This window comes from Poecilia mexicana, unplaced genomic scaffold (assembly GCF_051168715.1).
Source record: "Poecilia mexicana isolate PSO_F unplaced genomic scaffold, ASM5116871v1 scaffold_2, whole genome shotgun sequence".
In the NCBI taxonomy this organism is placed as follows: Eukaryota; Metazoa; Chordata; class Actinopteri; order Cyprinodontiformes; family Poeciliidae; genus Poecilia; species Poecilia mexicana.
Window position 1 is genome coordinate 36,774,273 of NW_028263371.1, and position 143,730 is coordinate 36,918,002.

At 38.7% G+C, this 143,730-nt stretch overlaps 7 protein-coding genes and 2 long non-coding RNA genes across 10 annotated transcripts; 3 read left to right on the forward strand and 6 right to left on the reverse strand.

Annotated features, from left to right (window-relative positions):
- Positions 1-2,053: 2,053 nt before the first annotated feature.
- Positions 2,054-20,106, reverse strand: senp7 (SUMO specific peptidase 7). 2 transcript variants are annotated; one of them, XM_014997239.2, is made up of 23 exons: positions 19,933-20,106; positions 17,400-17,474; positions 17,059-17,124; positions 16,854-16,963; positions 16,036-16,266; positions 14,962-15,089; positions 12,743-12,858; positions 11,343-11,634; positions 10,705-10,865; positions 9,240-9,380; positions 9,118-9,151; positions 7,484-7,696; positions 6,923-7,368; positions 5,831-5,958; positions 5,548-5,664; positions 5,315-5,431; positions 4,365-4,466; positions 4,106-4,278; positions 3,944-3,993; positions 3,799-3,842; positions 3,350-3,418; positions 2,435-2,585; positions 2,054-2,302 (listed from the first exon to the last, which is right to left on the reverse strand). In XM_014997239.2, the coding sequence occupies exons 2-23, from the start codon at positions 17,451-17,453 to the stop codon at positions 2,162-2,164; spliced, it is 3,084 nt and encodes a 1,027-aa protein (XP_014852725.2). In that variant the 5' UTR covers positions 17,454-17,474; positions 19,933-20,106; the 3' UTR covers positions 2,054-2,161. The 2 variants fall into 2 exon arrangements, with proteins under 2 accessions (XP_014852725.2, XP_014852727.2); XM_014997241.2 differs by lacking the exons at positions 14,962-15,089; positions 16,036-16,266; positions 16,854-16,963; ... (1 more) ...; positions 17,400-17,474; positions 19,933-20,106 and adding an exon at positions 12,973-13,097.
- Positions 20,107-21,467: 1,361 nt separating this feature from the next.
- LOC106923875 (uncharacterized) lies at positions 21,468-23,579 on the reverse strand. Its single transcript, XR_001419518.2, has 3 exons — positions 23,435-23,579; positions 22,601-22,690; positions 21,468-22,392 (listed from the first exon to the last, which is right to left on the reverse strand). It is a non-coding gene; the product is annotated as an uncharacterized LOC106923875 (long non-coding RNA).
- Positions 23,580-27,301: 3,722 nt separating this feature from the next.
- On the reverse strand, positions 27,302-32,285 carry atp6ap2 (ATPase H+ transporting accessory protein 2). Its single transcript, XM_014997238.2, has 9 exons — positions 32,138-32,285; positions 31,210-31,340; positions 30,964-31,092; positions 30,774-30,869; positions 30,525-30,662; positions 29,764-29,817; positions 29,498-29,647; positions 29,289-29,408; positions 27,302-28,134 (listed from the first exon to the last, which is right to left on the reverse strand). The coding sequence occupies exons 1-9, from the start codon at positions 32,268-32,270 to the stop codon at positions 27,940-27,942; spliced, it is 1,146 nt and encodes a 381-aa protein (XP_014852724.1). The 5' UTR covers positions 32,271-32,285; the 3' UTR covers positions 27,302-27,939.
- Positions 32,286-33,723: 1,438 nt separating this feature from the next.
- Positions 33,724-53,973, forward strand: dcbld2 (discoidin, CUB and LCCL domain containing 2). Its single transcript, XM_014997233.2, has 15 exons — positions 33,724-34,107; positions 39,303-39,527; positions 41,822-41,959; positions 44,985-45,036; positions 45,130-45,202; positions 47,626-47,759; positions 47,857-47,897; positions 48,068-48,283; positions 49,332-49,456; positions 49,916-50,060; positions 50,847-50,996; positions 51,085-51,178; positions 51,253-51,302; positions 51,375-51,509; positions 52,439-53,973. Exons 1-15 carry the CDS (start codon positions 34,005-34,007, stop codon positions 52,819-52,821), a joined length of 2,064 nt encoding a protein of 687 aa, XP_014852719.1. The 5' UTR covers positions 33,724-34,004; the 3' UTR covers positions 52,822-53,973.
- On the reverse strand, positions 53,951-59,172 carry cdc50c (Cdc50 family member C). The gene is made up of 7 exons (XM_014997234.2): positions 58,742-59,172; positions 58,420-58,536; positions 58,135-58,242; positions 56,682-56,772; positions 56,463-56,609; positions 56,144-56,356; positions 53,951-55,134 (listed from the first exon to the last, which is right to left on the reverse strand). The coding sequence occupies exons 1-7, from the start codon at positions 58,937-58,939 to the stop codon at positions 54,947-54,949; spliced, it is 1,062 nt and encodes a 353-aa protein (XP_014852720.1). The 5' UTR covers positions 58,940-59,172; the 3' UTR covers positions 53,951-54,946.
- A 215-nt stretch (positions 59,173-59,387) lies between these two features.
- cmss1 (cms1 ribosomal small subunit homolog) lies at positions 59,388-93,994 on the reverse strand. The gene is made up of 10 exons (XM_014997235.2): positions 93,875-93,994; positions 66,229-66,359; positions 63,243-63,314; positions 62,991-63,129; positions 62,839-62,898; positions 62,617-62,719; positions 61,622-61,682; positions 61,455-61,542; positions 61,286-61,374; positions 59,388-60,080 (listed from the first exon to the last, which is right to left on the reverse strand). The coding sequence occupies exons 1-10, from the start codon at positions 93,912-93,914 to the stop codon at positions 59,997-59,999; spliced, it is 867 nt and encodes a 288-aa protein (XP_014852721.1). The 5' UTR covers positions 93,915-93,994; the 3' UTR covers positions 59,388-59,996.
- LOC106923870 (filamin A-interacting protein 1-like) lies at positions 84,545-93,256 on the forward strand. The gene is made up of 2 exons (XM_014997232.2): positions 84,545-84,697; positions 88,306-93,256. The coding sequence occupies exon 2, from the start codon at positions 88,567-88,569 to the stop codon at positions 90,760-90,762; it is 2,196 nt and encodes a 731-aa protein (XP_014852718.2). The 5' UTR covers positions 84,545-84,697; positions 88,306-88,566; the 3' UTR covers positions 90,763-93,256.
- Positions 93,995-106,125: 12,131 nt separating the features above from the next.
- Positions 106,126-107,994, reverse strand: LOC148160852 (uncharacterized). The gene is made up of 2 exons (XM_088008253.1): positions 107,136-107,994; positions 106,126-106,883 (listed from the first exon to the last, which is right to left on the reverse strand). The coding sequence occupies exons 1-2, from the start codon at positions 107,869-107,871 to the stop codon at positions 106,126-106,128; spliced, it is 1,494 nt and encodes a 497-aa protein (XP_087864379.1). The 5' UTR covers positions 107,872-107,994.
- Positions 107,995-130,186: 22,192 nt separating this feature from the next.
- LOC106904661 (uncharacterized) lies at positions 130,187-137,272 on the forward strand. Its single transcript, XR_001414961.2, has 3 exons — positions 130,187-132,242; positions 133,578-133,689; positions 133,835-137,272. It is a non-coding gene; the product is annotated as an uncharacterized LOC106904661 (long non-coding RNA).
- Positions 137,273-143,730: the final 6,458 nt, after the last annotated feature.

Consider the following 143,730-nt stretch of genomic DNA (forward strand, 5'->3'; position numbering starts at 1 on the left):
CATCATACACATGCAATTAAAAATAAAAGAGCAGAGAAGTACGGTCTCCAAAAAATAACTGGTAGAAGTTTGGATTTAAATACAAATATGTAAACCACCACTAACTTTTTTCACTATTTTGTACTCAAACTTCTGACATGATTGAATATTTCACCACTCTTTTTACCCAATTAGAGTGATTTTAAATGTTTTCTTCCACGGACCTGGCATTAGGTCAGACGGTGTTAGTAAAAGTATTATCGGGCAAATACACCAGAATCAACACTCTGTGCTGCAAGTGTTGCAGCTAAAGACTGACATTTACCCAATCTTTGCAAATTATTCAAACTCCGTCAGCTGCATTCGTGATGGTGAGCTGTTCACCAAACATGGTCTCTCAAAGTAGGGTAACAATTTTCAACCCAGTTTTGGTCTAATAAGAGATGCAACGTTCAACACTCTTACAACTCTCCCCGATTGTTTTGAGCGCACAAGTCACAAACACCTTGAAATCGATGACAGATATGTTCTTATTCACTTCTACCAGTTTCGTGGCTTCCCAAAGCAACTGGTTGACCCAGATTTTATATAAAAGGCATTAAAAAAAGTTCAGATCTGAAAGAAAATCTTTTTCTTCCCACATTTCATGTTGGGCACAATTTTTAGTCTTTCACATCAGACCTTAATAAAATATACCGACGACTTTGTGTTTGTCCTAGAAGATGTGAGTAATGTTGGAGGTCGAAAACTTCTGCAAGACAAATGTTTTAGTTAAATGGATGGCACAGTTCAGTAGGCGGATCTTCAAATCAGACGGACTAAATATACCCGACCATGTAACACTTGGCAGATTATTCCAGCAAGCACTACAATGTAAACACGTTTTGGCTGAAGGAAGCTAAAGACTTCAATGTGCAACAGTGCAGTGCATGTAAAAAACTATCAAAAACTATTGGGGTGGGGAGGGGGGACGTTTGCAAAGCTTGGAAAAACTATTAAGCAAAAGAATACTCTTAAATCTGTGGATTTCTTTAAATCTTCCACTGGGTTTTGCTCATTTCAAATCAAAAATACCAAACAGTCGTATTTAGTTTGTTCAAGAAGCTTTAATGCACAACAGAAACCAAACTGCATTCTGGGAATGAGCTAACTGATGTTCATCACACACATTCATCCTAAACAACTAATTCAATTACAGACGTTGAGTTAAAAATATAAATATAAAACAAAAAGCCAGAATGTGGAAAAACAAAATGAAATAAAATGAAATTAGGAGTCATGTCTCATGACAAACTCAAACAGCAGTAAAGGCAGCAAACTGGGGCTAAAGTGAAGTTTTAAAAATCTCATCTAAACAGCAAACCAATGTCACCAAGTTGGGATTTTAATGCTTTTAACAATTTTTTTGACCGTAAGAGAACAAGTTCAACTTCATGTCGTCAATTGTAAAATCTATACCAATATATATATATATATACCCTACTGTAGAGATAATGAAGCTGAGCGGCAAGTGGGTGTAATTTATGTCGACTGCATCATTTCATGTGGGACCAGTGCTGGGTTTTCTTGTGCACAGAGAATAAACGTTTTGTTTCACAGCATAGATGTGACTGAATCGTTTCCTTCCTTGTTACAATCCAGAGGTTTAAATCTTGGTAAACAGATGGAATAATCCCATCACAATAATCAGATCATCTTTAATTCGAATAAACCCAACGCACGTAAGATCAACAATGGTCAACGAAGCAGGTCAACTAACTCCAATTGCTCAATTTTTCTTCGTGAGCTACGCTCTAACACTGTCCTGTTTTCACTTTCAAACCAATATTTAAATACAGCTTCTGCTTAATTTTTTAAATACAAATTTTTATAAAAGTCAACTGAGCATTTGGGGGGGGAAAAAAGAAAAAAAAAAGTCAGCAACCTGTCAGAGTTTGTAAATCTTTAGGCCTTAATTGGTGGGATGAACAAACATTTTTGATTTCTACTTACCAAATATTTGAGTTATGGTTATTGGTTTGGTTAAAGACATGGGCTAAAAGAGCCCATGTCTTTAACATGGGCTGGAACACGTTCAGAGAAACGTGTTCCAGTTTACACTGAAATAAAATGTCTTTTGCTCATTATGAGCAATGCTCTATAATGACTTCAGGAATGTGATTCGCTGAGCAGCAGAGCTACTTCATGTGTTTTTACTGTCCAGGTTTTGATGCCGGTAAATGTTAAGGATCAGGTTTCGGATTTCGTCCCGTTTCTTCCGAACCACCTGGCGGGAGAACCATTTTTGCAGCTGCAGAGGTAAATCAAAATGCACCACAGGGTCCTGCGGAACAACAAATCATTTTATGAGCTCACCCTTAAAAAACAAACAAACAAAAAAAAAGCATGACATATTCTTCTCAAAGCATATCAGATTATCCAATAAAATTAAGGGCCATAAAGTTAAGCTTTTTACCTTTAAAAAACACTCAACATATTGAAGGAGGTAAAGGCCACAGTCACTGCTGTTATCCTGAAGTGGAACTTGACAATGTGAGCTTTTCATCTGATCTAAACCGAACTCCCTTGATGATCCACGACGAACCTCAAATTCTGACTGCAAGTACCTGGAGAGAGCACACACACGCACACACACACACACGAATCAGCTCAACACACAGCAACAAAACCTCCTGGCAAATATCCCTGATAATTGTTTATTGCAGAAATGTAAACCCACACTGGACTTTTTTTTTTTTTTCTTAACCCCAAACTTTGACTTAAGATTTACACAGTAGGAAACAAAAACATGCTTGGAAGCAGTTGCAGCAAAATATCACGAGGAGAAAGAACCCATCATTTGTTACAATTTCTCTAGATCACGGATTCCCCCACACATCCCTTCTCCAAGATGCCCGAGTCAAACGAATGGCTCATTCAGACCTGGATCACATGCTGATGAAGAAATTCAGCCACTTTATTCAGGTTTGTGCCCAGATTGTTATAAATGAAAGTAAATTTCGCGCCAGGTGAAGAACTTCTGTGCCGATCTGATAAAACATCATTTTCAAGGATCCGTTATTTTTGACAAATTTAACCAGATTTATTTAAAACAGTTGTCAGTGCCAGGCAGTGAAGAGGGACAAGTCCACACATCACAGAACCTCCATCATGGTGAAAGAAAATCTTTTTGACTTACATTGGATGCCTTTGGTGTTTTTATCAAAACCTTCAATGTTAGTCTTATGAGATCACAAGAGTCTAGTTAAAGTTTCAACAGTGTTTAGCAAAGTTAACCTCTTTATGTCCGATTGTAGGACAGAAAAGCTTCCCTTCCCTCACCCATCTACTCACAAACACCTTCACTGTAGGTTTAAAGTGTTCAACTTACTCCCGTAAGAGTTTGCAGATCCGCTCGTGGGAAGAAAGTTTGAGAGAATCCATGATGAGAATACACGGCCTGCAGGAGAAAGATGAGCCAACCTGTGATCACAGTTCTCACCCAGCTTTCAACTGTGCTGCTTCTTAGATATACTAACATATCAAAGAACAAAATCAAAGTCGACCTGTTCAATAAAACCAAAACAAGCTACTTTTCTTAGAACTTTTCTTCATGAAAAATGTTTCTACTGTCCTAATCAGGAGCTAATGTTAACATAGCAACAAAAGTGTTTAGTACAATACGACATTAGGAACAAAATGCAAAATATGAAAAGTGAAAGACACAAAAAGCCTCTGGAGAAAAACCAAACTGGAAAATATTAAACGCATTATAGTTAATAATTGTATGATAAACTGCTCTGCATGTTGAGGTGTTGCTGAGGTGGCAGAGAAACTCACCTTCTGCAAACGGTCCGTCTCACACATGTATGTTCTGTGCAAGTCTACACAGAAAAAAAGACAATATCGGGTAAATTGTGGAAAATTTATTTTTTTTTAGAAATTAGAAAACATTTCTGTTGAGCACAATAAAGTTTGTTCTTACAACTGGACAAGGAGGCGGAGGGTCTTTGGCCACTTCATCCTGACCGTTTTCTAAAAAACAAACAATAAAAAAAAAAAAAGAAAAGAAAAAAATCAATCTGGCTTCAGCAGGTTCTCACTGCCTCATTATTATACCGATCCCAGTACAGGTGTGCCTGCCTACCTGTCTCCGTTTCCATACCGTCACTGGGGTCTAGTCTCACCAGGATTTCTGAATGATCATTAGAGCCTTTACATTGTTGGGCCTCATCTTGACCCTGCGACTCTCCCACCCAGTCCACCATCTGACTTTCTTCAAGCCCAGGAAAGCAAACAACAACTAAATACCAGTGAGCTCTGGACAGAGAAAAAAGTACAGCAGCAGGTCACACATTGTACACAAATGGAAGTCAAACACAGGTCTTCGTGAGTTTTGTGCTTACTCTTGATTAACAGGCACAAACAGGAAGTCCTTCTCAAAGATGTCCACATGCCGGGTCCACGTTTTCACTCGCTGGTGCCGCCTCTGCCTCTGACAACCGAGTCTATTTTAAACAGAAGTTAGAAAACCGTTCATATTCATAACAGACAGAAAAAACTAAAAATATACAACATAAGCTTTAAATGTATAGCAAGCGTTGAAATAAAGGCATTTTTGTTAGTGCGGCAGCATAATCGTAAACTAAATTATGTAGAAAAACCTCAACCTTTATCTTGACTAAATCTATTCAGTAGTGAAAAATGATTACTTACTGGCACAGGTAAAAGTTTGGACAATATCTTTGTGTCAATAGAGCATCACTTAGTTTTCTCACACGCACTCAGTTTTCTCACACAGTTGGAGCTTACAGAGTGCCGTTCCTCTGGACAATCTCTGCAGATCATCCAGAGACGACTCTTATGTCCTCATCAGACGACCTCAGATTTTATATTGGATTTAGGACTGAGATGGCCATGAAAGATGTTCGATTTTATGTCTGGTGAAATATTTTAGTTGATTTAATAGAACGTCTGCCTCTTTCTCTTAAATTGCCTAAATGTAAGAGTTTTGGTTTTCTAGCAAAGGCAATCAGATTTTTATTGATAGCTTGTATGAGATTTGCCACAAATGCAAATCTCTCTATTTAGCTGCCAGAGAAACAATTTAAAGCTCTTAGATGATCTAAACAATTTCATTAAATAACTGCTAAAAAAAAAATGCTTCAGTTACATTCAGTTTATAGAAATTGTTGGCCACGCAAAGAACTGGGCAACTTCTTACCTTCTTAAAAACAAATACTCCTAAAAGGAGTTCATGAAATCTTTCAGGGAGTTAAATAATACCTTGCAAATTATGTTTAAATTTTCCAGACATAAGTCTTTTAGTCTAAATATGTAACACCGGTTCCCTTACAAGTCGTTGTTGCCTCCTTCGCTGGCGTTGTCCCGCCGCGTCAGCTGCTTGTAGAAAAAGCTGCTGAAGATGTGGGAGCGCTTAGAAATAGCAGCAGATGCATTCTGGATAAGGTATCTGTTTAAAAATATATATATACACATCACACAATGGCTGATTCAGAGAGGTTTTCACCACAAAAATGATAAATAAATTTTTTTAAAAATCACCTGACAGGCCAAACTTTCACTTACTTCAGGTAAAAATCAATGATGACATCGTTGAGGTACTGCCCACTATCAAGGCACTGCAGATCTTCCAATGTCACAGTTATTCCCCCTTTCAACGGCGGTGGAGGAAACTGTATTAACCTATGAATAAAAACAAAGATCAGTAGTTTGCTTTTACAACTTTAGACTGCAGAGCTGTAGCATCTATTCATAATCAAATTAACACACACTCCAATTAGAAAGCAGCAGCAGACATACTTGTTTTTACCAGACAACATAAGGATGTAAAGGGAGTCGTGTCACTTGCCTTTGAGTCAGTCCCCGATGCTTATATTTACTCCATTTGGAATCAGGTTTACAGAGCGATACAGAGTAGGATCCATTTTTTCTATGATGGCAAACTGTGTACACAGGCCTGGCTTCCTCCTTTTTGCTCTGCGGGAGTAAATGTATCCAATTAGAGGCTTTCAAACTTACAACTTTAAAATGACCTTAGGGTGAATTGTTTCAAAAATAACAGGTAAAAAAAACCTGACAGCATCACCAGAAACCTATAAAACATCCACCAATACTAACACTGTCATTTTTGTGTCATTTCAGCCATTCGAATACCAAATCGTTTAGCTTGTTTAGGACGTGATGGTTACAATTTCTTTTAATATTGAGCTTTTTAAGCAATGCCATATGAGGCAGCAGGAGAAACACTCAAATTCATTCAACAGTCGCAAAAGAAATTGCAGTAGTGCTCTTCTGTAAAACCAGATACTCCATCTGGACACCCTGCTGGTGAAAGGAGACGTCACAAAGATTTCATTACTCTGAATCTGGTGGACGACAATGAATATTCCCAGTTTTTACTACTTTTCTTCAAAACGAATTGCTAACATTTTAGAATTCATAGTTTGATAATACAATTATAAGAGGTGCATTTTACCACAAAGTGCTACAAGTATTTGACACTACAAAAAATATATTCAAGCCAATTTTGTTGAGAATTTTTTGACAAATCCATATGTAACCATTAAAGTCTAACCTCCATTTTAGTAATGAAATAAAGCTGATACTTAAAGGATTAAAATCTTTGAATGTTTCCAAGTTCTGAGCAGATTTGAAGTTTCCAAGCAAATCTAAAAGGTGTTAAAGGTACAAAATGCATCATCTCTGTACAAAACATTTAAGACGAAAGGAAAAGTTGCAGCAAAAATTTAAGTCTCAAAATGTCAAAGCACAAAATACCAATTTGAAATATTTTAAAAGGTGTAAAGAAAGTCCTAAAAACAAATAACCTGCAAACATCTCTTATTTCTTCAGAAATCATACCAAGGTGCAAGAACCTTCTAAACATTCAGACTATTTCAAAAAGAAGTGAATAAAAAAAAAAGAGTTAGAAACGACTTACATCAGAGGGAGTCTTTGGTTCTTCATCCTCCTGGTCCTCCTTTGGTTCGGCCTCCGTCTCACCATCTTCTGCCGCCATGTCGAGGTCCTGCTCCTCGTCTTTCTCACAGTTTGTGTCCACCCAGATGTGGGCGGTGGGGATTTCGTCCTCGTAGTGAGAACTGTCCAGGCCCACGCTCACATCAGAGTCTGAGCTCTTAATTCCAAGTATGGAGAGCAGATGCGAGTCCACTCCAGTTCTTGTCATTAGCTTAATACTTTCATCCATGGAAAGCACTGGAGCATCAATGTCCAATAAACTGCTCAGTCCGACGCCGTTGTTTGCGATGCTGTTTTCGTGCGTCATCCTGTTGATGCAGTCGATGTCCAACACGGAGCGAAGCAAAGCTCCTTCCATTCCCTCCAAAGGATCTTTGAGAGTCAGCAGGATGAAGGGGCTGGCTTTTCCTGGCAAAACGAAACATTTATCATTATCATATTTATTTATTTTATCAAATAAATAAATATCAGCCAATAAACTACATGCTCATAAACTATTTTTTCCATCTTCCTCCCTTCTCACCAGAGAATATGGGTCCATCTTCACTAACACACATTTGATAAAGTTCCTGGTGTATAGCAGCAGCAGCAGCTTCTGACACAAAGAACAGCATGACGCCAGGCGGTGAAGGATCCTCGTCTCCAAAGTGGATTTCTCGAGCCTCCAGCTCCTGCTGATCCCAGACGCTGTACCTCCTCAGCTCTTTGCGCTCAAAACTCAGCTGCTCACCTGTGCCTGAGGACAGGAAGGGATCAGGCCAGATTAATCAATTTTATACATTTCAATCGTGGACAAATACAGTCTTTGGGTTAAACTGAACAAAAAAAGAGAAAAAAAATTCTCATCTTTTAGATAAGATCCAAGTATTCATTTTAAATGATCCCTGATCCAACTCAACTCCAACACCTGTTGATTTGTTGGCCTGTGACTCAGCGTCATGTGACCTGCTTTGCATTCTGTGCAACAGAGCCGTGGCGAGAGCAGCTGAAACTCAACTCATTAAATTTTATGACGTTCAAAGCAAAACACCAAGTTTAAAAGTGGTAAAACATTGTACTCAGTAAGTTTTCCCCAAACTATTTTCTAGAACTACAACAAGAAAAACAAAAGGAGAACAAACTGCTAAGTCCTGGCTAACTAGTAAGTTAGTTAAATCTGCTACAGATAAAAACTTTAAAGCTACCGAGTTTTCAGGCAAATAAATGCCATTTGATTTATTCCCTTTAATAAGATCTTGAGCAGATGCCCGATGTTAAACATCAACGTCTGGGACAAGACGTCCTGATAGGATTGTTCCTTCTCAGTACACAATGCAATTCATTGTTGGAGAACTGGCGAAGACAAACATTTTTAAAATATTAAGTTGCTGTTTTTACCGTTTTATTGCATTTACAAATACATCAGTAGAAGATGTGCATCTTCTCCTCAACATAACCAACATTGAACATGTGCAGATAACATTTCAGCTACTGAGCCTGGCAATATGATATTGGTTTATAGTTCTTAATTACGAGTGTGTAGCCATGCAGAAACTTGTAATAAGTATTTGGTAAAATAAAAAACAAAACAACTTGTTTTACTCTTTATACACCCCAAGCAACCCGTGATCCTACATAGAGACAGTAAAACCTCCCGATGTTCAAAAAAATAAATAAAATAAGAATTATTGCTTTTAAATGCCAATTCAAGCAGCAACACTGTTGCTTTACTTTACTTATTGAGGGATTTCTGATTAATCCCCCGCCCCCCAAAATAAATGCCTTAAATAGTTAATCATATCAATGAAATGTCCCTAGACGCATTAACTGATATGGTTAAAAAAACTAAATATATTTCATATTCAGCTGAAAGTGATGGTGGGGTCTTAACAGTTCGAATCCACGAGAACAAAGACAATTAACTAAAATAGACCACTAAGATGGGACCCAGACAGCTTGACCAGAAGGAGATAAAACAGGTTCCTTTACTGGCAAGGTTGAAACAATTTGGAGCAAAGGTCACAGGTAAGCCTGACAAACAAAGGCCAATACAACCAGCTTAAAGGGACACGAACAAAGGAGTCATGGTACAAGTCATGAATTAAGGGAAAAAGTTTGAATGACGAGGGACAGACCATCATCAGTTGCATGGATCAAAAAAAAAAATACAAAAGTTACCTTTAAGTGGCATGATAACCTTATGTTTTGAAATCTGTAAAGGGAAAGAAAGAAACTGTTACTCAATTTATGAAACAGAAACTGAATGTAAAAATCTCTCAGGATTATTCCACTGGATTTACCATGAGGCCTCCAGCTGATTTTACTTTGTAACAGCCGCAGTATAAGGACAAAAAAGGCACGCTCAAAGAGGAGTAGTCCACCTCACAGGCAGGAGAACCTGGTGCTGAAGGTGGATTCTCTTCAATCAGCAGCTGCAAAACCTGAACAGCAAAGAAACAAAGTTATGATCAAATAATTATCACGTCCTGGTTTACCAGAGGCACAAAGACCTGCGTTGGGTTTGCATTTTAACATTGCAGTTTTCCAAAACCTCTTTAATTCATTACTTTGCCGCCATCTAGTGGTGAACACACAAATGACAGAAGAACATACTGCGCACCATGCAGATTACTTAAACCCATACGGTGGTGATGTTACAAAGATTATGGAGGAAAATTAAATTTAAAAGTTTCATTAAAACACTGGTGTCTAATCCATCATCTCAGCTCTTTACAGAGACAATGTTTTATGATATGAATACACAGCTGTGTTTTTAAAGGAACTGGGACTTTAATATTTCAGACAGTATCGTGCAAACATGTTAGAAGACTGAAGATGCAATCAGTCCAAATTCTTTATGCACCAAAATCTCTTGATCGACTTTGATCAGCGATTAGCAGGTCCAATATTACATCAGTCCAATTTTTCATATTTAAGCATCCCTAGCTTTTCTGAAGTTTTGAAAATTAACCTGTAACAACAATAGCTCACTTTCTAAGTTAACCTGAAGAGAAATTATACAAAAATATGAAATTATATTCAATTTTATAATAAAGAGGCAACCTCACAAATGCGCTTATAAAAATGTCTATACTCCAGTTTTTAGTATTCATCTTCAGTCAATGTAATAGATGAACTCTCACTTTGCCCAGACATTTATAAAAGCTGCCGCCCTCCAGGCAGCAGTTTAAGGATGCGTATTGCTGCCCCGAAAACGATAAGAACCCGGCCATGATAATGACCCGGGCGGAACACCGCGCGCTAAATAATAAAACATAACTTAACGAAGCGTCGAGGCAGATTATTTTTCCTCAAGGAATTTTAATAATCGAGGTACTTGAGTCATTCGAGGAATCACGACAGCCTTAATTCAGTCCATTTGCGGAGGGGAATTTTACAATGCAATCAAGCCCTTATATAGGCAATCCAGATCAACCTTAAAAACTTAAAAAATGCTACGTTCTTTGTTTCTTCAGATGTTAAGAGATGGAAAACTTCAGTGGGACAATCGGAAAAATTGCCGCTTACTTCCTGGCTAAAGACAGTTGTTTTATGACATAATTATAGCTTCAAAATATCAAGATTTAGTAAAAAAAAAAAAAAAAAAAGGTTTATCTGATATGCAGGTCAGATCAGATACAACATTTTTTGATTCAAGTTGTAAAGTCTTTAAAAAAAACATTCCAAAATCATCTTAAGCTGTACACATGAAGCGTCCTTCCTGCACAGAGGAAGCATGGACTGAATGAAAGCTGCTGCACCAACCTGCATGTCCTCTGCGTCTAAAGCCTTCTCCTGCTGGGACGCAGCTTCCTTCGAGGAGTTTCTATACACGACTGCGTCGACCTCAGAGGCCATTTCTCCGACCAATTTGCTGCGACATTTAGAATCGTCATTGTTCTCTTCGTCGTCACTGGACAGCACAACTGAAATGGGGGGAAAAATTCAAATGAATTTCCTTAGTGTTTCTACTACTTTACTCACCTACAAGTTAAAATTGAACTCATGAAAGCCCTTATTTGAAATGGCATCTTGGGAAAATGAGCTGTAATTCAGTCAGAAGCTTGTAACCAGAGGCTGGATGCAGAAATAAAACAGCAGATTGAAGAGACTAAAATGTTAACAGAAGGAGACATTTAAGGTAGCTGCCTCTAAAAAGCTTAAATAACCCTTTATTCAAAATTAATACTTTTGTCCAGGTTACTTTAAAAAGTCGGTCGACAGTCGGTATCTACGGTAATCTGACTTCTCATCCACATGTGCATCCTTAAATCTGACAAATATAAGCTGCTTATGCTTAGAAAGTTTGTCCAAATGCCACTCAATGCCTGACTAAAATAAACTAAAAAAAAAAAAAAAAAGATAAGTTCTGAGAATTATCTATAACATATTTGCTAACTCACTGGGATCAGATGTGCTGGTCTCAGTTGCGGCCAATAAGCTTAGCTTGTTGCTGAAAATGATGCCTTCAGGGATGACTGGGACATCTTCTCCTCCAACAGTGAACTGTACAATACAACGGTCTATATTTTCTAGATCTACGTCGTCTCCGCTGTCTTCCCAATGACCGACAGACACCGGGACCTGTTCTCCATCTTTTCCTGCTTCTTCGGTTTGAAAAAGCACGATGTCACACTGACGTTTAGGGCTGCTCGTCCCGTTACACTGCAGGCCGGGATCCTTCCTTTTACGCTTCTGTAAGAGAGTAAGGACTTATTCAAGTTCAACGATGAGGACAAAGAAAAAACACTTTAATAAACCGTTTCACCTGTAAAATAATGGAGACGTTACATAAAACGGCACGCTTGACGTTTTCCGTCACGTACGGCAAATGACGCAGAAAAGAATTGTTCTAAGAAAAATAAAAATCTAAAACTTGTTTATAAACTTGTTTACATTTTAGAACAGAGTTCAACCTACCATTCATACTAACTAAAAGTTAAAAATGAACTTGAAGAAAGTCCACATAAAATACTAAAAGAGCATCAAAAAATTAAAACAGGAATTAATGATTAGTATACAGAGGCTAAATAAAACCAAGAGCCAAGTAGAAGAGTTTATATGACCAGCAACTAATTGAGCTGAAACTGCTTGAAAACAGCGGAAAAAATGACGACAATTTGTGGGCTGTCTGTAGCTGCTTTTAGAGAAGAAATTAATTTAAAATATTTTGATTTTTCTCCACCAATAATTTCCAAATATGTGTGCCCGTCTTGGATTTAACAGGACACCGTTTGCTTGTTTTCCACTTGCCATCAGACCTGCTGGCAGCACGAGACATGCTAAAACACACCACGGTTCAGGTGGTTTCAAGAGGTAACCCGCGTCCGGGACGCTTTTGCCAAGAGGCATTAAAGCAGAACATCACTTCCTCTGTATTAACAACGTGAACTTTGTCTCAAAGCGCGTTTCAAGGCAGCAGTGAAGTAAACAGCAGCTCAAACAGAACCATGTTGTGATCAGTGTGACAAACGTTAGGTTGAGCACAGACTGATCAAGTGTGGGTCCATGGACTGGGGTGAGAGCTTTCAAGTATTTAACATCCAGACATCATAAATAAAACATTATATTGGACCGCTCCTAAACAAAAATAAAACTAAGAAAAAACATAGAATGAATGGTATGAAAGCATTCTGGAAAGGCCTTGGACATGCAAAGCTGGCAGCAGACAATTTGCATAAGGTTCACAAGTGTGGTTTCTATTTAGCTAATTAAGCCAGAGGTTCCAATACATTTAGTTTCCACCAGAGATCTCAGTAAGCACAGACTCAACTTATTTTCAGTTTTAAAAACTTGTACATACCAAACTGTGCTGCATATCTTCTGATCCAGTCAAGTTGTCTATCGTGAAATCTGCAGAAATCTCCTCGGAGGCCGATATATCCCCAGCTGGCTCCCAGCTCAGTGACAACCCACAGTCTGCATGAGAGACAGAAACGCTTTCATACAAGGTGGAACATAAAAAAAAAATAACATTTCTGATCATTCAGAATAAATAAATAAAAGATTTGGCTGAAGTCAAGTTAAACATACACATGGTTTTGTGGCCTGATGTCATTTGTTGTGTTTCACAGCAGCAGGTAATTGGTGCTGATTGGACCAGAAAACACCTGGATCTCGTCCTCTGACAGGATGATAAGCACCAGCTCTTCCTGGGTCTTGGCCCACCTCTTCCTCCTTGTCAGCTTTTGTTTTTTTCTGATTTTTATTTAAAATATTTAGCTTCAAGTAGATCCAGCATGCAGTTTCTCTCATTAGTTACAGTTTTCGAACCAAAACAAAACAAACATTTTGATGTTTTCTTTCAAAGGTTGTTGTAGTGCAGCAGTTTTTCATTTCAACTGGATGACTAGATGCACCGTCCAGTTTATTAGGTACACCAGTTTAATTCATTTTTGTATTATTTATGTGTTTATCTCCTTTGAATTCAGCCGGTAGACGTGGTGAAGGCGACTTGCTGGAGTTTAACTTTATGACTTTGGACACTCCTGATTCACACACACTCAAAATTGGAACAATAGAGTGAAAAACCATTGCCTAATCTTATGAGTCTTGATTTTTGCTCAAAGATTCAAATGACAGTCAGAATTTGGAATAACAACAATTCAGACTAGTAGTGCTGACATAATTGTGCAGGGGATATAAATAATTGGCACAAATTGCTGACCACAGTACAAGAACTTGATGCTGTGAACTATGCAACCCTCTGCGAGAGACAGCCTTTTAGGTCAAAAAAGGCCATGTGATTAATCTGCATTATATAATATTTGCATGTAAAATTTATCAGATTACTTGCATGCATTAATCTTGACAGTCCTAGTTTAAACCCAAACCAGGTCCAGATAACTGAAGTTCTTGCACCTGCCTTTTTAACGAGGTCTTCCCTTTTGCTTCCCTTTCAATAATTTTATCTGAACACATGTTTTCACTGTGCTGCTTGGCGCCATAAAGGGAAAGCCGCACCAACAAACATGGAATATTTGCAAAAAATTTGCATCCTACCCACATGAGGCCAGTGTAAACAGCTTTGTGTTTTCCTGATCTCTCTTCTCTCGCGTTCTTTGTTAAAGATATTCTAAAGGAAGCTACTACTTATTTGTTTCTGTGAAAGAGACGGAAAAAGGGGCAGAAATATGAACTGTAGTGAAATATTTTACTGCAATCGAACGTTTCATGATTGTGTCAAGCTTATGGCTAGGTTACTTCCTATAACGCTTATAGGCTTTGTCTGGAAACGGCTTGATGTCGGTCTCTCACAGTAACTTGCCGAAGAGCTAGTTCTCACTGTCTTGTAAATATGTTTGCACTTCTTCTGTCCTTTAATAAAAAATAAAACAAAAAACAAAACAACAATGGAGCAACACATTGTCCCCTGCGTTGCAGTTTTCTGCTCTATTCTTACACAAAATGCCTAATAAACCTGACAGTGACTTTCACCTATACCTGCTTGGATAAAAACAGAACCCAAAACTAGAGGCATCAAATCCAAACTTGCCCATAACCCCAGAGGAAGGTCATTATGACACAGTTAAAATGTCAGTGTAAATATCAAAAAGCTGCTCAGCAGTTATAAGGTGTTTAAATGCTGAAGCCAATAAAGATGTTTTAATTGATTATTGAGAAAGGTATGGATCATTTTAATTAATTTTTTTATTTTTTGATACATCAGAAAATATAAATTATTTCAAATATGATGCTCCTTTAACAATGTTTTATAATGTCAGAACAAAATCTTCTTGGAAGTAAAATATCCTTTGACATCTGTAATTTTGTTCACGTTTTACATTTCACAGTTCATGTAGACAGCTTAAATGGCCTACATTTATGAAACTGGAAAAAGCTTCAATGTTGAAAACCTCATTATCCCACTAAGTTGCTTTTGTAGCCCAGCAGACCGTGAGTTTCTCTTGTTAAGAATTTATTTCAGCAGTAACCAACAAGGAAGGGTAGGGAATTTTAAGGGCTACACTTCACAATGAAAATTTGAAATCTACGCACTTAACACAGATAATGAAGACCCACCTACAACCTCCGCAAACGTCTCATCTTTCTTGTCATTGACTTTGCCGGTTATCACTTCTTTGATATCTTGGTTTTCTTCGTTGGCTTCCTCTTCAGTGTTTTGTGGTTTTCTGATTCTAGTTGTTGGTCTATAAAGATAAAAACACCCAGAATTATCTTCAGCACATTTTATCCACCACATTACAACCAAAGTCTATTTAAAAGTTACCACAAACTTATGACTAAAAAAATGAACCACTTTAGGGAATAAAGACTAATTCCCTCTTTTGTTGTCCATTTTTGTGCAAAAAAAAAAAAAAAGTATGTTTTAGAATCTCAAAATTCCAATCATTGTTATTTTCTTTTGTTGTTGTTGCCATATATTTTGTACCAAATGGTGAAATAAACTCCTCTGAAAAAAGTGTGTTGTGGAAAACTCCATTCTACCCATGCTTAGCATAGACCAAACATGAAATGATCTTAAAATGAAAATATTTACTCAGGGAACAAATACAAACGTGACCTTTCCTTATGAAACTGCTGAACATCTGCATTAACTGACAGCGAAACAAAGAAGAAACGAAACAATTTGAGTTGTTTCAAAAAGCAGATGTGAGCCATGAGGCGTTTCACACAGATCATGTGTCAGTTCTCACCCACAGAGAAAACTGAGGATTTTATGAGTTTTTTTGGGGTTTTTTTACCTTAAATAAATGGCAAGCAGCAGCACAGGACTGCTTAGAGTTATATCTGGTTTGATCAGGTTTCATTTCGTCAAGTGATAAAAACAAGAACCAAAATCAATAATAAATGGAGCGTAATATTAAATATTTAACAATAAATACAGACTTGTATTAAAATATACATAAGATTAATGATTATTTTTCTCCATAATTCACCCAAAATATCTAAATTCCAAAAGTATAAACTATTAAGTTCATGGGTCCGATTTTTTTTTCCATAGTGACAAAGAGAAAGTAAGTTATTACAAAATGGTAAAATTAATTGACGAATATGTGGATTAACAATGTGATTCTTGCCCTCGAACCGAAGTTAGAAACATTCGAGGTAATAATTTTAAAAACGTCAGCGTACCTCTGAGAGGTGGAGGTCCTCCGTTTGCCTTCATCGGTTACATTCTTGCTCTTGTCATCCGTCTGACTGGACCTCGTTTCTCTGCAGCGGACGTCTTCCTCTTTGCGTCGGCCATTATCCTGTCGAGGACTGGACCACTGTCTGTTGTTTCTACTCATTTTTATCCTCTCTATATAATCCTTACCCGGTTCTGTCTTCAAGACGTCTGTTAGGATAAGACGTGGCTTCCTCCTAAAGGACACAAAAGTGAATTGTTTTCCAACAACTTTCACCTTCAACATTGTGGCTCATCAACATTTTCAAGCTTAAGCTCAACTTTACGGCAGACAGAACCTTACTTGTACCAGCTGAAAGGACGGGGAGGGACTGAGAAACGCAGATAAGCCATGTGGGTTGTCATGATAACATGGCATTGAAGTCATGTTGTTTAGAAACAACTAACCCAACTTAAAGTTGAAAATAATCATCCAATATTTTATTTATTTTCAAACTTGAAAAGGCAATGATTGATTAACGAAAGTATGATTATTAGAATATATATATATATATATATATATATATATATATATATATATATATATATATATATATATATATATATATATATAGTGCCTTGCTAAAATTAGCAAACTCCTTGAACGTATCTCATCTGAACAAAGAACCTTTCTTCTTTTTCCTTCACGGCTTGTGCCAAGCTTGTGTTAAAATTAACTATATTAAATATACAACAGGGAAATCTTTCAGGGTAGGCATATCCAATTTTCCTTTTTAAAAAAAACTTAAAATCAACTATAATATCACTTCTGTAGCTTGTTTACCTCAGAATGTCCGAACATTTTAAAACGGTGTGATTGAACATCTTGGCCCCTTTTCTGTGACTTGAATTACAAGAATTAAAATTACAATCAGCAAATGCAGTCCAGGGGACCTGTTAAGAGGAGAAGAAAAAATATGAAATATTCCTGACCACTATCAATAATAAAACATGTTGAAGTGGTCGGAGAAATCGCAGCGTTGTTGTACCTGCACTTCTAACTTTCCGCACTCTGATGACAGGCACGCCACGGGTATTTTCAGGGGGTTTTCCATCTGAAATGCAGACAGTGATTAGTTAAGAAAGTTTTAAGTAGTCACATGCGGAAGCAGAGTTAAAAAGTGTTTTAGTAAAAAACAAAAAGGCAGAAACACATAGGTAAAAAAAAAAAGCGAACACGTAAAATGAGATATAAATGATAAAAATGAGATTGAACAAACATTTCACCTCAAGTGGCAAAATGACGTAAAGAGCAAATGTGCAACACGTACAAACAACGGAGATGACAAATTAGATGAAAAATTAGATCAAGAACTAATTTAACAAATACCAGCTTCTCCTTGTCAACAAATGGAATAGTTAAGGCTCTTCTTCGCTCCATCATCGTTCAAGATTTCATAAGGCACTGCAAGACACACGTAAAGGACATAATAAATCAGTCTGTCCTCTGGCAAACATAGAACAGTATAATTAGATATGCAGTGATTCTCAATATGATCAAAATCAGATTATTGTTTTTTTTACTTTTTGGCTTTGCCAGTGATCTGATTCATTCATTCATTCTTCCTAAAAGTAAAAATATACATGAAGACAATAAAAAGTTCAAAGAGAGAGTCTGAGGTGGAGAATTGAGGGAAACTTTATTTTCTATGCACATATTTCCTGTGTTCAAGTCGATTTATGTTAAACAATCCGCAGGTGATATGCTTAAGTCCATAATATAATTTGCAAGAAAAGAGTGAATATAAATGAAGATGTAGTAGTTAAATTTACAATAATCAAGCTGTAATCTGACTTGAGAACAGTTAGAATAAAATACATAATCATTTGCCAATCTATTCTATGCCAAAGATATTCAGTTTGTTTGTCAATTATTATATTTGACTCTGTTGCAGTTTCTTTAAATGCAAGTCTTGTGACTTATCCAGTGCAATTATAATATTAAATACAATTAAGTATGCCAAGTAATGATACATTTTCGATTTAATACAAGTGACAGAATATCTTCTTTATGTGTGTTTGAACAAATGCCTTAATTCAACATCCTGGATGATATTATTTATACATTTCTAGAGAGAAAGTTTTGTATCTACAAGTTTTCTCTGTCTCGGCACTTTATTTCTACATTCTACTATGAAAACTAGATAAACACAAATACGTAGAGATGTACTGTACTGATCAGTTTTTTTTTTCTCTTCAGGATAAAGATTTCTAGTTTTCTGTAGGATCTGACCAGTCAATCCTGATATTGACGAGCTCAAGTTATTTTTTTCCAAAAGACTACAAGACATGAATAGAAACATAATTTGTCACAGCATTTTTTGGGGGGGTGGGAGGGAAACAATTGGAGGCCTTAAAAGGTCTAAATTTTATCTGAAGGTCATCTGCATCTTCTGTGAACAATTGGTTATTTCTCATCTCGATTAGACAAAGATGCTACTCCTTTTAAACAATAATACTCTATACTGGATTTAAAGGAACGGTGTTACGGATTTCCCAGGCATATAGTACAATTTTATAGCACAATCATCAATCTATGTTACTTTCAGTTGTTATGTTGCAAGTTATCAACCATAACTTAAAAGAAGTTTGACTTTGCATCATAGCCACATCTGATGGCTAGAAATTCACCTCCTTCCCTTTCTAACACTCCCTCCTCATGTCATCACAACAATGATTCTTCATGCCGTTAAACGTTGTTAGGAGCTTGGTAGTTTAGTTGTTAAGCTCAGGAGACGTGGATTTCCACCAGGTGTTTGCTAATTGCTGCTGCTGCTAGTCAGGTGGAGCTGTGTGGGGAAGGCGCAGGGGAGGGTGGGGTGATGCTGGGTCGGACGTTACTTCGGAAATCGGAGCTGGGTTTGGTGTCACACCCGAGATAACCAAGTTCCAGTTGGGATTTCAACATGGCAACGCCCACAGACATTGATCACAGTATCTCTTATCTACTGAACAATTTGTTCAGTTTAGAGTTGCAGGTGCTCCATGTAACACTGATCTTAGACACACTTTACATGTGTGTCTTGTAAAATACGTGTTTCTACCCATGAAAGAGTCAATACAACACTTTGGCGAGGTCTTTCATGAGGGAAGGCATTATAACATGGCAAAAACTAAAGAAGATGATTTAGATGATGATAAAAAGGAAGCTCCTCTTTTTTCTTCAGTAAAAGACCAGTGTAAATTGATCTCACTCTGAAAAAAAGGGTGTTAAGATTGACACTATTGAGTCAACGTGAAATTATGATACATTTACTCTTAACCAAATCTTCTCAGCGACGTAAAACATGGCCTGTGAAAGTTTCCTAGTTCTTCATTTTATGTAGGCCTGGTTTTATGGTTCAAGACACTTATGCTTGATTTAGAAAAACACGAAAATTATGCTACGATCTACTTGTCTTGAGATTACAATGGCCAAAAAACATGAACGTAAACAACTTCAGTAAAGAAGGGTATGATGAAAACCTGTGTGATGAATACAAATATGTAAAACACCGTTAAACCTAGGACGGGAATATATGGGAAACCATCAAAAGCAACAAAGTTGATCTGAAATGATCAGCTTACTTGGTATCTCATTGTATGAAAAATTAGCCAGGAAACTCAGCGTTCCTTTTGTCATTGGAGCCCATGTTTGTGTTGCACAGTTAACACGTGTGTCACATTTTTAAAAAACCGGCCGTCTGTGTTTAAGTCGTGCACACGTTCGCAGCTATTACGTGATGTGCTTTATAGTTTATTTTCTACACAGCTAAACTACAGAAAGTGTGTTTTTCTTCGAAGCTACCACTTAGCAGACGTAGCTTGCCGCGTTCATGCTAAACGTTGTCCACGCTGCTAACTGCAGTAGAGACAAAACTTACCCTGCAGGACAGGGCCTCCTCTGATAGCCTCTCTTTATATCAGTAGAATGGAGAGAAAAGCTTTTCAACAGTGTTTTCCTGTCGCACCTTCCTTGAAAAGACGGCATTCATCCTCTCCAAAGGGCTAGACTCTGCACTCAACAGGCGTTTCTGGTTCCTGCAGCAACATCCGGTGAAAGGAGGAAGTGCACCCAGAAAAATATTCCGAAAAGGTTTGTGTCCAGAAAGCAAAACTATTCACCAGCCCATAATATTAATGATAATAAATAAACGAATGAATTAATGAATGAATTAACCCAAATAAAATAGCTATCAGTGGCGCTAAGTCGCTCCAGAAAGGGGAACTGAGTCGGGGGCTCAAGGACCACCATATTGATTTGGTGTCCAAAGAAAGCTCTACTGGCCCCTCCTGGCCATACAGTGGTAAAACAGCTTTGCGTAATATTGAAGCGAAAGAAAAGAATAATTGATTATCAAATATTTTAGCAACTAAAAATCTCAAAAGTGCAGTGCATATTTGTATAGCTATATTGTGCACAACCTTTAAACAATGCTTTAAACTTCTTGAGAACTTTATTCCGTCCTGTGTTTTTTTTGTTCTTCATAATGCTGTTTATTTGTGAAGAAAATAAAATAAAGGTATTATTCCTACATCATAAGATCTTTTTTTTTGAACGACTGACATAAAAATAAATACACAAAAAGCATTGCACTGAAAGAGAAGAAAACTTATTAACAAACGTACAAAATACTATTCATATTTTAAAAATGAATGTTAGATCTTTTCTTAAAAAAATCTAATCAATTGTGCAAGAATAGACTTCAAGGTATCGCTATTTTTCATTGCACTCTATATAACGACAGCATAAAACAAATCCAGGTTTTAGTATACCTCTCTATCTAACATGGTTGTTATTTTTGATATGTGCTACTCAGTGCCTTGTATGCATTGCAGGGATTATATCTAAGCAGCTAAAAATAAAGTTTCTCAACATCAAATCTAGAATATAAAGGCAAACTAATTAGAGTGCAACTATAAAGTATCTACATTATAGTTGTGTTGAAGTTCTGGTAAAAAGATCAAAGTGAGAAGGATAACTTAAGTCTCAAAATACTCATCAAGTAAATGCATACAAACGAGAACAATGTCTTTTCCATTTTGTCTAAGTGAAATATGTTTAATTTAGACCAAGCATGTAATTATATTGCAGTACAGTTTTTTTTTTTATCTGTAATGCAGATAAAAAAAATTAAAAAAAAGAAGACAGCTGGCGTGACAAACTAGCAATCTTTCTTTTTTCTTCTTCTTTTTAAATCAGAGTGGCTTTGGTGGTTACCCATGCTTTTTATCTCACCCATTTCAGGATCAGGTGACAGGGTCATGGTGCAATCTTGCATCTCAAGACCGGCACACCGTTTTTGATCATCTCTCATTTATGTCTGCTTTTGGAGCCGTTGGTGGTTGTTTGCTAGCACGGTGTTCAGCGACCATCTCTGCGCTGTGGCATGCGTCATATCAAACAAGCCAAGAGAACAGACTTTGCACTCTTTTATTTTCAAGATTAGCTGTAAGAAATTAAATGCATAACACAATGTATGACAATGCAGTTACAAATTCATTGCAAATGTAACATTATAACAATTTCATAATAGATATACAAATAAACACATCTGTAAAAGTTAACTTTAATATTAGTTCAATTACTTCATTTAATTTATCCAATGATGAGCATATTACCTATTCTGACATGAATATATAGTGCATAAGTCTATTATACAGGTATAAATACCTGAACAGAGCTTTTTAACATAATTATGTTTACTGGTGTAACAGCAGGAACATCAGGCCTGCTCAGTCTCTGGGTGCAGAGGTTGGTGAGCCAGCCGTCAAACGCTGCAGTACATGAATGTAGGCCTCTTTCACAGGAAATACTTTAACTACCCACACGCTCTATCAGTTCTAACCAACATGAATGCCCTCATTACATTCTGTTGCGCCTGAGCACAACAAAAGGAAAATTCCCACGACCAACGTTACTAATTGCACTTGTTTTCAGGAGGTGTCAAAGCATCTGCTGTGAAAAAGGCCGTTTTATGGGACATTCTGACCTGGACACCGGAAACTGTGCAAAACTGGAAAGTGTTCAAATGAAGACTTTTAGTACTCGGTTTATAGATTTGTGTCAAAAACAACACCAGCCATCCAATTCATGTGGTCATTTCATCGCAGTGAAACGTCCAACATAATTTCCAATATGTAAATTATCCTTTGAGAGTGAGTTGACCACAGCTCCAGCATCCAGTCAGGAATTTAACGTCAGGAGCCACAGTTCTGCGCAGGTGCCCCGGAGGACGTCCCTGCTGCTGCTGCCACTGCGCCGTCGTCGACTCCTTCATCGTGTCCCGGGTTCAGGGCAGCAGTTGAGGAAGACTTTGATCTTTGCTCCTTTTTGCTTTGAGCTACAAGTGAAAAACAAGCGAGATGTGACATGTCACGACAGATAAACATAGCAAAGAAAAAAATATTTTTTTCTCAAACATATGCACATAAGACAGGGAGGGTGTTAAACAAGTGGCCCATTTAAGATTAGGATTTAAAAAAAATATTGCCTTCTTTGAAGGCTCAGTTTAAGGATACATAAAATCAGCTTTGACGTCAGTTTCTTACCTTTTGCACTACATGGTGTACGGATGGGTTTCTCTTCCTGCTCTCCCTCAGAAACAGAAGCCCTGATCTTCCTCACCACGTAGGCGCAAGCTACAATGTAAGAAGTACAAATACGCATTTTTTAAAAATAGTAATTTAAACATACAATAAATGTCAGCAAGGTCTCCAGGGCTTACTTTTTTTATGGAAATTTTGCTCACAGTTTATACCTATTTAACTCAGTTTAGGTCAGTGAGATTCTTTATTTTATTTTTTTTTTTCAAAAAATTTCTACACCTTACTTCAATAAACAAGTTAACCAACAAGGAAACACACTGGTACTCCCAGTGCTCGGGTTACAATATGACAGAGAAAAGCTGAGTAATTCCATATTTGTTCTCCACAATGAAAAAAATATGTTAAGTTAAATTCGAACAATTTAATTAAGCTGTTTGTAAACAAACCATTTAAACTGAGCCTTTAATACGGTCGAAATAAAATGCGATTAGACCGCGCAAATCAGGCTTAAAAAGGGCAGAGAAATCACACTGGGAGCGGAAACATATCCGAGAATTGATAAAGGAGAGGACTTCCTTGTTTTATTGTCCGAGGAGAAAAGTATTACCAGCACGAAAATCCAACGTCAAAACGCGATAACTTATTTCACTTCATCAAATTCTAAACCATATTAAATACACAGAATCGAATTGTAAAGAATTTAAACGTATTTTAGCTTCTAAAAAAAAAAGCTTCTAAACGTAAATCTTGGTGCTAAGGAAAAATTGTAAACAGAAAGTTGCTTATCTTCCGGGCGTGGTCATTCATTTATTCACGAATAATTTTTTTTTTAATTACCTTTTACCAGCAGTCAGACCATTAGTCTTTGGTGTTGTACTCTGCAGTTTCGATGAACTTCAGAGTCGCAGTTGTCAGACTTGTTTACCCTCTTTCAGTTCAGCTGTTTTGCGATTTCGTCTTCTTCTTCTTCTATTTGAATTTTAATGGCGGTTGGCAAGAAACTTTAGGTATGCATTACCGCCACCAACTGGTAAGGAGTGTGGACCACATGACAAAAAAAAAAAAAAAAAAAAAAAAAAAAAAAAAAAAAAAAAAAAAAATAAATAAATATTACTATATCCTATTAAACAACTTACACTGTTTTAAGAAATAAAATAAGGCCTCATATCCTCTACTTCCTGAATCTTTCTGTAATAAATCAACAATATCAAATTTCATTTTCATGCTACTAAGGTTTCTAATTAAGTTATTTCTTTGCATCAAATAATTCCTACAACTGAAAATAACATGTTCCAATGTCTCATCTTCCCCACAGTCACATTTCCCTGTCTGATGTTTCCCTATTAGAAATAATGATCTATTTAGTCCAGTATGTCCGATTCTAAACCGTGAAATAATTATCTCTTCTCTTCTTATTCTTTCTGTTCTTCTCATTTGACCAATATTCTTTTGAATTTTATATAACCACCTTCCTTTCTTTTCTTCATCCCATAACTTTTGCCACCTCTCTCTTGTTTTTTTTTTTAATTGTACCCTTTATTTCTGTTATACTAAAACTAACATTAATATCTATCTTCACCCGGTTAGTACTCTCTTTGGCCATTCTGTCTGCCATTTCATTACCCTTAATCCCGTGATGTGCTGGAACCCAAACAAAATTTACTGTTAGCCCCATCATATTGATTCTGTAAAGTGTTTGTTGTATTTCAATTAATATATCTGGTCTACTATCTGATTTATTATTTTGCAAACTAAATAATGAAGAACTAGAATCTGAACAAATAATTGATTTTAATGGTCTTACCTCTTCCACCCACTGAACTGCTAAAAGTAAAGCAAGCATTTCTCCTGTATACACTGAGACTCCATCACTGATCCTTTTTCCTACTTTAATCTGAAACTGTGGTACAATAAATGCTATCCCTACCTTATTAGCTGTATTTTTTGATGCATCTGTGTAGATTTGTACATAGTTACAATATTCATTTAAGTATTCTTGTATTATATTACTATTCATATTGCTAAATTTATCTTTATTGCTCTTTTCTAAGACGGAAAAATCAACCTCAGTATCATGAATTAACCAAGGTGGAACTGCAGATAATGGAACTGCCTGACATATATCTAACTGATTTAAATTAATTTCATTAACTTTAGAGTTTATTATCCATCCAAAGCTCTTTAATTGTTTCTTTGAATTTTCCCAGCCATGTTTAAGTACCTCTAATGTTGGATGATCCTGACTTTGTCCCTGTAAGTTTGACCAATAATTTAAGGATAATTGATCCCTTCTAAGTTTAAGAGGCATTTCTCCCATTTCAACCTGTAATGCTGCTGTTGAAGATGTTTTAAAAGCACCGGTACATAATCTTAATGCCTGATGTTGAATAATATTTAACTTATGGAGGTTTGAATCTGCTGCTGAATTATAACTTATACATCCATAATCCAAGACTGACCTAATTAACCCAGTATAAATTGCTTTTAATGATTTTCTATCAGCTCCCCACTCAGTTCCAACTAAACATCTCATTATATTTAATACTTTCCTACACTTATCTACTATTTTCTTAATATGCACTCCCCATGTCATTCTTTCATCAAACCACATTCCAAGAAATTTAAATTGTTTAACCCTTTCTAAATCCTGTCCATATAATTTTAATTTAATTTTTCCATCAACTCTTTTCCTTGTAAAAAACATAATTTTAGTTTTCTCTACAGAAAGTTTAAAACCCCATTTATACGACCATTTTTCTACAGCTAAAATTGCTCCCTGAAGTTTTTTAACAATAAATTCTAAATTTCTTCCTCTTTTCCACATTGCTCCATCATCAGCAAAAAGTGAAAATCCCATTCCACCCTCTACTTCTTTAAACATATCATTAACTACCACTGAAAACAATAACGGACTTACTATACTACCCTGTGGTGTCCCATTTTCTATATTCATACTCTCAGAATAGTCCTTCCCTATCCTCACTTGTATTTGTCTTCCTTCTAGAAAATTTTTGATCCATCTAAACATATGACCATTTATACCCATTCTTCTCATTTTAATTAATAACCCTTCCCTCCACATCATATCATATGCTCGCTCAATATCAAAAAATATTGCCACAACACTCTCTTTTGCGATTTCGTCTTCCTGAATGTGTCAATATAAATACTGGAGCTTCATAGAAGAAATACAACCAATCATAGACTGAGAATAACACTAGAGGCGGAGCTTAATAAATCCAATATGACTGTGATTGGCTGAGCCGTTACGCAACGTCAGACACAACAATGCTATTTAAAGAGATATACAAGGACGCATAATCGGGATTGATGAGCCCTGGACTCTGTGGGGAGTCATATAAACTGTTGCACAATGTTAACATCTACGTGTTCTACATTTATCTAGTGCATCTAAAAATCTAGAAGATTATTTAAAAAAAAACTTAATTGGTACTCCTTATAGTTGTTCATAGATTGATACCGGCAAAAAATGAGGTAGTGACTTTTTTTTTTCTTTTACTGTCTAATTGCAACTGTCTAATTCTTTGTGTTAAGTTACCCCTGAACCAGAGGCAACTTCAAAATAGTTTTACCTGGGCATGAATGGAAAATGGACTTGACATGCTCAGCATTCCAAAGTACATTTTGCATTTAATTAAAAAATAAAAGTCACAGAATCTAATAATAATAATAATAATAATAATAATAATAAATTTAATTTATAATGCACTTTTCATTAATAAAAATCTCAAAGTGCTACATGGTTAATCTAAAAACATAAAATTAACAATCAAAAACAATTAAAAAAAGACTGTCAAATAAAAGTGGAGAAGGCTTGTCTAAAGAGGAAAGTTTTCAAGCCAGTTTTAAAATCGGACAATGATTGCGGGGCTCTCAAATAGTCTGGGAGAAAATCTAGAAGATGAGAGAGGAGCACAGAAACTGAATTGGTTTAGTTCCAGTGGGAGTTTCCACATCGATAATTTGAGGAGCCATGTTAGAGCTTGAGATGATCCACTGAGTTTTAGAAGATGAAAGTCACAGCAGGCATCTACCAGGACATTTCAGAGCACTCCACGTTTCCTTCTGCTTACAAGCTTTATGGAAATATTGCTCTCCTTTCTCATCAGAACTTGGAGCCTATCCACACTGCTGAATGTAGCGATACTTACTTTTACATTTGCTTAGCATCACTGTGGTAGAAAATCTGTGTCAATGTGAAGATGAGTGACGTCCATCTCAAAAATAGAGACGAGTTGAAACTGCTGGTAAAGTTATGTGGCTTCCTTTACACCTAAGAATGGACGCACGCTGATGGTTTCCATCCGCGCTGTATTGTTGCAGTGACTTATACTAAAAGTACCTCAAACATATTGTCCAACTTATGAACAAGTTAACATTTCCACATTAAATCAATTTCAGTTGTATGTGGTATTCTAATTCATTAGCTGTAAAGCAGTCACCAAAATAAAAAAAAACTGTGTAATGAATCTGAGTTTAATTGTTTTTCAGTTAAATTCTAATATATTGATTTTGATCTTAATTTCTCTGCAGATGTCAGGCAATTAAAAATATGTTCCATTTTCTCAAACACCTAAAACTGCTGCATCAATAAGAAATGTAAAAATGAAATAACAGCTCTGATTTATTATTTTTTACTCATGTCACAGGTTAACCTGCTACAATAAGTTCAAACTAGCACAATACATGTAATAATTTATTGTTAAGCATTTATTGCAGTTTACAGAGCTTCTTTTATGCCATTTTAATTATGATGGCAAACATCAGGATCAAGTTTCTACACAGTCCAACAAATACCTGTTATTTGAAGAAGAAGCACAGCAAAACAAGAACATCATACTTTCTCATATATTCGTATATTCAATATATACACATAGATTTTTCTTTAACTTAAACCTTTGACAGTTCCATACAGCAAAACAAACAAAGAGAAATCTACTTTCTCCATAACATTTTTTTTTTTTTTACAATAAAATTGGACTTGCAATCACCAGTGAGAAAAATGTTCAAAGTTAAAGGAAGGAATGGTTGGAGCTGTGAAGCTGAAAGGAGGAAGGCAATATTTGTTCAGTGTACACTCCTTGGGATGATATTGCTAAAGACTGGCTGAATGGGCACCACTTTAATGCTGCCATGATTTTAATCGGATATCATTTAATGTCAGCACTTCATATCTGCTGCAAACTCAAAAACAATTCAGTGTTGTGCTCTTCCTCCCACCGAACTTTCACAGATACAGTTACAACACAAGACATCAACACAAACACAAAATATTCACCAAGAGAACTGTAAAGACGCAGCAGGGGTGGCGAATGCGGGACTTAATCCATCCTGATCTTCTGATTGGTCATCCTGTAGATGATGCTGTCATATCCCGGGTCCATGTTCCACAGGTTGTAAGCGATGGCGATGACCGCGAGGGCCAGAGCGATCATCAGCCACAGGACGATGTTGAAGATCACAGCGTACTGAAAGTTGTACTTGTAGGCCAGGTTGTAGGGGCTGCCCGGGTTACTCTGGAAATATTCAACCCAGTCAAATAAGTGAAACACAAAGCGTATGTAGACACATTTATCTAATTCAGTTCAGTTGGTTATGTAGCGTTTACTAGGTAGAGATGCAGTCTGACAAAACAATCTACCTCCACTCATATAATGATCGTAATATTCAATTTGTGTTTAAACCGCAACACTCACAGGTGGGCAAACTAAACAATTACAACACATCTTCATTATATATTCTATTATGGGACAAAATTATTCAGGCTGCATATGTTAATCCTGACTGGATGCACAAAAATGGCCACTAAGACCAACCTGGTGACACGCCCTTGTAAACCTAAACAAGCATCTGGCTGGTTCATAAAATGATAATGATGCATCTTACTGGCAATAAAAACTGCTTACATATTAACTGATAAGATCGAAAAGTGATTAAAATTTCACAAAATGCTGCATCAGATGAACTCTGGAAGCTGAATTTAAAAAAGGAGGAATGGCTTTAATTTAAATAGGGTGTGCTCAAGGTTATGACCTCACAAGACAACCCTCATACGTTATCAACAATTTAGGGAAAATTAGAAATTCCTTTAGATTTTTTATGAACTAAAAATTTCAAAAATCATAAACTGTTTTGATTATTCTTACTGTAGCAGAATAACTAAGTCCAGGTTTGACCTACTGTGGTTTTCCAGCTTCTCTTAATTTAATGTAGTTGTGATACAAAAGCGCTGAAAAAGTCGCAAGAAGCCTTTTTAATGTTGTCATAAACAAAAAATGGATTTCTTAAAACTAAGTGTTAAAGGCCTCTGTTCCGTGTAAAATTATACAGTGTGCTTTTGTGTAGAGACAACAGTAAATATCAAGACATTTTAATATTCAAAACAACATGTCACAACATTTGCATAAATGTTACCAAAGAAATATAAAAAAATAAAATAAAATAAAAAACAAGAGCATAAAGCTACTACTTTAAAGAACTACTAATGCTCCCAGATATTTTGTTTATATTTGGAGCAGCTTATTGATTACAATTGTGTATTTTTTGTTTTCAATTTTATGCATGTTTAAGTTTCTTGGTATTTCTCATTAAATAAGTGAACTAGTGCTCTCTCTCTCTCTCTCTGCGGCCACAGCTTATTAGAAGTAACACAGGATCCTTTCAGACTTACAATCTGTTTAGATTCCAAGATTGAGCGAGACTTTCTGGTCAAAGGAGCTTCAAAGGTTTTCACAGTAACAACCTCCACCACAGCCCTGTTGCCATAGAGTCGATACATGTCCTCTCCAAACTGTAAGAAAAAGTAAGGACATGGTTAAAACCGAGGTAAATTAAAGATAATGTTGACAGTTGTTTTACTGCCTCAGATCTCCCCGTTACCTTCTGGAGGACAGAAGCAAGAATGGCCGTGGCGTCGCGGTACTGAGGAGAGTCTTTGCCATAAAGACGACTCAGCTCCTCCAAGCCGGACAGCTCCAGAGAGTACAGGTCAGGGGAGAAGTCCTTGGCCAGATGTCTGTGCCTCTGGAGCTGCGAGAGGAGAAGATATGATTCAAACCTGATTCACCAGTTTCCTTTCTACGATGGGAAAAAAAAAAAAAAAAAGAAAAAAAAAAGAGAGGTCTGCGACATCTGGGGCAGCTTACCAGAGCGGTGATATCGTGCAGTACTTGAACCTCAGACAGGAAGAGTAAGTCAGCCTAGGACCAAAATAAGTAGAAAGGTTATGGAGTGAAGTTTGGTTTAAAACCTAATCGTACAGACAAAGTCTTTTTCAGGTTCAAATTAGGGCTGCAGCTAATGATCATTTTAGTAATGGATTATTCCAATAAAAAAATGTGAACATTCTGTAGTTTTTTTATTTAACCATGTAAGCCCTTTTAGAAAATTTCAGAAATACAATAGCAGATGCAAATGAAGCAATAATCCTACTTCTTTTTTAAATAAAAAAAATATATATACTGTTTTTTGCTTAATATGCAGCAGCATAACATTCCTTTAGTGAATGCTTGATCATTTGGTTTTTGGATTAACTGGTTAATAATTAGATAGCAAAAAGTGCCTAATAGGAATCTTTTTTTTAACTGAATTTGAACCAGCTGAAGCTAAAATCATGGCACTTGAGAATTTCTGGGTGGAAAACATCAAGGTTTTTATACAGACTGTATAAAAGTTTTGACTTACTCCTCTGAGTATGTTGTTCTTTCAGCAAATTACCTTTTTTTGAGTAAGTATTCTCCAGTTAAAGATGAATCAATTACTAAAGTAGTTGACAGTTATTTTAACAATCAATTTATCATGATTAATCGTTTCAGCCATGGTTCGAATAATTCTTATAGTTTTTATTTTTTTTATTTTTTTTTACAGAAGATGTAGCCAACATGTACTGCAAATGTTAGACACCAACTTCTGAATTTCTGCTTAGGGAGTTGAGGGGAAGAGAAGTCAGCACAGAGCCATCCTGGGATAGGCGTGCGCGGATCTGCTGCAAGGTGACCGGAAGGTCCTCAAACACAGCATTGGCCTTGCCAAGCATATACAGTCGCTGCAGGGGACAAAACATTAGGTAAAGATATAGAAAAATAAATAAACATATTTAAAGGTACTTATTGTTCCCTGTTCTGTGCAAGCTGATTTTTTATTTTATTTTTTTTACCTCCTCACTTGGAGCCAGTTGTAGCACTACGGGGGTGTATTCGGAAAACAAAGAGTGGACCGTCTCTGCAACGCTGTCCAGGGTGAACGGTACTGGCTGAGAGAGGAGAAGCCAGCAACACACTGAGCAAACGTATTCTCATTATACTGTAGATTTTAATCTACTTACTTCCAAGAATTGCTTGACTCACATTTTCCAGGGGGTAGGAAGCCACAGTCTGAGGAAAAGCCAGGCTGTCGACTCCTCTCACCACCACCAACACATTAGCCCGGGGACGCTGGAACAACGGACCAGCCTGCAGGCCAGGCCACAGCAAGTCCTGGGCAAACAAAAACATATTGCGTTTTTTAGGCTATCAACATAGTGCTCTCAAGATGCATCTATAAAAACAAAGCTCAATAGTTATTTTTTTTTTTCTTTACTGCAAATAAGATACCTCTTGAATAGAGAAGCCCATAGTCAAAGCCACCACATCAGGGACTTTCTCTCCAGAAACCGGCCAGTCTCCTTTATGGAACGACACAAACTCTGGAGCCTGAAGGACCGTGAAGCTGTCTCCATGGACACCTGAAGAAGAGCGGAGATTCTTGTCAGCCCAAGCAAAGCAAGACACGTTTTAAAAAGACTTTGCAAAACCTGATGATGTTCAATTTTAGCTACTTTTATCCCTACCAATATGCTACAAAGCTCTCACAATGATATTTAATGCTCCATTTAAAATTACTATGCCTTGTAATAGTTTTATGACTGCACTACGTGCATAGATTTTACGTAAAAATAAATCACAGCAGAATATGTAGCCTCATTTGCAGACCAAAGAGAATGTGAAATCTTGGCAACAATGCTAACAGCTCCGTGGATGGAGAAATACACTCGTGACATGGAGCAGCAGCAAAGATGGAAGTTAAAGAGGAACCAGTAGCCCAGAACAGTGTCACATGACAGCACAGGCAAATAATTAATAAAGAGAAACTAGACACCACGTTATTATAAACATTTTCATTGGATATAATTGTAATCTTAAAGAGTAAATGGCACATTTAACCTTAACGCTAGCATAACGACTAGCAAAAAGCAAGAGTTGTGTTAAGCTATTCGATCAGTTTCATGAAGACGGAGCTGAATAGTTTTCCAAAAGCACTGGTACTTAGATGGGTTACTTTTCTGATTCTCATTGACAGATGAAGCAAAACACGGGAATAACAAAAAAAAAGCTAAATGACCATCCTAACGATGTTCCTGGGCTGAGAAGCGACTTGTCAGATGAATATTGAGGCCACACATGAGGCCGCGGCGTTAGAAATACAACGAAGGAGGTTTGTGAAACTATGAGTGTCGATTGTTTAGCGTTGGGCACTTCTTACCTGCTAAAGCTAGCCAACAGAGAGCAAACGCAAAGGTGAAGCCAGCTTTCATCGTTCGGCAGGTCGTCACCGACATCTTTCTCCTACGAACAGCAACGGTCAGCTGACCTGACGTCTTGGCAGAGCAAAGCATGATGGGAGCGTTTGTAGTTTGTAGCAGCAAGACAAGCCAGCGACTACCAGGCAGCTGTCTAAAAAATAAAATAATATTAGAGAGAAATGCTGTCTACAGTTTTCGTGTACTTTACGTACATCTTTTAAACTGAAATGTTTATATCTGTTAATTTAGATTACTGTATTTTCTATGTCTGGGTTGTATTGCTGCGTTCCATTTACCACGGAAGTCGGAAATAGGAGCGCTCCAGTTAAAATGCAACACCGCTAAAAGGAACAGTAGTTCCTTAATGGAAAAGAATACATAGTTTTTAAACTGTTTTACAAATACAATCTGAAGAGTGCAGCCTCCTAAACTCTGATACACCTAAATAAAACTTAATGCAACCACCTGCCTTCAAAAATTTCCTAAATAGTCCACTTACCTGTGTGTAACTTGATGTCAATGTAGATACAGTTGTTCTGCAAAGGCATTTGAAGTTTGCTTTAGGATATTAGTGAACAATTAGCATCATATAAACCAAAAGAACAACAGGTGTAAGGTTACAAAATAATTTCCCAAAGTTTGAACACCCCTCAACCATATGGTGCTCAAATCCATTGCGTGGTACCATTGAATGGAAATGCACAGACTGTTCCCGGAGGGAAAACATCTTGTTTTTCTTGTACTTTAAGCATCGTGATGATAAACTTCCATTAAAATAAAATGTATTCTGTGGTTGTTGTGACAAAACAAACTGGGTTACTTTGTAATAACAATCAGTTCCGAGTGTGATTTATCTTTAAGGATTGCTTTAAAGGTTAAATAATTTGAAATGGGGGTGGGTCACTGACGAACATTTTTAAAGAAAATAAAAAGTGAAATCTATCATCTAAAGGACTTACACTTAAGTCTTATACTTAAGGACTTTTACTCAAGTATAAGTCTTTGCATTGTTTCATACTTAAATATTTGTAAATATGATTCAACTACTACAATATTCCCCTTAATTTTCAATTATTTTAGACAGTCTAGGTATTTAAATACAATTTTTCAATTTAAAGTTTTATTAGATAGCTTAGCTATTGATTATTTTCTATAATTCTAGTGTCTTTTTAAAATTGATATTTAAACCGTTTCTTTTTTTCAGTGACATTGTTGGGATGCGGAGCTGCTTAAATGCAGTTTAGAAAACGATAGTTCATCTATCGTAATCCATTAATTTTCTTTCACTTCAGTTACGTTTTAAGGATCAGTTTTTTCTTCTAAATTTTCCCTCAGTGGCTCATTTTGATAGTCCGGCTATTTGAATGCCATATTTGTATTTAAACTCTGATACTTTTTTTTTTCCAGATAGTCCAACTATTTAAACACAATACCCCCCCCCCCCCCATTCAGCTGGATGAGAATCCCCCTAGCATTTTATGGCTGTGTGGGATCATTCAGACCACTTGGGGGACTCGGGTATCCCATTCCCAGATCCGGAGGTGGAGTCTGTGTGTGTAGGAAGTATCTCCACAGATTGGCTGAGTGTGTGTAGAGCAGTGACCTCCTCCACTGCGAGCGTGTCGCTAACCACCATTAAATTTCAACTAAACAAAAACACATCCACGGGAGGAAACCAGGCGCTTACCCGCTTTAGAGGAGATAAAGATTTGGTCTTCTCCATTGTTTTTTTTTTTTTTTTCCTTTCGTCCAGGCTGAAGCGGTGCAGCAGCAGCAGCAGCAGCTGGGGCCAGAAGCGAGCAGTATGCATTCAGACTGCAGGCTGCTATGGGCAGAGCGGTAATGGTGGGCAGGGGACCGACAGGGGCCGGGGTGTTCGTCCTGTCCGTGCTCATCGTTTTCACCGCGAAGGGCTGTCGAGGCCAGAAAGGTTGGTGCCACACAGCTGCGGCGATAACCGGAGGAGGCCAGTGTGGCCGCAAATACACGAACACATCCCGGTTTAAGGTGTTGTTGGGGGGGCTTTTAGGAAGTGTTATTGTCCAGCTAACTGAAACCTGCCTTACATGGCCGTGTGTCTGTGTGTGTACGTGGGCTCTGCTTCACGCCGCGCACTGTGGAGGTTGGTGTGTTTTTTTGTTGTTGTTTTTTTTTTTTTTTGGTGGAAAACTGCTCGGGGAAAAACCAGGCAAACCGGTTCCTGAATTTTGACGTTTTCATTTTTCATTTTGTGAGTGTTTGTAACAAATGAACAGCAGGCGTTTAAGGATTTTACTGTCAAAGCAACAATGTGTTTCTGATTTTAGTCTCCCAATAAACTGGTTACCGTTTAGGTTTACCATTTGTTAGGCCTTTTTATAGGTCGGTTTAAAGAACGACGCCATTTAAAAAGTTTATGGCCTTTTCTTTGCCATAAACAAAATTAAATGATTGATGCACATCAGAGGAGATTATGTGTTAAGCACAAGACTGGAAAAAAAGCCAAATAAAAGCATAGCTAAACTCAAACTCAAGTTTAACTAAACTACACTCGGATGGATTGGCTTTTCCTAACACTTTGGGGTTGGGGGTAAACACGTGTGTCCAGTTTGTCACTAATTTATTGACTCTAGCAATACTTTTTAAATATACACAAAGATGGTTTTAAATCACTTCAGGAGAGATTACTGGTGTTACAGAGCGTAATGTGAGCTGTAGCTCACTGCAGTTTTTCAGTAACATTTCTGAGTCATTGTCGTGTTTTTGTTCTGCTCATCTGGATAATGTCCACTCAGAGGGCTCTTGCATAACTCAAGGCTCGCATAATATTCACTTAGCACCATGACGTGTGTCTGCAAAGTTTTATCACACAGCCAGGAATCCAGGATAAGGTTCAAACGATTATAACAACTTCTCTCGCAGTACATTTTGTAATACAGTTTTAAAATGAAACCCCAGTCAAAACAGTCTGTAAGCTAAAGCTAATGCTTTGCACTGCTAGCATTGTACCTGGGTGTCTTGTTTTTCCTCAGTAGGATTTGCTAAATAATAGGTGATCTGCCTAAAGCAATTTAAGTTCTTAAATTATGAACTGAGATGGCACTGCTGCAATTCCAGTACCGATCTCCAATACTTATCAAAGTATCATATCATTGAGAAAATTCCAACCCAGCTAAGTGGATGAGTATGAAAGGGTAACATGTGGGTAATATTGCAGGAGGAGCTTATTGATCTGGGCCTGCAATGGGATGCTTTATCTGATGTTTTATGTTCTCATCATGTAAATCACTTTGAATTGCCCTGTTGCTGAAATGTGCTCTAAAAATAAACTTGCCTTTTACTGCTAATTGTATTCAGTCTAGCAGCTGAGCTTATCACTTAACATTACATTCTTGGAAATAGTCAAACTTCCAACTTCATAATAGGGCTGTTATTATTGTTGAATAATGTAAGGATACCGGTTACACTTAACCCACATTTCTTTTTCTTTCTCCCATCGCCACAAAGTCTCCGCCGCTTTATCAAAGTCGACATCAAGGGCAGCGAAAGTCCGTCCAACTGACTGGAAATATTTTTGGCACACTGAGCATTAAAGCATCTCATTAGAAATGTAATGCGCCACTAAATGTTGCATCAAAGCAGTCATCTGCAATTGTAATATAAGCTGCATCAATATTGCGATGATGACTTGCATTTCTGCGCATTGTGCTGATCTACTTCAGAGGTAAATGGAGCACCACACAAGTCAGTAACAACAACAGTGAACAACAGTTTCACTGTAGCCTCCCAGTGTGTGTGCATGAAGTTTTAAAAATGTTCCCATCTGTTTGAGGACCAACCAACTCTTCAGTTTTGTTTGTAGGTGTTCAGGTTTTCGGCCATCATCCTGCTGTCGGTACGAAATAGGTTTGACTCTATTAAGCTCATTCATTTGTCGAATAGGAGTGAGAGTGGGGAACCAGCAACCGTAATCTGTCTGATCATGAGATTGAAAACTTTCAGGGCTTAAAATGCAGAAATATTTTTCATAACTAGTTTTTAAGAATGTAGTGAAATACAACTAGTTTATCTGAGTTGTTCCACTCCACTCTTCAGACAAGCTTTTTTTTTTCTGGTAGATTAACCCCTAACCATCGACTTACACTTAAATGTAAGTCAATGGGTCCATTTGGACACCGGTATCCTCGTGACATTTAATGATTAAACAAACAAGCTTGCTTGTAAACTTGCAATTCTCCAATATGATGATCTAATAGATTTGCATTTGAATGCCAGTGAAACACAAAATGTATTTTTTGTTTGTTTTTTTTCTTCTAAAAGATAAACAGTTTTCTATAGCTAATAGGTTACGTGTTGATTTGTTCCCAAATTCTGTACAACTATCTATCTGTTCTCATTGTGGTTCAAGAAACCAGTGGGAGGGCTGGATACTTTTAGAAATACAAACGGGTAAAAACACATTAACTTTTTATTCTGTCATTTATATACTCTCACATACATAAAAAGTTGCACAGAAGCAGTAGATTCCTGCAGCTTTGCGGCTCTTGTGTTTCATATATATTGGATAATGAGGCCGGGGTGGCCTGGTGACTTTCTGTGTAGGAATTCTGACTTTGTTGGGATGGTTTTATTGGGGTTTTCCAAACTTGAAACTCTGAAACCTTCTGAATACCAATTAAACTGAAGGAGATGAGTGGATTGAGTGTTAAAAACATGCAAGATTTTATTTTAGGAAACTGTTTTCTTTGTTCCTTTGCTTGTTTTAAGAGGCTGCATTTCTGCAAACCGCTGTATCCATCCACCCACCCACCCACCCATCCATCCATCCATCCATCCACCCACCCACCCACCCACCCATCCATCCATCCATCCATCCATCCATCCATCCATCCATCCATTCATTCATTCATTCATTCATTCATTCATTCATTCATTCTCTTTACACCCTTGTCCCTAGTGGGGTCGGGAGGGGTGCTGGTGTCCATCTCCAGCAAACGTTTCAGGCGAGAGGCGGGGTACACCCTGGACATGTCGCCAGTCTGTCGCAGCCACTGTAGCCACTTCTTAGGAATTGTTCTTTTCGTAAGCAGTGATAGTAAATATTCAAGATATCAAGACAAACTACATTCTTTACTTGAACATCCATGGTAGTGAGTGCAACAGTAGGGATGTGTAATCTGTCTCTTTTAACCTCATCAATAGCAAAGTATGTTTGTTCTGAGCAGAAATGTATAACAGACTTCTTGTTTTGTCTTAAAACCGAGGTCAAGATTTGTGAGCTAGTGCAAGGTTTATTTGCACTGTTATCCCTCAGAAGCTCCTGGTTTCTCTAGGCAGCTGGATCAGGTTGATAAGATAATGAGTAGACGTACAAAAGAGTGTGTTCAGGTTTCAGAATGCTTCAAACCTTTAACTTCCCAGAAATTACTTAAGATAAAGGAGCTGAAGGGGAAATCATGTAGGAAAACTTCCAGGTTTAAGGGTTCGTGCAAGTAGATTTATCTGATCTAATTGCACTGAGCTAATCTAATCATTTCTAGTCATTTGGACCACTTAAAGGACCTTTACATTGGAGTCCAAGTCACCCAACTGCACCTACAACAAACACAACTTCCTATGGCGCTATGCAGGTCGGGGGACAATTTGGGGTTAAGTGCCTTGCAAAACTGCACAAGTGATGGGGTGGAAGATGGTTTTTGATTCATCTGGGACATTTCCTGGGCTTGAACCCAAAATGTCAATGTGAGCTACCTGGTGATGCATTGTGCTTGGAAAAGCATTGTTTTGTCATTGTATTGCTTCTGGTTCATCTGGCAAAGTTCCTCCAGATGTCCCAATCAGTCCGAGGGGGCGGGGGGACTTTTAAAAAAAATAACTTTGCCTTTGTCCTCTGCAGTTCAGTCCTGGTACTTAGTGCAGAAAGTCAGTCTGTCCTTGATGTTGTACTTTGAGAAGATCAGCTTCTGTGTCTGCTTTCCCTAGCATTGTCTACCTTACTCTGCGTAACTGCAATCATACCAGCATGCTGCCATTGCTCTACACTGGTGGCAACCAAATCCTTTAGCTGAATCCTGTTTAGGCAACGGTTCTTACACATGGACGCTTTGAAGCTTCTTAGCAGTTTGATCATTTGTTGATTGGTGTACAGTCTTTCCCATAACAACATATTCAAATTACCTTCATGAAAATTGATTACAACATGTGATGTCTTGTAAATAGCCATGGTTCACCATAGGAAAAATGATTTTAAGCCACTTTAAGCAGCCATTTTGCCTTTCTAATCCAATAAAAATGACAGAGTGCTATCAGGTTAGCTGTCCTGGTTAACAATTTCCTCCTAGGCAGACCATGAGATCACAGAACGGATGATAACTGGTCATTTGTGTCTGGCCCAAACACAGCGTGCAGCCTATGTTTTTGCAATTAAGTACGTTTTCATTCATTTTGGGGGAAAAGAGGCATTTTGTCTGAATTGCAACTTAGACACGATGCAAAGCGTCGCCATAAAAACTGAAGCAGTGAAGATTTTTATCGGTCTGAAAACTTTTAGCCATTGAACAGCTTCTGGGGAAGCCAGGGCTGCATTAGAAGTCAGGAATGTGGTTGGTCGTTTCCCAAGGTACCTTAAGAGACGGAAAAATGTGAAAATTCAATGCTTTGTTGGGCTAATAATGGAGTCTCCAGTTTTCTACATTGCCTGTAAAGGGAAATTGATGAAATTTGATTTTATTTCTGTTCACATGCAGATGAGCAGTAAAGAGAGACAAGAATCTTGAAAAATACTGGAATTTCCTCACCTTATTTTCTGTCTCATTGTCCAAATGTTGTCCCTCCGTGTCAGGCCATAATGTCTTTAATTTTCTTCTTCTTGCTTCTTCGTTCATTTGTTCCTTCCCTTGGAGCCTGTCTTCCCCGTTTCTCTTTTTCTGCTATTTGTATTAGTGCGTTTGTCCACCCTTCCTTTATTCCCTCTTAGGTGTCGTTTCCCTGCTCCTTTCTTCTCTTGTAGGAAGATGGACTAAAACTGGAATCGCTGAACTCAAAAACAGGAAACTTTAAGCTTGCAGCAGTTAAAGTAGCATCTTAAAATGATGTATTCTTTTTCACGTTGCTTTGTAAATATAAATGTGTGTGTATCGCCTGCAGGTGATGGCTGCGGCCCCAGTGTGCTCGGCCCAAGCAGCGGGACGCTGTCCTCTCTGGACAATCCGAGGACACACCCGAGTGACACTGTGTGTGAGTGGGAGATCACTGTGCCGCGTGGAAAGAGGATCCACTTTCGGTTTGCTCTGCTGGACTTGGGAGACAGCGACTGCCAGGTCAACTATCTCCGCCTCTACAACGGCATCGGATCCAAAAAGACTGAGATTGGTGAGAAAAGAAAGATACCGACTGGTTTTGTGAAACAGACTCAGGTTTTAGGATTAGAGGGTGGCTTTTAGGAACGACTAAAAGCCACCCTTTGCTTCAGGTCAGGCAGCTCTTTGTCCCACTTTATAAGTAGTGCTGTAAGGTGAAGTTGTTTAGCTATTTTTGTTTGTGTGCTTGTCAAAAAAGAAAAAAAAAAAGCAAAACATCTGGGGACATTCTACAGTTACTCTGTGGTGATCAAATAGTCTTGAAGTTACTTTTGACTGGGATGATCAGTTTTTGGTCTGCCATCATTAAAGTATTATTTTTGTTACTTTCAATCCCAAGTTTCAAAGTTAAGGGACATGGATGCAAATTCCCTCCGTACTTTTTTTATGTTTGGATGGATATACATTTACATCGGAGTTTAAGTTCGCTATAAATGTTAAAAGGCTTATGAGATATAAGCACCTTTGCTGTGCATGTTTTTGGTTAATTGTGAAACTTGTGAACTTTCAGCCAAAGCTTAATTTTAAAGAAACCAAACTGCACAGTGCTGATGCTCACTGGTTTGAGCAAAGAGTAAGTAGAGCGATGCTCTGGTTATATTTAAATCCACCCAACTAAAAGTGGGTCTGCCTTTACTCTGGTCATGTTTCTAAACAGAAAGTCGACTTTCTTTCTTAGTTAATTGTATTATGAAGTTTATCTGGGGTAGGTTAACTTAGAGACAACAAACCACTAACCTCAAGCCCAAAGCAGCCCGGTCTACTTTGACACATGATACTGATACTTAAAGCTGCTTTCACCTCTGTTTAAAGAACACACAAAAAACATAATGGATGGGTATTCCTGGGGCTCTCGGTGGTTCCACAAGCAGAACCACAGAAGCCCACTTTGTGTGTAGGGATGAAAGGAGAAGCCATTTGTGAGAGGATTGCAGCAGTCAGAGAGAAACATGAGCATTTCTCACTGAATTTACGTAGCTTGGTCCACAATCACTGTCACCGACTAAAATTATAATCCAGTCTGTTAGTTTGCACTTCTGAGACACACTGCGCAGTCTTAAAGGGGAGTAATCGAAATGGAGCTAATGAATAGTAAAATAATAAAAACATATTTTTATGTCTTAATTATAAGTAACTGATGTTTTGTAGGACGAGCGTTGGATTCAAAACAACCGTCTGACCAGACTCTTGAGTAGACAAGCCAACATTAATAACACTAGATTGGACATAATAAATGTTCTGGTTGAAATTCAGGTCTAATTGAGTCTCAGTGAATTATTGTTGCAAACAGCTTAATAATGTTGCATAATGGATTATCCTGAGCCGCGTAGTTCTCGCTGGCTTTTCATTTCATGTTTTCTTTGTCCTTTAAAAGTGTGAGAAAAGTAACTGTGAAAATATGCTGATCAATCAGAAAACTGCGACACGGGGAAAAGTGACGCTGCTCATTTTGTTACAATGGAATGTTTACTGGCCCCATACCAGTATGATCACCTCATACTGGGTGGTGGGAGTGTCGAGGTTGGTGCTTGCTCTTGAAACTGGGAAATTAGTCATCTTTTAGTCAACTTAACCTGATGTATAAAGTCCTGCTCCTTAGGTTGAACTCATTTGTGCTAATGTCATTTTTTTTCCCCGTCTTAGGACAATTGCTGCTATAAGTTTTGATCCGGATTGGGTCGAGAATTAAACTTGGTCTTAAGTTTGATTTCATTTTGTTGTGGTTGAGGGATCACTGGATGAAGAGGTTGGAGGCATTTATTTTGTCACTCAGCTTGGAGAAAGCTTGGACTCGTTGTGAATATTGAGGTTTTAAAATAAAGTCACTTTAAAAAAATATATTTTCCATCCTGCTATTCCTACAGTTTGAAGTAACTTTAATGAGACGTCAAGCAAAACGCCCTGGAGCGACCTGTTTATTCTCCAGCTTTATAGAGCACAGCATAGCGAGGTGCTGCCCTTCCCCCACTTGTTGCTGCACATTGCACGGCTGAAAGGAGGGGGTTGCCATTTTCTCACTCGCAACAAAGGTGGACTGTTGTGTAGATATTTCCGGTTACTCTGGTCATGCTGTATAAACTAAAGGAGTGGTAGCTGAGCGGTAACTTTTTTTTTTTAAAATGACATTTGGAAAACTGTGACATCATGTCTGTGGTGAATGCAGCCTGGCAAGTTGAGGCGATACCTTAACTAATTAACCAGGCAGCATCACTTAAGAGTATACAGTGAATTTATTCCATACTTTCTTATTAAATCTTTGCGTAAAATTTCACTAATCGCTGTGCTTTTCTATTTCTTGCATTAAAGTGAAATACTGTGGTTTGGATCAGAAGGTTGATGAGCTGATCGAGTCTTCGGGCAACCAGGTGACTGTCCAGTTCAGGAGTGTGATGCACCGTACGGGACGTGGATTCTACCTGTCCTACTCCACCACTGAACAGTCAGGTGCTGCTGGTTTGCTCTACACCATTCTGTTTTTTGTTTTTTTTTGTCTTCTTTCTCCAGTGGCATTCATTTTAATTACGAGACCTGAGCGCTGAGCCTGGTTCCGTTTTTGTTTTAGCCCTGGAGGTAAGAGTTGCTAGGATTTTCTCTGTTAGTCACAGCTGTTTTCTTTCTGTACCCCAGCTTTATTTTTATGACTATGAAGTAATTGTATTGTCCTGAAAAAACACTCATACACAAATCTTTTTAGCATATGGGTTTGTCTAAAAGCTGGCAGCTTGTTGCGTTTTCCTCGTCTCTGTGTGTCATTTGATCTGTGCTATCAGATGTGCAGTTAAAACCAGATGTTTACATACACTGCGTAAAAAAAAAAAAAAAAAAAGGAATATAGCCGTTCGCTCTCACTTCTTGGCATAAAATGTGACTGAAGGTTTCCTGGATTACATCAGTCAGGATGACCAGGATTATTCCCGTTTCCCTGAGTGCAAGAACAATGGCTTCAGATTCGCAATTTAACTTTTATTATTTGGCAGAATTTCCCCTTCAAACTTTGACACAGGTCAAATGTTTTGGGTATCCGTCCACAAGCTGAACTGGTATAACCGGGTCAGGGCTGTAGGTGGCTTTACTCAGACACACCTCCTGCAGATCAGGCTTTCGTGATACCCACTTCAAAACATTGATTTTATGTCCCTAATGCCAGTTTGTAACTAAACTAGTTTGGCCTTAAAACATCTTAAATCCATTTTAAAAAAGTAAGTTAATTGACTAATCACAGGTATAAAATTTTGTCCTGTCAGCAATATTTCATCTCTTATAGGTGTTTTTGTTGTGGGATTTTCTGTTAGGCAAAAGTTTGAGTCGCATGCTGACATCTTTGTTGCGTTTTCGAGGCGGTTGAGGCTACTATTAACTAGCTGCTAATATACCCTTGATACCCTTCCTGTTTGAGGTTTTTCTTTTAAATACATCCAAAACTCGAGAACTTAAAAACTTGAGACAAACAAATATCTTGTTTATCTCAGTGCACATGTTGGTCAGTAAGCTACAGAAATATTCTAGGGTTTAACAAAAAAAAAAAAAAAAAAAACCAACAACAGGCAAGAGACGAGCCGAAGCCGCAAGAAATAAGTATCCGCAATTATTTAGCTCCGACGGTCATCGTGGCTCGACTGAATCACACTGGGTGGCATTTTTCCCACCACAAAGCTGATGCATGTGTTTTCCTCACATGAAAATGATCACTCAGGTGTGTGTGGGTGGGCAGCTTGAACCAAAAGTTAACCAATCACCATGGCGATGCGAGGTGGCTTTTTTTCTCTCTCCTTTTTATTTTTTTTTTCCATCTTAACTTCGTTTTCGAGGTACAGTTTTTGATCGTATTAATGTGGTCACGGCAGAAGGAGGGCTGCAAGTCACCGCAGAGTTTACATGACATTCCCAGCAGCCCACGTCATCCTGCGAGACATGACTGGTGTGTTTGATCACCCATTGTACTCCCACGGCCTCGCAGGGCCGCTTTGTTGTTTTTCAGAGTTTACATGGAAAGATTCGCGGCGGGTTCAAAATTCAAATTGAATCTCCGCGGATTTATGGATTCAGATTTATTTTTCCTTTGAGTGATGCAGTTCAAGCCACAATCGGGACAAATCCAGGACGTCTGAAGTCGGTTGGCAAGTCTGTTTTTAACATGCGAGCAGCTGCGGGAGTTTTTCAGGTCCAATCCAAAAATGTTTTATAGAGGTCATTCAGTCGCTTTTCTACTCGAGTCATCTTGTACATGCTTCCCTTATGGGGAAACATTTGACATGGCTCCCACAGAGTTTTGTTATAAAGTCTATTGAACCGCAGTATCAATGTGTAAAATATCTCAGTAATAATGGATGCTATGTTTGATGGGGTATAATATTCCCTGCATCCTTGTAAAATCTCAAATTTTGTATCAAAAACGTAAGTTGGCCTTTAATAAGTTTTTTCCAGGTCTTAAATTTTGACAGAACTAATTAATCTTATATATTACATGTATGGATTTTTTTTTCCTTCGCAGGCAAAAGTTTGAGTCACACTCAGACATTTTCAGTATGTTCTGTGACTCTACCGCTAACATTTTCAGCAACGGTATCTAAATATTTTCCTGAAATTGTGCGACCCTCGCATTTAGATTTCTATAGACAGAAATTAAATTTCCTGATATTTATAAAATCCTTTTTCTTTCTATGACATTCAAATTCATAGAAAAAAAAAACCTGTTGTACTCATGGATGAGAAGGTAATTCAAACTTGTAGGAGGTCAAATTTATACAAACCACTCAGGTTTGCATGGATTATATTAAATATAATCCAGTGAACAGCAAACTTTATTAGTAGGATATACATGTTTATTATACCTGGACCCATAGTCTGCGTATTTCAACTAAAATATTAGTTACTGACTATAAACCTGAGTTAATAAAGGTCCTGAGGTCGGCCATTGAACGTTGCTCTGTCCCTTACACACACGTTACCGTGAACACACTAGTCCCACTTTGAAACATGGTGGGGGCAGCATGGTGCTATGGGAATTCTGTCTTTCAGCAACGACAGGGAAGCTGACTGGGTTTGGTGGGGAGATGGATGGAGGTAAATCCAAAGATTTGGATCACAACTCCATCAAAAACTCACAATGTGTGGCAAAACTGTCAAGACTAATGGTCAGAGAGGCTCTCCGTCCGTCCATCCGTTGTGGATCTAACATGACAAAATACGAAAAGCTAAAGAGGCGTGAATACTTTAGCGAGGTGCCGTGTCTCTCCACTTACTGAGTGGATCAAGAAAAATGCAATTAATTTTAGAAGTTTCTCTAAAAACACGTCCGGTTTTGGGAAACAATGGTTTTTATTTTGAGCGCTGTACTTTATAATTTTCAGACGACTGATTGCAGAAAACGCAGCGGTGGTTTCCTTTTTATAGAGGAGGAGAGAATGTTTGTTTTGCAGCGACATGCATAGAAACCAGTTCTGATGCCGTTTGTTTTTCCCCTTTGCAGATTTAATCACTTGCCTCGACAAAGGATCTGATTTCCCAGAGGCGGAGTTCAGGTGAACGCCGTTTGTTTGGCATCGATTTTATTTAGGTTTTTTGTTCAAAGACCAGACTGATACTCTTAGTGTTTTTGCTTTGTTTCTTCACAGTAAATACTGTCCTGCAGGCTGCTTGACATCTACAGAGAAGATTTCTGGAACTACACCAAACGGATACAGAGAGGTGAGTTAACGCCACGTCCTGGTTTGATGACCTCACGGAACCCCCTGCTGTGCTTTAGGTCAGTGTTACTTAGTCTCCTAATGGTGACCTCATTAGTTTAATTTTTTTTGGAACCTTTTTTTTTTTTTGCTGGATGGTGGCGGGAAGGGTGTTCCTGACAGATGGGAAGACAGGGAGGAGCGCGGGGGCGTGCGCTTCAGGGAGCGAGGCGCCCCACAGGAACAGAGGAGGGGCAGGGTCACTGGGTAAAAGGGAGGTTAGATAATAGTTTGGCTGAAAATAATAACCCTGTAATCCAGTCCAGCTGCAGGAGAGCGCCGAGCAGAGCCGCGTGTTGAGTGTTTCTGGAGAGACAAAAACCTGCCGAATGAGTCAATGTTATTAAAACGCTAGAGAAACGGCGTTGCATGTGGACACCGGGTGCGTTTTTATTTGCGTGTGATTCATTCATGTTTTGCTTTCTGGAGGGCGTGTGTGTGATTCCAGAATGGTGATTGTCAGTATGTTGTATTAGTCCTTCCACTCAGATTACTATTTCACTTCTAGGTGTCTTTTACCCTTCCCAACATCTTGCTACGCGTGTGTTTAAGTGTGCGGTTTTCTCCGTTGGAGGCAGGGTGCAGCGATTTTTTTATTTTTATTTTTTTTGTCGCAGCGGTTTTTGCTAACCCTCTCTCCAGGATGTGGCGTGCGACTTTTGGGAAGTTTAAGAGTCACAGCGAAGGTGTTGATGGCTTGTGGCAGGCTTTTTACTGCTGCGTTTGTGCATAAATCCCAGCCTGCTGCATGTGTACTCGTCACTCTGCGGGTCACCAGTTTTCCCACAATCTCCTCAGCTGTGAATTCCACTGTGGGTCTTTTTTTCCCGTAATAAAATTTCACTCCCGCTCCAGCAGCTGCTCGTATGGAGGATCTCCTCCTCTGGAAGAGGTGGGGTCGGCAGGGTAATCTGGGTTTTTCTCAGCTGCTCTGTGATGTGGAAGCAGGTTTGGACAGGAATGCAGTCGGCCGTGACACATTCCCCATCGGTGGCTCCCGTACAGAGAGGAGCTGATGAATCAGGATGATGTCACTCATCTGCTCGAGTCTGAAGGTTAAAGTGATCACACTGCAACGCAGGGCGGACACCGCATTGCTGCACAAAACTGGCAGTGGAGCTGTAGCGGCTAACGTAAACTTCTTCTTATTGGCCGTTGCTTCACTCAGGAACATCAGGTTTAATTAAAGTAAACCTCAACAGTCTTTGTTTCACAGGTTTTCTTCAGATTGCATGGCCGATTGTGGAATAGTACTAGAATTAATCCACAGTCGGCAACTAACAATTATTTTAGTAATCAGTTATTTTGACAGGCGATTAATCGGATAAAAAATGTGCAACGTTCAGCTGATTTTTCACTTTGTCACAATAGCCCTTTTTTATGCAATATTAGAAATGCATTAAAATGCATGCAAACTAATAATTCAATTCCTTTTTTAAATAAGAAAATATAAATGTTATTACCTCAATTGCCATAATATACCATTCCTTAAATGAACACTTAATCAGTTGTAGCAAAGAATCTAAAACAAAACATCTAACTTCAACATGTGAAAGGTTTTAACCCTTTCTGCTTGATTTATCAATACAGCGAAGGACTACTATGTAATTTCATAACATTAACCGATTTATAATTGGACACAAAAAGATGCTTAACAGGAGATTATTTTTGTATTTTATAGAATTTGAACCAGGTTCAAGCTAAAACTGACATTAAAGGAGTTGTGGGTAGAATGTATTTACAGACACAGCAGGTTTTTTGTGTTTTGTCCTCTGGTGTTCTTTGAGCAACAGTTTTTTTTTTTTTTTAGTCTGTACAGTCCAGTTAACAATTGATCGATTTCCAAGTTAGTTGACAATTACTTCAATAGATCGACTAATCACGACTAAGAGCTTCAGCTCTGCATCATAATATTTTGGTTTCGATATTCAATAGGGCAGATGAAGCTAATCTATTCATCATGAACCTAAAACTTCACAATATATTGAATCCCAAAAGCAAAAGAAATCTCATGTACTCAGCATTTAACGCCCTGCATGACGGTAACATATCTGGCTAGTTGGATGGACTTGTTCTAGCCTTGGTGTCCATATTGTACAGTTACTGAGAAGCTAACAGTCGTATAGGGTGGTGGCAACGAGAGAATATTTTTTTTATTTTTTATTTTTTTTGTCCCCTTTAGTACTATTATAGCTTTGGAGATATTTTACCCAAAGCAGGTTTTTCCAGTCTGTCATCTTGTCTGAAGCCCTTTTTTTTTTCTTCCACCATCTTGAAAAAACTGTAAGTTGTTTGCTCTTCACGGTTGAATTGATGCGAATCTGTGCTGTCAAGGTACCTAGCAACAGTCTCTGCTGTCTTCCCTTCCTGTGCTCGTCCCTGCAGTCGTCCCCTCTGTGCGTGGCGGCTATCCATGCAGGTGCGGTGTCCAATGCTGCGGGAGGGAAGATCACCGTGGTGAGCAGCACAGGCATTCCTCACTACGAGGCAACACTGGCAAATAACGTCACTTCCACTGTGTGAGAAATACAGACGCCGCAGCGCAGAAAACTCATCTCTACCTTCTTCGCTCCTGTTCAGTCTCTCACTCGTAGTTTCTGTTTCATCTTCTTTCAGAGGAATTTTATCAAAGAATCTTTTCACCTTCAAAACAGATGGTGAGTTTTTGTTTTCTTCTTGTGAACGCTTGGAGCTCAGAAAGCATATAGAAATATGTTTTTTCTTACACGCAAAAAAAAAAAAAAAGCATGTACAAACTTTTCCAAACACCAGTTGAAAGCGTGTTTTAAAACCAAGCCTCCTCCTCTGTTACGGATGCCTCTCTCAGGCTGCTCCGGGACGCTGGGTTTGGAGTCTGGTGGTATTGTGGACTCTCAGCTCAGCGTTTCATCCGTGTGGGACTGGAACACCACCGCCGGTGAGCACGTCGTGTGGGGGAAGTCGGGAGCTCGTCTGAAGAAGCCCGGGCTTCCCTGGGCTCCTTCACCCAGCGACCGGCAGCAGTGGCTGCAGGTTGACTTCAGGAGGGAGAAGAGGATCACAGGTACACCTCTGTTCTGTTGTTCTTTTCCTCTCTATTGCTTTAACAAGATCTTTAGTCATAATGATTTGGGTTGATTATTCCCTCCGGTTTTGGATGCCGTGCTGTTCGAAAGATTTTTGCTCTCGTCATTTCGGACAGTTGCTACGATGCGCAACAGTAGCAACAAGGTATTGTTCTTGCAAATAGGAGCAGCCGATTGGCCTCTTTTAAAGCTCAAATAATACCTGAACTATGACCTCAAATCCCAGAGGAGATGAAAAGAGCGGAGAGACAAAGAGGCAGTTCAAACCTTGGATCAGATCCGATTCAACCGTCTCTCTTCCTGACTTTCAATCATATTTATAACTTTATTCTCTGATTTAGCCATTTTAGGTTCTAAAAGCTTTGATAAACAGCTTTTTTGAGTTCAAATGCAATAAAAAAAAAAAATATTGCCTTCTCTATTGACTTTGTCTCTTGCTCCCGATTCATCTTTGTGCATTTTGAATCTCTGCTTTAAACCTGGTTCTGATCCAGCAGCACGAAATGAGAATACTCCCTGCTTCTGTCCTGGTCTGACAAGCTGCCAGCATAGCTTTGCATTATTAACTCAGTATGTGTTTGTGGATCATTAACTTTCTAGTTAAACAAACAAAAGGCTTAATTCTAAGGTTTCATATTGATGCTGTGCATGAATGCTGCTTCTGTAAAGACGTGGAGCTCAGCTTTCAGTCCAAATAAAGAATATAGTATTAGTCCTTAAAGCTGCACAATATATGTAGCAAATATATTAGAACTATTTAAATCACAACAGATTATTCGGAAAGGACAATAATTATTGGATAATATATCCCAAGCAGACGCTCACATAGGAGAGGAAAGGAGGAGATCACAGCTGATGTCTTTATGGCAATATTTACAACGCTATTTATGTAGCTCCAATTCAGTCTAATCACACACACATACGCTGATGCTACTTATCAACAATGGTTTGAAAATCTGAGGGTTTTCCAATACTGTGCATCCCTGTTTATTCTTCACCTGTAAGCCGACTGTCTCCTCTCTGCAGCGATTGTCACCACGGGTTCCGACCGGATCGAGTACCCGTACTTTGTGAAGGCATACCGGGTTCTGTTCAGCAAAGATGGCAAGGAGTGGCATTTCTACAGGGAAACTAATTCTTCACAAGACAAGGTACAAAAAAAAGAAAAAAAAAAGGAGAAATCAATAATAAACCCTGCTTGTTCAGCCATTACGTCATTTGCTTTTATGTTTTCTTCATTTTTTTTTTTTCCCCTCCAAATTACAGTAAATGGGTAAAGTAATTTCTTAAAGCGGTAGGAGTATTTTGTTTCCCCAGCAGCTGATATTGACTAAAAGACGTGGATGGTAGGAAATGAGAGGAGGCAGCGGTCGCAGATAAGTGCTGTAATGGCCGAGTCGGGTATTAATAATGGAAGGATATGGATTGAGCGGCGGAGCTGCTGCCTGTGACGGTTCACTGTGGGGGATTCACACACTCCCTCATTGTGTGGGAGATAGTAGCTATCAGCTTTTCCAGTGGGGGGGAAATAGCTGTTGTTCGTTGTTGCGCCATCTCTGACTTTCAGCTGTCATGTTTCTTTTTTCCTTCTTCTTCTTAATCTATGGTAGATTTTCCAAGGTAACATGGACTACCAGGACAAGGTGAGGAACAACTTCATTCCTCCAATCGAGGCTCGTTTTGTGAGGATAAATCCCACCTCGTGGGAACAGAGGATTGCTCTGAAGCTGGAGTTGTTTGGCTGCGTTCCTGGAGGTAAAGGAAGTTAGTTCACCACCAACCATCCCTTTAATGTATTAAAAAGCCGGCAAAAGTATTTTTACAGGTCAGAGATTTCTGGTCTCAGTGAGACATCCTGGTCAAGTAAAGGTGCTATAGGAAGAGTAATAAAAGCAAAAAAAAGTAGTGTATAGTTCTGAATTGGAAGGAAAAGTAATAAATGATTTTGATTTTCCAACATTTCCAACTAATTTAATGTCAGGTGTGTGTGTGTGTATATATATATATATACACACACACCATGCATTTGATGATTTCAAATCCATGAAACACTATTCACTATTTTTGTGAAAAACATTTGTAAACCGTGGAGCATTTTACTTCCACGTCAGTATTATGTTCTACTTTATGACATAAACATACTAGTAAAATACTGTGACGTTTATGATCTTAATGTCAGTAAGTTTAAGGGGTGTGAATACTTTTGCAAGTCACCTCAAGTTTTGTCAAGAAGAGAGTATGGTGAAACATTTGCATACCCAAACTTTGTTCTATCTATTTTGTTTTGGCTCCAAAGCTAAAAAGAACAACTTGTTCTATTTGAACCACCCTATAATAAATCACTTGTTTTAGGACTAATTAAGGACTTTAACGATGCACTAAACTGTTGTTGGCAGGATGTATAAAACTCCAAAGTTTATTTATTTTATTTTTTTTAAGTACCGCATGTTTAATTTGCAAAATTGAGTTTCTGTATCAGTGAGTTAAAAAAAAAAAAAGTTCAATTCATGGATGTATTTTGTTGGCCGTCCTTTTGCTCAGGTGGCAGAGCAGCTGCTACAAAACTGTTCACTACTTCCGGTTCTGGTTCCACTCCACCTCCCGCGAAGACGAAGCACCCGCCTCACCTCAGCGAAGCCACGCACACGCCGGACATCAGAAACACGACGATGCCTCCCCACTGTGGCAAAGGTAAGGTAGCTTTGACCAGAGTGAGACCTCCCGTCCGTACAATAGCAGATCTTTGTTTTCAGCTTCAGTGTTGTATTTTCACTCCCAGACGTGGTGCTGATGGCAGTTCTGGTACCGGTGGCGGTCGTGGTTCTGACCGCTCTGATCTTGACGGTGGCTTGCGTTTGCCACTGGAGGAATAAGTACGACTTTGTGTCTCCTCACGTCTCCTAAACGTGAAATCCCCTCCTTTACTGACCTTTTGTTCTCCGTACAGGAAAAAGAGCGCAGAAGGATCGTACGACATTCCCTACTGGGATCGGACAGGTATGTCACCGCTTTGTCACTTCGAGTAGCGCATGTATTGCAGCTCCGCGACTCATTATTGGTGTGTTGCAGTCTGGTGGAAAAGCATGAAGCAGCTGCTGCCCTCCAAGATGATGGAGACCGAGGATTCGGTTCGCTACAGCACCCCTGAGGTCAGCCGGCTGGCGGGACGGAGCGCCGTTCCCAGTCTGCACGCCGAACCTGCAGGTACGCCCTGCTCACTGCGAGGAAAAAAATAAATAATCTGGTCCTTTTTAAGGCTAATAGGATGTTTTAGTCGTGTGTTTCTTATAAAGTTATCAAAATCTTTTAAGCTTAATATTTCCTTAGACTATTGTACAAGAATACATCTCGTCAGCCTCTGTATTTGCCCCCTGGAGGCCATCTTTTCACATTACTACTTCACTTTCTGTGAGAAGGATTGCAAAATATGTTGCCTTAATTTATTCAGAATTACATAGTACTGCAGGTGGGTAAATATCCCACATCATGGTAGTTTTTATGCAAAATATTCAGCCGATGATCAGTTTCTGTCCAGCAAGAGGGAAGTCCTAACTCTGACGCAATACTCCAACAGAGACAAAGTTTATACTCCTGGTGTTATTTGAATCAATGCGAGTTTAAACCACCATCAGTTTAAATCGGGTTCAATAAATTTAAAGTGATGAACATGACCTATATTGTTTCCCTAAAGATTAAGGTTGGCAGTATTATTTTTTTAAAACAGAGCTTGAAAAAATTGTTTGCAGCATAGCAAAAAAGCAAATTGATGATCACAGGGTGAGTATTTATCACCTTTTGTCCACATTAATTAAACAGTATTGCACTGCAGGTTGTGATCTGAAATAAACATCTTATAGGTGCTTCTTAAAGCCTTCAAGTATAAATTTTTGTTCCATTTGAAACAAAAGACGGATGCTGAATGGGAAGAAGGCAATCAAGCAAAGGGCATTCACACCTCCCTAAACCAACCAGACCTTGAAGACAAACTTGGTAGAGGTCCATTAGAGCGGACCGAACTGGGCTGGTGTGAATGAACCCTTACAGTATTCCAAAACGGGAGCTCTAAACTTCCAACGCAGAGAATGCTCCGAAACGCCCCAAAAATAACTTTGACTCCTCCATTTTGTTTACAGAGTATGCCCAGCCGCTGGTGAGCGGCGTGACCACACTGGGTGCACGGTCGACCTTCAAACCAGACGAAGGGCCTGAACCGGGCTACTCGGATCCAGACCTGTACGACGCTCCCATCCCACCCGACGTTTACCACCCCTACGCGGAGCCGCTGCCGTCATCAGGAGCCGAATACGCGACTCCCATCGTGGTGGACATGGGCTGCCACCTGCCCTCCAAAGTGCTTAATTTTGTGGGGCCCAGCTCACTGCTCACATGGACGGACAGCAGCCAGTCTGGGGGGTCTGTCTATGACACGCCTAAAAATGCCAACGGACAGACCACGCCCACTCAGGATCTGACCTATCAGGTCCCTCAAAGTGTTCCTCCAAAGCCAGCTGGTTGAGCGCCGAAGAGGCCGGACGAGCCCGGTTTGGGGAAGGAGAACCCACCTGGCTTTGAAGTCTTGAATGAACACTACCTTTTTAGCTTTAGATTCAGCTGGAGATGTCTGTATTTCCTGAACTTTTCAGCAAGGCTACAAAAACTGCTTGTGTGGTGCCTTTAGAGTCCTATCACTGAAACTACGATGAATGTGTTGGTGACGGAAAGGAGGAAGCTGACTACTGTTTGTGAAAGACTTTGTCCCTGTTTGTGATGTGTCCACCTGTTCTCTTCCGAAGCTGTGATTTTCCACCCCGATCGTCTCTCCATCCAGTCGCTGCATGTTTCATTGCGTCGCTTGCGTTCAGATCCTTTCCGAACCGCGCCATGGTGCGTTGTCGGATCGCGTCGCCTTCCTTGTGGTACTTGTGTTTTAAAGCATGACTTGAAATTGTTAATAGTTGTTGTAATTCCATCACTGCGATCCTTTTAGGTCAAACGATTGTCGGATTGTTTTTTACTTCACATCCTGCTGATTACCGAGCGGCCCCCCCTCACTGTTAGCGAATCAATCTGTTGCACTGTTATGGCTGAAAGTTTTTTTTTTTTTTTTTTTTTAGGATAACTTCTGTCATGAAGTATTTTACCCGTGACTTTTCCTGATGGAGACCAAATCTTGCCTTCTGTGGTCCAAATCTGTGCCATCGTCACAACCATTTAAAAAAAAAAAAAAGTCTTAAATTAGAGAAGTGTAATGTTGTTGCAAATGGTAGTGTGTGATTTAGTATTTAAGTCGGTGCTGCATCTGTCCTGAAGCGTTTAGATCGATTGTTCCCGTCGTCTGTGTTCATCGGCGTCCGAGTGTTTAACCGTTTAAATGTCGCACCGGTAAACTGCTTTCCTCTCCTGCACGCCTGCAGGCACTGATCTGAGCAAAACACTGGCTGACAGGAGGGCAGATGGTGGACAAACGTGCATCAAGCTGCTTCATATTTTCTCAGAACAGCCGCCTCAGCTGTGGCAAGGTGCGCCAGTGTCACGCGCCGATTGTGTTCAATAACCACAGAGTGATTTATGGAGATTAAAAGTTCCCTGGTTGCATAAAAAAGGTGGAATCAATCTGTTTGGGAGGAGAAAAAGGAATAAAGATGTTTTTTTTTTTTTATTAAAGAAATGTTTATTTCTTTAGTGCTTCACTGAAAATTCAGTCATTGCAATTGACTAATATAAATAACAGCTTGGCTTTCATATTAAATTAACAGGTTAATATAATTAAGCATTTAAATGAGCTGATTCTGTATTTCATGTGATAGACGAAGGTGTGAAACTTAACGGAGAAATGCAAAACTGAGAAGCACAAATCAGCTATTGGTGGCCACTTTGAGGGTTTAACCTTGCTTCTTAAAAAAAATCAACAAAAAAACATAACGGCACTCAATATTTTTCCTACTTTCTGCTGTGTCTGGGCAGAGTCACTGCAAAATCTGGGTGTCAAAACATGTACGTTTATTTTAAAAGTTCACATAAGAAAGTTTCTTTGTAGAACTTTCTAATATGAATTGGTGTTTATTCTGATTTCAAAGTTAATTAGGTTCTGGACTTTGGAACAAATTAAAAAGCACCTGGTGTATCAGCCTTAATTAAAAAACAAGTTTTACCTTTCACAGTACCAGAGTTTCTGCACAAAGAGCCAACAAGTTTATAAAGTGAAAGTGAAAAATTGGGACCAGTCATGAGCTGCTCACTTTGCACCTCTAAAAACTAGGATTTTCAGTTTCACTCTAATCCTTTTGACTTTATTCCAAATAAACAATTTACATCTCCCAAATTACTCTTTTTTTTTTTAAAATAAAATGCAACACAATAAGTGCTTTAATTATTTAACTCTCTTTAGCAAAAAGATGTGAAAAACCCCATCTTATGGCACTTTGTGCTCCAGTATAGCAAGGCCCTAATGTGACGTATGCATCACGAACCCTTGAAATAAACATAAACTACGGTTTAAAATGCAGCTTGACTGCTTCCTATTAAAACAACAATTTTGTCACTTTGGGTCTCCCGTCTCTGGTCTGCAAACCTTCTCAGCAGCGCGAGTATCAGCTCAATCCTTCATCAGTTTCAGTCCTCTGTCTTGACGCCTCCATGCTTCATTCCTTCATGTTCTTCCCATCCTTTCCGAACTTCCACCAGGCCACGGTGAGGACGACGGCCGCCAGCAGGATCAGGCTGCTGGTTACCAGGTAGGCAATCGGCAGGAAATGGTTCTGGCCTCCGAACCAGGTCAGCGTGGTCAGCACCACTCCCTTCCTGCCCTGGAAGTGCTGCACAGGGAAGTCTGAAGAGGCAGGAGGTCAAGGCTAATCTGTAGCAGGTAGCATGCAAATAAACATGGCAGCTTCCACTAATTTTAGCGCTTCTGGGAAAGAAAAAAAAAAATCACGTAAATCAAATAAATTGACGGTTTCACAATGTAGGAAAATCCATTCATTAAATTGAGCACATTAATTCAGCAAACACGGGGGGAAGCAATACGGGATATTTACGACACCTTCACTGGTCACACTCAGAAACTCATCTACCAGCCATGTACGATGCGCTCCGCCACCCGTTTCTTCAGACCGGGATATGAAATTTATTGTGCGGTTCGTCGGTAAAGCTACATTTACACGGTAAGCATCAGCTACTCAGCCGCCCGCCCTGTTCAGTCTATCCGCTCACCTCAGCGCTCTTCCCGCCGTTCGCTTTCAACCAGCAGCCCCGGAGGAGAAATGCTGCCGTACTCCAGGCATTCCCCAGTCATTTTAAGGATGCTTATTGGTTCCCCAAAAACGATAAAGTCGGGCATTATCATCAATCAATAAAATCCCCACGGGCCAATCTTGAAGATTGGACTTTATGCCACTGAGACTTAGCTTTTGTCAACAACTCAGAGGCGGAAGTGAGAGCTCCGCGCAACGTAAATGAAGTCCCGGCCGGAACACGGTGCGCTAACTAATAAAACATAAATTAACGAAGCTTCGAGGCAGGTAAATTTTCCTCGAGGAATTTTAGTAATCGAGGTACTCGAATCATTCGAGGAATCGTTTCAGCCCTATGTGCATGTTTGTCTTGTCTTTACCATTGTGAAGAGTGGATGAGAATTTTTTTAAACACATTAAAACAAAGTAAAAATAAAGATGATTCTGTTGTGGAATAATGTGATGCAAGAAAAATGACTTAGTCTCAGAATATGCAGCTTCAACTAAAGATGTGAGATTCATTTTTTTTTCTCATTTGAACTTTAGGTGAACCGTCAAACAAGTGCCTGAAGGAGGTTTCCCGTGAAAACTGCAGTGAAAGGATACTGTAGGATATATCGATGCTGTAGTTTCCCTTCGGAAGCCCTTTTTCAAAGATGGGGTCTGCTCTATTTAAAATCCCATAAAGCTTCTTGAAGTTGGGGAAAGCCGCCTCTCTCATCCAGACGATCAGGTCCTCATTAATGAAACCGTTGTTGTTCGGGTCATGTGGGTCCAGACTGTATACAGGCTTCTGCCAGTACAGAGGCGGTCTCGTACCTGCGGAGGAAACGCTAGAGGTTTGTCCTCGTGCCCGGCTTCTTGCATCTTTCGTGAGAGAAACGAAAGCCCTTCCTGAGACCGAGGTCGCGTCGTCTCTCCTTACCTTCAAAGACCTCAGCAAGAGTTAGATTGTCGGTCCTTGGGTTGCGGAACTTGATGTTTTTGTCTGTGTACCAGGTGAGGCCCGTTCGCAGCAAAGGAACAGGAACACTACGGCTGCTGGAGAGGTGATAGTTCAGGGTGAAGGAGTCTGGGAGGAGAAAAGACAGTCAGCTGGCCGATGCAGAGATTGACGACGTGTCGGGTGGCGAGCGTTGTTTACCGTTGAACATACTGTTGGCGATCGCTCCGCAGGGAGCGATGGGGACTCCGTCATTATCTTTGTCAAACGGCGCACAATAAGTACTTGGGTTCTTCAGAAGAAAATGAGAAATTAATGCAAGTTCTTTAAGACTAAATGGATATTTCAGTTAACTTTGCACTGGAACTGCTAATTTTATTTCAATATTCTGTAAATCATGTAAATCTGTAACAGGAGAAGCTGCCCAGTTTTCACCACTATACTTCTGTCCACTATATAATATGTTTATGTAACTCTTCTAAACAGGTTATTGATATTAAACCAAATGAGGATCAAACTAATCAATTTTCAAATGAACTACCTTTAACAAAACACAGTTTTGGCTTTTAAGGAGTTTATAAATTGCAGCTTCTGCATGTTTAGAATCCCATTTTGAGCCTAAGCTGTTATTGGAAAATTGGATCCAGAGTTTGTTTCACAAATATATGCAGGCTTTTTTTTTTTTTTTATAAATATTTTGCCTTTTTTTTAAGCCTGTAGAAATACCTTACATTAATTGACTCCAAGCTCTGCATGTGGAAGCTATTAGTGTGAATCCGCAGCATGCAGTCATGAAATCTCTCAGCGCAAGTGAAACAGACCATCAGCAAGTTCAACAGCTTCAACGGGCCTGGATGTTAGAAGTTTAGAGATCCAGGATGTAAATACTGAGGATTCATGGGAAGGTCCTCTTGTAGTACGGAGCTGGTAAACTCAGACAGGTCAGTACTAAAACCACTAATAGGTCTTCATGGACAGTAGTCAGGTGTGAAGTGAAAGGAAAAACGATGCATTCTTTTTCCATTTCTTTCACAATTGAGTGCAACAAACTGCCTTCAAAAGTCACTGGGTTTGAAAGTAGACTCCGCTCGTAATTTAGTCTGTATGAATAAATGCTGCATTTTGAAGGCAACAGGAACACTGTCAGAAAACGAACAAACAAAACCGTGAAGACCAAGAAACATACCAGAAAGACTGAATATAGAGTAGAGTGTTTTACAGCAGGATTGGGTTTTAAAACAATACGCCGCGTTTTGAACTCACAGAGATTAATCCATCAACTGAAAACAGCACTGCCCAGCACTGAGCGCACCGTCCCCACTGTGAAACATGGCGGTGGCATCATCATGGCAGTGTAGATGACCTTCTGCAATGGCGCTAAGCAAACTAGATAGCAGCTAAGATACACTGAGCAATATGGGATGGAGCGGTTCAGACCAAAGAATAATCACGTGTTAGAAGTCCAGACCTAAATAACTCTGAAAATCTCTGGAAAACTGCTGTTCACACACGTTCACCATCCAATCTGACTGAGGCGGAGTTGAGAAAATTGAGGGAAACTTTCAGCTTTTGAATGTATATTGAATATTGTACTACAAAAATTAATACGAATGAGAATAATAACCTCTAAAGTGGCAAAAACAACTAGAGATACCTTTAAATTCTTTATCCTGCCCAACGTCTGTCCGTCATCTCTGGAGTCCATGTACCTGCGGAGGTTCTGATGGAAGTTTTTGAGACCGTAGTAGAAAAAGACATCGCCCTTGGGAGAGAGCCAAAATATGAAGCAATGTGCTCTAATCTGAGGCACACACAGTAAAAAAATAATAATAAAAATGAAAATTATACGTGATGCAATTTGGATTCTGAATTTGAAAGTTGAGCCATGGAAGGGTCTGATGTCACAGTATGTCCAACACGCTCACACAGGGTTGGGTACCTTCAATGATTTGTCAATTGAAAACTCCACCCGACAGCTGCAGGTCTGCGCTGCGTTGCTCACATTTCGACGCAGGTCGAAACACTCATTACAGTTTCCCAGATCGGTGTAGTCCAGCTGGAAGGGTTGAAAACAACCGACATGAATCAGGACTCAAACCTTAACCTTGGCTCCTGTGTATCTGTGCCACTCCCCGTTTTTATTGCTCAGTGCTCCGAGCTTCCCGTCCCTGCGCCTCTTCCACCCACGCAGACTGTCGGATATTTATTTCTCTTCTACACATCAAAGTGAGAACTAAAAAGCAAGAGTTATTTACGCTCACCTTTATTTCCTGCGTGCTCTGTACGAGGAGAAGCAGCCACACTCCGAGCAGCATGCATATCACAGCCAGCAGGTAGAAGAAAGGCAGCACAGTGTTAGCGGTTAGCATTGGAGACCAGGCGGGGAGCCGCTGCTGCTTGAAAGCCGAGTTGTCCGGCCTCCGAGCCAGGGGCCCAGACTTGTTTTTGGTTTTCCCCATGAGTGGGACCGACGGCTGAAAATGGCACCTGAGAAAACGACGCTCTGTCTTCTTTTCTTGTTTTTTTTTTGTTTTTGTTTGTTTTTTTAACGTCAGTGATATCCGCCTGTGTGCTATCAAACACGCACAGCACTCACCCCAGGCACTACTGGGTGGGGAGTCAGTTGCAACCTGTCATTTATTAACCACAATCTCTTGCCTAACTACCTCTTTGTGTTACCTTTGTCTCATTGTTTAATTACCTCTAAAGTACTTTTTTTTTCCTGAAACAAGTTCCTGTTTCATTCGACTGTAACCATACAAGATTTCTACCTCTTATTGGCTGATAAAAGTAAAAAAAAGAATTGCATTACTCTAAAGTTGCTATGACAAATGACTTCCTGTTTGATGTAAACCAGTGACCTCACATTTTCAAGAGGGACTTCCTGTAAGAACAGACAACAGTATGGAGGTTTTATATTGAGCTAGTTTATTCCACACATCACACTCTGACATGCATTTTACACAAATGGCTCCTTTCCACTCCACAATGTCAGTTTTTTATAGTTTCTGCATTTTTAGGAAGCTTTTGTGCTATTATTGTCAAAGTACAAGGAAGGTGCCTTTAACTGTTTATATAGACGTTAGGTTTTCATGAAACATCACTCTGAAGTCATCTTCCATTTGCTTGATTTTAGTAAATACAGATTCTGTGAAATGTTTACTTCTATTTGTAGAAATGTGAAAACAGCAGTATCAAAGTCTTGTTTAGCAATTACACCAGACTCCGGGTCCAACTTAAAAGTCTGATTTAAAGTGGTTGAGAGGTAAACTCAGGCTGTAATGTTTTAGAAAACTAAATGGGCAATAAAATCTTGACGCCCAAACATTTTTCCATACTAACCCAGAAGTAGAAAACAACGATATTTTATACTTTCCTAGACTTCTCAAGACTTTGTAGAAACTCTGGTCGAAGAAAAATAGAATAAATGAGAAGCGGACATAAACACAGTGGGAAACAAACAGTGCGAGGCTCTTCTGTGATCATTTAAAACAATAAGATCACACAGATGTTAAATTAAAATAGTCCAATTTTGACTTTGTCTTCTTTACAAGCAGCCAGGACTCCGTTCTCCAGCAGCTTCAAGAAGTCCAGTTTGACCTAAAAAGGACAAACATGATGCAAAATATTCAACCACTAATTTGGACAGCACTCTGAACAAATACTAAAATAAAAGACATATTGCAATCATCACAGGTTTTAATTGGCCAGCATCAGATTTTTATGGTACGAGAAATAAAGCTACTCTGAGACAAAATATAGACATGTACAGTACAAATATATTTCATTTTTTTTATTCCTACCTCTGTTGCATTTATTTATTTGTAACTACTTCAAAGTATAAAATGAACTAATACATTTATTCTGAGTTTTTAAAGTTCTTTCTGTGAAAAATATATTACATTTTGTTGTCCTTCTCTTTAGAATATAACATTGCCAGTCAAATAATCCAATATATAAGTTAAAAGCAGTTAATTAGTCGGGCTACCTGCTGGTGCAGCATGGAGTCGGCTATCAAAGTTTTGTTTTGCAATTACACCAGACACCTGAGTTACTGAGCTCTTCTTTAGTTTCCACAACCAGATTGTGTTTTCTTCCATCTGATGCCAACCCAAGCTGTAGTGGTCTTCTTTAAGTCAGCTGTCTGGCAGTGAGCAGCAACTAGCGGTGGAAAAGGCCTGAAATTATGTTCTTATACTCTAAGAAACTCCAGTCATTTGGCCACTCTAGTCATTTTGGTGTAATGTGACACTAATAATGGGCCCAAGGTGATAAAGGACAAAAGAAAATCTGAGTTTCAACTAATAAACCAGCATGCAGCGTTAAATGAGATGCAGACCTGAAATGCTATCAAAAAACCTCACAAAAGTGACAAATGTTGAAATTTCAAGGTAAATGTTTCTCAAACTGCTTTCTCACATTTCTCTCGGTCATTAAATGCATCCAATTTGAAAACTCCCACTTTGTTCAGTCTGTAACCAACATCACTTTGTTCATCTTTTTTTTTTGTTCATTAGAAATCAGATAAAAACGTCAGGGATGTATGTTCTGATAAATAAACATTAACTTGCTGGGGAGGACCGCGGCTTCTTTCTAGGCAGAAGCAGGAGAACGTCCTGAAATGTTTGGAAATACTGTTACTGCTGCTTCTCCTGCTTTCTGAAAGGAAAAGAGTCCTGACTCAAAGGATATCAATAATCAAAATCCCATTTTTGACCAAATATTGATCTAAAATTCCATCCAAATATCAACTCTGTTAAAACTTGTTGCTTATCATTTTAATCCAGCAGGGGGCGGTAGCTCACCTCAGGAATGTCCACCATCCGCCTGAGCTTCTGGTCCCTCCAGTTCCAGTCAACAACCAGGTACCTCAAAGCCTGCAGGCTCAGACCCTCTGGAGAAAAAGAAGATGAGACTGAAACGGCTTCAGGATGTCCGCGGTGGTTTTCAACAAACCGTTTTGTCCACACGAACCGTTGTTGATCAGAGCGCTGATCCTGCTTGGTGTTCCCACTCCGATGTGTGTGATGCCTTTCTGCAGCAGCTTCACCTGCTCCTCTATCTACCCAGAGAAAACATAATGCCAACTGTCCCCTTCATGACTGACAACCTGCGCTCTTCTAATATGTCAAAATGAATACCTTGATGTGCTTAGCAAAAAGCTTCACTGCTCTGGCTTCGCCCTTGAAAGCAGTCAGCTGCCTGCAATCGAAACAGTCCGAGATTAGAAGTCAAACATAAAGCATCTTGCAAAAAATATTCATAGTTGTTTAACTCTGACACTTTATAACCACAAACCTAATGGTGCATTCACACCGGCCCTATTTAATCCGCTTCAATCAAACTAGTTCATTTGCCAAGAAGTCCAGTTTGTTTAGGGAGGTGCGAATGTGCAATCCAACTCTGATGCAGATGAAAAACGCAAACTCTGGCCTCTGCCTGAAAACCTAGGTCTCATTTCGACTAAAGTGAACTCTGGCTCGGATTGAATGGATATGTGAATGCCAAGCAGTCTGAAGACTGCTCCAAAAGAAGCTTTAGCGAACTGTAGCGCAGGGGATTCTGGGTATAAATACAACCAAAGAGAGAAATGGCTCGTTGTCTTTTGCCAAAGACGGAAGAGAAATCCTACAAACACTAAAATCTTTGACCGCTCCGTTTTTGTTTACATTTCATGAAGAAGTTGCCCTTGTCTTCTTCAGAGGTTCTCATGTTGGTTCCTTCAGTCATTCTTGGTGCAGCGCCACCACAGGCAAGAGGGTGAACAGGTTTTTTTAGTTCACCCTCTAAAAACCCTGAAAATTTGACATCAGCTGAAAATGTAATAAATATTGCAATTCTGGTCCCCAATCGAACCGAGTCTACTCGGTGTAAAAACGCCCTTAGAGTATATGACATGTATTCAGCTACTGTAAACGTGATACCCCTCAATAAAATCATGGGCAACCAAATGCTTCTGCATGCACTTCATTTGTAAATATAAGTTAATCTATGTGTAAATTAACCTCAGCGTAAAAGCAGCTTTTCTATTAAAGCCCGCCAGATTTGAAAGAGAGCAAAAAATTATTTGGTATGAATACTTTTTGCAAGACACTGTAAGTGGAGTTTCTGACCGTCCAACCTCACGTTTACTTACTTGATGAGTTCTATAGTTCGAAGCGCAGAGCTGCAGACAATCAGTATAACCACTGAACTCTTTTCTGAATGCTGCTTTTGGATCTTTGCCCACTTGGGACAAACTGAGAATAAGAAAACAAAAAAAAGCAATCGAAGTCTAACACATGAGTATGGTTGTAAACATCTAATGACAAACAAACAAAAGACAAAGAAATTCATCACAGATCAGAACCTGGCTCACCTTGTTTCAGATAAGAGGAGAGGGTGTGTGTCAAGTCATTACTGGAGAGAAAGCAGGAGTCTGTGGAAGGACACAAGGCGACCTCAGTGACTCCGTGGGTCAGCAGACATCGACTGAAGATGAAAGGTGAAAGGGAAATAGCTGCGACTCACTCTGCAGTTTGAGCTCTTCCAGTTCGATCACGGAGCGCTTGTCTGAGTAGTACCGAGTAATCAGGTCCTGCAGGTCAGCTGCACTGCCCGGCTTTGGCTCCGAGGTGGCCAAAACATCTGTGATAGTTTTCTTTTTTCTCTGAAAACGAAGCATATTCAGCTAATATTCCCACACAAAGACCTTCACTGCCCTGAGCAGCAGCGTGTGCAACAGCAGTTCTCCACAACAACAGCAGGTGTCGCCAGACTCACTTTTCTCTTCTTTTGGGGTTTAGTCGACTGCTGATCTTCTATTTCTTTCTTTTGAGGAGTTGTACACCCTTTCTGTAAAACCAAAACATAAAAATCATCTGTTAGACTAAATAATTACATATGGCATTAATGAAATTGATAATGTCATTTATGAAGACACAAGAACAGGATTTGTACTTTTGGGGCTACAATTATTGTGTCATGAAGTCACAGTCATACAGTTAACTAATTACAATAGTACCACAAAGTATCATGATCAATCTTTAAGTCCATATGGCCCACCCCCTATTGAGACCATTTCTCTGTTCTCATCCTTTCTGGCTGATGTTTTGGTCACTTTTTACAACCCACAGAAGTTGCGTAGGTTGTGCAACTCATCCAAGATGGCACATCAATGCGAGTAGTGGCGAGAAGGTTTGGTGTGTCTGTCAGCACAGTGTCCAGAGGATGGTGGAGGTAGGAGAACGGCCAGTGGGGCCTGTGTTTCCTGTGATGCATCGTGTGGCTGAAGAGCTCCGGCAGGATGAAGGCACTGATGCTACGGACTGGCCTGCCTGTTCCCCAGACTTGAATAAAATAAGAGCGCATCTGGGACATCATGTCCCGTTCCTTCCACCAACGCCAAGTTGCACCACAGACTGTCCAGGAGTGAGCTGATGCTTTAATCCAGGTCTGAGAGGAGATCCCTCAGGAGAACATCTGCTGCCTTAGGAGGGTGGGGGCCACATTACCAAACACACACGCACACACACATACACACAACTACTGAGCAGAGGTTGCGCTAGATTTTTTTTGTTCTCCGTCATTTTGACTAACGGCATTATAAAAAAAAGAGAGAAAAAAAACGGTCATGTACTATTTTTACCTGTCAAATTATAACCATATTAACATTGGCTATGTAGCCACACTTTTATGCGGTTTAGTTGATGTTCTCCTAGTTGAACCGTGAATCCAGATCCCATCACACATAAAGCAGATGAACGCATCTAACTTTTTCTCTGTGACAAAAACCACTGACTGGCCCCAATAACTTATAATAAATTAAACAGCTCAACTTAAATTACGGCCACTTCTGAACGCGCAGCCTCACACATTCCTCCTGGTCGCATCTACAGAGAAATTTCCGCTAGTTCATCAGTTGGCTCTGTCTGATCCAAACTGATCAATTGAACTTTTTTTTTACCCTCTACAGAACAGCTTTCTCTGTTCTGTATGTAATAGAGACTGGAATAAAACACGCCATTTCAACCAAAGGTTTGTAATACGCTTCCTAACCAGACGCTCCAAAGCGTCCGGTCCATAACTCTTCAACACTGTCAGCTCCTGGTCAGAAAGACGCATTTAGTTCAGAGTTCCTTAGATGATATTCAGAAAGGATATTTTTACTGATTGATTTTAGTTGCCTCTGCGATTAAATCTTTAAGTCTATAATGTCTGCCTGTTTGCACCAGTGAAGGGTGTGAATTATAACCTGTCAAATGACCGACAAGCTTCAAATTTTCCTGTCGTTTAAAAAACATAACTGGTCAATTACGGAAAATGCGACCTCTGCTCAAAATGAGGCTCTGCTACTGAGCCTCATTTTGACCAGTCTTGAGAAATTTTCACTGGAGCTAGATCAGTCGGTGATGTGATTTGTTTTTCCACTTTTGAGCAATTCTAAATCCAGACCCGCATGGGATGATGCTTTTGATTTACATTGTTCGTGTTTGTTATTTTGTTCTCAACGTGTTCCACTATGCAATGAATAAAGATTTTCGACTGAAATATTTCATTTACTGGGCTCTAGGATGCGTTAGTATAGTGTTCATCTCATTATTTTGAGCAGTGTATGTTGATTCTTCAGCAGCCAGAAATAATGTTTTTATATATATATATACACACACACACACACACACACACACACACACACACACACACACACACACACACACACACACACACACACACACACACACACACACACACACACACACACACACACTCATTTAACTTTTCTGTATTTTGTCAAGTTGGCAGTAAACTGCAATGTTTTTAGGGGGGATTTTACAGAGCAACACAGATTAAAGATTAAAGCAACACGAACATTATTAGCTGCAAAGAGCCAAGAAAATGATATACCTATTGCTAAATTTGAACAAATCTGTAAAGCGTGGTGTGCATTTGGATTAAGCCTTCATTAGACTACACCTTCATTAGACTTCATTAGACTACACATATTTTTACTACACCTTTTACTACAATTATAGCTGTAGTTGTTTTAAGGCATTTCTCTTCCAGTTGTGCATTTCCAGAGTGAAATTTTTTGATAATTATTAGGATGGCACCAATGAATTGGCCCAGATTTTCTTAATTTTGGGCAGTCTTACATGTGAAACTGACCTTATTTACCGCCAAAGGTCTGAAAATCAGACATTGCATTTTTTCCTCTGCTGTTATGCGACCCAATTATTTTTGAGTTGAAACAAATACAAAACAAATCATCACCGAGAACCTCCCCTCTTCCACCATGTCCAACTAATTTAATGTCTGAGCATGTTGATGTTTTGTTCTAAAACACAGAACATTTTATTAGCACAAAATTATAAAACTCACATGAACATTAAAGATTTCTGGTCTGCACCATCAGTGTTTACTGGAGCAGATCTGATTCAGGTTGCACTATGTAGTACTTATTTTTCATAAGAAAATGTGTCAATTAAAAACTTAATCAAAAGCAGTCATGCTGACATAGCTGCCTGCAGTGAACATGCCTGCAATTTATTTATTCGTGAACCATCCTCGTAAAAGAGGGAAAAAAAGAAAAAGAAAAAAAAGCCTTACGCTGGTTATCTTAAAAAGGTCATTAAGTATCCTGGTGGATATTTTGCCTGCACACAAATAATTGTATTTTTTTTTTCCCTTTTAATTTGTACATTTATTTTTACACATTTGCTCTTATAGTGAGAAAACAGAATGGGTGGTATTGACACACAAAGGGTACAACCTGATCATTATTTTTCTTCTTCTTGGCTTTAGGGCTTTTCTCTGTCACCATTTTCCTCTTCTCGGGTTTTGTCTTTGCCTTTTCTGCTGGCTCTTTCTCCTGCTCTGTCTCTTCCTCTGCCTCAGCTGCATCTGTAAAAAAAAAAAAGAAAAAGAAAAAGAAAAGAGTATAATAAAAACTGGAAGAAGTCAGCAGAGGGAGAAAAACTGTTGATGGAATATGAGTAAATTATGTGGTGGATGAATTAATGAATTTGTTTATTCTCTGTTCAGGGGTTAAACAAACACTGAAAGAATGCAACATGAGCCCTGAAACAATTATCCAACATCCACACAACAGATCACAGAGAGCTCTAGTTATTTATTAATGTTCTCCCGTGCTCTATAAAGTCAGAAATAATCAAATATTACCTGAGGTCTATATATAAAACTGTGTAGCAAATCTCAAACCAAGCATCTGGTTATATTTAGCCTCCCTGTTGCTACCCGTTCTCACTGCATTCTTCTAGTCTAACGCTATGAGGTCATGCTTACACCTTTAAGGATAAGTGCACAATTGGTCAACAGTGTTCAAAAACAAAACCTTAAAAATCAACTTCAGTTTTTTCCTGGTTGTACTAAAGAGACCTTTCTGGGTGGCAGCTTGTTTTACTGGTAGTTTTTCCAATCAAGGAGAAAAAAAAACCTTTGTTGTTCCTTTACTTATGTTTCTCCCCACAATCTAAATAAAAGTCAGAAAACATCATGAAGTTTCAATATAATTATCACTATTTAAAATTTAGGACTTTTTAAAAAAAAAACATGATCCAAATGATGCTTGACAGCAGAATTTTATTTTGAACCTTTTGCCCTTTTCAGACAAACCAAATTAGTTTAATAGTCACTTTTGGAAAACAATCACTGGAACAATGTACAGATGTACTTTTCTATAATTGCTGACCATTATCAGTATAAAATTTCCCACTGTACATTCATCCAGTCATGTTTTTTTTTTTTCCTTTTAGCAATTTGCTGAGGGAATCGCAGATATCCCCGTTCCCTCATCCTGGGGGATTAAAAGGTATTCCCAAGCCACAAGGGATTTGTAGTCTCTTCAGTGTTTCCTAAGGTCTCCTTTCAGTGACTTGTGCCCACAAAAATCTTGCAAGAGAGGCTTCAAGAAGAGATCATTATCGGATGCCTGAACCACCTCAGCTGACTTGTTCTGATGCAGAGAGCAGTGGCTCTTTACAGGAAGCAAATACCAGCAACTTCCATCTGGGGTCTCACTGTTTCCATCATCATCCAGGTGTTATGACAATAGGTCAAAGCTTGAATGCAGACAGACCAGTGACTAAGAGGAAGTGACTCTCATCCTGACTAACACTTGGCTGTGAACTGATGGCTTACGGAAACCAACAGAACCACATCTTCTGCAAAAAGCGAAGAGGAGACCCGACAACGGCTACGTTCAGACAGCAGGCAAATACGAACCAAATCCGCTTCTTTGTTTGTTGTTGCATAAATGCGACCTATCCGACTTTTTCACCACAGTCTGAATGACCCAATTTAGATATTTTCACTCCATGGTACTAAATCGGATATGCATCTGATTGTTGTCAGAGTGTCTACAGCATGAACAGCCATGATTCATAATTCTGCACCAGAAGAAGACAGATAAGGTAAATCAAGACGCAAATTATGGTTGAAAATTATATTATGAAATTACAAAAGAAGCCCATGTCAGTGAAGAGCTTTGCATCATAATCCCACCATTCTTGGCTCTGACTACACATCCAAACAGACTTCTCTACAGAAGTTGCACTCAAAGCTCCACTAAAGGCCCTTTCTATTAGTTATGTTTTCTTTTAATTAGCTTCCTTTGTGTTGCTATGATCTTGTGACAACCTCGTCAGTTCCCATTGCTGAATAAACTTTAAAAATCAATCCATAAACGACTCCATCCATTATTACTTTTGTAGACAGTATGACATCAACGTTCTACTTCTGCTCATGCAGTTAACTTTGGGGACTTAAACCGTTCACACAAAAGTTTCATTGAGGTTTGAACGACCATGCAAAAGAAATCCAATTTCAGCAGAAAATTTGGATTTCATGATCAAGAGCTAATGGGTGAACATAGCCTAAACTTTCAAATTCTGTTCATGAACATCATAAACAGGATTAGTGAAAGGTCTGATGGACACCAACCTGTATTGAGGACAAGCTCAACTTGTGCCAAAATGTGGACAAAGCTCTTGCTTTGCTCATAATAGGACAAGATGGACCTTAAAGACTATCAAAATACCTTGAGGATCGGCCATAAGCTTTCTCCAGATCTAGAACCTACGTGAACTGAACAACCAAACTCTTATGGCCCAAATCAGTACCTCAGGGAGGGTAAAGACCTGACCTCCTGTATCACCATACTGTTACTTCTGAATGTGAAGTTCAATATTTGCATTCGGGACTCCTTTCCAACAGTCTACAGTTAACTTTTCCAGGAGGGTTAGGAAGAGTGATTCAACTGTAGCTGACACTCTTAAAAACCCTTTTCCAAGCATGAATATCTATGGGAAGCCCCCACATGTGCCATAACCTGTGTGGAAAAACCTTGAGGTAAGGGGCCTGGGCATGCAGTGTTGCGGTATCGTAATCAGACTTTAAGGAAGTGGAATACAAGGTTCCTGTGAATTCAAAAAGGAAAATAAAGTTGAATGTGGTTTATGCAACATTTGTTCTGATTCATACAATAGCCTGACTGTCTCTGGGTTAGTCCCTCACTGCTGGTGAGTGGGTTGCATTTGGACTACCTGAGAAGAGGATATATTTATCACCTATCTTTGAAGTCCTATATGTCACATATGCTTTTGATGTCAGGCTCTTTTAAGTCTAAATGCATAGGAAAGATTATGCATGCAGCTAGATCAGGATGTGTGCAATGTGGCTCAGCAAATTGACCATATCGCTGATCTGCAACAGCAGACCACTGCTTCAGTTAAAGAACATCCTGAGAAAAAAGGCACTCTACAAACCAACATCAGATGCAAATTTTCCAGCTTGTTCTTTTGATCCACCGTTTCCTAATCTATTTTGCAACTGTGGTTTTTATTTCTTCCTTCCTCTCAAGTTTTTTTTTTCTTTCACCCCTTTGTACAATTTCAGTAACAGAACTACCAATACAGAATTCAATTGTAGATATAGGAATTAGTTTTTCCTTTTTGTGTAATAAAAATTGGTGCATCCCAATAAACCTTAATGTAACTGGACATTTGGATATTTACGTATAAATAATTCCAAACATCGCCACATTCATTCTCACTTACTGGCAAAAATCACCCAAAGCTGAATCACATTGTGACTACATGATGAGAAAGTTGTTACTCAGTATTTCTGAAGGTTTTCTGTGTCTAAGTCTCAGACATTTAATCTGATGTCCTCCTAACTGTTGAAGTGAAAAGGAACGCCATGGTGAGATAAAAAGGGCCACCTGAGGCCTTCAGAAACACGAGAGCAGTTTATAAGTATGGTAAAGCATTTAAAGAGGTCTCAAAACCTATTTAAAATAGTCTAAAAGTGGAATACATTAAAAGTTGCTATCATGTCCAGGTCTGACTATTCACGTAAGTTTACATTGAAAGCAAATTGCAAGGTGCTAAAAGAATGTCATTACAGACCTATGGCAGCTGTTGATTGTTCTGCAAAGAGGAAAAACTTTGCTTTTAGAAAAACATAACCAGACTATTATTTTCCCACAGAAAATCTACATAAAGTCAAGAAGATCTGGAATAATGTTCTTAAGGCATATGAGTTGTCCTCGACTCCACCAGGAGATCCACCAGATTCACAGAAAAACAGCCAAAATCCAGGTTTGCATCTCACAGAGATGCTGTGACCAAAAATAAGCTGGATATGAAAAGCCCCTCAAACATTTCACAGTGAGAAATGGAGTAAACCTCCTCAAAGACTGGTAGATGACTTCAAGAAGCATCCCACTGAAGTTATGTACTTTTAAGTTGTGCTAGCAAGTTTTTCATAACTTCTGTTTTAGCAAAAGTGACCTTTATTTAAACAAAAAGGATAAAGCTGGTTACTAGGTGTCCTAACTTTTTCCTTTTAGGAAACACATTTTTATCTTTTGTTTAATGAGTAAAACATACATTTTCTTAAGTGTAAGGAATATAAAACAAAATTTGTATTGGGGCATCTTAATTTTTCACATAATGGTATATCGTTTCTTTATAGAGACGTTTGCCTGATACAATAATCCACTCATCATGCTCCCCTTCTGCTGAAAGACCACACCCTTTATTGGTGGGCCAAGCAAATGATTCCTCCCACTCGCTCACTCCCACTGTGAAGAGATTTTGGAGAAACTATCAAAGATCAAAGAAGCGAGGATAACTGGAAGCAGAACGCGACCACTGAGGTGAAAAGAGCTTCGTACCACGGTAGTTTCCACTTCCTGCTTGACAGACACGAAAAAGGAGTAAAACAATAGGTAAGGCTTTTTTTAAATTCCCGTTTGAATCATTGATGGTCATTTCAACCAATTCATCTTAAAATAATATAAATCTTTATTATGAAAGAAGTTAAAATAGTGGAGATGACATCCAATGATCTCACCCGAAACGCTCGGCACCGATCCCGACCCCACTAGGGACAAGAGTGTACAGAAAATGGATGGATGGATGGATGGACATCTAATGACATGAAAATGTCAGATTATCTTAAGTTAAAGTTATTAATATAAGCCAATCCTAAGTTTATGTAATCAAGTCAAGCAGATGTTTGACATTTTTCTAGTGAATTTTGCCCCTTCCACAGGTACAAGCCAGCTGCTTGAATAGGCAATATAAACCATGTGACTTTGATATTCTGTGTTCACTGAGCTGCAAAGCACTTTGCAGTCAGCCTGTGGGCAGAGAAGTTAGACCGATGTTTAAATGAGAATAAGGTTCAGGCAAGGCGATTAGGTTGACTCTTTAAACATGTTTCATTTAACCACAGACCCACTTGCAAGAGAAATAGATTTACTAATGAGCGGCAGCTTACACATTTATTTTATGGGGGTAACGAAGACGTGCAGTTCAGATATAAATTAAAGGTTAAAGTGAATTCATGTGCTTCAGACCATCAAATGTGCTTTTACATGTAGCTAAATTCAACACACTGCTCCTGCAACTAATTTCTTTTAATTCAATTTGTCTAGCATCCAAGACAAATCAAAAGCTGATTAGCATATTATATAAACGATTAGGAATGATAGACATCTATAAGTCATTTTCATCGAATGTTCAGGCCATAAAGAGACATTAGCAACGTCAATGTTTAAGTTGCAAATTATCTCAGAAAATTTCCCAACAAGCTCACATTGTTATCTGAGAGGAAAGAAGAAAATATGGGGGACCTTTTTGTCATCGCACCCCAAAACAGCCGCTGTTGACAGTGTAAAAGTGAACCAAACCAAATGAAAGTGTGAAACTTTTCAAAATTACTCGCCCAATCAAACCAAACCCTAAGTATCCTAAAATTATTGTTGAATACAAAAATACAGACACATTTATTAAATTTACATGTAAATATAGTTTTATTGACAAAAAAAAGGGATGTCTGGTAACTTCTTGCCTTTCTTGTTGTGAAAACAATAATGAGCCACCTGAAATGTCACCATGAATAGAGTTAAGATGCTGTTTTTCCAACTAGCTAATTTCAGTCCACAACTGCAGATTTCATGTGAAAGTAAGCGGAAATTTTTTGACAACAACTAAAAAAAAACCCAGCTAAGTAAAATTAGGCAGCATTCACTTTATAATGTGGGGTATTGGCAAAAGAAAAACTATCGGTCAACCACTAATCTAAATGTGTTCTCAGAAGAATGATAGTAATCTATTAAAAGGTAATACAAGTCCCTTAACTTTCAGTGTCTTCTTTATCACAGAGGTTCCAAATGGTAGAGGCAGAAAGACATTTACATGACTGAAGTCTCACTCAGTCCAAAGAGGTTACAGCTCAAATACCCATAGATCAATTAAAGTCTATGGCTGTAGAGAGAAATCACATACAGCAAAATGGGGAACCCAGTAATCTTTTATAGGCCATCAATAGGGCTGGTTAGATTTAATGGATGGTCAATGGTGCCGACAGGGCATAAAAAGGATCAATCAAGTCATTTCAGGAAGCAACTGATTGTGTCTGTTTCCGACAAATAGTCTCAGATTCTGTTTTTAAAGCTGCTGAGCTCATATATAAACTGAAACAGTAATGACACTGGAGAAGCTAATTGTTTTGTTTACACAGAACAACAGGGGCAAGTAATGGTACCTATACTGTTTCTGCAACATAAGCATGTGACAATAAGTGTAGGCACAATCTTTCAACTGTTCTGCTCTCAGACAAGTGCAGTCATAATTTAGGCCTCGGTTCTGAAATCATTTGTAGGTTAGCCAAAGTGTTCAAGAATCAGAAAGCAAATTTAATGACCAAAGGTTTGTCTCAGATTTGCTAAAAAATCTCTTGACGATCCAAGGCTTCTGGGAAAATATTCCATGGGCTATTGAGGCCTTTTAGGAAACGAGTGTCCTGTCACATTTGAAGTAAAAGTTAAAGCAGTTCAGAAAAACACTATATCTGCATTCAATATGGTGGTCCAGTGATTTGCAGTTTTAAGACAAATTATCAAAATTAATGGAAACATAATTTATACTCAAGATTTTGATGCCATTACTTCACATAAAAAAATGAGACAAAGGATTTGGAGTGGCCTAGTCAAACTCTGCACTTAAATCCAACTGAGATGCTGTGGCATTTTCTTAATCAAAGCCATTCAAAGTTTGAATACCTCCCACGTGTGAAACAATTCTGCAAAGTATGAGCTACAATTCCTCCTCAGTGAAGAAATCAATTACGAGTCAATAAAAAACACTTGATGGTGTTTCTGCAAAGGATAGTAAAAGCAATTGATATCAGCTCAAATATTCCTTTTGGTGCATAGCTAGTATTGATCCTACATATATTTGTACAGTTAATGCCAGTTATTTTAGTGTATGATGGTCAGACACCAATGTTTGATATACTGATTTCCATCGCAATAAAAGTTGAAGTGTGCATCTGATTTATAAAATTATTTAATTCCTCCCTGTATGTAAAAAAAAAAAATCCATTGCCTTCTCTTTGCAAAAGATTGATCTGTGCAGTTTAATCCCCAACGTTAGATTGGAACACCAGCTTCCACGTGTTAGAGCAAAGCCAATGCTGGCTGGCACAGTGTGATAGGAGCTCTAGAGGAGGTTGCACAGCAGGTGCTAATCAGAGATACAAGGCTGTGTAAATAACCCAAAGCTTTTAAGCTTTTACAAGAATTACATGAGGAAAACCCTCGACAACACAGGGTAGCCAATGTAAGGTGGGCTTACATTTCTGGTGTGATTAAAAATGTATATTTCTTAGGTTTAAGCAAAACATGAACTGGAACACGAAGAACTTTATGGTATAATTTGTAAGATTGTTCTTTATGCACACATTTCTTGTGCACATTTCATTAACACTGAAAACAGGCCATCAATGTGGTCTTTTGCCATCCAACATGTATTATTATTCTAAAAGAAATTATGAATGAAAGTGTTTTGGAGAAAATACGAAACTATGAAAAGGTTTCTACTCGTCACAAGCCTCCATATAAAGCTTGGTTATATCCATGAATGTAACCCTACGATGATGTAATGCACGCATATTCTGCCAGTAAATCTTACAATAAACATGGGAGTTTAAATATAGTCGCACAAAAAGTGCTATTCATTTTAAGCGTGCTTTTAATGGGGTCCTAGTCGACAAAAAAAAAAGCCTCCTTCAGAACAACAACTTACATCATTGCAAAACCATGTGGACCACGTTTCATGACAATACTCTCAACCAAATGTTTGCAGTGTTTCTTTCCACAATTATGGCTACAATTTGATTTATAGACTTGTTAATGCAATAAAGGAAAGACCACCAACAATGCTTAGGCCACACAAAACAAGCATCCCAACAGGGCTATTACAAAAGAGGACTATGCAAGTGTCAAACATAAACTTACCAGACGGTATTACATTACCTCATACTATAGAAGTGTTTATTTTCGTACTCTTGTTTTAGTGTAGCTAAAGCAAAACCAGCATAGCACTCCTAAAGACGGAAATTCACTAATGTTGAGTTTAAACTATTTAGGGATAAAGTTACAAATGTTTGACAGCGTTCATTTAAAACAAACTAACAAGAAGTTGGTTCTTCTTACATTTGTCTAAATACATGGAATCAATATGGAATATTTTTTCACTTTGTTAAAACATAATGGAGTCATTTAATGTTCATGTCACTCATACAGTGAAGGTTATGCGACACAAATGCCTGTATTTCAATCAATTTGCAGGGTATTCTATTCTAAATGGACCTATGATTATCAGGGATTCCTGTAGAACTGATGGTAGCAAAATGAACACATATAAATCAATTTAAATTCTTAAAAAGCCATGAAAATTGTGCAACTACTCTGTCAATCTCCATTATCAACCAGACCAACATTGATGTAAGCTCCTTTAACAAACCAAACTGTCTCCCCATTGATGTACAAAGTCCCCAAAGGTGAAGAACTTACCTAAAAATGTCTGTCAGATCCTGTCTATGTAAAAAGCAAAACAAAAAAGACCTACATTATGCATCATAATACATTAAAACATTAAGGTAAAGTTGTTTTAGTAAGTGAAAATTCAGGATGCATTTCAAGTATTTGTTTCTGTTAACTTCATTTCTTTATGAACTTGCCACCATCCGCTTATTCAGAACCGGGTCGCAGTCTCAGCAGAGATGCTTAGATTCCCTCTCCCCAGTCACTATCTCCAGGTCCACAGGTGAAGTCAGAGGCATTCCCAGGTCTGCTGAGAGGCATATTACTGGGCAGGTACTGGGCACTTTCCCTTAGGGACATGCCAGAAACAACCCCCAAAACAGGCTTCTAGGCGGCATCCAGAAAAGATGCCTGAGTCAGCTCAGCTGATTCCTTTCAATGTGAAAGAGTAGTGGCTCTACTCCTAGTTGACTGAGCTCCTTGCCTTATGTATAAGGGAACTTTCAGCCACCTGAGAGAAGAAGCTCAATTCAGTCGTTTGTATCTGGGATCTTGTTCATGACCCAAACTTCATGACCGTAGATGAGGGTAGGAACGTAGACTGACTCGTAAATTGAGAACCTTAAATTTTGGCTCTGCTCTATCTCTCACCACAACAACCCCTTGCATCGTCCCCATTACTGCAGCAGCAGCAGCACTAATCCGTCTATCAATCTTCCACTCCATTCTCACTTGTGAACAAAACCCTGAGATTCTTGATCTCCTTCACTAAAGGTAGGAACTTTCCTCTAAGCTAGGAGGGCAAGATTACCTTTACCTGTGAAGAACCTTGGTCTCTGACCATTTCTATCATTAATATTAATTTAGCTTGTAACCAATGAAACGCCTAAATTAAACTTTTTTGAAAACTGGACAATAACAGCAGTGTGATATGGAGGTGATCAGTCTTAGGTTCAGGTTAAATCTTGAAGAAGCAAGTGGAAGCAGCTTACTTTGATAGTGATAGTGGCTTTCAGCTCAATCTCATTGTTAAGTCTGATGCATCTCCCCTTCCTCTTTACAATACTTTATGGATTCTATATGTGCTTTAGGTCCAGTTGGTTTGCAGACCAATCTACAACGATAAGTGGGTAGAAGCCAAGTCCTACTGAAAAATAAAATTAGCATCTCCATAAAGCTTGTCGACAAAGGAAAGCATGAAGTGCTCAAATTTCCTGGTCGACAGCTGCGCTGACTTTCAGCTTGCTAATCCCCACTGAGACAGCAGCAGCAAATGACATGGCACCCCTAGTCATCACTGACTGGAAACTTCACACTGGACCTAAAACAATGAGGATTCTGTGACCCCCACCCTTCCTCCTGGGATCTTGAATCCTAAAATTATACAAAACTTACTTCCATCTAAGAGATGACCAACAGGTCAGTCCTTCTCTTTGAGGTACTAATGACATTTTTTGTAACTGTGGTGGCTCTTGAAGCTCTGACTCCAGCTGCAGTCCACACCTTCAAAATCTTATCCAAGCTTTTGAATGGCCTTTATGTTCCTATATTCTCAAGGCTGCAAATGCTTCACTTTTACAGACACCCTCCTTTGAGTATATCTGACAAAGGAGCTAGTGGCACAAATCTTGCTTTTGGTTTGCAGAGTTTCTACATGACATGTCCGTTCTCACCTTGATTAAAGAAACCCAGGGTTGCTCCGTGGGCTAGGTAAACACAAGTAAAGGTTATATATTTGACGAGAACTCAAAAGTATGAACCATATTTTTGTTTCATTCTGAAAGTTTAACATGCAGCTAAAACATGCAACAGACCACAAAATAAAACATGTTATAAAACCTTGATGAACAGCTAAGAAACAGCAGGCACTCTTGGCCAGGAGCTTAAACAAATGCAGTAAAGCTGAAGAGAAAAAAAAATGACCTCATCCTTTGCTAATATGAATCTGGATGCCTTCTTGGATGAACTCAGAAAGTTGGCTGCTAGACATTTGTTTATCTGATGAAATTTGCTTCAATTACACACACGTCTCGCACACACGCACACACCCAGCAAATCTAGAATCCCATATTTCAGTTCTTTCAGACTAATAGTTGTTGCTGCAAATGTGCAGAGAGTAAATGAGCCTCGCTCAAATGAATGCCAGGCACAGACAGGCCTATTCATTTCAGTAACACTAACTGTTATGACAAGAGGCTGTCTGACCACTAGTTAGTCCATAACTCATAGAAGCCACACAATAACCACTTAATGCATGGCTTTGTTCAACCTCACTGGTCACTGGGGACACAACCTTCTTGTTGTCAAATGACCCTGTCAATAGTTCCTTATTTTCCAGTATCTTATCTTCCAATTTGGTAACAGCAGCAAAACAGTTCATTTCAATGAAGTGGATTCTAAAAAAATATTACATTTCAGTGGCCTGCTACCTCTCCATGCAGGTTCCTAAATACATTTTTTTTTTTAAATCAAAGCATGCAAGGCAACAGCGAGAAGTGTGAGGACAGCTACTCAAGAGAAAACAAGTCTTGTTTTCTTTCTAAATACTCTAAAAAGACAGATTTAAGTAGGACAGTTCCCTCATTTTTCAGTTCATGTTATATATTCTGGGGGAAAAAAAAGAAAAATAACATTCTGTAAGTACAGCCGTCTCAAAGTAATGTAATAATGTAATGAAATCTGTTGTTCTCCTCACACCAAGCCAGAGATGAGGTAACCGCTGTTTTGAAATCAGAGAAGACAGATTAGGTTTTCCTTGTGGCCCCACTATGGACTCAGCAGAAAGGGGATGGTGCTCTGCCCCCCTGCAGAGAGACTCCCTCCTGGCCCAGCAGGACCACTTACAAGATGTTCACAATAAAATCAATTGCTGAGGTGCCCGCAGCCAGTCGTGTGAAACAAGGCACCATATGGAGTGAATAATCAAATCTAATGAGATGGATGTATTACAGTCTGACAAAAGAGCATATAGTGAAGTTGCACAAATTTATTAGTTTGCTCTACAGGTGTTTCACACAGTGGATCTCTCATCACTATGGATAGATCTGTACAGCTAGACTACTTGAATTTTGTTATTTCTTTAAAACAAATGTGAAAATGTTGCATACATAAAACAGTTGAAAGTACACAGTAAGCATTACATTGTTATTATATTGTCATGGTCAATTTCAGATTAGCAACTTTTTAAAGCTCTGACCTGCTGATAACTACATTAGCCAATTTTGTTTTCTCTTCAAGAATCATGCAAAATATAAAAGTGAAAGTATCTAGTAATAAATAACTTGCCTCACACATCGCTGAAAATTAAAGCCACCTTATACGAATCGCCAAAGTCATTGTGACGTCCATTTTTTCAATATCATAATCTTAAAGGAGTGTTTGGTATTGAATATTATCCTATTCACTCATTTCCTGATATTATGCTGTCATACCGAAAATCTACAAATATACTATCATCCAGTAGATTTTAAAATAAAATGCAACTAAAAAAACTCTTCTATACAAGACAGATTATAGCTCATTATTTTTTCCTTTCTGCACAAACATTAACCTCATCAAAAGATATTACTTTTTTTCCCCCTCAACAAGATCGCTTAAAAATAAATAATTTGAGAAGATAAAGCTCTGATTAATTGTAAGTATCTGCTAAGTACACCTGAACAACTTTCTAAATACTATCCTTGAGAAGACATGTAAGGCACCAATACATAGAAAATGTTTGGTTTTGGTGGGAATGATCAGGAGAATTTGCCTTCAAAGCAATCCAACCATAACGTGGAAGTCACTATAGACGATTTGCCTGATTTCACCAATCATGACCTCAGCAGCAACTGAATTCATTAAATCTTGTACTATTCAGGGAAGACACTCTATAATCTTATCACAAATGTTGCTGCTTGACTGTTTTTGTTTTGTTTTCTTTTATCTAAAGATGAGTTGAGTTTGTGCTAGTGGAGGCTTAGCCCAATCAATATGGCAAGTAGTGGGGTTCATGAAAACTAATGGTGGAAAAGCTTGAGAGGTTTTGCAGATCACTATGAGGCCCAACTGGAGAAGAAGAGGAATCACACAGATTTCATCTGAGAGAACAATGGCCTGACTACACTGCTGGAGCAGGACAGACAGGTTGGTGCATGAAATGCTAAAAAAAAAAAAAAAAAAAAAAGAAAATCAAATATATACCCGAGCAAAGACAATATTTATGTCATATGCTTCCCACATAATTAATAAGACACTAGTGAGCCATGGCTTGTAGAAAAATCCATCCATTATTATCTGAATTATCTGAGGATTTTAGGAGTGGATGTAGGATTCAAAAGTTTGCACAATGAAACAAGCCAAAGCTAAGCTCAGCGATGTGCACGTCTGTAGGATTAGATTCTTTTCATTCAGTAAAGATGGTCATGGCTGAGTGATGGAGGCTTTTAGCAGCGGTATCTCTGCAAGACAGCGAATGTGACCTCAAGACAGAGCTTATAGCTACCCCACTCAGGCACAGTCCATTAAACCCTGGACTTGGTTACACACTGCGGTCAGTCTGGCAAAGCGCTCCCTTGTAAACACACAAACATCCACTCATGCAATTACATGCATAACCTAAATTGCCGCTCTCCTACGCTATTTAATAACACCACACAGTGCATACTTCGGCCTTAATCCAAACTGGAAAATGGACTGAGGGTTTTTTGGTGAGCAGAAATTATCTGCCATCTAAATACAGAGCATATTTAGAGGTAGCCCGAAGTATACGTCCAGGTCCAACAAGATTCTGATTACTGGACCTCCTAAGCTAATTAAAAAAACGGGCCAACAACGGGGCCGTTTGGTTGAAGGTTCTGGCTTGCTTCGGCCCATCTACTACCCGAGTCTCCTCTGTAATCTACGCGTGTAGAGGCTGGACCCGCGCTGGGTTTGAAGCCTTGGACGGAGACTTGTTGTCTGCAACCGTGTGCCAAACTGAAAAAGCTTTTCTGATCCACCGCAGCCACACATGCAATTAAGGGCTTGAAATAGCCATGCTTGTAGAGTGATTAAGTTCACCAGAATTCTGTCTTTTTAAATAGAATGTGGAAACCTAACATGCACAACTAAATGCTACAAGTGCTTGAGTTTGGCCCAATAAAGGGTAATGCATAAGACAATGAGTCTGTCTTTCCACAGTTTTTTGAGATTTTATGTGACAGACTGACACAAAACAGTACATAGTTGTGAAATGGAAGGAAAATAAAAAGTTTTCAAAGTAATTTTGTAAATACTAGTTTGAAAGGTATGTTAACACATCCAAGTCAATACTTTGTAAAACCCCCTTCTGGGGTATGTCTGCAATGTCAAAATCCTTTCCTTTTCAGAAACTATGGTAGTTTTCTCTCCTTTGCTTTTCTACTGCAGGAATCAGGACCGAATCAGACAAAAGCAAGTAGTAATCTACCCCCCGAACAAAGGCCCTGTTAAGGAGGGAGAACTTCTTGGATCAACCCTGAACTAAATATGGATTTTTGTAGTGGGAGGATACCAAATATTTATCACTGGCTGAAAATCCCCAGCATGTTATTTCAGTCATCTCCTCCTCTGCGTTTCTCCTCTGAAATTCTGCATTTGTATTTTGCATAGTCTACATTTTAACCTGGCTCCCTAGACTGAAAACCAGTGTTTTATAGAGAAAAGAACCAAAGAAAGAAGTCTCACTTCATTAAATCACCTTCAAACATCTTACACATACCCTAAAATGAGTACCTCTTCGGTTTTATTTCTCCACAGCAGCAGCCTTGCTAGGTGCCATATGCAAAACAGATGACCCATTTCAGCTGCAAAATATACACTCCATTCCCTTCACACATTACAGTCACTTTATTCAACAGTATCCCTTTTGCGTGTCAGAGGACAATTACATCCGCGCATCACAATGCCAGTGCAGCGCTGTGGTTGCTCCAGCCTCATCTATCAGAGTCTTCTCTAAACCAGTGTGTTTCTGAGCAATAACCACAAACACATATGCTCGACATGCAAAACACATCTCTGCCCCGATTCGTTCAGAAGAGCTCTGAATCACCTCCTCCTCCGAGGCATTATCCAGCTCCCACAAAGCTCTTTTAAATCAGTCACGTTTTCACCTCCCTTTTGATGTGGCTTTCTAATCAATGCATCCCCTTTGCTTGCTACAGATGTATGACGTTAAATGCATACATTCATAAAACATAAAAACAAACCAAAGCCCTTTGGTTCTTTAAGCAGCTGGGATTTGGGGTAGAAGCAAATTTACATTAGCATCCATAAAGCAAGTATGAAAAAGAAGCAATTATTTCCAGTTAACTTAGTATTGGGTAATAAAATCAAAATAAACCAGAAATCCATTAACATGTGAATAACTAGAAACTGGGGTCTTTGAAAAAAACAAAAACAACCTAGATGTGATCCAGTGAAGTTGCAACAATTAGTTGCAGCTCTCACAAAGCTAAAAAGCATCTTGGTAAAGTTTGGGTCCAGAGGACGACAGCCAGATGCTTAAACACAACACAAGCATAACAGATGACTAAGAATATTCTTGTTTGGATAAACAGCAGAGATTAAACATTTACTGGTTCTTTCTCATTCTACAGTAAACTTTACTGTGTGTCAGAGAGACGTACAGCTGCTCTATATATCACACACACTGCAGCTCGAACGTGCCAGGAAACATGAACAACATTTTCTATAAGAGATTGGCAGAGCCTCAAATTACAGCAGATCAAAACATTTTCTCAGGGTTCTCTTGCAAAAAGACACTTTAAATCTCTGGGATTTTCCTGATAAAATAAATGTTAAATAAATAAAAATAATATCATTAACTAGCAATACTAAACAAGATCAGCTCACTTATGGTATAAATTTTAAAGAGGTATTTTCGCCGTCTTCCACAAGATGTTTCCTAGCAACCATGCAAGGGTTCATAACCACAACGGGGAAACTTTGTATTTGATTTCAAAGTCAAAGAGCTCAAGGTAGATTCAATAATCTCAACTTCTTAAGGAAATGTGTTCATGAAAAACCGAACAGTATATAGACACTTTATTTTTATTGCAATATTATAGTATGAAATATCAATTACAGAAAGAACAGCTTGGACTGGAAAACCTGCCAGTTGTACAAGAACCAGGCATTCAGGCTCTTTATGCCAGTAATATATTCGATGATGCTCCTTTAATGCAGAAGAAAATGTTTCAGGAAGCTTCAAGAAGCTCTGGAAAAAAACAAGAAATGGTTAAATACCTGGATACAAATTGTGAAAAGATAAAAATCTTTGATTAGATCCTCCTTATTCTTTCTTACAGGCAAATTGGGGAAATGACAAATTGACCTGAAAGCCTTTGATATGCACCGTAATTAATTAACAGAAGCAAAAAAAAGGTTATCGAGCTGAGCCGCTTCTTTTTGTTGCAGCCGTAGTACATCATTTTTATGAAGCAACACAATAGTCACTGAACAACTAGAGAGACTGTGAGATCTCCAGAACAATAGAGGTTGTGATTTAAAGAAAAAAAAATTAACCATTAACCAGATAAACCATTTTAAACCATTAACCAGGTAAAAGCAGGACCTTCAGCAGCACACAGCAGTCCTCCACTCAGAAAAGGAATATTACAAATTGCTATTTAAGAGTATTTTTTATTATTATTATTTAGACAGGTTTGTACTTCTTTGTGATAAGGACAAGTGGTGCAAATGTCAGCCCTTCACCTATGAAAGGGATCATAAAAAAGTGCAAAGAGTGAGGATTTCTCTTTCACTTTTCTTAACAAGATATATCAATATTTCACCACGTTCCTCAAGAGCTTTTCTTTGTAGAGAAATTTCAAACACCAAGTCAAAGGAAAATGTTTAATTTAGTCACCAGTTGGACAAAGGAATGATCTTGTTTTATGTTCATTGGGTTAGTGCAGGAATAATTCTGTCTGAGCAGGCAAACATGCAGTTGCATGCATCTGAAAGTGATGAGCTCCATAAAAGCAGAGGAAGAGCAAATATATGCAGTCAAAGGAGCTAACAAGCTGCCACAGTTGCCTTGAATTAATTAAAGGATTAAGGGGGAAACCAGCCATTCTAAGAATACTAACCTCACCTCGGTCTGTTACATAACTAGTTCATTACACACCAAGGCAGAAGGAGAAGCTTCACAAATAAAAAACAAAAAGCCCCAAATGCTGAATAGCAACTACCAGTAAATCAAGTTCTAATTCCTGATAAAAATTTTCCATTGTGTCATGCGAATAGATTGAAGTCCTTTAGAAAAGAAAGCAGTAATCAGAACGTTCTCTGGCTTTATCAAGTGTAAAATAGAGTAAAATTACCAGCCAGAAAGTAAGATGATAATGTAGGAAATGTTACTGCTTTTTCACCACTCCTAATAATAAAAAAAGTTATTGCAGTCATATCAGGACACACTTGCTGCTCGTAGCTTACAAACTGTAACTTCTTGTAGTAAACTGACCTGCACCATGTGACAACAGGTGAGGGTGGTGCGGCACTGCATTAATCAACTCGATAAAGCTAATAATAAAAAAAAAGAACCTTAATTATTTTTGTCATCTCATTACAAGAATCTATAAAAAATATATACAAGACTCAATATTGTGGTTATTATGAAAATATTACTTTTTGAAACTTTGGCATATCTTGATACCAGTATTAAGCATCTGCTTAGTAGAGTCACACTTTGTAAAGACAAATAAGAAGGGGATAAACCTCTTAAGAAATCTTAAAAGAATGTGTGTTTTGTAAATCGCCAATTGCAACATAACCCTGGGACAAACACGGGCCTCTGAGTGCTCGACAAACAAAAAGAAAATATAGTTCCCAGAGATAGCTCACACAACTATGTGTCTTCAGAAGGAAAAATGATCAGCCCTATGATGAAGTGTTTCTCCAACTGAACTTTCTGGACTCTCCTCAAACGAGCAAGATTATTACAAGTCAATTATAATTTTTTGGATTCTTGTCGGGACAGAGAGGACTTTGAGGTTGTGGGAGTAATGAGAGCATAATCACTCCCTCTTTGCTCCACGGAGAACCCAAATGTGCCTTATGCCACAAAGAAAATTTTTCATCCAACAAACTGCAACAACAAAGGCAAGGGGAAAAAATATCAGAAGTTGGGATTTACAAACGGAGAAAGTTCAAGACTTAAAAGCAACGGCAAACATGGGATAAAGAATATGACAAACACTGAGCTGAAGAAAAGTTTGAGAAAGAGAAGACAAAGAACAAACATATGGATGCAATTGAGAGTCGATGAAGTGCTGATGTCATCTTCCAGTCAGGTTATCAGGCCCTAGGCAAAGCTGCTCAACTCAGAAAACATGCCTCTCTTCTCCAAACATATGAGAGTTCGGCACAAATACACAACATGATACAATCCACATGCTTCTACACGAGCGACAGTAGGGGTTGACGCTTAAGGCAGCATTCTTTAGGTGTTTGCCATCTCTAATCTGTAAACAGGAGGCGTTATCCTCTCAAATGCTAACTGTGCTTAAAGATTTTCATTGCATGTGCATACACACAAGCCCATTCTGTCCTTCCCATTAGTCTCTTTGGCATGACTGTACAATGACCTCATCTGGATTGGGCTGAAGTCCAGAGAAAACACACATGCTCACACACGCACACACACCCACACACCCACACACACACACACACACACACACACACACAGAGAGAGCTCTAGAGCTTGTGCAGTCCCATATAAGGACATGCTGATGATGTAATGGGCGCCACAGACTTACTGCGAGTGAGAGTCAGTTTGCAGAGAACTTCTCATAATGTTTGGTTTTCCGGATGGAATGTCCACATCACCGGGAAAACAGCCTTTTCCAGGGATTTTAAAGACGGAAAGAACGACTTCTTTGTACAGGTATGAAACTAGACGCATTAATGCAACAAAAAACATGCAAACTTTCATTGGACTCAGATGTTCCTTAAAAAACTGCTATATTTGTAAGATAGTTTAAGATGGACTGCTGCTGACAAGTAAATAACTGCAAAGATTTGATAAGGACTCTTTTACAAAGCCACGCTAATCAAAGCGTCTAAAAGAATATGAATTTTCCGGTTGAAGTTAAGCTGTCACTGAACTATATCTTAACACTTTAGGAGATCTAAATGTTCTGCTTGAGCATTTTTGCAGCCAACTAACATGCCAAATTAAACCTCAGAGAAACTTTAGTGAAGGTTCAGGTATGCAGCTAGCTAATAAAAACATTTGTGCCGTCCTTTCTAACCAGCCCTGCATTTCATTTAGGAGACACATTCTATCCTTGGCTAAAACGTCTCATATTTTCAGAACACATGGCTAACTGAGATTTTTCCAACCTATAAGCAATAGCAGAGTTTTGTATTTTTTTTTTTTTTTACAAAAACAAAGAAAAAAGTAGAACTAAATACCAGCACTTTGTGGAGCTTTAGAATGCAACACCGGCAGCAAATGGAGAAACACAATGAGTTTTATATATGGGTAAAAGAGCAAAGGAACACTCGGCGTTAGCAATTGTTCTGTGTGTATTTATTTTTTCAAACTTTCTGGTTCTATTCCAAGTTCAATTCTGGTATGCATCCAGGGAAATGTTGAGGACTGACATCTATTGATGAGAAGTAGCCAGTTTGTAATTACTTCAAGAACAACGGGGAATTCCTGCCTCTCCAAGCTGCAAGTTTGGTAACGTTCGAGGTGCACAGAGGGAGGGCAACTGGCTGCAGTGCTGCGGGTACTTGAGAGGAGAACTTCTTAATTAACTAACACTCCCTACTAAGGGACCATCTGCCATGCAAGTCAAAAGATCCTACAGATTACATGCTCACTAGAGAGAAATACCCCAAAATAAAGAGACATGTTGAGGTAACAACATGTTGCATGTATTATAGAAAAAAAACATCATGGATGTTGTTGAGCATTTGTACAGTTTTTATACAACAAATTGTCACAGAATGATGGAATACATCAGGCCAAAAAGGTAGCTATGACCAAACTAGTAAAGGCTAAGAGTTATGTGATGAAAACATGAACAAATTAGCCTCACGTAGGTATTAGATTTTCTCCGTTATGATAGTGAATATGCCACAGATGGCACAAAGCATTGTAAAGCAAATGGATAACATCTAGCTGCTGACAAAACAATTACTATTAAGATTTAATCGATATTTCTGAATTTTATTCACCGACTTAAGCAAAATGAAAAATAAACTTCTAAATTCTGTAATAGTTTTAAAGACTTATTCCACAGAATAGAGCTTCTTTCATAACAAAGTTAATACCAGCTGGTAGTTGGGTTGTCTGTGTTAGTAGCCACCCTCCAGTCAGGTGTTGGTCAGCTGTAACTGTACAACAGTGTTACTTCAATAAGAACAATGGATAGTTTTCATTTAGTTTCCACACCTTGTCTTTTTGATGTTTTCCACATTTGGACATATTTCCAAACAGATACATTTGTCTTTCTTGTAGCTTACGCAACAGAAAAGAGTAGTAGTCTGTTGTCAGGCAGCTGACTAGCAATGCCCAGCAACAGCGAGGAGAGCGAAAGTGCTGGAATGCCGTTTTAAAACTGTAGTTGGAAAGATCAACATGTCTGTTTTATCCACCACACATGTTCCAGTGATGAACTGTATTAGCTCTTTGTGGCCCACCAAAGCGAGCTCTGGCCCTTAAGAAACTGGAGCCCAGACATAAAACCTGCTTTTGTCAGGGTCTCTAGGGACAGCAGTCAATCAAAACTGTGTGAGTACCAAGTTTAAAAATTCAGTTTCTGGTTTACTTTTCAATCTAATGAAAAAAAACGGAAGAAAAAAGTAAAAACACCACTTCAGCCGTAATTGTGTCAGATTTGCATTAGAATGACAAAAGCTGTCTCTAAACTGTCTCTGTGCTCACAGCTGATTATTTCATAATCTTTTAATATAACCAAGTAGCATTAATAAATATTGTTCTAAAAACTGTTTAACTCCCATTTTCCAGCTGCTGCAATAAATATTAATATAGTTCAACTGCCGTCATGCACCACAACCTTTCACAACACTACAAAAAACAAGATATTTATACTCTCTTTTATGTTCAGTTCTATGTATTGGATTTAGGGCTGTTGTAAACGAATATTTTAGTAATCGAGTAATCTATCGATTATTCTTACAATTAATCGAGTAATCGGATAAAATAAATTATAAAATGAAATATTGGTAAATCTGGCATAATACCGGTGTTACTATCAGATATCAATATCAGTCCAATTTTTCATATTTGAGCATCCCTAACAGTTGCTTTTTTGTAGTTTAGAAAACTAACCTGTAACAATAATAGCTCACTTTCTAAGTTAACCAGAAGAAAAGTTATAGAAAAATCTGAAATTATATTGAATTTAATAACAAAGAGGCAGGCTCACAAATATGCTTATAAAAAATGTCTACAATCCAGCTTTTAGTTTATGTATTCATCTTCAGTGAGTTTAATAGATTAATTAAACTCACCTTGCCACCTAACCTGTCACGCTTTGGGTTTGAAAATACGGGAAATGCCGCCTGGAGTGGGAGGAGAGGGCGAATGAACGAACGTAAGATGGGGTGGAGGGGAGGAAATAGACCAGCGGACTGACGAACCGTTAGACCGGGGGACGAACACGGGGGGAAGCAATACGGGATATTTACGACACCTTCACTGGTCACACTCAGAAACTCATCTACCAGCCATGTACGATGCGCTCCGCCACCCGTTTCTTCAGACCGGCATATGACATTTATTGTGCGGTTCGTCGGTAAAGCTACATTTACACGGTAAGCATCAGCTACTCAGCCGCCCGCCCTGTTCAGGCTATCCGCTCACCTCAGCGCTCTTCCCGCCGTTCGCTTTCAACCAGCAGCTCCGGAGGAGAAATGCTGGTTATTCCCCAGGCATTCCCCGTACTCCAGGCATTCCCCCAGTCATTTTAAGGATGCTTATTGGTTCCCCAAAAACGATAAAAAGTCGGGCATTATCATCAATCAATAAAATCCCCACGGGCCAATCTTGAAGATTGGACTTTTTGCCGCTGAGACTTAGCTTTTGTCAACAACTCAGAGGCGGAAGTGAGAGCTCCGCGCAACGCAAATGAAGTCCCGGCCGGAACACGGTGCGCTAAATAATAAAACATAAATTAACGAAGCTTCGAGGCAGGAAAATTTTCCTCGAGGAATTTTAGTAATCAAGGTACTCGAATCATTCGAGGAATCGTTTCAGCCCTAATTGGATTAAATGTAATACATAAATGCCACAGATCACATCGTTATAACTCAATAGATAATTTTTAAGCTTCTATTTTTGAAAAAGCAATTAGATCATGGTTTGCATTTTTGTTAAAAGTATTTGTAGTGATACCATGATACAGTGGGATTTTCACCGAAGGTTTTTACAGGAAGGTCATTTCATATTGCTATACTTCTCACCTTGATACTGATAACTGCTCTAAAGCCCGTCTGAAATGTATATTTTTACCTCTACAGACTCAAGCTCTCATTGAAAGGACAAAAGATACTGCAAAATTGAGAGAAAAATGAACGAGCAATCTCAACTGTAAAAGAGGAGTTAACCAAGCTGAAGGATTTTACCACAACATTTAATTGAGGTGGAAGAACAGAAGCGTACAATCAAGGATTTGACTGTCCCCATCATTCATACTGAGAAGGGGCTCCATCCACTGATCCACCCAGTGTAAAGGAACAGCTCACATTTCTGCAACTGCAGAGCTGCTTAACCAAGTTTCCATGACGGCCCCAAGCCTGTTAACAGAGGTGGAGGTGCTGAGGAAGAGGGTGGTGGAAATGGAAGGGAAGGACGAGGAGCTGATACGGATGGCAGACCAGTGTCGAGACCTTGACCGCAGACTAACAAACGAGGCCAGGCACTGTCGTGGCTTAAAGTTTGAGGTGGATAAGCTCAACGGCAGAATCTGCGAAATGGAGAGGATGGAGGAAGCTTTGGGCAAAAGCAAACAGGACTGTAGTATTCTGAAGAGCAACTTGGAGAAAGAGAGAGAGTACAGCAAGATGATGTCTGGAGAGCTTGATGCACTGAGAATTAGGGTGAGAGAGCTGGAGGCTGTTGAGGGTCGGCTAGAAACAAGTGAAATGATTGTTAGACAAGACCTGGGCAAGCTCCGAGCGCTGACTGCGGCTCTGGTGGAGGACAGAAAGAGTATGGCAGAGAAGCTCCGACAGGCAGAGGAAAAAGTGAGTAAGAAAGAGAGCAAGAAAAATGAGCAAGGTAATTTGGCAATGATGACAGAGAGGCTGAGAGAGGAAAGGCAGCTGGCACTGAGATCTAAGGCAGATTTAGAAGAGAAGATTAAGGACATTATGAAGGAAAAGGATGAGCTCAGAGACAGACTGAAAACAGAGGAGGAGAGGAACAGGGAGCTGCAGAGTAAAATAACCACAATGAAGAAAAAGTTAAACCTCTTTGAGAACAGGAAGGAGAAAGCAGAGAAGTACACAAGCAACACCAGCCATTTGTGCCAAACCGAGGACAACAAAGTTAAAGAGCTGACTAAAGAGCTTGATGAGCTGCAGAAGAGACTCCAAAACAAGGAGGTATTGGAGGCAGAACTGCTGAAAGTGGAAGAAGACTTAGAGGCCCTAGAAAGGAGGTTGAATGATGAAAGGAGACGGTCGCAAGTTTTAACAGAAGAGCTAGAGGTGGCAAAGAAGGAGCTTTGCAGCTACAAGCATGGAGAAAAAGAAGAGGTCAACAAGGAGCACCTTCTTCTTTGCCATCTTCAAAAAGAGCAAGTCAAATCCAGACTCCTAACCAGAGAAATAGATGCCCTGAAGGAGAAACTCCAGCAGCTGATGGGGACGGAGGAGTCAATCTGCAAGGTTCAGATGGATCAGTCAACACTGCAGAAAAAACTGAGCCAGCAGGAAGCCAAGAACAAAGAGCTGGCCCAGCAGATGGAGAAATTGACCAGTGAGCTCAACGGTTATAGACAAATCAAGAACTGGACGCCTGGAACCAATAACCATTTCTCAGATCTTCATCAGACCACCAAAGAAGTGCAAACTGATTCTGGGGAAAGCCTTATTTCAACTCGCAACATGCACATCGAGAGATTAAGTGAGGTAAACACTGACAAGCATCTAAACCCAAATACTGAAGTAACAAATAGAGAAAGCACTCTTGTCAGCAGCATCGACAACTTCAACACTGCAAATAACAGCATGAGCAGCCATCCAGAAGTGGATATGCAGCAAACAGTTAACGGAGAGGTAATGATGCTGACACACACACCAGGGCAGCCTTTACAAATTAAAGTTACACCACATCACATGATCAGCACAGCCACGCTTGAGATTACCAGCCCTTCTGGAGACACCAGCACTGCCACCATCCCAACGAGCGGGGCCTCTCCAAAGCAGAGAATTACCATCATTCAGAGCTCAAGCTCACCTGTGGCTAATCCTAAGAATCCATCTTCAAGTCCTGACCGAACCCTTTCCCCGGTCAATGGAACACCCATCTCTCGAGTGCTCAGTCCAAAATCATCCCGCTCTGCAACACCTGACAACAACTCACCCATTCAGATCGTCACGGTCAGGACATGTTCTCCTGAGCCAACAGAAACTGCAAATCCAGCCGTCTTCTGCAAAACTCCTGAGCGATCCAACAGCTGGCAGCGTCAAATGTCCAACAGCAGCGATACAAGTCCCAGTATCATTACAACGGAGGATAGCAAGATCCACATCCATCTGGGGAACCCATACATCCACCCTCTAAATGGTATGGGCCAAAGCATCCCGCCACCTGTTGGGCCGTACTACCTTCGGCATGAGCAAAGGACTCAAGTAGTTGCCAATGGATGTCACGTGAAAGGTGTTGGCAAGATCACAAGCAGCATCACCATCTCCCCTGCTAATGCTCATGCCTCACACTCAAACATCACCGTCAGTGGTCTTTATGATTAGGAGCAAAGATGTAATTTAATACCTAAATGAGTATTTGTTTATTCTCATATAACCATCATAGCCTCCCAGCGGTGCCTATGTTAAACCCATTTACTGCTTCTTATAACCTTTAAAAATATCTTAATTGCTACTTGTACAACTGTCACTAACTAAATATGTAATGCATTTATTGTAATGTTTGCTTCATTAACCATTATTTTCTGGCAAATTAAACTTTTTTTTTTTACATAGCATTCACTTTGTGAGTATTTTTAGAGATAGTGGGATGCTCTTTAGTTTAATACAGAACAGTTACTGGGATCAAGGGTACCAGGACTTTGAAAGGTTTCAGTTTTTGAAACAATAATTTTTAATTGTAATGTTCCAAAAGTAAAAAAAAAGCATTTAATTAAACATAAGGGAGCCCCAGAGTGACCACAATTTTCTCCAGTTTTTTAAAGAACAGAGTAAGCCCCTCCCTCACCTGTTGCTATGCAATGCTGATCAACTGGCTGAAAGAAGCAAAACTTTGTTTCTTTTTACAACACTTTTCCATTAACAGTACAAAAGGCTACCATATTGTGAGAATCTTATGTCTAATAAAGACAAAAATAAATTGAGAATACCATCTAGGAATTTATTTATTGAGATTTTTCTAGCAAGATAATTTTTCAGGAATAATGTTCAAAGTAAGAACATTTTTGTTTTTGTATAAAAACACATCTATGTGAATTTGCCATCTTGATAGCAACTTAAAATTTAAGTTCCAAAACTGTGATGTTAAAAATAGAGAAAACATCAAAACATTTCAATAACATTTACTTTAATACAGAGTAGAAAATAATTTCTTCTATCAAAACATGAATACACAATGCTGAAATGGGCCCGAAATAGAGGATCTGATCTCAGCCTTCAGCTTGAAATAAGTAAAAAAAAAAACAAAAAAAAAACAACAACATGAGTTCAAGCTAGATCTGTCAGTCTGGTATCTGCATTAATGTAATTTGATTCTTTCTACAACATTAAATCAGAAATAAAGCAACAAGCGGAAAATAACTGTATAGTCACATAAAAGGGGGTTAGTAAATGGGCGATCAAAGTCCTGATTCATCAAAGGTATACTAAAAAAATTATTTGATCTAGTTGCAAGGTAATGACTTTTGTAAAGGAATCCAGCAGCATTTCCGGAAATTATGGTAACAGATTTAGAAGAAGTTAACTAGCCTGGTGTGTTTAGTTGGTGAGGATGAATGAGGTATCTGGCTGTTCAGGGTACTGCCTGAAACTCTTTTGAAAATATCCGTTATTATTAGTGTGAACATTTACCCACATGAAACAACATCATCAGTCACATGGGGTATTGCAAATCTTTGCTTCATTCATGAAACTTCAAGGTCAATTATATGCCCTTACGAACAGACTTCAGATCTCATTTTCTGCCTTGTCGGTCTGCTGTCAGACTTACAGCATTTTGTTTCAAAGAGCACTGTCATATAAATATGGTTAAGAAAGGATGACAGTAAAGCTAATGGGTCACAGAAAGCATACATCTTTGATATATTCCCTCATCCGTTTGATATCAAGGGCAGTGTATGTTTATACCAGGTCCAGTGGGAAAGGCAGCGATTCCTTAGCTGAAATGAAGTTATATTAGTTCATTACATGAAATTATGCTTTCAAATAAAAAGCTGAACAAAGATATGGCCATAATATTGTTAATGTCAGAAGCTACTATACCTGAATATTTTTGTTTTTAAGGGCTGTGACAAATAAAACAGAAAATGTGCTACAAATTATGTAATAGAGGTGGGTAGGTAAGGAGGTAACAGTATTAAATACAACAAAAAATGTTAGAGTAAAGAGTATTTCTTTGTGTTTTGCAATCACAACATGCTGATGTCCAAATAAAAGTGCAAATTAAATGCTGAAAGGGAGGAAGTTCTATGCTTTAATAAATTTACTGACATGAAAGACATGGGATTGACAGTACTTGACCTGTCAATCACTGATCAGAACCGATCAGGAGGAAACTGGTTGGATTTAATTTCTGACAATTGGTTTGTGCATCTTTACAAAGGGAAGAAACGGCAACAGTTTCTACAACATGCAAGTATCTGGAACCCTGCCGATATTATATGGAAATGTTACCATGAAGAAAAAAGAAAAGCTCAACAAAAATCTGACGTAGAAAGCTGCAGATATGTTTACTGGCATAAATCATGGAATTAAGTGAAAATAAAAGCACTGAAATATTTTATCAAATGTCAATCGTAAAAAAATGGAAGCATGGCAAATATTTTGCTCTTCTCACTGGCTGTTTATGAGTACATACTGTTGTGTTTATATTGTTAAGAGCTGATAATCTTAAAGACATTACATTTATGGTCATACCTTGACTGGAGTAACTTTTTCCTGTATGTTCTGCTATTTTTCAGCAAGTGTCTTGTTTTGGTAAGGATCATGTGTGACATTAATGTATCGTATTAAACCATCCTGAATAAAAACTCTTCTTTCATTCGTTTCTCTTCTGGACTCATGTTTCTTTATCTTCCTCACATCACAGCATCACCCAGCTGCTCAACACAATCAGGTCGGTGTGCTGGACAAAAACTACATGGCTGCCATCTATTGGTATGCAGCGAGCTTGTGAGCTATGCAAGAAGTAGCAGCAGGGAACTTCCTTTGTTGATATATGAAGTTTAACATGTGAAGAGCAGAACCAGAGCACTAATATCTGTGTGGAAAACCCCCCCAACTCATTCAAGAGAGCGGAGGACATGAGAACCAACATTAGGGAAGCTTCCGTAGTTTGTGTTAGCATTATCTGTTTTTCTAAGTCTGTGGGAAGACTTAGAAGAAACACGTGTTTCGCACAACCTCTACTTAAAACCAATTAAACTACCAGCGTTCCTGAATAGTTTATCGCTGTAATTAGCAACATAAAACACAACTGTGCTCAATGTTTTCCACGTGTCATCTAATTACTTTATGTGCTGTTGGTAAAGCTACATTTAGCACTATTAGCTAAGGCTAGCCACTGTAACAGATTTCACGTGACAGCATGAGCCAGCCGGGATATGCCGCCACTGCTTACACATCATACCGTACGAATGAAGCGAAAAGTTGATATTACCGTCATGGTTCCACCAGTCGTCACCTAAATCGTCTCCCATATTCTCGTGCTAGTGATGCTGCCAATCCGAATAGACCGCTAAGAACGCATGTCAGTGAGATGTTCACGGCAGCTCGGTCAAAGCTGATGATGTGGCGTTTGAAAAAGAAAATCACATAGTAAAAACGCTGTTTAGTAAATTACGATATAGATTTAATGATATTGATAGTAATACCATTGAAAATGTAAAACAAATCACATTTGACATTCGATAGAATAACTCTTAATGAAGCGAGCTTGGGGACAGTAAACGTTACATACGATTTTGCGTAAAACACCTCCTACGTAGTAAACAGTAATTTATGGTAGGCTCAAAAGTCTAACAGGAGAATACAACGAACATGCATTAACTGGTGAAAAATCTAAAACAAATAGCATTGTAAAAAGTCGATATGAAGAGCAGACGTTAAACACATTTAAAGCCTTATATTTTGTTGTCAGTTTGTAAAGAACATAAATAACTTTATTTATGTATTTTTGCTTTTGAGAAACACATTTTTGATTGATAATAAAATAATAATAATAATAATAATAATAATAATAATAATAATAATAATAATAATAATAATAATAATAAATTGATTAATTCTGAACTTTTTTTTTAATTTTTGCAAATTTAAAATACAAATTTCACTTTTCTTGGAATTTTATGTAAAAACAAATTAGCGCACAATTAAAACAGAGGTAGAATGGCACTTTAAAACAATGCTCATTCATAGACTGCACGTGACAACAATGAGAATGAGAAAAAAATTAGAAAATAGGTTTACATCACAACTGATACTGTCATTGCAAAATTTACCTATATTATTCCCATCCCAATATCTTTTTACTATCATTGTGCCTTAGGGGTAGTTCGAAAGCAATATTATAAGCTTTTAACATTTTATGAAGCACTATTAAATCCATTATTATGAAAGTAAAATATTATGGCATAAGGGCAAACCTACCGAGAGCTGCGTGTCTATTAATCAGAAAAGCATTTAGACTACTGTTGTAATTCTGCAGGAGCTGCAGAGATCCATGGTTAAGCTAGAAGAATGTCAACTGGACAATTATTAGTTCTGCATTCCACAAATCTTTCCATAACAGAAGAGTTACAGGATTCCTCTGTTCCTCTGTTGTTGAAAGACAACACTTTTGTATGTAACTCTGAACACATCATTCCCACTTTACAACACAATTATAGTAGTAACGCAGGATAATCTCGGAAGAAAAACCTGTTAGAAGTTGCAACAGATTTATCAATAGGGGTGAAGGTTTACCTCACAAAGGGACACCAACATTAAACATAAAGGAAGTGCTACAATTGAGTGGTTTAGTGAGGCTCAGACAACATCTGGACCAATTCAGATTCTGTTGCAAAACTTGGAAATTGATGTTCACATCCAGTCTTACTTTGAGAAGAAGAAGAATAAACAAAAAGCGGTAGTAATATGGGAGTGTGTAGTTCAGTGTGTTGATAGGGTTTCACATGTTTTAGCCAAGAGCCATAGACAGGCAGACAGATAGTCAGGTGGATAGTTATCAGTTAAATCAGATGAGGACATTTAAATTACACCGGTTTTGTTGTCAAGTGGATAATGGTGACAAGAAGGTAGTTTTAGTACATCGCATCATCAACATTTTGAAATACCAACAAAAATAAAAATCCACTGGTCATTGCCAGGATGCTGAAGATGGGTCATCATTATGTGCTTTAGCAGAATAATCATTCAAAGCAAATGGCCAAATTACTATAAAAATGGTTCGCTAAACCGATATTCTTGCTTAACATAACTCCTTGCAAAGAAAATCTGTGGCATGAGCCGTAGAGAGAAAAATACTCTGAGCAATTTGACAAAAATTTCTCTATATTTGCTCCAAATTTGTGAAAAGTTAAAGGAGAGAAGCTCTCCATGTTATTCCTGAGGCCTTTCTGTAGAGAAACACAGCAATACATTTGCTCAATGTTAGCAGAATTTTTCTAATTTGAAGCAAATTTTTACATCCTTTGTTGTTAAGGTTTCGGCTGGAAGCTCCTTTTTCTTCCAACGCAGAAGTATGGGAGAAGAAAGGAGAAGTATTTGTTTGGAAGACTGCCCTCCATTCTGCAGCTGTATAGCTAGGAGGAGGGACAGATCCCTCGGGTGTAATTGCACGTTTTTTTGTTTTTCTGTTGGAATAACGCGTTTCTGGTTGAAAGAGGGCATGAGATGTTTGATTAAAGCTTTATTGTAAAAAAAAAAAAAAAAAAAAAAAAAAAAAAGGGAACAGACTGATTACTGTGGAAATTACAAAGGGCTCAAAATGCTTTTTCGGCTAGTGTTGCCATGAAGATGGGAGGGGAAAAAAACAAAGGAAGAGAGGAAGGATGTATTTTGCACAATGTGCTATGGTCTGCAAACTTTCAGGAAGGACAATGGACTCTAAATGGCAGCTTTGTTTGTAATTAAGAATCATTCCTGTAAAACTCTGGGCTCTGCCTCATTTGTCATTTTCTCTTCCCATTGTTTGGCCATGTATTCTGAGGACAAAAAAAGTGCTGCAATAAGCACAAGGTTTTAACAGTCTTCAGAACAACTTTAAATGTGAAACTTTAAAAATATTTCTATCAAATGTGCACAAGAAGATAAAGTCCATATTAAAAGAGCTAACATGCTTAATATTCATAGTTATTTGGCAAATCCTTTCTTCGGTCATCCAGAACAGTGCCTATCCGCTAAACATCATAAAATCTTCCCTCCTTCTGCTCTTGAACCCAATAAACCCATGGTAATTTTTGGATTTAGAAGTTAATAACTGCTGCTGTTGTGCTCCTATGTAAAAACAACGTCTTCATTCCTTAATAAGCGATAAAGATAGTTCCTTGGAAAATAAGTGTTTATCCTTCAAATTGATTTTGAAAAGGTCTGAGACTGCCATAAGATTGGATGAATTCGAGGCTCAAGTGCAGCAAATGTGAGAAAAGTCCCACACGTAATGGTGCCGACAATGTGAATAAATAAACAAAGTGACTCCACCTCATTTTCTGTCACTAACTAATAACATTGTTATTTATCTTATATATTCCAACACTACAGGAATATTTTCACACATTGGCCTCAATTTGCATAATATTATGTGTGCTACTGGTTTAAACTGTAGCACATGAGCTGCCATATGAGCTGCCATAGGTGCAAATAAACTGTTGAAATTAGGAATTTCCAATTTTCTAATCTGGAGTTTCTATTTCAGTGGCATTTCAATAAAAAAAAAATACAGTTTGTAATTTCAAAACTTTGACTCTCAGTAGAAAATCAAACACCTTCTGAGACTTAAGGTTAACTACACTGCTAAAACATGCCGTTGTTGCTTCACAACAGTAAGGTTAAGAAATCTTAACCTGAAAAAAAAAGAAGGAAACACTGATGTATTACATCTGTTAAGTCGGGGTGGGAGACACATGGGACAACAATTCTCCAATCCAATCACGGTGAATTACTTGTCTTTCACTCCCAAAATATAACTGAGATGAATCACAAAGCTTTTGCCAGCATTATCTATGTTAACTGAAGTTAGAATTATATACTAGTGTTCACAAGCACTGCATTTCTTTTTAGATTTGACAAGAATTTGAAAGAAAGGGAAAAAAAATTGTGGTTCTCAAACATTTTCAAAGAGGGATTAGTATTCTTTTATCAATATGGAAAGGTTTGTTTTGAGATTAATTTATTATGGGTGTAAAATACATTTGAAGGTTTCTATCTTCATGTTTATTTTATGTTTGGAGACAACGGCGTAGAAAGCGGGGGGGGGGACATGTCCCCCCCAATATTGAAGCCAGGTGGATATGTCCCCCCCAAAAAATTGTACCGCAAAATATTGGATTTTGACATTTTTTTAACTAGCGTGCTTTTATTTTGAAGGCGCAGCATAGCGTTACGTCACTGTACTCCCCCTCCCCTCTCTGAATTGCTGAGTGTTTGAGCACTCAGAAGGGAGGGAAACAGCGACAGAGAAGTCAGAAACTTGTGAATGAGGTAAAATGGTCTGTTGAAAATGCTGCTATGAATATTGCTTATTTATAACGTCTTGTTGTCAGTTCACTTTCATATAGAAACTGAATCTTTTTGGTTTAGTCATCTTAGTCTTGGGATAATCACTCATCCAATATTTAATTGCTAACTTTCTCTAGACGTTTGCTACACTAGCCAAAATGTTTTTTTTTTGTTTTGTTTTTTTTTATATCTCATTTCAGTACAATGCCACCACCAACTAAAAGGCTGAAACAGCAGCAGGACTTACTCAGCTTTTTTTAAAAAGAGTAACGTCGGTGTGAGTAACAGTCACACAACACAAGGGCAACACCTGTGTTGCCCTTGTGTTGAAATTAGCCTGGTCTGGGCGTGCGTTTTAGGAGGATTTTTAATTTTTTGCGTGGTTTTGCTTCGCCGAAATGGACAGATATTATACCTGCCGCGCTCCTGATCGTTAGTTAAAACCACAGGGAGAGTTAATTTTAATTCTTAGCAGCGGCGGCCGCTGCACCTTTATTTCCTCAAATAAACTGCTGGCTCCTCTTTTTAGACTATAAATAGATTAATACAACATTGACAACTCTGTAGTTTTCTCTGTTCTGTACTGCAAACTGGAATTAAAGGCGCCATTTCTACCAAAGGTCTGGAGAGACTGGCGACCTGTCTAGGGTGTACCCCGCACCAGCACCTCCCGACCCCACTAAGGGACAAGGGTGTACAGAAAATGGAAAGATAGATGGATTTCTACCAAAGGTTTAGAATGCGTTTTTGAACCAGATGCTTCAAAGCACCCTGTCCATAATTCTTCAACACACTGTCAGCTCCCTGTCAGAAAGACATAGAGATAATACTCTGAAAGGATTTTAATCGATTGATTTTATTTGCCTCTGCGATTAACTCTGCGCGTAAAGTCTGTAATGTGACAAATAAAATGTTTTGTTTGATTTAAAATTGGCCATGTTAGGCTCAAGAGCTGTACCTCATTTCTGAAACCATCTCATATGTTTAGGAGCAACAATGCAGGGACAGCACAAAGGAGACAGGAAAAGGAGAGGATAGTGCAACCGGGCTAGAGGCAGGAAGTCAGAGTGAGGGAGAGACAGGAGTGGAGCAACAGGTAAGATAGAGTAACTCATACCAGTAGATACTTCATGAGAGTCCACAAAAAAGTTGAAAAATTTAATCTTTTGCTTGTAGTAAGTGTAGTTCACGGGCATTGAGTGACATTGTAACTTTTCCTTCTAGGGAGTTCAGACTAGGGACACACAGCTGAGAGACTCTGAAGTCAGTGGACAGAGAACAGAGCCAAATCAGCCACATCCAAAATTCATAGACCCTCAAGCTCTAGCCAACAGAAATTTCCCGGGCTACATTATGATGCAGTGAAAAAGGGCATTTTGTGTTTTTATTGCATGGCAATTTATCAGGACAAACTCACACCATTTGGTGCAAAATCCGAACCCGCCTTTATCACTTCTGGATTTAAAAATTGGAAAAAAGCATTCGAAAAATTTAAAGCACATGAAAATAGTCACACACATCGTCATGCTGTTTCTGTGACTGCACAAGAAAGTCATCCTATAAATGCCCAATTATCCAGTGCTTTGGCAACTCAGCAAGGTGACAATAGGCACTGTCTGGAGAAAATTGTGAGCTCCATAAAATATTTGGCACGGCAGGGACAAGCTTTGAGAGGGCATGGCGATGATGACAGCAATTTGTATCAACTGTTGAAAAATCTGGCAGAAGATGATGCCCTTTTGGTTAAGTGGTTGCTGAGGTCTCAGAAAGAATACCTAAGTCCACAGATACAGAATGAAATCTTGTGTTCTATGAGCAATAGTATTGTCAGTGAAATAGCAGATACAATCAGAAACCTACCAATTTTTGAGTTTGCAATTATTATGGACGGAACACAGGACATTTCTGGGAAAGAACAAGAAAGCATTTGTCTGCGTTACATTGACAGTGACATGAAGCCCCATGAAGAGTTTATTGGCTTGTACTCAGTTTCTGAAACAACAGGAAAAAGCCTTGCTGCTGTTGTTAAAGATGTGCTGTTCAGATTAAACTTACCAATGCATGGTTTACGAGGTCAAACTTATGATGGAGCAGCCAATATGTCTGGGAAGCATGCAGGTGCACAGGCACTGATAAAGCAAGAGCAGCCACTAGCACTTTTTGTTCATTGTGGAGCACACTGCATTAATTTAATTGCACAGAAAGCTTGCTTAGCCTCAGTTCTGAACAGAGACTCATTGGATTGGGTGAACCAGCTTGGAGTTCTTTTCTCTCAGTCAGGGAAGTTTAAGGCAATCCATGCAGCAACAGCACATACAGAGAATCCATCGTGCACTGCAATAAAACCCCTCTGCCCCACAAGATGGGCAGTACGGAGCAAAGCAATCAGAGATGTTTTGTCACAGTATGGGTCAGTGCTGGCTAGCTTGCAGGAGATGGCTTCTGGTGCCTCAAACACAGCATCCACTGCTAATGGACTGCTGGGGCAGTTTAGGAAAGGTAAAACAGTTTTGGGTCTCATCCTTGCCTCACCTGTGATTGATGAGCTTGAATGCCTGAGCATCTCTTTCCAGAGGAGAACTGAAACCATTGCTGGAATGAGGACTGCTGTGAAAGTTGTTCAGACTTCACTTAAGGCTAAAATAAATCAAGAAAGTTTCAACACTCTGTTTGAAAAGGCGATGGCTGAGGTTCAGTCTTTGGACGTTAAACCCATCACAGTTACACAGAGAAGGCCACCCCCAAAACGCTTCACTGAAGGAGCTAAGACACATCAACCTGAATGTGCCAAGGACCACTACAGAGGTGAATTCTTTAAAGTATTGGATGTTGTAGATGCACAGCTCACTGGGCTATTTAACCAGGATGACTTGCTGACTTTGCAAAAGTTGGAAGAGACACTTCTCAGTGGAACGATTGATGCTGCAGTCATTGGGAAATACCCAGAGTTGAATAGAGAGTTACTTTCAGTGCAACTTTCTATGTTTAGATTGAACTACTCATTTAGCAACAGCGCAGAAGCTGCAGGGATCATTGGTGGACTGCCTGGAGAGGTCCGTAGACTTTTTTGAGCAAGTGGAAACTCTGGTCAGGTTGCTTTTGGTAGTCCCCGTTTCATCCTCTGAGGCAGAGAGAAGTTTCATTGCGCTTCGTAGACTCAAAACCTGGCTCCGGTCTACAATGACTCAAAACAGGCTTAATCGTGTTGCTGTCTGTCATGTATATAAAGATAAACTTGATTTACTGGACAAGAAGTCAATTTGCAAGCAATTTGTGGCTGCAAATGAAAGGCGGAAAAAACATTTTGGCTCTTTTGCCTAAGCCAGTGTTTGCCATCCTTTTATGTGTCCGGCACATTTTTGGCGAATTATAAACGCATGGCTGTAAAGTGCAATTGTTCTGAAGCACAGAGGTGTTGATCTCTACCTAGGGCTATGTGGCCTATAAACAAAAGAAACAAAATAAAATCAACAATGTTTCGTAAACTGAATATCTCTGTGCTAACTGCTTTTCCAACAGTTAAAGCACACTGTAGTCAGTCAGTGAGTTAAAAAGCTTGTCTATTAAATGTGTATTTATTGTTGGTAAATATTTCTTCATTTTTGATTGGGTTTAATTAGTCATACAGTTCGACAAACTGAATAAGCATATTTTGATTGATTTTCTTTTCTTCTTTTACTTAATGTTAAAAGTGTGAATAATTTGTTCACTACATTGTCTGTGAGGGCTCTTTCATCTCAGAATTTTGTTTAATCAAAGAGATGGTTCTATGGTCAGTCAACCTATATAAATTCATTTTTGACCATTATTGCAAGTTTGACAAAATAAAACATATCAAACTTTGCACTTGTGTGGCCTACTGAATTGATTTTAATCCAACTGAAATATTTGATTTTCTAGTGCGTATGCGGACACTAAATATACTCAAATTGTGCATACACACTACTAAAATGTCACACACGCACACAAATTTTCTCCCACACGCATACACAAAATCTCAAAATTGCACGTACACACCACTAACATGTTGCACACGCACACAAATTTGATCTTTCTCGCACATACACTGTACTAACATTTCGCACACAAATTTTATCTTTCTCGCTCACATACACTGCACTAATATCTTGCACACAAATTTTTATCTTTCTTGCTCACATACACTGCACTAACATCTCACAAATTTTATCTTTCTCGCACACATACACTGTACTAACATGTTGCACAGATTTTATCTTTCTCGCACACATACACTGTACTCACACCTCGCACACACAAAATACACTACTAAAATATCACACACGCAAAATTTTTTTTGTCACACGAGGCAAAGACTAAGACTGCACATATAAACTAATAAAATATAGACTCATTTTTTTGTATGCGAGACTCAGTTTGTGTGAGACATTTTTTGTATGTGTGAGAGGTGTCACGGAAGAGGCGGGGCATAATTTGGAGATCAGATCACACATGCGTTATATGCGTCAATATGCAATGTGTACCGTATCTGACACACTAAAGATTTTATTTTACCTGAAAAGGCTTTTTACGAAACTGTAATCGTGTTAGCCACACTAGCACTGAGTACAGTCTATCAGGTCTAGGCACACTCAAACATTTGCCAACAACAGAAATCACTGATTCCAAAAATAACCCTCAAAACCATGAATGCCGACTTACCCAGCCTTGCAAGAACAATAGGCATCAGTGATCTTGTCCACAGCCATATTTATGCTGAGGGTATGAGGATCTGCTGTTTTCCTCATCGATCGGTAGCATTTAGCTGCGACGTGCACAATGTTGGAGGCATCCCATGGCTCAAACAGCTTGATTTCGTCCAAAAAAGATGACATGAACTTGTTTGTTCCCCTGTCCATTGTCGTCGCTGATATTTTTTGAAAATCCGGCAGAAATGCTACACTAATCGACTCGGAAATACTTTGTAGAGAGTCAGTTGAAACGAAAGACGCCATGTTTACGCATAGAAACTAAGCTCCGCGAGGCTTTGTTTGTGAGACATGCAGCCACGTGGGACTGTCGAGGGGCGTTTCTGGGCGGAGCTTGGTAAGGTCCATACGGGTTCAGCCCCGCTATGAAGGCTAACTGAGATTCTGTAAATCTAAAAAAATAATTCTTTAACATTGGTTTAGATTATCTGACACAAGAGCCCATATTAGAAATGTGACAATGTAACATATTATAAAACTTATATTACTTGTTATAACATTGACCAGCAAAGTTTAAACCGGTGGTAAAGACTATTATTTATATGTAATTCTTTCACTCTGTCAAAAGTAAGATACCTCCCAAATCTTCCGTTTTTGTTTTGAAGGTTTCCTAAAGACACGATGTGAGGAAGAAGTGGGAAATATCTTTAAAGAGAGACGGATTCACTGCAGCACGGATGAATCTCGCATCGGATTTTGGACTCAAACTCAGCTGCTGAATCATTCTGAAGCTGGAAATCCTCGGCTGGAAAACAGACGACAGATAATATATATTAGGCTGTACATGTTTATATTTATATGTACATCTAAACATGTACATCTAATATATATTATTCAGTATTAATTATTTATTTGTATGTAAATATGTATTGATATTACTAAATAATTTATTAAATAAATTATGAACGGCTGTGTGCTTTGTAAAATGCTCATCATATCAATATCAGAATATTCTATTCCTATTCTATTGTTATAGCCACTAAGCATATTTAAATATGCTGAACGTATCAACACAATAAAAAAATATAATTGTTTATAAATGTAGTTTTGATAGATGTTTGAATATGATCTCCACTAACAAAAAGGCGTGTTATAATCAATTAAATGCGCTGATATGTCATTGTGTCTGCCAGACATATAACGCTGAGTGAGCGGTCGACCCTTTCAAGATGGCTGCCCTAACTCTTGAGAGTGGTCCATGAGGTGTCTATTCTTATATTATGTCTATGGTCAGGGACAGATTTTGGAATTCAGTGCACACATAAGGCGCACTGGTGATTTTTGAGAAAATTTACGGTGAGCCTTATAATCCGGAAAATACGGTAATTGTCATAATATAATATATAATTATATAATATTTTAATATTTTTAAAATTGTTTTAAACTATTATAATGTATTGAGTTCCGCTTCAGGACAATGGATTTTAAAGACACCATCCACCTACTACAAAGTTTAAAGTAAAGAATATTCAGCAAACACCAGGAAAACATACATTTTTGTGCTCACATGACACAGGTTAGTTTAGTCAGTTATTTGATAAAATTATATTTTGTATATATTTTATTCAAATTTTGTGCTTTATCCATAGAACCTGTTTTGTCCCTTTTCTCAAGAATCAAGCCTTATTTTACGCGTGTGTAACCCAGTGTTAAAAATACAAGAAATCAATAGATGTTGATTTAATCTTATTCTACAACGAGATTAAAAAATGTAATAAAGTTAAAAAAAGGAATATGTTTGTAAATATGTTCATAAATATTGATATAAACAGTGCTAAAAATCTTTAAAACCTGTGAAATATCCTTTTAGTGATTGCTTTTAGTGACAGATTAAACAACCAATAACTGACACAGTCTGATTTCACATCAGCCAATCAGGTTGATTGTCCCGCCCCTTTAACTGCAGCGCTGAGATTTAGCTCAGATTGCGTCTAACTCCCTTGAGAGCTGACGGTTGTCCCGTAAACTGCCTAGAAGATTACGTTAAATTCTTTGAAGAATCCTGGAAATTGGTAAGACAATGTTAAATTATTATCGCAGAATTCATAATTCAAAATAGTGAATCAGTTTGTTTTTTTTAATTAGATCTCCAAAAGCGCTGTTCTAACAGCTGACATCCAAAAAAAATCCCTGGTTGTGTAGCATTGAAGCATCGGTGAGTAATTGCACGCGCTCAGCCGTTGGCCAGTAAATTTGCTAAAAAAAAAAAAAATGGCTAAAATACCTAATAACTGTTCAAATTTAATAAAAATTAAATTGTATTGTAAACTTTATATCATTATTATTGTGTATGTTGTATTTGTCCTATGTAAATTTACTTCTTTTCCCATTAGTACATGTTTTAATATTTTGACATTAATGTCATAGTGCTGTAATGTGGGTTTCTAATCCACATTTTGAATGTTAGATTTAGTGTTATAAATGTACTTTGGCACTTTTAGATTGAGATTTGAATTGTTGCTTTGTTGATATTAGCATCCTAAATTTTAAGATGCTTTACCTTCTTCCAGGTCAGGTTTTTTTCTTATGGTGCACTTTTGAAACATTGTGCCAGAGACATCAAGATCACCCTTACAAAGAACTTGGATGGCGAGCCCCAGCCCAGAGGACCGAGTGAACTGGTAGACAGTGACCCGACTGGTCACCAGCCGTGAAACATAAAAAATATTTCACAGAGACATTGAAAAGACTAAACAAACTTTGAAAGAACATTTGACAGACATCCAAAAGACTGGGTTATTTTTTTTATTTAATTTTTTTTTAAAGCGTGCAATTTTTGTTTATTTGTACAATGTGGATCCACAAATGTTGTTTATATTAAATTCTACTTTTTTGGGTAGGATTGTCAGGCGCCTAACAGTCATGCTTTTGGTCTTTGGGAGGAAGCCGGAGTACCCGGAGAGAACCCACACATGCATGGAGAGAACATGCAAACTCCATGCAGTTACTATGAAGCCTTGGAAGTCGGGCAGGAGACCGACAGGACTCGCTATGAAGCCCTGGAGAAGCGTATTGCATAATGCATTTTCAAAAGTGTAGTGGAGAAGTCTCCGACCACACGTCTGAATACAGGTGGTTGCATCTGTGGCTGTGGCTGGGCTGAAACAGCCGCAAAACAGGTGATTAGTGATGTGATTAGTGATCCCATGGGTAGGATTGTCAGGCACCTAACAGTCATGCTTTTGGTCTTTGGGAGGAAGCCGGAGTACCCGGAGAGAACCCACGCATGCATGGGGAGAACATGCAAACTCCATGCAGTTACTATGAAGCCCTGCAAGTCGGGCAGGAGACCGACAGGACTCGCTATGAAGCCCTGGAGAAGCGTATTGCATAATGCATTTTCAAAAGTGTAGTGGAGAAGTCTCTGACCACACGTCTGAATACAGGTGGTTGCATCTGTGGCTGTGGCTGGGCTGAAACCAACTGGATGTCTTCGTGATGGCTAGCCAAGACTTACTACTGGCTGCTATTTCTGCTGCTTCTCTGTGGCCCTCAGCCTTTTCTTCAACTGTTCCACTTCAAGCTGCAGGTTTTTGTATATACCCGCAAAGATAATGCCTTTCTTCTCCAAGGTGGTGTGTTCCTGCTCCAAGGCAGTGTTTATTTCCTCCAAGTAAGTGCTTTTCTGCTCCAAAGCGATGCTTCTTACCTTCAGGGCAGCCTTTTCCTGCTCCAGGGAAGTGTTTTCCTGCTCCAGGGAAGTGTTTTCCTGCTCCAGGGCAGTGTTTAACTGCTCCAAGATGGTGGTTTTCTCCTCCAATTTGGCTCTTTTCTGCTCCAAGGCAGTGTTGTCCTGCTCCAGGGTGGTGATTTTCTGCCCCAGGGCAGTGTTTTTCTGCTCCAGGGTGGTGGTGTACTGCTCCAGGGTGGTGATTTTCTGTTCCAAAACAGTGCTTTTCTGCTCCAGGGTGGTGTTGTACTGCTCCAGGGTGGTGATTTTCTGCTCCAAAACAATGCTTTTCTGCTCCAGATCAGTCTTTTCCTTTTCTACGGCGGTGTTTTCCTGCTCCAGGGCAATGTTAATCTTCTCCAAAACGGTGCTTTTCTGCTTCTGAGTGATCTTTTCCTTCTCTAAGGCGTTGTTGTTAAGCTCCAGGGTGGTGATTTTCTTCTTCAGCGCAGTGTTTTCCTGCTCCAAGACGGTGTTTTTCTGCCTCAGGGCAGTGTTTTCCTGCTTCAGTGTATTTTTTTCCTTCTTCAGGCTGGTGTTTTTCTGACCCAGGGCGGTGTTTAAATGCTCCAAGACAGTGCCTTTCTGCTCCAGGGTGGTGTTTTCATGCTCCAAGGAAGTGTTAATTTGCTTCAAGGCAGTGCTTTTCTGCTCCAGAGTGATGCTTTTTACCTTCATGGCGGTGTTTTCCTGCTCCAGGGCAGTGTTTTTCTGCTCCAGAGCAGTGTTTATCTGCTCCGAGATGGCTCTTTTCTGCTCCAAGACGGTGCTTTTCCGCTCCAGAGCGGTCTTTTCCTTCTCCAGTGTGGTGTTGTCCTGCTCCAGGGTGGTGATTTTCTGCTCCAAGGCAGTGCTTTTCTGCTCCAGAGCGGTCTTTTCCTTCTCTAGGGTGGTGTTGTCCTGCTCCAGGCTGGTGATTTTCTGCCCCAGGGCAGTGTTTTTCTGCTCCAAGGTGGTGTTTTTTCGCTCCAGGATGCTTTTTTCCTGCTCCAAGGTGGTGTTTTTCTGCCTCAGGGCGGTGTTTATATCCTCCAAGACAGTGCCTTTCTGCCCCAGGTTGGTGTTTTCCTGCTCCAAGGTGATGCTTTTTACCTTCAGGGCGGTGTTTTCCTGCTCCAGGCCAGTGTTTATCTGCTCCAAGATGGTGGTTTTTTGCTCCAGAGCGGTCTTTTCCTTCTCCAGTGTGGTGGTGTTCTGCTCCAGGGTGGTGATTTTCTGCTCCAAGACGGTGCTTTTCTGCTCCAGAGCAGTATTTTCCTTCTCCAGTGTGGTGTTACTCTCCATTAAAGTTCTGATTATGTTGAACATTTTTTTTAATTCCTTATTTTTCTCCAGAAGCAGCTTGTCTTTTTCTAGTGTCAGCAGCTCTATATTCCTAATTTGGATCTTCTCCTCATTTGCTTTAGTTGGAGTCTGTCTGTTACTTGACAACATGCTGACATTTTTCAAGATCCCATAGAACTTCTGTGCCTGTCTAGCTATGGTCGCTTGTATTTTCTCATTTTCTGAGTCAGAAAACGACGCCTTAAGGTGCTGACTCATTTTTGATTTTTTTGTATAGAGAAATTCAAACACGGTTTAATGTTTTCCTCAATTTGTTTGTTAGAATTTGCCTTCTTATATTAAAAAGGTTTTGCACGCAATCACTTGTCACTCTTTGTGACATCAATTTGCATGATGTCATAAACTGATGTCACCATCTCAACAGAACAAACTAGAAAACTGCTTAAGTTTGAATGAAAACAAACTTTACAGCTGAATGCAGCTCAGCTTAGCTGACGGCCATTGGAGACAGTTCAGCTGGTAATATATCACCAAGGCTGACATCCACACTTGGAAGTCAGCGGCTCTTGAGGATAATGGACTGGCACAGCAGGGTGCGAGGACCAACTCTCTTTAAAAAGATATGTTAAAAAAAATAACACAAAAATGTATTACCTTTAATGCACATTTTGTGTTCATTTTAACACACAACATGTTAAAATGTACATAACACTATAACACACTGCATGTGTTAAATATTTCAACACATTTTTGTGTAAATCTGTCTTGGTCAGGCACAGATTTTCTGACAGCAGATTATATAATTCTTTTCAATGACAGTTTCAAGTATTTTTTTCTAAAATGGTTTTTACATTTCTTTTTTGTATTTATAACATTTTTTTACTTCGACTAAAAAATGCAGTTACTATTACTGTATTGTGGCAAGATTTAAAGAGACAGAGGCCAATTTAAAGGCATCAGATACAATTATTTTATATATATATATATATATACATACATAATATATATATACATACATACATACATACATAACATCAGTGGTGTGTGTACACACCACTGATGTTAAGACTCGGTAGCTACTAACCATGCATGGAGGGTTCCACCCCAAATCCAGCACCCTGAGACTGTACACGAGCCGTAAGGAAGGAGGCAGAGGACTAGTGAGTGTGAGAGCCACTGTCCAGGATGAAACATCCAAGATCCATAAATACATCAAGGACAAAGCCTCAACGGACGATGTGCTCAGCGAATGTCCCAGGCAATTGGGAACAGAGGACGAGGTGCTGGAGGAACCATCATGGGAGGACAAGCCCCTACATGGGATGTACCACCAACAAATAACTGAAGTGGCTGATATCAGGAAATCCTACCAATGACTGGAAAAAGCTGGACTCAAGGATAGCACAGAGGCCCTCATCCTGGCCGCCCAGGAACAGGCCCTAAACACCAGAACAATAGAGGCTCAGATCTACCACACCAGACAAGACACAAGGTGTAGGTTGTGCAAGGAGGCCTCTGAGACAGTCCAGCACATAACAGCAGGGTGCAAGATGCTGGCAGGGAAAGCGTACATGGAACGACATAACCAAGTGGCGGGCATAGTGTACAGGAACATCTGTGCCAAATATGGACTGGAAGCCCCGAGGTCAAAATGGGGAACACCCCCAAAGGTGGTGGAGAATGACCGAGCTAAGATCCTGTGGGACTTCCAGATCCAGACAGACAAGATGGTAATGGCGAACCAACCGGACATTGTGGTGGTGGATAGCCACACGGTGCCAGCGGTGTTTAGCTCAAGGTTAATACAATTTATGAACGCTAATTTCGGCCAGCCTTAGAGCCGGAGTAAGCGGCCTTAGAACTGGAATAATAATAATAATTAGCGCTTGAGGAGGGAGCGGTAGAGAATGGCTTGAAGTTGCTTGAAGCTAACTTCAACGTGGTATAACGCATGCGCGATCTGATCTCCAATTTATGCCCCACCTCTTCTGTGACACCTCTCACACATACAAAAAATGTCTCACATATACAAAAAATATAGTCCCTCTCACACATACAGTTTGTGTCCCTCACACATACAAAATATATATCGCATACAAAAAACGAGTCATCAAAACAAGTTATTAGTTTATATGTGCAAAAAAATGTTTGCGTGTGTGATATTTTAGTAGGGTATGTGCACAATTTTAGTATTTTGTGTGTGACGTGAGTACAGTGTATGTGTGCGAGAAAGATAAAATTTGTGTGTGTGTGTGCGACGTTAGTGGTGTGAACGTGCAATTTTGGGAATTTGTGTATGCATGTGAGAGAAATTTTGTGCGTGTGACATTTTCGTAGTGTGTGAGAGACAAAACATAGATTTTGTCCTAAACGGCTCTTCATAAAATGACAAAAAAAAAAAAAAAAAACTCACTCAAACTATATTTGAGTCTTAATCTGAGTTATCCAATTATGCAAAACTGAGAGGAAAAAGACCAATGTGCTAGAAATACACCAACACAGAGGAGACAAGTTGGATTAAAAAAAAGAAACACAGTACAACATAAGCATTACTGTAATTAAAACCAGGCAGCTGCCTTGTCAAGCATCTGTGATTGCGCTCTGTGGAGCATTGTGTTAATGTGTTTATTTTCTTGTAAGCAGCTGTTCCTCCACTTTCTCATTTTAATGATCACAAGAAGATGTGTTATTTTTGGTTCCTTTCTTCATCTATTTCACAAAGCGATTTTCACCTGCTGGGATGGAGGAAAAATAGAGCGGACAGAGCAAGAGAAAGCAGACATCAACTAATTGTCTTTAAAAAAAAAAAAGGTTCAGTGCTAATTGCAGTATATCCACAAAGGTAGCTATTTTCTTTCTGTTCTCAGGTGGTTTCAATGCTAAAAATAAACCCATTCTTCTTCAACAAAAGCGACGACGGTACTTCGAGTTTGATGTGCCTTGAGTTCTATTTTCTTTCACTGAAAAAGTGTGGATTTTTAATAATCTCCTTGGTTGTTTAGGAAGTTGTGTGATGCTTTTTTTCTTTTTTTTTAAACCACTGCTGTCTAAGTAATTCCAGGAGGATACATATTAAAATGACAAGGAACACCCTTTTCGAGACAGAAAAAGATGAGTCGAATGAATATAATTAATAATGCGCAGTACATGTCAGCACAGAAGCATTTGAACAAAAGGGTCAGCCATACTTGGAGTAAAAAAAAAAAGTATGCTGCCAAGAACAAATAAACAGCAAGTGACCTTGAGCTTTCCAAAACTTCAGCAGACGGGTCTCCAAGATACAACTGTATTCATGAGCATCTGGCTGGGCCTGACTCGTATGGAGATGTTCTGCATTCTAAACAATCGGCAAATATTAATTTATTGCTGATGCTCTTGGTTGTGTTTGCGTGTGTTTATATCTTGAAGGGGTCATGACAGGACAGCAACTTACGAGGACGTTCTGAAATTGTGGAAATCGAAGCTACAGTCCCCATAGCAACACAGTAAAGCTGCTCTCACACTTTGCCATCTTCCCATGCTGGTGCAGCTCAAATAAATGTGTGGTATTCAGGTTTGTTATTTGGAGAAATGAGGGGAATCTTGTGGAACATCAAGTTCCTCCATGTTTTTGAAGAAAGTATTATACTTTTGATGTACTGGCAGTTCAATAAGTGCTTCGATATTGGGATCAATGATGTGCTCTTCACAATCTTCAGCTCTATTAGGATGGAGCACTCTTCTTTTGCCTCTGAGGATATATTTCCTTTTCATTATTTATTTACTTTTCAATCTTCTGATTTTATTTGACCACCTAAGAATGAAATTTATGTCTTCCACTATTGCCCCCAAGTGGTCAGAAAACTACTGGCTGAATTAGTTAGAAAGCAGAACAAGCTACCGTACCAAACAAGTAGAAGGGTAATTCTGGAGTTATATTTTCTTATGGCCTTGTGTGTCCTTTATTGACTCAAATGGCATCTTTGTAATAATATGATACGGTAATACCTAAGTTCTATGTTAGTTTACCATCAATGCGTAGTTTTGCGGTTTAAATTCATACTAATAGAGTATTGATTAGAGGAATTCAATCCAGAGTTGAGAGTTTCACAGTAACACAGCTTTTGCCTTGAAGCGAACAACTCCTGGGTATTACTGACCAAGGAGTCTCTTTTCATACACTTTTCATGGTCGACTTGTCTGTCTGTTCTCTCTGGGTATTATGCCTTCAAAAACCAAAACCGATCATTTCAGATTAATTGGGCACTTTAAACAGCCAGGTAAGCACGTGTGATTGTCTGTTTCCGTGTTGACTTCAACTACAGTTTATCAATGCCATTGAATGACTAAAACCAAGAGTTTTATTATCAATGCCATTTATTCACATAATCCATAACCTCGCTGCCGCGGCAGAAGAATTCCATCAACTAAATGAAACCTGGAGATACAGACATTTCAACACGGAAAAAGGGAAAATAACGCAGGAAAACCGTTGAAGAACAACTCACAACCACTTTTTTTCCCCTCGCTCTCTGTGACAGCTGCTACACGCAGACTCGTTGCCGTAGTAACTGACAACAGTCCACTGTATGTCAGGACGACTCAACACCAAAAAACACTCAAACATTTCCCACACAAAGAACAGAACTTTCAGTCTGTTAACAGTTTCAGGTTTTTAGGCCTGATGTTTATTTTACTATTATTAATAAGGTATAGCTGCAGAAGATTAGCTACCTCTGCTATTAGCTAATCCAAAACAGCAGTGGTTGATTAGTTCATTTAAACACCTGCTCCAATGCTCTGTCAAGAGTTGATGTGTGGTGGGCCGTTTTATATTGTTTTGTAACTGAACCGAAACAGAATTCGACATCATAAATTCCCTCTCCCACGCTAAATATTTATATTTTTTTTCTTCTTAATTTTCCATCATGTTTGTTATCTCGTTGTCTTTCTGTGTCTCTTTTCTTGTATGGCGTACATATAAGATTATGCCGTGTTACATTGACAATGGTGGTCATCGTCAGCCAGCATCTTTATGCCCTCCATCACGGAGATGGGGGTGGGACCTTACACGCAAATGCAGTTTTAGAATAATGTGACACCATAATTGTCACATTATGGTGACAATTATCAAGACAGTTCCATATCTTCATATGGAACTAACATTCGATTTTTTTTTTCCAGCATTGCATATCTCTAGTTAAGAGTTTGAGTAAGGAGTCATGATTTACATAACGTTTGCACGTGTATGTGTGTAAGAAGATGCATTTACACAATTAAAACCTGCCGTTTTTTGTACGGTAGGACAATAACGTAACAAATATAAACATTTATTTCAGTGAAGTCGATGTATAATGCCATACAGGTATTAATGTACGAGGGAACTGTCAAGGATTCATCATGCACATTTGCGTCTATAGTCACAGATGGGATAACCAAGTGAATACCCTCCTGTAGATGTGTCAGGGGGTTAGAGGTAAGACAGAAGGTAGCTCAGTGCAGACATTGTTATCACAAAGGTTCCAGTTACTGTCAGCCTCACCAACTGTCACACCACCTGATAGAAGCTCTAAGGGCACACACTCCGAAATGTACTGAGGAGGAAACAACAGCGTAGAGGTTACAGAACGACATGTTTTTCTACTGAAACCTCAGAAGACGTGCTGGCATTTTAAAGCCCTCAAGGATCTATGAGGTTACCTTGAACCGAGAGTCGTACTCCATTCCACGCATGTGACACTTGAACTCACGAGGTGGAGGGTTGTGAATCGGACATTGTCTACAATACAAATCTGGTAACATTGCCACCTAAAACCAGAGGTGGTTGAAATTATGTAGAAATGCACAAAAAAAAAAAAGTTAGTTTTTTTTAGCAATTTTTAAAAATAAAAAATAACAAAAATGCAAAATACCTGTAACATTTAAAACAAAGACAAACACTAACAGATATTTACATTACATTAAAGTTTGAATACATAGAATGATATAAAACTTTCAACTTAGGACAGAAACAAACACAAGAAGCTATTTACAGTACTGTAAAGAGGAGGAATAGATCCAACCTTTCCATTTTTGTTTTATTTTGTTTGCTTGTTTCTTACCGTAGCGTAGTGTAAATAGCATTTTTTTTTTAAATAAAAAGACATAATAAAAATGTTGGACCTGCAACATTTAAAAGAAAGGCAAACACATCAACAGAAATTGATATTATTCAATCAAATAAAACACTTTGATCCTTTATTTATTTATTTTTTTAGCAATTCATTTTCAGTGTGCAGTTTTCTATCCTCTTGTCTGTCTTATCAACAAAAAAAGCGGACACAATTAGGCAATGAAACAATAATAGTTGTACTTGTTTAGTTATTTTAATGGGTTTCATTCACACTGCATTAACACATTGCACCGCAATCAGATCTAATTTGAGCTCAGCTATATGCCATCCAGTTAAACACAATTGTCTAAAAATCATGTTTACTACAACTGTATCAGTCTTAAAGAGCCAGGCTGACATTCAAGTTTAAACAGTGACTCTGTTTAAACTTGCTTTAAAAAGCCTAAATCCTTTTTAAAGCTGACAGTTAAGTAAAAAGTAAAAACTAGCCAAGCAAGCCAGTTTGTCCTCACACGCAGTCACAGTGTTGTAATGCTAAAGGCCCAGTGACGCACAAACAAATAATTCTTTCTCTGTGTGTACATCTCAAAAGGGACACAGAGAGGAAGAACAAGGTGAGAGGGGACTTTTGGGATCCACCTGTCAAAAAGGACCTTGGTTCAGTTGTGTATTTATGCATCTCAGCAGATATTTATTATGAAGTTCTAAAGATGACATCTGCTGGTCTGTATACACTCCGTGTATAAAAGTTGCTGAACTTAAAAACTTGCCTAAGTTTGAAGTGACAGTTTGTGTAATTTATAAACAGCTAATTATTTTAATCTTTAAAGAGCCCAGCTTTGCCTGGTGTAACAAGTAAACATAGAAATGCAAAAATAAGGACAGATATTATTTGTTTATTAATGTGTGACACTAAATCTCCAAAAACCTGGAAAGGCAATGGAAACTTAAGGGAAAAGGTCCTTTAGGTCCTTTAGGATTGAAAGAATTACTGTAATAATGAGAGATAAAAAAAAACCGAAAAGCTATTTATGCATCTCCCTCCACTTAATATTTTGAGTTGGTCTACCACATTAAATCAGAATAAAAACTATTAACCTTTTGGTTGTAATGAGATAAAGCGAAGATATTCAGGGAGTACGAGTGCTGATACGTGGTGCTCCACGTCTGACCCAACAAATCAAGAGAGCAGGTTTTGTGAGTTCACCGTCAGGCTCTTAGTAGTCATCCATTCCTGCTGTGGAACTCCGTCTGAACATTATTGAAATAAACTCGGGCCTTAAAAGACCAAATGCCTCAAACACTTGCTTTATTGATTATTTGTCAACAACTAAGGTTTGACATTTACACAAATCCAAGCCTCTGCTTTGTTACAAACCTCTGAATTTATATTCTCCATTGTGAAGCAATCCATCCATGAAATGTAGCTGCATGGCCCGAGGCTCACTGTCATGTATCGGTTGTTGAAATGTTATTAGAATAAATAACTGTAGAGAAAAAAAAAAAAAGATCACAAGTACTAAGGTTACGAAATCAGTTAAGTGCAGTCCAGAACTTTATTGCTCTGTTTTTATATACATTAATCATACGTATTAACAGATTCCTCCCGGGTAAGGATTCAAATCCTTTTGACCATGCTGCTTTTAAACTACAGCTGAAACCGGATATTATGCGGCATGCTGCATAGAAAGGCATATAACTTTTATTATTTTTCAAATGTAGAAGCTTACATAGATTTCTTTAGTATTTAATACATTTATGTCAGGACTCAGGGGTTTTGGGTTGAGATTTTGTTGTTGGTGTGTTTCACTTTTTCTATAGTTCACTTTAGTTTTACCTTTCGGGGTCATTCCAGTTTTATTATTTGAGAAAACGTTAGTTAGATTTGTCTTCTTCTAGTTGTTTGTTTCTTAGTTATTTTGTTACTCTAGGTTTAGTTATTCTTTTATGTCCATCCCTTGTAGTGATTCTAGTTAGGTTATTTATTTGTTTAGTCCTTCTAGTTACTCTAGTTCTGTGTTCCTTAGTTCCTATTATTGTTAGATCAGCCTCCTTTTATAGTTTTCCTTCCTTTCTAGCTTATCATGTTTTTCTTTAGTTTTAATACTTCTTTGGTGTTACTTATTCCCATCTTCCATGTACTTCCTTTCTCACTCTTGTGTTCCCTTGTGTATCCTCCCAGCAAATCCCTGTGTCACCTTCGCCCTGCCCCTCAGCCTGGCTCCTGCTCCAGCCACTCTCACCTGCAATCAATAAGCCTCATCAGCTTCAGGTCTTTGTCCAGTTCTCAACCTTCTTCAGTATTTAAGCCTCTCATTCTCTCCCACTATTTATCAGATCCTCATGTCTACTTCCAGATACTCCATGCTTCCCTGTGTTCTCCTGGTTGATGCGTTCCGTCCTGGCTCCTGTGATCTTTTGTACTTATAGGTTTTTTTTCCTTTCTTTTTTTTTTTCATTTAATGCTTAACATGATCCACGCTTTACCGCAAAGAGTCACATCGTGACAATTTATCTTTTAAGCTGTAAAATGTTTTTGATAATCTGCAAACTTCTCACAATATTTTTCTGGAATTTTGACCCATTCCTCCTGACAGAGCTGGTGGAACCGAGTCAGATATGTAGGCTGCCACACTCGACGCATCTTTTCAGATCTATAGAGCTGAGATGGAAACTCAACAACCATTTGCACTAACATGTCACTCTGCTTACAGTGATTGTGCTTTTGGATGACCCGTTTGTGCCCAAATGTTACTTTCCCATCTGAAATATTCAGGTGCTGCTTTCCACATAATTCTTTTTTTTTTGTGTGTGTGTGTGTAAACTCAAGTAAAAATGTATGTTTTGTAAACAACCTAAAAAGTACAAAGTATAGACAAATTGTTCTTAATTACAGAAACACAAGTAAATGTAACTAGTTACTTTCCACTAACAAATTTTTGTGTATGTCAGAGGAGGGGGGAGTAAAACTGACGTCAGAGCCATGGGGTGAAGAGGGGATATTTATGAGAAAATACTAATACGGGAGCAGGGTGGGAAAGGGGAGTAAGAAACCGAAGTGTCCCTAATGAATACACCATCCATTCTGTGATGGGACTGGACCCGGCTCATCATTATGATGGGACATAAAGAAACTCTCTTCCCTGAGTTCAGGTACAGAACCTGCTTTCTGATCCGGACTCCGCTCACTGTCCACCGGCTTCCTGAGCTAACAGGAAGGGTATGTTTGAAGCACCGCATTTATACAGCATGACTAAACATAGCATACAAGTGAAAGATAAGCGGTATCACCAAGGTAACCCAGAGTTGCTAACACGACGTTAGCTAGTCGGTTGTCTCACAGTAAAAGAAAAGTAGCGCTTACCTCTTTGTGCAACTTCAAATCGCGAACAGTTGGAAGTTGTATCTCCATCTGAGATCCTCTTCTTGCAGGCTTTGCATGTTTTACTCAGTTTTTAGTTGGATATTTCATGATTGATGTGCTCTGCTTTGAGCGGTTTTTCGTCTCTCGTTTCCCACCTTCCCCCTCCCCTCTGTTGTTATTTTTAAATCCTGTTAATTTGATTGGTTGTGCTGCAGCTTACGCACACATACATACGGAGTGTGGAAAAACAGAGGGACGGTCTGCGCATGTCAATACGGAACGAGTGAAATGAATTAATGCGGCCGCTTTGTAAATAATGTGTTTTAAATTTTAAGACTTTGAGTAAAATATCAAGCAAACAGCTTCAGGTCAAGTCAAGTCACAAGTCAATGGTGTGAAAGTTAAAGTTAAGTCCGAGTCTTTGAGCATTTTTTTCAAGTCAAGACTCAAGTCTTGATTTTAATGTCTCGAGTCAGTCATTTGACTCGAGTCTCCACCTCTGGAAGGAAGTAATAAAAATATTATTCTGAACATATAAAAATAATCTCTCGTAATATTTCTGACATTTAGCAAATATTAATCATATACATTTGGTCATTCTATATGAACTTAAGAGTTTTGCTTGGCCTAATGTTTAAAAAAATGAGAATAAAAATGTAATGTCTTTTTGTGTGGTGTATTTAAAATAACTTGTTTCGACGGAGTCTTCCACCAAATCACAAATCAAACTGGAAAGATTAGGTTTTGCCCTCCTTGAAGTACAGATGAAACCTCCCGTTTTGCTCAGAAACCTCAAGCGGGTGTAGATTCGGTTGCCGTCCTACTGCAGTGCGGTCACTTCTTGGATGGCAGCAGCGCCACTTCCAACATCACTCTATATTTATTTTTGCAGGGCCTTCGCTACAATCCAGCCTCCTCTGACAGGTGAGAAACAGCTCAGGGTAGGTGTCAGTGTCTGGGGTTGCTAAATCTCTGTCAAACATGCCTCCGCTTGTTTCTTGAGGCGGCTGCCGATTTGATGTCGTGCTTAGGAAGACAGAAACATCACACCAGGATGGTCCTCTCTCCACTCCTGTCCACTCTCAACATGTCAGAGTTTTTCCCACAACAACAATGAGTTCATCCACCTGCAGAGGTTCTCTGCTGCGCTGGGGAGCATCAGAGGTGGGCAGGAGTTGGAGTATAAGTAAAACTTTCTGGAAGAGACATCCTCCTATGTCACTTAGACCAAGACTTTTCAGCTTTCTCTCTAGAAGCATCAGCATCATATATGACAATATAGGTAGAAGTTGAGAAGCACAAGAGCTCAGACTTTCACAGATCAGACTGAAGTACACTGTAAACCTCTCACAACTACTCGCTGTGCATTCCCCAAATCTGACCTTTATGGAGGGGTGGCATACAGATGGCGTGTGTTCACAAAAATCATTAGAAAACCTATTTGTAGTTTGCCACACATGATGAAAGGGTAGCAAAACAAGTTGAGGAAGGCTTTCTGATAAGATGAGACTAAAACTGAAATGCCATGTGACATGAAACGCTAACGCTGCTCTTCAATTCTTAAAGAAACGTGAGGGTGGAACTGAAGTCCAGTTTATTTGAAGCTGGTCTGAGGTAATAGGACGATGGATGGAACTAAATATGAAGCAATTTGGGGGCGGGGGGGGGGAGTTTTAAGTTAGAGACTTAAAACTCTAACAGCTTCAGCTTTTAGTGTGATGGAGTAGTTTTGGTCAAAACATATTTATGTGTTTGAATGGTCCAGTGAAACTAGAGTGCCTGAGGCATGTCTGAAAACTGTTTGCAGACACCCTCTTTCTAAGCTGTTTTGCAAATACGGGGGACACTGTGTTCTGGATCCTTGGTTAAAATGTATAAAATCCCTAAAGAAAAAATAAACATTGTATGTTACAGTAGTAACAACTATCAGATGAAGGAAAAAAAATCCAACCCATTTATACAATGGACAAAAATGCACCTTCATTTTTTAACACCAAATTATCGGTGTCACATTCGTTGGCTCTGCTAAGTATCTCTACAAAACAAAAGTAAGTGAGGCAGTTTTTTAAAATTATTTTTTATGCTCATACTAATATGTTTCTGCAATATTTAGCATAAGTATTAATCACAAAACAAAAACAAAAATCCAATAATTGGACCATTAGAAGTGAAGATAAATTCAGGCATAACTTTTTTTGTGACATTCTGTAGGTGCATCACAGGATACTAGTTTTTTTATCAGACATGATTAGACGTGACATTGGTGCAGTCTCTGAATCCTTTCAACTTGTGGCTTGAACTAACAACACCTTAAAACACCATCACATCCCCTACAAGTGTCTTGCTTTTTGTAAACTCAGACAATTACTTCACATTAATTGTATTGTGGTACCATTTGAAACAAATTGGTTGAAATGCTCGAATCATACAGTCATTTCAAAGCAATCAGTGTGGAAATAATATTTTACCACCTCCTGACTAATTTCACTTTCACACCATTAAGGTAGCAGCTTTTTTGGGGGGCTAATTAGTGAGACATAATAGGTTAAAGTTTAAAAATAAATCTCAAACTAATTGTTCTTGGAAGAAAAGCAATCCATTTACTAATCTTGGCAGTATTTGCATAATTAGGCTAAATTCTCAAATGGACACGTCTTGCTTCAAAGCGTAATTATGGTTAATCATAATCAAAACACATACTTGCTAATGCTCTCAGTAATGCCTCTCCATCCCACCACCCCCTCACTGCTCTATATGCTTTATGCAAATAAGTAATCAGTCACAAATGCAGGAGCTGAGCGAGATATCACACATAGTTTGATTAAAGGTTGAAAAAAGAAACGCAAGAATGGGGAGAATGCTGCAGAGAGCAAAAATGAGCAGAAGCGAGTCTGACTTGGGGCTAAGCAGTGAGAGGCCAACTCAGGATGTCCCGCAGGTCATGAATAAAAAATGAAAAGAATATTTTGGAGTTGCTCTCACTCTGGTATAAAATGTCACACCATGGGTATCAAAGTGATTAGCGGCGCTGTACTGCATCTCCTTTTTGTTTTTGGTTTTGCTTTCTCTCTAGACACACAGTGTCTCGCAAAACTATTCATTCTCCTTAAACGTGTTTACATCTGGCTACATTGCAACCACAAACAATGCATCCTAACTGGACTTTATGTGATACATCAACACAAAGTTAATATTCAGAGGTTAAAGTAGAATGAGATGCAGATTTAAACATATTTTATCTATAAAAACCTCATCAATGTGGAACCGCCTCTGCTGCTGTTACAGCTGCATGTCTCCACCAACTTTACAAATCTACAGACAGAAACATTTTCCCATTCCTCTTTGGAGAATAGTTCGATTACAGTTGGTAACGTCAGAGTTTTCAAATCTCGTCACAGATTCCTAGTTAGATTTAGTCATATACTTTGACAGGACCATCGTAACACCTTAGTATGTGCCTATGATAAACAATTCCAATTGTATAGAGTCGAGTTGAGCATCGCTGTGAAAAAGGGAAAAGTGTTGGTGGAATAAGGTCAATAGTCCCTCCCTACCATGTTTTCCTGTGGACCTCCAGCTGGTTGGACGTCCCCAGAACAACTCACCAATGGTGGACGTCTCCCTGGTGGATGTGGAGGAGCAGCAGCTCCACTCTGACCCCCTTCTGAGTGACCAATTCTCACCCTATTCCTGGGAGAACCTAGGATCTCTGGAAGAAACTAATGTTGGTGCTCGTGACCATACATGATATTGAACGTTAAATCAAGAAGGTTGCCTTTCGTATTGCCTTCCTTTTCCATTTTTGAAAAAGGGATTGAACAGAGTGAGATGTTCAAAGCCTGGGATATTGTTTTACAATTAAACATACAATATCTTCATAAATTGACTTCTGTTGGCGATTGATTGCAATGGAGGATATGAACGGGCATTAGAGTAAAGACTGACTGTATACAAAATGCATCCGTCAATTTTTTTATTTTTGTAACTATTTAGTTTAAATCTCCTAAGATACGTTGACGTTTCATGGAACACATAGACGCTGTACAATCACCTGCTGCCACTGAGAGCAGCATGCATTCATGGTACATTTTTTTCCTGAAATCACAGACGCACACTGGGGCTAATCATAAGCGCAGATACCACAGGGGATTGTGCTTAGTGTGAATTACTTCAGATCTACCAAAAAGGCATCTCTCTCTTTATCTGTGATTTTCTGTAATGTGAGCATACTACGTTGTGAAAACAGACTTGGTCCCTTTAACATAATTTCTTAGTCCTTTCACAACAAAGAAATGTCTGACCAGTATGAGCGGCGCTGTGAGATCTTGTTGTGTTCAAGCAAGGTAGTAAAAAAAAGGGCAAAAAAAAGGGGGGGGATTTCTATTTTTTGTTCAATAATGAACATTGATGACTGCTGGAAGTACATTATACATGGAGCAGCTTTTCGATTTCTGTTCTGGGAGCAACTAAGTTGGAGTGACCCAGCTGTGGTTTTTAACAACATACATTAATTGGAGGAAGCTCTGTCTGGCTGCTGTTCTCTACAGGTCTTCACAGCTTGCTACAGTTTTGCATTGAGCTCTCAGGATTCAAATTTGTGCCAGAGTACGAGCCTCACGTAACCTTGAAACATACATAAAAGAGAAATGTACAACCGAAGTGACAGGATTGGATGTCGGCTCTATTAACATGGTACCCTTCAGATGTTGGGTGACTAGGAGATGCTGATCAGAACAAGCCATCATTATCTTCATCTGCTGAGCATAAGTACCAACTCCTACAGACAAGCACTGATAAGCTCAGCATAAGGCCAGCTGATATAATTTAAGATAGTAACCAAGCTGAATGGCTGCAGCCTAAAGCATTTGCAAAGTCTTAAAGCACCCTTAACAATTTCTGTCAATGATTTTCAAACGTTTTCAGATTTTGCCACATTACATTGGCAAACGTTTGTGCATTTCATTGGAGCCGACACTTGATTGTGCATAATTATTTGACACAAGAGAAAAATAATGTATGATTTTTGATATGTTTTACACATAAAATTTTTAAATGTGTGGTGCACATTTGTATCTGCCCAGAGATATAATCTACAGGAGTCTTTGATTTGAAAGATTCTGCAGTAATAGATGTTTTAATTTCCTTGTGAACTTTATCCAACAATGTGAGAATGTTCTCTTAGTGAGTCACCTCACATGTCTTGTCAATGCCAAGATTAATCAAACTCAAACTGGGGTGTGCTTGAGAAGACTATGCAACGGTTCATCTCACCCCTCATTTGCAGAAAATATTGAACGAAGAGTAAAAATGGTCTGAATGACTGTTTCCTCTCTCCAAAACAATTAACGTCCATGTGCATCTTATTTTTGATGGCAGTTATTATCCTCGTTTAGCTCAGAAAAATTTGTTGAAAATTAAAGGTCCAAAGACAACTTTTGAGGAAAGTTAAGAAGTAAAAATATTTTTACCCTCTGATTTTTATTGTTAAAACTGTAGGCAACATTGTCTTTTTATGTATTTTTAAAGAAACTTTGCTCAAGGCATAGCTTTTTGCCCAATGGCAGGTTTTTACAAATGGAAACAAGGCGCAGCAGTAAAACTATTCAGTGCTCCCAGATTGCCCAACTTGACTCTCTTACCAGTTGATATGCTGTTCTTAACTTTTGTCTATTTCTGTCCTACAACAGCTAACCAAAAGTTATTTTTCCAAGTCATGCTGTAGAGTTCAAAACTCTTTCAATTAATCTTTGTCTCACTTATGGATGCACCACTTCTGCAAAGGTCCTGCTATTTCATGAGCACCTTTGGGAAATATTGCTTCATTAAAAGCTAATGAAACAGAAACAAATCATAAATTATATTGTATAAGATTCATATGATCGCTCCTTTATGTAGACTGGCAGCTCACAGCATAATGCCTAGTATGACTTTGTTCCAATGACAGATTCATTTGTTTTAGCTACAGTAGCTAGTGATTAGACATCTGATGTCTCATGACTAACTAAATGAATAAATGTCTGAAACCTGGAGAAGAAAAGTTTTTATTTTACAGGCACTCCCAGGCACTTGGATATTAATAGTTGAAGAGGTTTGGGGACTTGACCTACATCGGAAAAGTACAAAAGAAATCTATCTATCTATCTATCTATCTATCTATCTATCTATCTATCTATCTATCTATCTATCTATCTATCTATCTATCTATCTATCTATCTATCTATCTATCTATCTATCTATCTATCTATCTATCTATCTATCTATCTATCTATCTATCTAAAATTCAGCTTCCCTATATATGGCACCACTTTTCTCAGGAATATACATTTTGTGTCGGTCAGCAGAGTTGAGGATGCAGGAAGCTTGGCCATTGGCTTCCTGTGCAATTTCTTTGTAAAGAAAAAGTGTGAGTGACCAGGCCAATCAGTGAACAGGAGAACTTGTGAACGATGACATGGATTTTCTGGGCTCTCTTATGTAACCTGTAAAGTGTGGAGATGGTTTTTGCCATGTTATGTTAATTAAATTGGTTGATTGAAGTTTAAAATGACAAGAAACACTTCCCTTTTGACAATTTATTAACTCAACAAACGTGGGATGTAGTAGTTTGTAGGGTTAGGGTTGTTGACGTGCCGTGACTTTTCACATATTTTTCTTTGCCATTGGTTCCACTTAATGAGGAGCGAACTGTACATTATCTAATGAGCTATAACATTTTGTTCAGTGGCTCTAAATTAGAAGAAAACATAAAAAATACCAACCTAGAATTGATTTCTTTCTTCTTTTTTTTTTTTTTTAGCAATAAACAGCAAAGCTAATTTATTCTCTCTGGGATTTTGAATTTTCAGCCTTTTCTTAAGAGCAGGCGCCATTCTGAAGTGCTTGATACATTTTCATCAAAACCACCTTCTTCCCTTTTGACGGATGATAAAAGATAGTGTTCTGCTGCAGTGGCAAACTGTAACTAATCAAGTCAGATTAGTTTCTTGGCTTAAAGGAAGTGTTAAATGGAACGAGAGGCAGGCTTGGCAGAGAGGATGGAAAAAAACGATTTTAGGGAACTGATTTGTTTATTTGCCCTCAGACTCTGTGCAGCAGCTTGATAACAAAGCCACCAGCAGATGGTGCTGAGATCCTCTCGATGTTCACTGCCAAACGTGTGTGTGTGTGTGTATGTGTGTGAGAGAGAGAGTGTGCACGTCTGCATCCTGTCTGGGACTGTGAGCGTTTTTAACGGTTTTTGTAGAGTTTTGAATCTCAGAGTGTGCTTCCTTGTTACAGGGAGAGCACTTTTGATCTTTGAGGTTCCTGGTTTGGTTGAAGGTCAGAATATAGACACAGCTTTCGAGTACATCACAGCACCCCGAAGTACAGCAACACCCAAGAAGTCGGATTCAAAGAGTGAGGTTGAACAGTGAAATCAAAAGTACACAGCTCCTTTTTCTCTTTGACTCATATTCTCTCTTCATTGCTCTTCCATGTCTCTGTGTCCCTTTTAAGTTTGCCCTCTGGCCTTGAGGAGCATCTGTGCCCTCCTCATTCCCCATATGCCCTGTGCCTTTAAGGCTGGCCTTCAAGGCTGAAACAGATCACTTATTCATCAGCAGCATGAATTACCAATGGTGTATTTTCCATCACACCATCAACTTACTGGGTTATGTCACTGTTCAGTTTTTTTCTTCATCTTGCCAACATTTTGAGGACACAAAGAGGAGAGCAACCCTCAACACCTCAACTGTGTATGTTTTGCTTTTCTTCTAGTGAAAACTTTTTTTAAATTTAAATCAGAGAACAAAATACATTTTTCAGCTCATTGGAAAGATTCTACATTAATATGTTGTACTAAATAGGCAATTTTAACTCTCGACGCAAAAGAAATCCGGGAAACTTATGCAATGTGTTGAAGACTGTGGATTTCACTTGAGACACTTCTCTAATCCTCCATGGGTGCCCTTGGTAAATATATGTACAAAAAAGTTAAAAATAAATGAACCTTTCATTGTAATAACATAATCTCACACACACAAATTAAAAATCGGGCCTTTAACTGGAGAACATTTATTCAGTGGGGGGAAACAAATTCTCCAGTACAACAATTATTGGCAACCCTGTTAAGTTTTTTTTTTTTTTTTTTCTAAGACGTTTTCATGCGTTTATCAGAACATAATTAAAATTCTCAAAACTACTTGCTCAGTCTTTAAATTATTGGATCACTTGTGCACATAAACAAAGCTGTTTCTCATTTCTCTGAACAAGTTGGAAGTTCTTTGGTAATTATGCGCAACTCTCTGCTGTTTCTAGCGTTTTCAATTCCTCATACGTCATATTGATCAAAATGAATTACATGAGTCTCTGTTGACCTCCACAACATTTAGGCATAAGTTTATTGTTTAAGTCTTAACATGCAAAATGCTTAAACAAGTTGTTATTATATGCTAAGCATGTTTCTATACATTTCCATTAGACTATTTTTTCCCTAAATCTTTTCTTGCCTAAGGTGAATTCAGACTTTCTTCAACGAAGGCAAATGACTAAAGAATTGGGAGAACCAATGATCATCCAGTGTTTTTTTTAATTTTTTTAAATAGATTGAAGGTTTATGGTTTATGCATGTCATAAGGCATCAGCTTTCAAGAATATAGAAAATGTAGCTGGAGCACAACACAGCGTTACATTTCTGACATCGGCAGAGCAAGAAATTGGACAGCCAGAGAGAAGAGGAGGAAGAGGAGTGAGGCTGTGGCATAAGAAAGCAGAAGAGACAGAGGACACATGCCAGTTTCCATCGCTCCAATATCTTCAGGCAATGGTTTGTGACCCACAACAGGACGGTGTTGGAGTTTTCTCCTATCCTACTCTTTCTTCTTCAACTCCACAGAGGAATTTTTTCAGCATCGAGATGGAGAGTATACGATCACCAGATGACCCTTCCAGCTGCCGTGGATGCAGCATGTGATGCCTTCACAGTAGATGCAAGCAGAGGCTGGCTAAGACACTCTGAAGGATTCGTTCCACTCTGCACTGGAAGAGAAAATGTCATTTGGGATGTGGATGAAAGTTTGTGGCCCAACCACCACTTCAAGAGGCGTAGGAAGACTACATAGTAATTCCTGCAGCAGTGCGTGAATTGTTATTCTTAAGGAGATTGTGTGTTCCCATTTCTACTTGTGTTTGTTTTTCCTCTAACTTTTCCTTTCTGTGTCGCAAAGACAAGATATGTCAACAAGTGACGGTAAAAGCACAAATGTGAATCTTGCCATTAATTTCCCACAATTACAACTTACAGTACGTTTCATAAACACTTTAGCCATAGTTTACATCAGAACATAGCACCAGAGTACACTGTTGTACTGACAACAGTGTCATACAGTGTTGACATGTTCCTCATGTCAACACTGTATGACAAAGCAATTTGAGTGTTTTATCTGTACACAAAGACACAAGGACTGAGTCGCTATCGTTCTGAGGCTCTGACATGTTCGTTGATATACAGGTGCTGGTCATAAAATTAGAATATTGTGATAAAGTTCATTATTTTCCATAATGTCATGATAAAAATTAAATTGTCATATATTTTAGATTCATTGCACACCAACTGAAATATTTCAGGTCTTTTATTGTTTTAATTTTGATGATTTTGGCAAACAGCTCATGAAAACCCAAAATCCCTGTCTCAAAAAATTAGAATATTATGAAAAGGTTCTCTGAACGAGCAATAAAAATAATCATCTGAATCAACAAAGTAACTCTAAACACCTGAAAAAGATTCCTGAGGCCTTTAAAAACTCCCAACCTGGTTCATTACTCAAAACCGCAGTCATGGGTCAGATTGCTGACCTGACTGCTGTCCAGAAGGCCATCACTGACATCCTCAAGCAAGAGGGTGAGAAACAGAAAGAAATTTCTGAACGAATCGGCTGTTTGCAGAGTGTTATATGAAGGCACCTCAGTGGGAAGTCAGTAGGAAGGAAAAAGTGTGGCAGAAAACGCTACACAACGAGAAGAGGTGACCGGACCCTGAGGAAGATTGTGGAGAAGGGCCGATTCCAGACCAAATTAAATTTTCATCTCCATAAAACTTTTCAGCAGATGGAAGCATGAAGTGCTCCAAAATCTTCTGATAGCTGCTGCATTGATCCTGCCCTTGATAAAACCCAGTGGACCAACACCAGCAGCTGACATGGCTCCACAGACCATCACTGACTGTGGGTACTTGACACTGGACTTCTGGCATTTTGGCATTTCCTTCTCCCCAGTCTTCCTCCAGAGTCTGGCACTTTGATTTCCGAATGACATGCAAAGTTTGCTTTCATCCGAAAAAAGTACTTTGGACCACTGAACAACAGTGGTCCAAAGTGCTGCTTCTCTGTAGCCCAGGTCAGGCACTTCTGCCGCTGTTTCTGGTTCAAAAGTGGCTTGACCTTTGACCTGGGGAATGCGGCACCTGTAGCCCATTTCCTGCACACGCCTGTGCACAGTGGCTCTGGATGTTTCTACTCCAGACTCAGTCCACTGCTTCCCCCAAGGTCTGGAATCGGCCCTTCTCCACAATCTTCCTCAGGGTCCGGTCACCTCTTCTCGTTGTGTAGCGTTTTCTGCCACACTTTTTCCTTCCTACTGACTTCCCACTGAGGTGCCTTGATATAACACTCTGCAAACAGCTGATTCGTTCAGAAATTTCTTTCTGTTTCTCACCCTCTTGCTTGAGGATGTCAGTGATGGCCAGCAGTCAGGTCAGCAATCTGACCCATGATTGCGGTTTTGAGTAATGAACCAGGCTGGGAGTTTTTAAAGGCCTCAGGAATCTTTTTCAGGTGTTTAGAGTTACTTTGTTGATTCAGATGATTATTTTTATTGCTCGTTCAGAGAACCTTTTCATAATATTCTAATTTTTTGAGACAGGGATTTTGGGTTTTCATGAGCTGTTTGCCAAAATCATCAAAATTAAAACAATAAAAGACCTGAAATATTTCAGTTGGTGTGCAATGAATCTAAAATATATGACAATTTAATTTTTATCATGACATTATGGAAAATAATGAACTTTATCACAATATTCTAATTTTATGACCAGCACCTGTATATTTACTTTTGAAATATGAACTAAGGATTTTGAGCAAGAGACTGGCTTTTGCAGGTAATCTGTAGCGTTTTTAAGTATCTTAACAGTTTTTCTCAGTTGCTTTGGTGCATTTGTCAAATCATCCTTGACATTTGCAAAATAGTAAGTGCATTTCACAAAACAATTTGTGCAAACAGAAATACACCATGGATTACCTACAGAAGTCAGTTTCTTTTTTAAAAAAATACCTAAATTCATCTCTCAAAAGTAAATATCTGTCGATAAACATGTCAGAGCTTCAATATGACAAGTCTTTGTTTCAGAAAAATGAGATGTTGTTTGCCAAATAGTGATACACTATTGCCAAATAGGAACATGCAGTTACCAAATAGTGAGATAATGTTGCCAAATAGTGACGTGGTCCCAAATAGTGACAGTTGTCAAACATATTGTTAACTACTTATTGGTTCATATTGTGACACTATTGCCAATTATTGTGATGCTGTTGCTAAATTGTGCAATGCTTTTTCCAAAAGTTGCCAAATACTGAGATAATGTTGCCAAGTATCGAGATGTTGTTGCCAAATAGCACAATGATCTTGCCAAATGTTGCGACGCTTGTGCCAAATAAGATTCTATTGCCAAATATTGAGATATTGTTGCTAAATAGTGAGACGTTGTTGCCAAGCAGTGACACAATGTTGCTAAATAGTGTGATGCTGTTGCCAAATAATGAAACGCTGTTACCAAATAGCAAGTTCCTGCTGCCAAGCTGTGCGATGCTGTTGCAGAATGTTGCAACGTTGTTGCCAAATGGTGCAGCACTATTGTCAAATGTTCAACACAGTTGCCAAAGTGAGATCCTGTTGCCAAATATTGAGATGTTATTGCCAAATAGTGAGATGTTGTTGCCAAATAATGATACACTGTTGCCAAATAGTGAAACACTGTTGCCAAATAGTGAGGCATGGTTCCAAATAGTGATAAGCTGTTACCATTCATATTGCGACACTGCTGCCAATTATTGTGACGCTCTGGCAGATCAGTACGCAATGAATAGCGCAATACTGTTGACAATTAATGAGATGCTGTTGTTAAATAGTGACACACTGTTGCCAAATAGTACATTGCTGTTGCCAAATGTTGCAACGCTGTTGCCGAAGTGTTCATCATGTCAACACTGTATGTCAAGATTCCAATGGCCTTTGGGAAAAGAAACAGACCCTCAGCATCACCGGGCCTTACCACGCTGAACAGTGGACATGAGGCCATTCTACACAATTAACCTCTGTTTCACATCAACCCACTCTGGTTTGTTTGTTGCCAAAAACCCAGTCTCAAACCTAGCACACACTCTGCAGATCAGAAAAAAAAAATCATACAGAACATGTCGTGGAAGTTGCCTGACTTCACTACTTGTTGCTGCAGTAAAATGTTGTTGACGGTTAATGCACTTGTGACACACAGATGCTGAAAAGAGGGAGGAGGGAAAGAAGACTATGACATAGAAAGGAACATGTCAGGACACGATTTTCCCCAGAAAATATTAGATACTGCCAGATATTAGTCATAGCCTGTCTATAGTTGTGGGAACTCTAAAACGGCAGTCAGTGCATCTATCAAGCTGAACCGCCGCAGACCACCAATTTAAGCTCACCACTAGAGATCATCTTTCACAACAAAAGACTTTGGCCAAGACAGCCCATAATTGTAAAGTGTGAATCCAGCTTCAATTTACTCTGTCTAAGGAACAAAATTTCAGGTAAAGTCTGAGTACTGTAGCAATGATAGAGGCCATCTAAAGTCTGTCTTATAAAGGCAGAAAAATTACATATTTTTGAGCTTTACATCATGTTATAAATATATACTTGGTGACACCAGCCTTTGTAGTTTCTTTTATTTTCCTCTTAATCAACCTGATCACTGTGTAACAAAAAAAAGCATTAACTTGAACACTTTGAAGCTGTTGCACAAATGTAATCACATTAAGGATGTTTGTTTTTTATAAAGTGACTGGAATGGCTATGTGAAAAACGGCAACGTTTCTAATAAATTACAGGGAAAAACAACGCCTCGTTGCTACTCTGTTTCACATTTGGCGCACAACAAATAGTTGTACTTTCTCCGTGAATAAAGAACATAAAAAGAACTTTTGACCCAGAAAAAGTGAAAGCTAATTGGCTTGCTGGTGCTTCTGTGACTTTGCAGACGTCGTCGACGCGGTGCCAGTGCTGCAGGAGGTAGGTGCCCATTTGATGGCAAGAGCCTTGTTATATTTCTTCCTGTCAGCCGCCTCAGCAGAAAAGCTGTGTAGGTTTAACAATGTTGACATGTTGACTATCTGTCTGTCTTAATACATGCTGTTTGTAAGTGGGTGATTAAAGGGAGTGAGTGCCTTTCCACGTGGCAGTCCAAGGACGCGGTTCAAAGCTTCGCTGGGTGTCAATCGAGCTCTTTGAAGCCTCTTGTCTCAGTCCTTTGAAAGGGTAGATTTAGCGAAATGTGTGGAGCAACTGCATCAGCGTCTCCGTGCACAGTTTGCTCTCCTCTGAGGAGCCAGAAGAGGAAATGCTTCCCTTATGTGTATTAACTGTATACCCAGATTCCCCCCAAACTTTTCCTCCTTTGCCACAGAAGACCTGCTTTTTTTTTTTTTTTTTTTTGCCTCCCAGAACACCCCCTCTTCCCTGAAACACAGTATCACTGTATTTTAAGGCCAGGCTAGTGTTGCTTACAGCCACATTAACATGGCAAACTCGGCGTGACAGCAGTTTTGCTACACTGCTGTTGTGATGGAGGGAATATGCTCGCAGTTTGGGCTGCTCTGGGGGGAGGGAAGCGGTTTCCTCCAAAGTATGTTATTGCGTCGCCTCTAGAGGAGCCCCAGGGAAGGAGGAGGGGGAGTCATGAGATAGGGAGGAGGGACGGGACGGGAGGGGAGTGGAAACGGTGCTGTGGGGCAGAGGCTGGAGGTGAGCTCAATTCAAGGTTCAAAGCCTCCGAATGTGAATGTGAGTGGAGAGTAAGCCAGGGCTGGGAGGGGCTGTGAGGCAGACAGCACCGGGGAGCTTGGATGCTGCGTGTGCTGGAGTAAATGGGCCTTGGCGGGTTGACAGTCACTCCGCACATGTGTTTGACCGAGAGAGGCAGCGGCAGAGCTGGGCTTATTGGAAAAGACAGGAAGAGCACTGCAATCAGCTTTTCCCTCCTGTGCGGGGAGGGAGGGTTGGGATGCAGAATTACATGAATTAAACCGAAAGCAGGGCGAGCGTTGGCTTCGGAGTGAGCAATCTAATACCTGTTGCGTCATTCGAGAGCTTCTTGGTTAAATCGTTGTCAACTAACAATTTTCCACTGAAAAGTGGAAGGTTGATTGAGAACGGATAGCGAGCAAGTCAAAGTCCTCTAGCGTAGCAGACACGGTCAATCTAAAATTTGTACACACTCCTGTTGAAATCAGTTCAGAGCTTTTCACACCTTTAATGTGGCAAATATTACAAACAACATCTGCTAAAAGATTTAAAAAAAAAAACAGCAACAAAAAAACAAAAATCGTCTGGTTGCATAAGTGAGCAAAACCATTTGCATCCTTCAGATCAGCGTTTCTAAACCCTGGTCCTCAGGGCCCTCTGTCCTTCATGTTCTAGATGCCTCTCTAATCCAGCACACCTGATTCAAAGGATTAAATTACCTGCTCAGCATGCCATCGAATGCTGCAGAAGCTTTCTAATCACTCAGTTATTTAAGTCGGGTGGGCGGCAGAAGGAAAACACCTAAAGCTTGCAGGACACTGGGCCCTGAGGAGGGGGGTTAAGAAACGCCGCTTTAGACAAAGCTACAGATGCAGAGAGTATAAGACAAGAGCACGTTAAAAAAAACACCTACAGAAACATTAAAAAGACAAACAGATGGTTGAAAAAGGATCAAGGAGTTGAGATTCAAAGCCTTAGTGGTGCCAGTGGTCATTTTGTGCACTTTGAACCAAAGTAGGAGGGTGGCAGTTGCAGATTCCTGGATCACCCTCTCGGATCGCTGTCCAGTAAAGCAAAACTGCAAAGAGCGCTCGACGTCCCGGGGTCTGACAGGAAACCTGAGTATGAAGTGGAGTCACTCAGGTGAGTGGGAAGTTGGAGGGACCTAAAGATGAGATGATAGAAAGAGGCTGACCAACTCCATCACCAAAGAAAAATCTTTAAAATACCAGCAGAAACATGTAAGAAGATGCTCAGCAATTACAAGAAGATTTTGATTGTTGTCTTACCAGAAAAGGTAGATTTTCTTTTATTATTTTGTCCATGACCCTGCAAGGGCAAAACAGTAGTTTGTAAAATGTTTTGTGCCAACAACAAGAGTTTAAAAAAAAAAACTCCCTGATGCAAATTTTTATTTTGTCATGCAAAAGACTTTTTTTTAAAAGGCTATCATAAATAAATAAACTCAATACCTACCTGTCAAAATGTCACTCTAGTATTGATTTAAAATAGCATTTTTAAACATATTTAATCATGCAAGGAACCTTGAAAATTGAAAATGAGTGTGCCTTTAGTCTGTTTGCTTTATGAGCAGGCACTGAAACAATAACTTGCTTCTTTCTCTTCTTTCTGGCGCCAAAGTAAATAAAACAGACAAATTAAATTTTAATAAAAATGACATGCTCACTCAGCTGTAAATTACATGGAGCTGGAAAGCTCGCTTCTGTTCCTGTAGCAATATAACAGCTGCAGTTTTTTTTAAAGGCTTGAGCTGGAAATTAAAACATCCCTGAGCTTATCAAATTTCTATAAAAAGCTAGATTAATACGAGGCTCGTATTGTTACCTTACTGCCTCGATGACCTTGAAGCTTAATTTAAACCGTCTGTGTGGAGTTTTTTTTTTTTTTATGTCTTAATAATGACAGTTTCTCCCCTGGCTTACGGTAAGCATTCATTTACTTTTCCCATTAATCTTTTGTGTAATTATTGTCTCAACAGAAAAGTGGAAAATTATGAATAACAGAAAAAAAACAACACCTTTACACAGATGGGTACAAACAAAACTCAAAAATGCAGAAACATTCAATAAACTGTCTGATCAATTTTATTGCAGCCTGGGGGAGATTTTTATTAATCTAGCTGCTAAATACAACTATAGCACAGCTGCAGTCTTTTCCCCGCCCCCTCCTTTATTATTATTATAGCAACAAGCCAAGAGCCAGGTGTTCATTTTGGCAGGTAACAGAAGTGCACGTTGTCATAGAGAATAATTACTAGCAGCTCCACTTAACTTCAAACTCCTCTCTGTGTCATTAAAAACAGGTAGCACAACCTGTTTCTAATATTCCAAAATACCCATCAGAGGGTAAAGATTGCTCAGTGTGCTGATGATATAATAAGCCATAATCACTTGTAGGCTGTTATAGTCACTGAAATATTTTTTGAAGCAAAACAACTTTATGTATATTTGTTTTTAGCAGAGACTTCTAGAAGAGGATTTACATACCTCTGCTGTGTAGCAGGAAAGCATGTCTGCATGTTTTTCCATGTTATGTCTGAACAGTCTCTACGGGGAGCAGAAGGAGTAAGGTCAGTGTTTTGCAAGGGGTGTGAGGTAGAGGATTTTACAAATTTCCATTATGGTGAACAAACTTGGGTAACCAGAAAGGAAGGAAAAGGCAGATGATTAGTATTTATTATTATTATTTAATTGCTCACTCTCTTTGTGTTTCAGTTTTCGCTGGGAAATGGTTGTGGAGCAGCTGCTTTGAGGTGAAAGCAAGACCGTGAAAATGTAGACTTTGCTCTCTTTTTCACATGTCGTGCTGCCCAGTGCTAGCTGATTGCCGGGAAATCTGTTCACCAGAGCGTGTTTGTTTTTCCACCTAATTCATACGATTATGCCATGCTAATTTGGCTAGCTTTGTTTACTCACTCAGGCCTAGTTTCACTGCGGTGTCAAGAGGACTCCTGCTGCTTTTGTGTTTGGTAATCCTATCAGAAAGATGCTTGAGATGAGGAAAGCACGTTCTTGACCAGGTGCCACAGCAAAGAGGCAAAAAAAGAAGAAGAGGAAGAAGAAGAATAAGGGAAAAAAAATCAAATTCTTAAACAAGTCTGCAATTAGACATGTTCTCCAAGAGAGCTGCAGCACAATGATAATTCTAGTTCATTTGCAGGAGTCAACCCTGTTAATGTAGCTGTTAAACTGACGAGGGAGGATGAATGTTTTACTGATTTGGCCACACTTCAAAATGTAATGATAGGAAGGAGAGTAGAGAGAATGTGCCAACAATTTACAGGAATTTTGTCTAAAAGGTTCGTCCAACAGAAGGTAAAATATAGGGATATTGTAAGGTAAAATGGAGTAAGATAAATGACAGTGTGCAATTAAAATCATTGCTGAACTCAAGACAAGTTCAGCAACTACAACAATTAGGTATAACAAATAAAATGATAAATGCTTATGATTGCATAAAAAATACTTTAGTTGGCTAAATGTTCTTGTTGGTCTGTCTGTGGTTCAGGTGTTACCAGAAAGCTAAATGTTTCAATATTTGGTGAAGGAAGCGAACGAGACAAAACCTGTTTATACTCCATTCCACAGAGAAAACTAGAAGGAGGTGAAATAAAAAATGATGGTTTAAAAATAAATAATACGGTAGACTCACTTTATCATTCTTTTGCTAAAAGACATCATCTGTTTCACAGCATGGGATATATTTGGACAATAACTTCAAAACAAAACTACAAACTGGGGAATATCCAGGTGATTGTTCATCCTGATTTTTTCTTTCTTTTTGTACAAATAACCATTTACAAACAATAAGTTCAATATGATGCTTCATTAAATTTAATGCACTGTATTGACTTTGAGATATTTAGTTCATTCATCAGTGATTTCCAGACGCTTAAGCTTTCTCTGTCAGTAACACGTTTCTCATACTGATGACAACAATATGCATACGAGTTGGTTGAAGAGCTGGGTTAGCGTTAGCATGCTTTTTTTTTTTTTTTTTTAAACAACTCATTGATAATTCAACATGTGATGTATTTCAATGAAGTTTCACTAATTTTGAGGAGTTTTCTTTATTAATGTAACACTATTTTGAGCATCAAAAATATTGATGCTCCACAGAGTGTGGAGCAGGGCATATGAGACAGAGACACGAATCTGCAGCGGGAAAAACAATTGATCTTTCACTGATCATTTAAAAGTGCCCTCATTGGAAAACCCTAAATGAAGTGAAATAACTGTGTGATAAAATCTCACTTTGTTCCACTATGTCTACTCGATTGACTCCGAGATTCAGAGCTGTTGTCTAAAACACGCAGTATTCATTGTTCATATTATCTACCTTCTGTACATGGCAAGTGATCAAAAAACAAAATGGGCCAGCAAGAAATTAGACCCACTTGGCATCAATTTTACACCATCTGCTTTTATTTCCACGCCCGCTGGGTCGGTTGAGTGTGAAGTTTTGTTTGGCTCAAGCCGGGCAGGGCGATCAATTAAACTTTTGACCTCCCGTCAAAAAATATTGATGAAGAGCAGAGGAACTTCCAAAGATTTTCTATGCCACGAGTTTATCTACAAGTTTGATTGATCACCTCAACAGGGGCGAGTCTTAATCTATAGAATGAAAGACATTTCACCACTCAATGTTTGTGAGCTCAATAACGAAATCCAGGTAGGGATGTCTTTGTCGCAGTATGAAATAAATTTCTATAATTTGCTTTTTTTTGGCAGAGGTATAATCTCAATCTGAACATTCTGAAAAATCCATTCTTTAATTCAAGATATACAAATTCTTCATCTTAAAAAGAAAATATGACTGGTGCCACCATTGAGTCATTATACCTGCAAGTTAAAATGATGCTTTAATTTTTAAAGTCGAAAAACGTCGGCAGCACAAAAGCTCATTGTTCAAGAATTATATCAAAGAATGATAAAGTCTTGTGACCAAATGCTTTCTGTGTGCGAGACAAAAAAAATGTAATCTGTCTCTGAAAATATAAAATGTGCCAAAGTCAGGTGGGTTTGGCATAAGGTAATGGATAAGCATGTTTTGGATGTATGCAGTGCATCCAAAAAAAAAAAAAAAAAAAAAAAAATCTGGGTTTTTAAGCAGAAGAATTATACCAAACAGATGAAAAAGCCCACACAGAAATGATTTAAAAATAAAATCAACCCTTTTTTATTTGTATTTAAGACCTCAGGCCTAAGTTTAGTAGAAAACCTTCAGGAAAAAACTGAAGAAAAAATAAAAAAAAACGTGGAAGAGAGAATCCCAAACTCTAGATGATTTGGAACGGAAAGAAGAATGGCTAAAATACCTCTCTGTACGCTCAGACCTCGTGAAACGTTAAAGACGATGAACGGGTGTCTTGATGGAAAAAGAGGCCTGTTCAACATACTGTCAGCAGCAGTACCAGTTTACAAAGTGGCCATCGGTGGGTCCTTCATATTCCTCCCTTTAAAATATCTCGATTATTTATGGCTCTCGACTTGAAAAGGAAAATCAAGCCATACAAATGCCAGACACACAGATGGACAGAAACATAAAGTTAGAATTGGCTCAAACATGGGAATTCGGAGTGCTTTCTTTCCCTTTCGCTACCTCTAATGAAGCCTTCTCAGATGGGAACAAGCAGTGAGACTCGTGTTGTTAAAGCACAGCCGCTAAAACCCCCCCTGTGGACCCACGTAACAAACTGTGACATTAAAAATCAACTTTGGAAGGAAGAAACTTCGTCACAGAGGAGAGAAGAGGCAGCAGATCATCCAGACCTGAAGTTCTCAGGGCAGGGGACTGACCGACGCACCTGGTTGTATTTTTTATTGTTTTTAACCAAATGTTACCCACAATGCAGCAGAAAGGAAAGGAGCTCTCCAAGACGAGTCCTACCATGAGTAAAGAAACGGAGCAAATTTTAACTAATAGGGTCTGACATGCAGCAACTGATTGCAACAATACCGGGGCCATTTCTTCGTCTGTCTTGTCAAAACGTCCTTGAAGGCTCCAGATGGTCTGGCACGTTACAAGGATCGTGTCTTGTTGGATGAAGTGAGAGCCATTCCCAGCTTGTTTTACAGCCCAAACAATTTCTTGTGTTCTCCCAGCTTATCGCTTGACTAAAAAAAAAAAAAGAAAAAAGAAAAGAAAAGAAGTACTCGCCTAATCTTCATGCTGTGAAAATAGAAGACATTAAAGAAATCTGACAAAGCTGTATTTTTGAGAGCTGAAACAAAACAAACTGGTTCGCATATTTTAAATAAACCTTCCCAGCTTTACTCCCACTGGTCCTCTGGTCTTACTCATACATCACTTTAAAACTGTCTTCAAGCCTGAGGTGGAAACTTGCCCCCCTGTGGCCACAAGGTTACCCGCAACCACATTATGTGTTTTCTGATTCTGTTTAAAGATTTATTTATTTTTATCCCACTAAACCAAAACAAAACTCAGCATTGCAAATTTAGATAATCTACGGTGCAGTAGAGCAATAGTGTCCCATTCCCAACACATTTCTTCAAGGTTTCAGATCATCAATAAATTGCAGCTTGAAAAAATACAGTTGAGTTTTCATGTTTGAGAGTGGAGAAAACATGAACCATCTCAGGAGAGGTTGCTCTATTAAAAATGAACAACGGCTCAAAAGAACTGCACAGCTCTCTTGACTCAGGTACATTTTTTCAAACATCTTGATGATCCTCAAGAATTTTGGGAAATTAGCTGAAGTAGTTTGTAAAGGAAGCATCCCATTATCTGGCGTGAAATGGACACAGCGTTTTAGAAAATGTGCATCGGCCGTTTGTTATTAATTAATGTTGTTGTTTTTACAATAACGTGAAAATAATAAATGTTTGTATTCATAAACAGTAAATCTATCAGATAACACAAAGATTTGAGAGCTATCTGTTTTTTAATGTAGTGAAAGGAAGATTAAAGTATGTACTAAAAGTTACATTTGGGGGGAAAAAAAAAACAAAATGTGATGAGATTTTGCCTTTTTAAGGAAGTGGGGGGAAAAAAACTGATGTATTTGATTTAAATCAATTTTCCTTTTAGTAATATCCCGTCAGTCTTAACTTGCTGAATTTTGGGTTGGGACACAAGAATCCAAAAGTTTAATGCTGACAGGTAACACAAAAATTAACGCTTTGAAGAAAAGAGAACCTCAGAAATCCATCGTTCAGGCAGTTTACAACACAGCAAGGGATGCTGGCGATAAAAGCAGTGTGGATTTATTAACACAGCTGAGAAGCAAAACAAAGGCAGGAAGCAGAACCAACCTGACCGTACAACGACAAGCTTCAAAATAAAAAGACAAGCAGATGCAAAAACATAGCAAGAATGAGGTTTTGGTTGGTCTTGGCAAAAAAAATAAAATAAAATAAAATAAATTCTTAGCCATGATTAGGGCAGAATATGACTATCTTACAAAATATAATTTAGTCAGCCCAAGTAAAAAAATATGATAAATGACAATTTATCCTTTTTGGGAAAGGGATGTTGTCATTTTAACTGGTTGGAGTGTATTCAGCCGTTTCAAAGCAAACTAAAAAAAAGAAGAAAAAAAAAACAATCATTGCAGCTTCTGCATTTTATTTCTGGGAAGAGACATTTCAAAGGAAATGTGTTCTTTTTTTGAGTTATGAGGAAATCTGCTTTTGAATTAAATCAGATCATTTCTAGCTTTATTGTTCCGTGAAGAGAAACTCAGAAATGATAGTTTTCTGGTCGGTGAACAGAGCAAACTGTAACGCTGTCAGATTGCACTTACAACACTTTCAATGTGGAAGTTATTTTGCTTATTATTAACGTTTCAAATGTGGTCATAGCACACATGCGCTGAGGTTTATGACTTTATTTATTTTTTTAACAGACGCTGCTGTTTCCAAATAAGGAGCAACGCTTCTTTAGAAAAAAAAAACATAAACTGAAGTTGCATTAGTATTTTGAATACTAAATCCAGCATTTTGAGTGCTGCATTTAGTATTAGACACTTTTTGAAGAAAAATTCAGAGTTAAGATTTTCATGTGTATTCCAAAATGTTTCCAACCAGCACCACTAACCAGGCTAATCAGGCATATAAAATGATTAAGAAGTTTAAAAATACCTCCATAATTAACTTGCCCTTAATTTAGGTTGGCACCAGAACTGTATTTTACAGCCGCTCCACTCTCACACACAGTGTGACGTCACCCTGAAAGCAAAAGCTAGAAAAAGTATTTGGATGCTATTAATTGCAGCTCTAAAGCGTAAATCCAAAATGGGCTGAAATCAAAGCTTTTTAAAACTGTAAATTAAACACAAAGCTGTGTTAGTTCTTGTGTTAGTAATGTTTCATTCCTCGTTCCTACCTACAGACGGCACACACAAGCTTAGCTGGCTGGCTCTCCCCAACAAGTGAGCTAAGCCTTCTCCCTCTGTCACTGCAAACAGACTTCGAATGACTGGAGAGGACAAGAAAAGGGCCGCTCTGCTCGATTGAGGCCACGCAGAGGTAAAAGATGATTATATACCGCTTGCTCTCTTCGCTGTCATCCCTCAGCATGTCTCTTCCACACAATGACCATGAGGAGAATGGGTTAGAACACCCGTCACCCTGATGTCTCCCTGTCATATCATGAGGAACTCATAAAGATCCACTTTCTTCACTTCAAATAGGCCAATCTTTGTGTCAGCCACAAGAGGGAAAGGCACACAGCACATACACTAAGTGCCAGACTCATGGATGGATCACACAAACTGAAAGCCACGATTCTTTTTTTATTATTATTTTTACTTCTAAAAAAAAAAACTTTCACTGTAATGACTTTACCAGGGGGCATTTCCACGCCTGATTACATGCATATTCATTAAGATTATATGGATTTTTGCTCTTCTCTCCTCAAATGCCATCTGAGCAGGATAAAGTGAGTGAACCGCAGGATCCAGTTATTTGATTTTCCTAACAACTTTGTATGATGGGTCACATTACCTCCCTTCTCGTGGTTGTAATCAAGAGTTAAAAGGTCATTCTTTGAACAAAATTTGCAACAAAGTTCCTTAAAAAGAAGAAGTTTAATAAAAAAAAAAATTCCATTACACATCGCTGGCTTTTAACGCTTCTGACAATTTGTCAAAATTAATCGTTAAATTTTTTTTTATCGTATATGCAAAAATCATGTCAAATATTTTTGAGTGATAGTTTGCACCTTCTTTTTTCAAAGGTGGTAAATACCTTTGCAATTTAGGTTTATTAAATCTCATCGTGTGTGGTAAGCCATTACATTTGCTTGTCCTCTCCCATTATTTTGTACTTCCTGATGATCAGCCAATGTTTGGCATATCCATAAAAGCAGAGAAGGTGCTATCAAGTTTGCACTTGTTTTTGTACGTGCAAAATATTTTGAAGATCAGGCCCATTACTTTAGGACACAAACCTGCATATGCTATCGTTTGATGCCAGAGGTGATTTTTAGTCCATCTGCCAGTCAATGTGAAGATCCAGTATTTACAGTAATTTAATATCTTCACCTTCCAATGAAAGACAAAAATAGAGACTATTCTTCCAAAGGTTATCTTCCATTTTTTTGTTCATTACCAACATGAGGTGTTTTCGCCACACAGTAATCAACAAAACGATAAACCAGTCGTCTGTTCTTCTTCTTCTTCTTCTCACCACTGACGGTCTTCGTGTCTCCAGAGGAATCTCACTGTTGGCAGGTAACCAGGCCTCCAATAAGCTACTATAAATACAGCAAGCCTTTTCTAGAACCCTCCATCAGGATCTATTGGGTTTTATCTTTAATCTTTGGTCTTTAGTGGACAAGCACGGCATTGGATTGTCACAACTACATGAAGTGTTCAGAGGCAGAGAAAGAGGCTATTTGGATCCTCATTAAATTTTCAAAAGTCCTGATGGTCCTCTGAAAATTGAACGAACTGTTCCAACCCAGCCCTAATTTTATGCTACAGTAAGTGCAAATTAGTTTCACAAAAAAGAAAAAAAAAAAAATATATATATATATTTTTAATCACAGTCTGCCGAGTTAATTTGCTGTGTGGTAATTTTCTTTGGTGCCTTTTAGAATCGCACTCGGTCATGAACCGTGATGACTTGTGTGATCTGCGCTCAAACACAGGCCTTCCCCTGACAGTCTGCATTATAGATCTCATAAGTACACAAGAAGTTTGCCTTTATTCATCCACTGCACACCGTGGTAAAAATTTAAACCATAATTAATTTAAATCATAAAACTATAAGCTTATTCCTATTCGGTGAGCTTTTCCATTGTAAATGTTTAATTGAATTATTGTTCACCATAAATGTACTTCTTTAGCTTAAGCAATTGCTGACTTACTAAGAAAATGTTGTTGGAATATTGGAATAAAGTCTCTTTCTTGGAGAGTTATTAACCAAAACAAAGCTCTCTAAAATAACTCGTGGGCCAGACATTTGCCACCATTTCCTCCAATCTAAAACCTTAAACTTACCTAAGGGAGCGCTGAGCTGCTGTCAAATTCCTATATGGTCCATTTTCCAAATGTAAAGAAATTAAACCTTTGCTTTGAAACATCAAGTCCTGTTATATCTGTAAAGTATCTCAGTTTAGACTGAGAGTCTTAGACTGAAAGTGAACATATATGAACAATTTGCCTCTGAATGCTCTTATAAACCTTACAAGAGTAAATTAACTCTTTCGTGCATAGTGGTCACTACAGTGGACAGCTGTCTAAAAGCCATTTTCTTGTGCTTCTTGTGGATTTTTATGGTATTAATGCACACAGATCACTGAACTACTGGCAATCAACTGCAAATGCAAGACATTATTAGTTTTGTTAAATCCAATATGGCCGACAAACAAAAAGCATCCCAACCAACTTTTGCCATTAAAATTTAAGTCAAGCCAAAGTCAACAGTTGCTGTGGTTTTGTTGAGAAGCAACCCAACACAACAATTAACAACAATTTTGCATTTGAAAATTTCTAAACAAATATGACTTAATCATAACTGTAACTGTAAGCTGTAATTTCTTGTATGCCACTGCAATACTGTCCATTAAGTAGATCTAAATCTGAAGAAACTGTTCTAGGGGTTTCAAGAGTCTTCCATACATCTGCTTTTTTGGCACGCACAGCTCAAACAATTTTTTTTTTTAATGCAAACACTGATATCATTAAGTAATTAGCTTTCAGCACCAATCTAATAAGGCTAACAACTTGCACCATGTTCGCATGGATTGAAAAGAGAGGCCTCAAATACTGATAGACAGTAACTTAACCGTTAATTGCTTTCTGCCTTTTGTGGCCTGTCGGTTTAACGTAGCAGCGTGTGTGTCCTTGTGTGCCCCGAGTTATGTATGTAGGGCAGTGAATCCGAGCCTATGTGTCCGTCGAGACAAACGGTTCAACAGAACAATAAATAAGCCACTTGGGAAGCATGCCAGGACTCAAAGTTGGCCCACGTGCAAAAATTTGCTCTTTCCCCCTCGAAGCAGCACATATGTTCCCTGGGGCAGGATGAACGGCTCTGCCTGGGAGAAGAGAGAGAAGGAGAGGAGGAGGAGGAGAGATGAGTCTCCATCTGTCTGTGGATCTTAGGGGCTGACAGACCGTTACGTCTCCCTCAGAAAAGGAAGCCAGTCTTGGGTAGAAACTATCAAACATGGACTTAGTTTGGACTCCACGGCAGTTGTGTTGCAAGCAGAACCTGCCAAGAAAGGGTCAGACAACAAACCTGCATATGGTTCTCAGAAACACACATGGCGGGCTTCTCTTTGTCCTTTTTGGTTTGCATATTCTCCCAGTACTTCTGAGTTTGGCTTAGTTTATATCGTGTCTCTGACAAGCTTAGACTCTTTTTGGTTCATTTTTACCATTGGTATTGTGTCTTTTGTGGAATGAAGTGCAGCAGGGTAAAATAAGTCACAATAGAGAAATCAAGCTCTTTTGTTGCAGGTGGTGTCCTGCAGTAGTAGTGATCTCGCTCCTTATTGAACCTGCTGCTTTTATAAAGGGTAAAATCAAAATGTACGTATTAAGAAGTCGTCAAAGTTTATATAAATTCGCTTACCTAGAAAATTTTAATTAAATTCTGAAATTGTTTAATTTTAATAATTAAAACACTTGATTGATTAAATCAATTGATTTAATTGAACAACCTTGACTAAACTGTGACAGGTTGTTACTTTAAGAAATAACCACTGTGTGAAAAAAAATGATGCATTTGTTAGAACATGAATATGATCCAATATTTATTTCCATGACATTAAAAGGTAAAAACGACCTATGTCCTGCATTATGTCAAGAGTGAATTGATATTTTGGTTTTCTCTTTGGCTTTAACAATGTGGTTTTGAAAAAAAGTAAAGCTTTTTTTCTTGCTCTCTAACCTGACGTGTCTCTCGTTTCACACCAACTCCAGCTCTGATCTGAGCCACCAAGAAGTATTGCCCCACCACCAACTGATCACACTTTCAAGATTTAGTTGTTTAATCACCACATTATAGCCTATTAATGTTTGTGTAAACCTATGCAAGACTCCAATGGGATAATTGCTACCCATCCGAAAGCAACTTTCTTTAAAACAAAGTAAGCCAACAGTCCAACTTTGGACAAATAAACTCTTAAATATTTAATT

Bases quoted from the DNA above. Each gene is read 5' to 3' on its own strand.
- senp7 (XM_014997239.2), bottom strand. From the start codon at position 17,453: ATGATGGAGCGAAGAAGAGCCTTAACTATTCCATTTGTTGACAAGGAG. The intron at 11,635-12,742 runs GTATGTACAAGT...ACTCTCTTACAG, and splicing joins AAGATATGCAGCACAGTTTG to AAGCGTAAAAGGAAGGATCC. The intron at 2,303-2,434 runs GTAAAAAGCTTA...GTTGTTCCGCAG, and splicing joins ATGTTGAGTGTTTTTTAAAG to GACCCTGTGGTGCATTTTGA.
- atp6ap2 (XM_014997238.2), bottom strand. From the start codon at position 32,270: ATGCTTTGCTCTGCCAAGACGTCAGGTCAGCTGACCGTTGCTGTTCGT. The intron at 31,341-32,137 runs GTAAGAAGTGCC...GCTCTTCTTCAG, and splicing joins CTGTTGGCTAGCTTTAGCAG to GTGTCCATGGAGACAGCTTC. The intron at 29,648-29,763 runs GTAAGCTGCCCC...CTCCTCTCGCAG, and splicing joins TGCACGATATCACCGCTCTG to CTCCAGAGGCACAGACATCT.
- dcbld2 (XM_014997233.2), top strand. From the start codon at position 34,005: ATGGGCAGAGCGGTAATGGTGGGCAGGGGACCGACAGGGGCCGGGGTG. The intron at 39,528-41,821 runs GTGAGAAAAGAA...CTTGCATTAAAG, and splicing joins ATCCAAAAAGACTGAGATTG to TGAAATACTGTGGTTTGGAT. The intron at 45,037-45,129 runs GTGAACGCCGTT...GTTTCTTCACAG, and splicing joins TTCCCAGAGGCGGAGTTCAG to TAAATACTGTCCTGCAGGCT.
- cdc50c (XM_014997234.2), bottom strand. From the start codon at position 58,939: ATGGGGAAAACCAAAAACAAGTCTGGGCCCCTGGCTCGGAGGCCGGAC. The intron at 58,537-58,741 runs GTGAGCGTAAAT...CAACCCTTCCAG, and splicing joins AGAGCACGCAGGAAATAAAG to CTGGACTACACCGATCTGGG. The intron at 56,610-56,681 runs GTAAACAACGCT...TTCTCCTCCCAG, and splicing joins CGCCAACAGTATGTTCAACG to ACTCCTTCACCCTGAACTAT.
- LOC106923870 (XM_014997232.2), top strand. From the start codon at position 88,567: ATGACGGCCCCAAGCCTGTTAACAGAGGTGGAGGTGCTGAGGAAGAGG.
- cmss1 (XM_014997235.2), bottom strand. From the start codon at position 93,914: ATGGGAGACGATTTAGGTGACGACTGGTGGAACCATGACG. The intron at 66,360-93,874 runs GTAATATCAACT...TTTTTTTTACAG, and splicing joins CGACTGGTGGAACCATGACG to ATGCAGCTGAGGCAGAGGAA. The intron at 62,899-62,990 runs GTGAGTCGCAGC...GTCCTTCCACAG, and splicing joins GGAAGAGCTCAAACTGCAGA to ACTCCTGCTTTCTCTCCAGT.
- LOC148160852 (XM_088008253.1), bottom strand. From the start codon at position 107,871: ATGAGTCAGCACCTTAAGGCGTCGTTTTCTGACTCAGAAAATGAGAAA. The intron at 106,884-107,135 runs CACTGGAGAAGG...ATTTAAACACCG, and splicing joins CCTGGAGCAGGACAACACCA to CCCTGGGTCAGAAAAACACC.